At 36.5% G+C, this 133,039-nt stretch overlaps 1 protein-coding gene across 1 annotated transcript; it reads left to right on the plus strand.

The window, feature by feature from the left end:
* The first annotated feature begins 437 nt into the window (after nucleotides 1-437).
* Nucleotides 438-69,052, plus strand: LOC128862082 (uncharacterized). The gene is made up of 4 exons (XM_054100537.1): nucleotides 438-531; nucleotides 591-2,614; nucleotides 15,618-15,862; nucleotides 68,731-69,052. Exons 1-4 carry the CDS (start codon nucleotides 438-440, stop codon nucleotides 69,050-69,052), a joined length of 2,685 nt encoding a protein of 894 aa, XP_053956512.1.
* The last annotated feature ends 63,987 nt before the right edge of the window (nucleotides 69,053-133,039 follow it).

The following is a 133,039-nucleotide window of genomic DNA, read 5'->3' on the forward strand; positions in this document are numbered from 1 at the left end:
GGTCGGCATCATTACAGGACACAACCCATGGGGTCAGCATATGGCCACCATTGGAATCATCGAGGACCCGGTATGCCTGTCGTGCTTGGAGGAGGCGGATAGCACTGAGCACTTTCTCTGTGAGTGTCCTGCCTTTGCTAGAGCGCGACTACGAGTATTGGGTTCCGATGTCATGAGAATGAGTATTATTCGTTCTCTCAAATTTGTCAAAGAATCTGGAAAATTCTCACAGGACTAACTATCTCTATCTCTGTCTCTATTCTTTCCTATCTCTTTCTATGATACTTTTCTCCCTCCCTCCTTGACTATCTACCCCCTTTCCAGAGCTTTAAATACAATGGGATTTTTTAGCCTGAGGGTTTTAGGAGCCACCAAATCTCCTGGTGCTCCTTGGCTCGACCTTTTCAAATTCAATTCATGTGAATAAGGGCAGCGATATGGCTGTTTTTGGAGTCGCTCCTGAAAATAGTCATGATGAAATTTTACAGTATCAAATGGGGCGCTATATTAGTACGAATGAAGCTGTATGGCGTATTTTATCGTTTCCAATTCATGACAGACATCCGGTTGTTGTAATATACATTTGGCAGTTCATCTTGAAAACGGCCAACGTGTTTACTTCACTGCTGCAAATGCCGCACAAAGAGCAGTAGAACCACGAGCAACTACACTGACAGCTTTTTTCCAGTTATGCGAAACGGATGAATTTGCCAGGACTTTGCTATATTCGGAAGTGCCACACTATTTCACATGGAATGCATCAACAAAAAAATTTCAACGTCGCAAACAAGGCACATCTGTTGATGGTTATCCAGGTATTTTTCGAACAGATGCTTTGGGACGCATTTATACAGTTAGTCCAGTTAATATTGAATGTTTTTACTTGCGACTTTTGTTGGTGAACGTACATGGACCGCAATCATTCCAACATTTACGAACTATCAATGGTCAAATGTGCGCCACATACCGTGAAGCATGTCACCAATTGCATTTGCTGGAAGTTGATACGCATTGGGATTCTACGCTTCGTGATGCATCAATTTCATCTCCACCAAATCAAATTCGTATGTTATTTGCGATCATAATATCAACATGTTTTCCATCAAATCCACTGGAATTGTGGAATAAATACAAAGATTTCATGGCTGAAGACATTTTGATTCGACTTCAACATCGTTCAAATGATCCTGCATTGCTGCTGACATTGGAAATGTATAATGAAGCCTTGATAATGATCGAAGATTTGTGCCTTACTATTGCAAATAAAACATTAGGGCAATTAGGATTGACTCAACCAAATCGTCCAATGCATGATTTATTTGAACGAGAATTGCAACGCGAACAGCAATTCGATCGTGATGAATTGCGTGCGTTCGTACAAACGTATACTCCACAATTAAATGATCAACAAAAAGATGCATATGACAAAGTGATGCAAGCTGTCAATGACAACACTGGTGGATTGTATTTTTTGGATGCACCTGGTGGCACTGGAAAAACATTTTTGATATCATTGATATTGGCAACGGTTCGGTCGGAACGAAAAATCGCATTGGCACTTGCTTCTTCCGGTATTGCAGCTACATTACTTGATGGCGGCCACACAGCACATTCCGTCTTGAAATTGCCGTTAAACATGCAAGAAATTGAAACACCAACATGCAATATTTCAAGGAGTTCTGGAATGGTTAAAGTCTTGCAACAAACATCGATTATTTTATGGGACGAATGTCCAATGGCCCATAAAAAATCTTTGGAAGCCTTAAGTCGAACATTGCAAGATTTGAGACAGAGTCAACAGCTGTTTGGCGGTGCATTAATATTGTTATCTGGTGATTTTCGTCAAACGTTGCCTGTTATTCCGAGATCAACACCAGCTGATGAAATTAATGATTGTTTGAAAAGTTCATTTTTGTGGGCACACGTACAAAGGCTTTCGTTGACGACCAACATGCGTGTGCGTCTTCAAAATGATTCATCAGCACGTGAGTTTTCAAAGCAATTGCTGAAGATTGGCGATGGAAAAATTGCAAGTGATCAAAATGGGTTTATCATGTTACCGAATAATTTTTGCATAATTGTATCATCAAAACAAGAACTCATTGATCACGTTTTCCCAAATATTGTTCAAAATTATAATAACCATGATTGGTTACGAGAACGTGCAATTTTAGCACCAAAAAATATCAATGTCAACGAAATCAATTTCCACATCCAGGAAAAATTGCCAGGAGATTCGGTAACATATAAATCCATTGATACTGCTATGAATAATGAAGACGCAGTCAATTATCCGGTCGAATTTTTAAATTCTTTGGAACCACCAGGCATGCCACCGCATAATTTGAATTTGAAAGTTGGTTCATCGATTATACTTCTCCGAAATCTTAATGCACCGAAACTTTGTAATGGGACGAGACTTTCAGTGAAGAAATTGATGCCAAATTTAATTCAAGCAACAATTCTCACTGGCAAAGCAAAAGGTGAAATTGTACCAATACCACGCATCCCATTAATACCAACGGACATGCCATTCGAATTTAAACGTCTTCAATTTCCTGTTCGGCTATCTTTTGCTATGACCGTAAACAAAGCCCAAGGGCAAACGCTCCAGGTGTGTGGAGTTAATTTAGAGGAAACTTGCTTTTCCAACGGCCAACTATACGTTGCATGTTCGAGAGTTGGAGCGCCAAAAAATTTGTTTATTTATGCACCACAAAATAAAACAAAAAATGTTGTGTATACAATTGTATTAAATTAAACGTTGCTTTTCTTTATCAGAAATAAAAATAAAAATTATTTCATTTTATTTTGTACGTTATTGTGTTCACAAATCAAATCTTTTTAGCAATCAATTTTTTATCGAATTGCAAATCATTTTGGACGAAAATATAATAAAAAATTGTATGCTCCAGAAGGAACTGGAAAAACATTTTTAACTTTATTTATTTTAGCATAATTTATTTAGCGTAAAAAATTGAAATGGATATTAAAGAATCAAAGTTTAATTACAAGTTTTTATCGGCTCTTTCACCTTACCTGTATATAGGTGACCACCACAATCAAATTTTAAAAAAGTACAGAAAAGGCTATTGTGACTAATTCAACTGTTTAAACATTTTACAAGTTCTATAAAGAAAACTTAATATGAAAAATTTTTTGCGATATAAAAAACAAAACATTTTATGTATGGTGGTGCGAAGCCCACTGGGTGATGCTAGTGCTATATAAATTTATCAAAATAAAATTAAACAATTGTAATGAGTAGCCGGCCGCAGTAGCCGAATGGGTTGGTGCGTGATTACCATTCGGAATTCACAGAGAGGTCGTTGGTTCGAATCTCGGTGAAAGAAAAATTAATAAAAAAAACATTTTTCTAATAGCGGTCGCCCCTCGGCAGGCAATGGCAAACCTCCGAGTGTATTTCTGCCATGAAAAATCTCCTCATAAAAATATCTGCCGTTCGGAGTCGGCTTGAAACTGTAGGTCCCTCCATGTGTGGAACAACACCAAGACGCACACCACAAATAGGAGGAGGAGCTCGGCCAAACACCTAACAGAAGTGTACGCGCCAATTATTTATTTTTTTTTTTAATGAGTAAAAGAAAAATATATTATAGCATTACTTATAATTTACAATACTAAGAATTTAGTTCAACAATTCATTTAGTACCAATTCGAGGTGGTTCTTTGTTGAAGAAAAATCTAGGCCAGTATGATTTGAAAGCGAAAAAAATTTCGCCAGAGTTCTAGAAATCGGAGCATTGAAAGCATAATTAGTTCTTACCATCCCTAACCAGAAAAAATCATTATTCCATAAACTTCGCTGAGGAATATTGAAATTGATTTTCTCGACTAGCAATGGGGAGTCAATGACCCCATTTATCAAATCGAAAAAGAAATTAATGGAGATAATAATAGTCCTTCTAATATCTAGTGTTTTTAGATTAATTAGCAAGCACCGACTTTTATAGGATGGAATTGGATCAGTGAAATTTAAAGAACGCAAAGTATAACGCACAAAAGCTTTCTGGACACGTTCAAGCCTACTAATATGACTAATATGCTAATATGGTCTCCAAATAAAGACGACGTATTCCAACTTTGAACGAACCAGAGACGTATATAACAACTTTAGAGTTTATGGATCAACAAAGTCCGAACTAAAACGCCGAATAAATGCAAGTACGAAATAAGACTTTGAAATGGTGTAATTTAAATATCTTTGAAAAGAGAATTTGGAGTCAAATACCACTCCAAGATCAATAATTTCACTTCGGTTAGATAAACTAGAACCACAAATGTGGTAGGAAGTGGGTGTAAGAGAACAAGATTTAGAATAAGAACTAGAAATACACAACTAGAAATGTCATTAACAAAAATTATGAAAAGTAGGGGACCCAGTATACTGTACCCTGGGGTACACCAGACGACGCATTGAAAGAAATAGATGACGCTCCATCAACGTTGACGACACATTTCGGAGAGAAGAGATAGGATTTAATCAATTTAAAAAGAGTGGAATGGAATCTTATTGCACTCAATTTATATTAGAAATTAAAACCCTGTGATTAACTTTATCAAATGCTTTTGATAAGTCTGTGTAAACAGTGTAAACTTGAGTTTTTTAAGATAATATACAATATTCAGAGAACACTGCAAGATTTGAAACAATAGGTCTATCTGTTTTCCAAACGTAACTTTTTGCCATCCTGAAAGTAGCCGAATGGATAATCGAGAGCAGATGGAGCGGGAAACAGATTGGAGTTTCCAGTGGCAGTCAGGTTGCACTGAAGGCCCTGGAGAACGCGAAGCAAACCTCAAAGATTGTTCAAGAATGTAAGAAGAAGCTCAATTCTGTCGCAAGACAAAACAGGCTTGTACTTATTTGGGGTCCAGGACATTCCGGTGTTCAAGGAAACGAAATTGCTGACAAATTGGCCAACCGTGGATGAACGGTGCCCCCACAGCGGCCAGAGCCAATAATCGGAATCAGTTCAGCAGGAATCATGAATTGGATCAGCGATTATGTAGGCAATCTACATAAAGAGCGATGAACCGGTATAGAACGCTGCAGAACTGCAAAGTGTTTTGTGACAAGTCGGAACAGAAAGCTGTCAAACTTTCTACTAAAACTTGAAAGGAAAGACGTTCGGTTGATGGGAGGTATCTTTACAGTACACAACCCATGGGGTCAGCATATGACCACCATTGGAATCATTGAGGACCCAATGTGCCTGTCGTGGTTGGAAGAGGCAGATAGCACTGAGCAATTTCTCTGTGAGTGTCCTGCCTTTGCTAGAGCACGGCTACGAGTTTTGGGTTCCGGTGTCATGAGAATGAGTAATATTCGTTCTCTAAAACTGGAGGATATTTACAGATTTGTCACAGCATCTGGAAAATTCTCACAGGACTAACTATCTGTATCTCTGTCTCTATTCTTTCCTGTCTCTTTCTGTAATACTCTTCTCCTTCCCTCCTTGACTATCTATCCCCTTTCCAGAGTTTTAACTACAATGGGCTTTTTGGCCTGAGGGTTTTAGGAGCCACCAAATCTTCTGGTGCTCCTAGGATCGACCTCTTCAAGCTTCAATTTTCAATTTCAGGTCTATTTTTCATGAAGCCGTGTTGGTCTGATGAAATATAACGATTAACTGCAAAATAAATTTTTCCTTTCACTATTAATTCAAATAATTTTGAAACCGTGGATAATTTGGCAATATTGCATTTACTGCCACTTTTGAATACTGGATTAATTGTTGTTACTTTCCAGGCGTCTATGAACTCTCCTCGTTCAAGGGATTTATTACACATTAATAAAGTTAATAATTGATAGGCAATTGCAGAGCAGTTTTTAAGAATATACGAAGATAGCCCATCTACATCAGATGTTTTGTTCATGTTTTGAGTTGCCGAATTCCATCATCTCCATCAGAAGGCATTAAGGTTAACGAACCAATATTGATTGAGAAGCTCATGTTCGAGTGACACTCATGAATTAAATCAGAGTCTACTTGAAAATTTTAATAAAAAAAGTCTGCAAAAAGATTGGCTGCATCTATAGAAGTATGTGCTTGGGTTTCGACAACAGAGGGAATACTTCAACATTATTTCCGGGATTTAACATATTTCCTGAAGGAACCAGGATTTAATTTTATGTCCGATTCGAACTTAAGAATATAATTAAACCAGTTTTCCCAGCAGGCTCCCCTTGAGTTCATTCAATTCTCACACATAGGCGTTTACTAAATGGAACCTCGAAGCCGGCATCCTCAATCCACACTACACGAAAAAATTATAAGACCTTCGAAATTTCTCATATTTTTATTATCAGCTTAGTGCTAACAAATTACGCGTTTAATATTGGAGCTTTTAATGATAAATCTTTTGAAAATATCTAAAAATAAGTACACATTTCATGAAACTTAAATTAACTAATATATTACGAAAAGTTAAAATTTTTGGAACGAAAAAAGTATAAGACCAATGTTATTATCTATACTAATATTATAAAGAGGAAAACTTTGTTTGTTTGTTTGTTTGTTTGTTTGTTTGTTTGTTTGTTTGTAACGAATAGGCTCAAAAACTACTGGACCGATTTTAAAAATTCTTTCACCATTCGAAAATTACGCTATCCAAGAGTAACATGGATTACATTTTATTTTGGAAAAAAATAGGGTTCCGTAAGATATTTGGATTTTTCGGACACAAACTGAAAAAAATCTTATATATAATTAAAATAAAGTCAACTTTTTGTGTGTGTTCGCTAACCGGCCGTGTCTGCACCGCATTAAACCAAACTTACACACAATGTTAAGAAGGTATTGAAGATGGTTTCCGTATAGTTTGGATACCTATTGGTGGATAGGGCTCGAGATATAGGTCAAAACGTGGGCCCGGGTAACCTTCGGATGTGTATGTACAATATGGGTATCAAATGGAAGCTGTTGGTGAATGCTTTAGTTCAGAGTATTTTTCATGCCGCTCCGTGACTAGGGTCTCGAGATAGAGACCAAAACGTGAACCCTAGAATATGTTTGTACAATAAGGATATCAAATTGAAGCTGTTGGTGAATGCTTTAGTACAGAGTATTTTTCATGCCGCTCCGTGACTACGGTCTCGAAATATATGCCAAAACGTGGACCCGCCGTGTCTTTGCACCGAATTAAACCAAACTTATGCACATTGTTAAGTAAGTATTGAAAATGGGTTTCGTAAAGTTTGGTTGTAATTCGGAGCTGTGGCAACGGGTACAGGGTTCTTTTGAGCCAGCCATAATGTCGCTTACTTTTTTAACGCTTTGGGCGGAACTGAACTGTCAAATTGACAGTGTGAGTTACAATGTGTCAATATTTCTTTCTGATTTGGATGCCATAAGGAAAAAACGTAAGTGCAACATGTAAAAATTGTTTGTGAATTTTTTTGGAGTGGATTTTGGAACAGTGAATAGTTTCTTACGAAATTTGAGAATTTAATGTGAAATCCGAATGAAATTATGTGTTCGTGGAAAAAAAATTTTTTTCGTTTTTTTTTTTGAAAAATATAAATGGATAATGGTTAAAAAAGCTCCAATGCTTAATAAAACATATAAATTGAAACGAAAAATTCATGGATGATCAGGAAAAAAGACGATTGTTTATTCATATGCGTTGATTTGAAATTTAAAAACAATCTTCTTTTTTCCTGATTTTCAATTTATATTTTATATTTACTCAAAAACAAATAGAAAAACAAAAAATATTGTTTATGCCAAAGCGCTTGAATAAAGAATAAAGAAATAAATAATATGAAAATCATATATTTTCTGTTCTAAACCATATCTATTCTATTTTAGTGTGCCCAGGGAAGGGGGCCGGGTTTGCTAGTATTATTATATTAAAAAAAAAAAGAATTCTCGGGATCAGTTTATAATTTGCAACTTAGGAATTTTTTTTGGATCCTCTTTTGATTATAAACTGTTGATCAATTTTTAACCATCCGACATTTCTTGTTAAAAAAATTCACGAAAAACACGAAAATGTCGGTCTCCTAAACCGGTTTCCCCCCTTAAAACAAAGAAAAGGAAAGATAATTTTTGATTGTAAATGAATTTTTAGAGCAAAAAAAAAAAACCAAAAAAAAACATCACAAATTTGAAAGTGCTGGAGGAGGTGTCCCTCTTAAAAAATTGTTTCTCTTTTTGCTTCTACAAGTAAGACAACTTTTTTTGAATTTTAATTCGAAGATACAGTTTTTCTCTGTAAAAGGATATATCAATTAATGAAAACCACCAAAAAAGTTTTCTGTCCGAAGTGGCTGTTTTGAAAAGTCCTGAATTATCGATTTTTGCTAAGTGTTTCCTACTTTACATCAATAAAAAAAATTTTTATGGAGTCTATTCTGAGAATAATTTAAAAACTAGTATTTATTGTTAGCTCTCCAAAATGGTTACTACTTCAACTAAAGAAGTAATCCGTAGGCATATAGCGAGCTACGTTAGGGGATCGTCAAATTTCATAAGATGGAAAAAAAGCTAAAAAGACGTGACTAAAACAAAAAACTTAACATTAAAAATTTTTTATGTATTATAATTTGTTCTTGTGATAGCCCCTACGGGGACTGATACAAATTTTTACTAATTGTTTTCCTTTCTCATACCTTTTTACTTTTCCCGACGCCTGTCTTAGATGCTGCTTAATTGCGTCAGCCTCTTCAAAATGAATGAAATTAAAGTTGTTATTAATTAAATTAATAAGATGCCCACTTATCAAAAAACCGTATACAGAGTGCATTAAAAAACTAAAGCGGTTATATTTATTAACAAATCCCGACAATTAATTTTTTTGCTTTTAATAATTTTAATTTCATTGTTTTTTAACAAATATGGTTCATGTTCGTACAATTTATTTTCCAAATTTTAAGCTAGCTAAAAATTACCAAAAAAATATCAACATATTTCCATCAAAATTTCATACTTTTTAAACAGAATTTTTAGCAAGATTTTCGGTATGAAATTTCGTTAAATAAATAAATTTTGATGTAACGAAGTGTCAGATCAGTAGCTCAAGCTCAGCTTCGAGTTAGCAGCAGAACTCTTTACCAAGTATCTGAAAATAATTTTTTAGTCAGCACCAAACTGTAGGAAATTCAAACTTTCGATATATATTCAAAATTCAGCGTGAATATACTTTTTTTATATTAAAAAGTTCGAATTCGCTGAAGCTTAAAAACTGAAATTAATTAATGCCTCTTATACCCGAATGTTAAGCACTCAGAATAGTAATAAAACATTTATTAATTTGGCGGCCGCCGTAGCCGAATGAGTTGTTGCGGGACTATCATTCAGAAGGACACGAGTGCGACTCCCAGTACGGGTATGAAATACTAAAATGATACAAAATTTTTTTTCTAGCAATAGCAAACCTCATACAAAGGCGGCATAAAACGGTCCCTCCACTTGTGAAACATCAGTCAACATCAAGACCCCCACCAAAAATAGAAGGAAAAGCTCAACTAAACACCTAATAAAGGCTGTAAGCGCCGAATATTTATTATAATAATTCTATAATAATAATGCATGTATGTCTTTTACGGCCTTATTCGCCACAGTTTAATAAAGAGTTTGTATCGATGGGTAACTTTTGCGAAAAATTATTGTCATAGGATTGCCAATACTCATGATGAGCTCAGTGGTTGTGACTCATTCAGCCATAATTAACGGCATTGTCATGGAGATAATGATGCGCAAAACAATCAATACTCGTAGTAAAAAGGAAAATTGTGAACAAATGGCGGCAAATGGAGCTTATAAATTGATGCTATATTTCACAATAATGACGCATTAATCAACCAGCGAACATCAGTAGTATAGTGTAAAAACAATGACATTGAGTAATAACCCATTTCATAATCCTTCGGTGCTGCTTTTGATGGTTTCCATTAGTGAAAACATTAAGTATTCACACAATAAATTCAGGTATGAGCGTAAAGTACTTGAGTAGGTACAAAAATAAATAATGCTGCAAGGATTTACAATATAATATAAACATTTATTGTATTGGTGATTACGTTGGTGTCCTAACACCTTGGCTGCATGAAATCACTATTAAGTAAGACCTAAGCCGATTTCGATGTCAATGTCACTCAATTGGCCATCACTGCAAAATACGTATGTTTTAACTGAGGAACACATTACATACACCATTGAGAGGTAAAAACGCATACAATAAAACAATTACAATAACAGTAAGCAATACTAAGAAACAATAATATAATATTAACAAGAAAACCACAATTGCTTTCAGTTAGGGTAGCGGAAGCTAAGAGTACAAAATCCGCATTAGCACCAAAGTACAGAACCTGCCACTGAAATACTGCTAATATCCAATAGGTACTAAGCATGAACAATAAACAAACCAAAAACACCAAAAAAACGCACGCAACCAACAGTAACAAAAATGAAAGGCAGAAAGCGAGCAGCTCGTTTGTTATGAAACATTGTGGCAACAAAGCCTCGAGACAAAAAGCGCACACATATGAGTATGTATGTTTGATCGTATGGAAAATCTGACCTTGTGATATAAATTCTTAGTTCACAACCAGCGCTTAATTCAAGCAAATTCGAACTGGTCCGAAAGTGGTCCAAATTTACCCAGTTGAAAGTGACATAAAATTGGTTTACGTCAAATTTATTTTGTATATTTCTTCAGTACTCACTAACAATTCATCATGGAAATACTGACGAAAATTGACGCTTTGTGAAAAGTTTTCATCGCGCACTTAGGCCAACTTATGGTGTACATGACCGTCCTACCGAACGCACTACTCGGCAAGCCATCGGCAAATTTGAGAATAATTTTAAATTTTTGCATATAATTAGACAAAGTACAGCCCGAAAAGAAGAGAATATTGCGGCTGTAAATGAGAGTTGTGTCGAAGACCCGGAAGAAACGATTCAGCGCCGATATCAACAACTTGGCGGTATAACAAAAAAATATTTGGTTTGAAAGTATATAATATACAGTTAGTTTAAGATTTAAAACCGGCCGATCTTCGAAGGCATCATAATTTCAGACGTTGGGCTCTTAAAAAACTCGCCGAAGTTCCGCATTTTGGGACTCGAGGTTTGTTCAGCGTGAGCCCCATTTTAGGCTTAAAGACTATGCCGTCGTATTTGGGCTGAAGAGTAACCCGAAGCCATTCAATAACAGCCATTACATCCATTGAAAACAACCCTTTGATGCGGCCTATGGGCTGGAAAAATTTTCGGCCCATATTTTTGCAAAGACGAGGCTGGCGTCAATGTAACAATGAATGTGCGAACGCTCTCGCGCCATGATAAACGACCAACGAGTTTTTGATGCCGTAAATTGAAGCTCGTGATATGCAGAACCTTTGCTGCCAAAAAGTTGGCGCTAGTTGCAATACAGCTAGAGAAAAATGGATTTACTGCATCCTTCTTTCGGTAAACAATTTATTTATCGACTCGGACCAGTTGATTGGTCACCAAGCTTGTGCGATATCACACCCTTGGACTTTCATTTGTGGAGGTATGTAAAGTTTAAATGCCTTGTGGATAAATCAGCGTCGATTGAGATATTGGAAGCCAAGATTACTAAAGTTATTCATACAGACCGAAGTCCTCCCGCGAGTCATTCAAAACTGGTGTTTACGGATGGCTGAATTACGGCGTAGTTTGCGGCTAATATTTGAAAGAGATTATCTTTAAAAAATAAATGTCATGAGTGGTTCTACACAAAAAGTAATAAAGATTGCCCAATCGATTTGAATTGGCGTTGTTTTATTTCAATTTAAAATCCGATACCTCTAAATTGATCACCCTTTAATATATGTAAACATAAAAAATATTTAAAAAATAACTACAATTTTTTTTTATGATATAACATTTGTGCAGGCAAAATTTTGAAAAAAGAGCGGTCCCACTTCTACTTTTGAGTAAACGAAATCTCTCACAAACTTAGTGCACGTATTGCTCCCCACCTCATTTAGAATCAACATAAATAGTATTGAGATCTGGTAAAAAACACGCCCACTTTTTATACGTTACGACAAAATTTCGCTCATACTTGTGATAATACACCCCATAACTCTTCTTCTCTACGGGTTTATTTGATTCCAAAAATTAACAGCGACCTCAAATTAAATTTTACTAAGATGTGCCCGGGTATATAAACGTCGATCGGAGTAATTTAGCCTACATTCTTGTTATATTATTCATACATTTCCAAGGTAATTTTTTGTTTTCTGAATCAATTTGTTTGACTTAAATTATTTCAATCTGCTTCTTTATTCAGTTCGCCTTGGAAATGCAGTAATTTTGCAAATAAATCAAAACGAGGTTAAAGTTTATCTGCACTTCTCTGCAGCGAGTGCGGGTAGCTTGCCCACTAAATAGGTTTCAAGCAGTATACAAATCTTTGGCATCCATTCTTTCTAAAGAGCCAATAGTTGAGCAACTGATTTTGAGATCATTACAAATAATAGAGCTATCACCCGAAATGACTCGATGGCCGATACGTAATATTAAATTATCTCTAGTGAGTGGTCAATTAAACTTGTGCCAAGTACAAGAGGCTTTTCACGCTTCTAATGTTGAAATAAGACGTTCCTGCTAAGGCTTAGCTAAAGTTATTTTTAGACTAATCAATGCCACATTTCAATAAAGCACTTACTGCCCCATCAAGAAATCCCTTCCTTTCAACTCTTCTTGAACTCAGAAGCTGATTTAATATTTTTCTTCCTCTTCCTATTTTTCTTGTCCTTCTTCTTCCATTTCTTCTACTTCTTACTTTTTTTTTATTTTTACATCTCTTGATTGACGAAACTTTCGCTCCAACGAGAATAATTGAACTAAGTCTATTACTTCTCCAGTTGATCTTTTTCATGCTAATTAGGACTTTCTCTCCTTCGGTAATCGCTTGCAGATACTGCATTGAATACCTCCGGAGCTGGATCGCTTGTATTTATTAGTGCGACGTGATGATCTAGTCGCTGCACTATGCCTACGTCGCTGTAAAGCTTATACAAATAATCGTTTCCCCGTTTGCGATATTCCCCTTCACCACGTCAACTTACTGAACCCTTCTCAAAGGAATTATAATAGGCTGTACATTAAGCTAGTAGTGCCGTCAATTTAAAGGCTATCAATAGTAATTGTTGAGCAGTGATTGTGCAGCAAACCTTTTTTCAGAATTGTAGAACCTCAGATATAACCGCGAAAGAGGTTGAGATGTTAGTTTTGGAGTCATCGGTAAATATGAATATGAACGATTTTTCATTTAACTGTCGTTTGTGTTCAAGGAAAATTTGTAAAATGAGGTAAATAAGAGCACAAGTGTTTTCCTATCGATAATCTTAAGAGCAATTAACAAATGACGAGTTCGAAAGAAAGCAAGGTGGGCATTTACTATGGGTTATACTTTTTCGCAGAGCAGCATGATATGGAGCACAAAGAAAGTTTAAGTTGCTTTGGCACAGCTTCCATGAATTGGTACAGCATAGTCAATTACGGATAAAAATAGCGATTTAACAATGTAACAAAGTGTAAAAGTATGTTCAAAGGACTTTTTTAATTAAAAGACCCTCAATTTCAAGTAGTTGTTATCACTTCCAAAACAGTATTTGTTTGAAAATTTCGAATTGAGCTACGCTGGCGCAAAAAAGTCGCAAGTATTAGTCGAATATAGCAACTAATTACCAATTACGAAGGATAGAGGCATTACAAGGTAATTTTGAACATCCCACAATATCACCAGTTGCTTCCATATAAAAAAGGCAAACTAATCATAATTCCAAATCCACTACAAGGTCATCAGTGAGAAGCCACTGGGGTTTCACGCAAACGTACGCACATAGTAGTATCCCAGCAGTGAAATGTACTAGCACTGAAATGGTTGACTGAGACTTTGCTTTGCAGTTGCAGCGATTTGTCTTCCATGTTCTTTAGTGTTAACAATTGGTGTGCATAGCATGATGAGGCCCTATGGCATGTCAGTTGTCCGACATATGACCATCTCCATCAAATACCAGTTAATGCACTAGAATGTCTGTTGAGTAATTTAACTTTTCACTACAGGGATACATAACCCTCACATGACATCACATGTATATGTGGGTGTTCAACACGTGTGCAAGCGTTGTGTGTAAGCTATTGTAGCTCAATCTGCTTACATTCATTTTGCAAACAGCCAAGAGCGTAAAGTCTCCAAAGTGCAAGTATTAGTGTGATTGCTTTTACGCTGTGCTCAACTGACATTGAAGTTTTGACAATGGTGTTGCAAGCAACACTTAACAACAATATCGAATATAGCACCAAACGTGCAACACAATTTGTGAATGTGTGTGTGTGTGTTGTGCATACAATATCAGCGATAGGGCTTAGGCTACATAAATATAGGCGAAGCATGTTGGCTGCTCTGCGAATTTCGTCATTAAACCAGCAAACCAAATTTATTACGATTTCGAAAATCATATCTGCTAATTTTGCGAAATTCTTGCTACTTCTTTGAGCAGCGAGAGCAATAATTCGTATTAATTTGCAGAAGTTTCTCCGTTAGTGTTTTTTACTGCTTGGGGTTGGGCTCGAAATTCCTAGTATTAAAATTCATTGTGAAATCAGCAAATTAAAAATCTTCAAGACAGCTCAACATCACGAATCCGATTTCACAGAATACATGGACGTTTCGTATGATAATTGCCTTCAAATTGATTTTATTGCTCAAGGCACATATTATTTTTATTTTTTTAGTTGTATAAAAAATTCAACTAAAAGCAACTGAATGTATTACTAGATATGTTTGTTAAATGTACATATAAATATGTACGTGGTGTACACCATACCATCTTACAAGACAAAACAAAAAAGTTTCCCATTCTCCTCAGAATCTAGAATATTTTTGCAAGACAATTTCAAAAAGCAAAAATGTATTTATTTTATTTTTTAGGCCGCACGCAGGCAAAGGGCAGACAAAAGTACAGGTACATCACACTTTAAGTCCCGACTCTAAACGTCGAAGTTATGACACAAAATGTGTTTAGGTCATCCCTGAATTCGACAATAATATTTTTTCAATAGATCTACTGGAAAAATCAAAATAATGCCGGAGCAAAAGTGCTACGTTAGGGTGGCAGGACCTTAGATCTGGTGGATAAATACTAGAATGGAGTATTTGAAATCAATGAATTTTGAAATAAAAAAAAATTTGTCTTTGCGACAAAAATGTCGATATACCATACTTTGAGATCCGACTGTAAATGCTGAAGCTATGACGAAAAATGTAAAAATGCAACTCCTACGATCGACCAAAAAAACTTTTGAAACCCTCCTACTCTCACTCTACACGAAACCTCAGCCTCACATCAGCATGGCTTCCGAAAAGCACACAGTACCACCACAGCACTCACCGTCATAAACACTTAGATAAACCAAAACTGCCCGAGACGACTGTCCTAGTGACGTTGAACCCGACACAGTCTGCCACTCCGCGCTACTAGATGACACTATACACACTCCCGCCAGGGTTGAAAAAGAAGTAGTCCGCGAATTATTTGAGTGATCGGCAACAACAACAGTGGTCGGCACTCGTTAGTAATTTTTCGAGATCACAACTCTCAACAGAGGAAGATAAGCCAAAGTGCTCCACAGGCATGCGTCAAGACCAAAGTTGACGACACACCAATACTGAATGTAAGCGAACCCAAAATTTTGGGAGTAGCCTTCGATAATTTCAGCTCTTTCTCTGCGCACACAACCGCAATTGCTATTAAATTCCAAAATCGCAAAAAGGCCGCCAAATGGCTAGCCGGCAGTACTTGGGACAAAGACAAAGAAATGTTGCTGGCGACGTTTAAAGCAATTGAACGGTTGGTTCTCAATTACGCTGCGCCTATCCGGTCGCCTGAAATTAGGGGACGCAGTGGGTTAAGGTCCAGACATGTCAAAATACTGCAATCAGGACAGCCATGGGATGCCTCCTATGAAGAGCTCCAGCCAACCCGAGAAACCCGCATAATCTTGGCATAATTACATTCTGGATAATGAAGCAAGTTCAACTCTTACTTATCCAGAATTGACCCCGACATACTAAACATATCATATGTCAAGCATGTGAAGGTATCCCGCACGGTACTAACCACCTTTTCACATGCCTCATCAAACTCACTCATTTAACACCCCTCCTCCTCTGGACCCAAACTCTCGTAACAGCAAGTTTCCTGGGCCTATCTTTAGATGACCAGGAATCTACGGTGCACTGACAGGGTTTAGTAAGCTGCTACAACAACATTAACCAAAAACAAACTGCTTTCGAAATTGCCTCACAAAAATAATAAATCAAAGTCTAATGCGCAGATAAAAAGAAATTTCAAAAGACATTTGATACATTTTTTTTCTGTGAAATGTTATGAAAATTAGGGGTCGAAAATAATCAAGCTTATCTAAATATAAAGTATATGATTAAAAAACAAACATCGCTTATATTTTGACGATATTTTAAATTTATTTTTCTCATGGGTACAACTCTTCAGAACTGCAGTTTTTGCAAGCTATTCTTTATTAAAATCATTTTCTTCCCCAATAACATTGGTTCTCCGATACCAGGCGTCGATCGTTGTGTAAAGTGCACGGAAAGTTGTGTTTAACTGGGTCTGCTACACCCTAAAATTTATGATGATTGTTTGAATTCTTCGATTCGCTTTTTCAGTTCATCAGTTTTGCTAGAACCAAGCATTTTTTTTTAAGTCATTGTGCTAAAATCTCTACCGATTCCCTTTTATAATATATAATAATATAATATAATATAATATATATTAATATAATATAATATAATATAATGTAATATGATATAATATAATATACAATAATATAAAAAATATAATATATCTTCAGAAGGAACAAATTACAAGCTTTTTAACATGGCAACCTCCATATTCAAATTGCCATCAGTTCAAATATCGCGCAGCTAGTCTTTCTTTTGTCTAAACGATAAAGCCGAAGTTTGGATTTTGGGGCTAAGGGTTGAATTTTTGGAGACTTTAAGCCTATTTTTCCATTTCCCTTTTGGGCATAAATAATTTAAATATAAATTAATATTAAAGGAATTTTTAAGTAAATCAACTTTTTGAATTACTAATTTTACTAATTAACTAATTTTATTTTATTTTTGTTTTTTGCTATTCAAAGAAAAAGCCATTTAATTCACTTTGCAGAAGAAGGAATTTTAAAGTTAAATTTATCAAGCTCTTGTTTTTGTTATTCGAATATTTTAGCCATTGAACTCATTTTACTCAGACTTTAAAGACCAGTCAAAATATTCGTATGAATATCAGTCAACTTTGTTCCTAAATCTGTGTACAAATTTTGCTAATATATAAAATGAGTTTAAAAATTTATTAGATTAACGAATTAGTAATAAATCGCTACAGTCTTTATAAAACTTAATGATTTTTTTCCTTCATAATAAATAACTATCTACAATTCTTTGCATTTTCTGCAAATTTTGTTCACTGGGAAGTCATCCGCTCAGCCCTTGGGAGAACGAGATCTTTGAGCATTCATTCAAATTTGTGTGTGTATAGGCGAAAAGCTTTTATAATATCATCGTTGAGGAAATTAAAATTGCATTTTCTCATCAATTCGCTTTATCAATGTGCCAAGCAATGAGGTATTCAAGGATTTTGCTTAGTACATAAAGTATATTCCAGTGTGTTGAAAGTAAATAATTAAATTTATTAGACATTTTGGTACGATCAAAAATTCAAATATTTGCACAAGTGAAATTACTGTTATTAACAAAAATATTTACTCTTCGTTATATTAAAATAATAATGCCTTTAATATGATTTATGTGACAAAGTTACAATGTTAAATTATATGATTATAGCGACAATATCAAATTAAATTTTATAGTAACGAGGAATCTTTAAAATGCAGGGTTCATTTCGTAAACAGAGAAAGGCAACTTCTTGTACATATAAACTGCACCCGAATTCTACCATTCGCTATCGTTAAAACTCTAAAAGTCTCCAAAACTCCAAAAGCTAAAAATTATCCGCCCGTAGGCGATTTTTCCTAAAAGTGATTCTGCTTTTTGTTATCGCTAAAAATCTCCACTAGAAATTAAACTACTTTTACCCACCAGACTCTCTGATGTTCTGAATACTCTACTATTCTTACCTTCCCTAGTTTTAGTTGGTAAAACAAATGCAACTGGTGCAATTTAGGGGTTGGACATTCGGCCATAACACTCGGAATATTGTTTCAATGAACAATACTTTACTATGCTATTTGTACTAGAACTACAGCTAGATCTGAGTGGGTTAGTCGGAAAAACTGCCTATGGTTCTTTACTGATGACTCCAAGTAACGATAAGGTTGGCGATAAAGTTGGCTTTGGTGTCCACTCTAAGAAGCCAAAAGCAAGCGCTTCAGCTCGTCTTCCTAATCACTGTAGCGTATTTCAGGAAATTCTAGCTGAAATTCTAGCCATTAATGAGGTAACTGTCTGATTAGGCAAAAATGTGACTAGGGCATGTAATGCTACAAAAAGAACTTGACCAAAATGGGGGGCTACTTGCTCAAAGGCGCTATTTAATCGGTCAAGGAAAAACGTTTCTATGCTAGTTGCTTAAATCACAAACCACTCTCTCATAGGTCGACATGCTCAAAGATTGAGCGTAACTCATTTCAACTATTGCAAAAGCCCTTCTCTGTTACTGTCCCGCGTGGCATGCCACTATGTTAACGTATCATATTTTGGCTCATCGTTTATAAATCACACTGATAACTTTAGGGATATAAGTGTCAGTCAGATTAATGGGTTTGCACTTAAACCAAAATGGTTTAGCGAGAAATACCAGGTACACTTCTACTGTGGTATCACAATGGATCGTCAACGGTCTAAGTGAGTTGGTCTACAGACCGACTGCCATTTCTACCTATCTACCTACCTAACCACCGCCGGTGTCCCTAGTGAAGTTGAAAACAAACGCAAAATTTTATTTACATTTATGGCAATTATGTTAACTTAAATTTGTTCTAAATGAAAAATTAGAAGCTTAATTGCCAAGTCTTTTTTTATATAATCGTGTATTTGAAGCAACCAATAATGTAAACATTACGTATTTTTTGCTGAGCTATTTTTTAGTACCTACTTTTCTCGTCGCCAAATTCACAGCGGTTTAAGCGGATTGCATTACGGACAAAAATCAAATAAAAGCAAAACCAGAAGAAGTGACGGTTATAGAAAAAATTTTCGCCAAGGATGACCCAAACACGAATTGTGAGCGCAAATAAATTAACTGAATTTTAAAATACTAATAGGTCTATTTATAAGTTCGTGCGGTTTTACAACAGATGGCGTAACTTGATTATTATTCCATCGATCCACATTTCCAAACATTCATTGGAGAGCTACTGTCGTAAGGCACAAACGTCAGTATAAGTTTTTTATTTGAAGCGTAAACAACAATATTTTTACCACACTTGAAAATGTCGAATTTCGTGCCAAATAATGTGTTTTTGCGGGGAATTCTTCTTCATTATTTTAATATGAAGAAAAAAGCAGCCGAAAGTCATCGTATCTTGGTGGAAGTTTATGGTGAGCATGCTCTATCTGAGCGAACGTGCCAGAAGTGGTTTGCACGCTTTAAAAGTGGTGATTTTGGCTTGGAAGACGAAGAACGCGAGGGTGCGCCGCCAAAGTTCATGGATACCGAATTGGAGGAATTGCTCGATCAAGATCCGGCTCAAACGCAAGAAGAGGTTGCAAAAACTTTGGGAGTTGATCAATCAACCATTTCCAAACGTTTAAAAGCCATGGGAATGATCCGAAAGGTAGGCCATTGGGTGCCGTATGAATTGAAGCCAAGAGACGTTGAACGCCGTTTTATGGCATGCGAACAACTGCTTCAACGGCACAAAAGAAAGGGTTTTTTGCATCGAATTGTGACTGGCGATGAAAAGTGGGTCCATTACGACAATCCAAAACGTCGGGCAACGTATGGATACCCTGGCCATGCTTCAACATCGACGTCGGCGCAGAATATTCATGGCCTGAAGGTTATGCTGTGTATCTGGTGGGACCAGCTGGGTGTTGTGTATTATGAGCTACTGAAACCGAATGAAACGATTACGGGAGATGTCTACCGACGACAATTGATGCGTTTGAGCCGAGCACTGCGAGAAAAACGGCCGCAATACGCCGATAGACACGACAAAGTTATTTTGCAACATGACAATGCTCGGCCACATGTTGCACAAGTGGTCAAAACATACTTAGAAACGCTCAAATGGGATGTCCTATCCCACCCGCTGTATAGTCCAGACCTTGCGCCATCCGATTACTATCTCTTCCGATCGATGCAACATGGCCTGGCTGACCAGCACTTCCGTAATTACGATGAAGTCAAAAAATGGATCGATTCGTGGATTGCGGCAAAACCGACCGAATTTTTCACAAAGGGAATCCGTGAATTGCCAGAAAGATGGGAAAAAGTAGTAGTAAGCGATGGACAATATTTTGAATATTAAATTTGTAACCATTTTACGTCAATAAAGTTTCAAATTTCGAAAAAAAACCGCACGAACTTATTCATAGTCCTATTAGCAAGCACAAATACCACCAAAAGTGATAGGATATCAACTTTTCAACATGTTTTGATTACTTTTTTTGTTTCTTTTTTTAGTTTTCATTATTTTATAAAAGTGTATTCCATTTTCAATAACAAAAACTATGTATGTCCAAATCTCAAAATACACACAAATTAGAAAAATGCCACAAACTATTTCCATTCCAATTCCACGACTTTAAATTAGAATTTCTAGGAAATTTTTTATATTTTTAAAAGTATATGTAATTTTATATTTTATTAAATTTAGGTATACTAAACGGAAAGTTTGAGATTAAAAACAAAATCTGTTTGAATTTGTATGTTTTTTCCCCCAGACGGTGTCGCCCGCTTCTCTATGTAACGAATGCCCGAAATTTTTTTATAATATATATATGAAGAAAATGTACATTACAGTTAAGAAAAACAATTATAAAAAATCAGAGATATTTTTTAGCAATTTCTAACTTACACTTTGTTCACTAAAATTTCATAAGCCAAATATGAAACTGCATACCAAAAATTTTCCCTGAAATTCTAATTAAACTCCTTGGAATTGGAATGAAAATTGGTAGATTTTTTCTACAATAATTTTTCTATAAAATTTTAATATTGGATTTTATGATTTTAATTAAACAATAAAATAAAGCAAAATAATCAAAACTGGTTCAAATGTCGATGTGCTTGTACGTATTTTATTTAATATTTTTAATTTATCGGCCCTCTGCTAAGTACTTTTTATTTTCTCATTAACTTTTAATTACTTGCTAATCGGGCATTTTAGTTAAGATATATGTAGGTATATTTGTGTACATAAACCTACCGTAATAATAAATGGTTTTTTTTAATTTTGTGTGATATAAAATGAATTTGTTTTCTTATGGCAAAGAGTGCAAGAAGAATCCCATTGCGACTTTTTATTTCCAATTTCGCGATATTTGTGTTTGTCCGAGGTTAGTTTTAAAGGCATATAAAATATTTCCCATCAATTTGTAGAACGGAAAGGGTGCGAAGACTATGCAGATAATCATCATTACCCCGGAAAATTTAAATTATCCAAAATCCAAGATTTTTGTTTCTTGTTGTATGCAAATGTGTACGATGTAGTATTTAAAAAAAAATAAGGAACAATCCTGAGCTTTTGACAAAGCGTAAAAGGTTGTTGATACCTAAAGTGTATAGATTATCTACATTCGTTAAGAAGTAGAATTTTAAAAATCGGTCCCTGCTTCTGGCTAGAGCTGGTATGTGCAAAAAAGGTGTTGAATTGTTTCCAACTCATCCTCATTCCTGCAGCTACGATAGAAATCATGCGTGTAAACACCTAATCTCCGTGCATGATTTCCTATGAGACAATGACCTGCGAGGGCCCCTAATTTGAAGTCTACTCCGTTTTATAATACTCTAGGACAGACGTAAATTTAGCCTTGGCCATGTTTGCCTACCAATTTCACAGGTATTAACGCTAATCCATCTTTGATTTGCAGAACTGATTACCGTGTCCTTAATGGGAAGCTTACAAGTTACGAGAGGTATATCCATAAAATTATTTATGTCTGGCATACAGGGACCTTCTTTGGCAAGTTGGTCAGTCCTACAGCTCCCTGGTATATCTCTGTGGCCTGGAACCCAGCATAAGGTTATACGATATTATTTGGCTATCTCGTTAAGAGTTTGGTGATAATGTAAGACACTCCTTGATGTTGTTTGGAATGCATCCAGGTCCCGTAGGGCAGCTTGGCTGTCTGATAGAATGCAGATATCTGTTGACGATATTCTGTTTATCTTTAGCCGTTTTAAGGCTTCATGAATAGCGTTTATTTCCGTTTGAAAAACACTACAGTGATCCGGTAATTTAAAGGATTCACTGATAGAAAGCTCTTCGCAATATAACCCTGATCCTACACCGGTGCCCATTTTAAATCCGTCCTTGTAGATCTTAACGGGATTTTCATTAAGGAATTCTTTTCGAAGTAGAGAGAGGAAGGGCGATAATCACAATCACTGCGTATATCCGTAAAGGGGTCTAAAATGGTTGAATGTCCATGGGTGACAGTCTTCCATTGTAAGCTCGCTTTGAGCCTTAAAGCGGAATAGGCCGCTGTGTATTTGCAGAAGAGATCTAGGGGTGGCAGATGTAATACGATATCCAAAGCCATGGATGGCGTGGTTTTCATGACGCCATACATTGCTAATTCCGCTGATGCACCTCTGCACCTTATTCAATAAATTATAAAAGTTTTTTTTCTGCATAGCACACCACCAGAGTACATTTACATATAGGATAATAGTTCTGACGACGGCAGTATAAAGCCAATGAGCAACCTTAGGCTTAATTTTCCAGGTCTTGCCTAAAGCTCTCTTACTTGCATAAAAGCTAGGTTCGCTTTTCTAACTCTTTCTAAGATGTTTGACTTCCAAGTCAATTTCCTATCTAAGTTTAGTTCCAAGTACTTGGTTTCTTCCGAAATCCCGAGAGCTTCCCCTTTGAGCATAATTGGACTGTGTGTTTCTGAGTGATTCTGTGTTTCCTAGTGAACAATATGATTTGTGTTTTGCCTGGGTTGACTCCTAGACCACACTTTTCTGCCCACCTAGAAAGTATGCAGGGTAGCCAATGTTCGACGGACCCATCTGGCAACCCTGTATCTTTTGACAGAAACGTCAGATCGCTTAATGATATACCGCGTTGGAAGCGTCAGTCCAAGCAGATTTTTACCATGGTACAGTACACGCCACGCGAGCGCTCCCAAATTGTTGAAATTTACATTCAACAAAAGAAGTCAATTGTGAAAACTCAACGTGCGTATAAAAAATTAAATAATGTGAAAAGTGCGCCTTCTAAGAACACCATTAAACGTTTGTACAAAAGGTACGACCAAGGTTTATACGACCAAGGCGATCGGATGAGAATATTGCTCTTGTACGGGACAGTGTTGAGACGTCGCCAAGGACATCCCAAAATCGCCGTTGTCAGCAGTTGGGCATTGCTCGGACCACTTTATAACGAATTATCTGCATTGATTTGCATTTATTCCCGTATAAGATTCAATTGATGTAAAGATTGTTGCCTGCGGACAAGTCTCGTCGATTGGAATGGGCCCAAAAAACACATAGGTCCGTCGAATATGGGCAACCCTGTTTCTAGAGCATTTTGTATTAGGCCTCTTAATGTAGATAAAAATTTACCAGAGACAACATCATCGGTGTAAGCTATCAGCTTATAGCCCACCGAATCCAGTATTAACAGAAGTTTATTTACAACTGCGTTCCAGAAAAAGGGTGAGAGGGCTCAACCTTGCGGTGTACCTCTACTCACCAATCTCCTGAGCACCGATTTCCCTAGATTCGCATCAATGATTTTGCTATTTAGCATTTTGTCAATGCAGCCTACCAAGCCCGGTTCTACCCCAAGATCAGTGAGTGCTGCAGTGATTGCCTCCCATTCAACATTGTTAAAGGCTTCTTCAATATTAAGAAAATCAGATAAAGTAAATTCCTGTTCGTGCAATGGACTCTCTGAAAAAAGGGTTATGTAGAGCTGTCTCTACCGATTTCCCTTTCGTGTAGGCTTGTTGTGAGGTAGAGATAAGATTTTTATCTATACTTAGGCTTAACACTAACCGTGTCGGTGTATCACGTATACCTATTCTTACCGCAACCGGTCATTTGACCAGTTGTGAAATAATTGTTTTTTCAAAACAAATTTTTATTTTTTTCTAATACATAAATCAAACACAAACAAAGGCAAATTGCTAAATTTGATAATATATGAATTTATATAATATAAAGTTAAATTAACCAAGGAACAAATAGTCAATTTATATTTTTAAATGCAATTTTGTACCGGACGCGGTATGGTTAGTGTTAAGTGAAATTCTATCAACCTGTACAAATTTGGAACATTATTATTAGATTTCTTAATTATTTCGAAAAAGACGGCCCAACCTAGCATTAACTTTTACTTAAGCAAACGAAAAAAACGGACCACCCTAATGTGAACTTGTACCTAAATATCTGCTACAAGCATTCATTGCAAAAAGTCCTTGGTCTATACACTAATGAGTTGTCATTTATTTATGAAACACCAATGCACCAAAGGCAATACTCAATGCCAGCCAAGCGACAACGACGAGCAACAAGACATTATGCAAGTACGTATGTATGTGTGTAATCTAAAACAGGAGAATAGGCAAAACCAAAAAATTGCATGCTATAATATGGAAAACTTTTCACCCACATTTTTTTCAGTTTTTTTTTTTGCCGTTACACTTGCGACTTTTATCCAACACTGTGAGTGATGCAAGTAATTTGTTTCTAGAGAATATTCTCAAATTTTTTATTAATGCATCAAATATATCTTTCTCTCTGTATTCACTGGAATCATTACACTGAATTTGTTTTTGCTTTTTTTTTTCAATATTATCCACGTAAGTGTGTGCATGATATGCGCTTGGTAAGCTGTTGCATAGAAAAAAATTCTTTTTTACAGAGTAATTTTTCTTGCTCTTATTTCTTTTATTAAACATCTTCGAGTGAATGGCATTCCAGTTTGTATTGTTATGCTGCCATACATTCCTATCTTACATACTTATGCAAGTATGTAAGAGAGCTTAGATCATCTTATTATTCTAAGACTTCTGCTTGCTTATTCCAAATATTTTCATTGATATATATTTCATTTATTGATATATTCATTTTATTGTCGTTTGATATATGCACCAAAAGTATGCATTTCAAGCGAACACAACAATAGGCTACTATAATATTAAACAATGGTGTATGTCAAAGTACTCCACACCACTCAAGTTACTTTACAGCCAAATGTTCTTCTTCGCCTTAACAGTAATATTTTACTGTAAATTTTTACATATTTGTAGTATTCGAACATTTAGCAGCACCCGCAAGTTATTCCCTCATTTCCTTGTGGTGGTAAATAAAAACTAGGAATATCATACTTGTTTCTGTGAAGAGAGCCAAATTCCTGAAAACTCACAACTAAGTTTCTTTTCTAGCAGCCAAGGTACCCCTTTGAGTTTCACCTCGTAGTTCAATTACCTGCAAAAGATGAGAAGAAAAAAGAACACATGAGAAGTTTTTAGGTACTGTTTTGATAAGAGTTTAGTAATGTTGAAGTGCTTTATTAGATATTTTAATAGTTTGATACTGTATTATAAGAGTATATGTAGTTAAAAAGTTGTTAAATAAAAAAAGAGGTTGTCTGTAGAGTCGGTTTACTGACGATAGTTTAACGTGATAACGTCATAAGAAAATACTGATGGAATGGGTGCATTTTTCAAAGGAAAATTTTAATTTTATTTGTTTGATAGATATTTTAAATGGAATCGCGATGAATTGATCAAACGTGAAAAATGACAAAACATTTATCAAATTCATGAAAGATATGTTCAATTTCGATTGTGCATCAGACGTTAATAAGTCAACAACACTAAGAGGCACCATCATCGATTTGACTTTTTCAAGGCACATTACACTCGAAACCCCCCCTTTCATTTCCTACTTTTCCTGAATTTATATACATATGCGCATACACATACATATATATGCTCACTCATGTAGGAGAGAGCCAGATGTCGAACGTTGCCGAATACGGGGGCCGATTGTGCTCTTTGTCGTTCATTCCGCGCTTTCGCTTGCAGTTCAAGCAACGTAGCGGCGGTTGAGCAAGGTAACGGCGATTGAGCAAGATAACGACGATTGAGCAATATAACGACACCTTTTTTGGTGCGTGCAGCCGGCTAAATCGAATTATAAGGCATTATCACGTCAAAATTCAATATAAAAACATTTTTGTAAAAAAGCAAAATGTCTTCAGCACCTGTGGCAGGTGCTGCCTCCTGCTGACCAATCGATGACCCCAATTCTCGTATGAACGGTCGGTCAAATAAACCCTATCGTTTTGGGAGTTTACGAATTGCTTACTTTGAAAAATTGTCTCGTCAGAAAACACAATGTTCGGCAAAGCGAGCCAACTCCTTGCCCTCTCAAGTTCTACTTGTTGCTTCTTTGGTTTTGAGATCAGCCCTGATTTGACAACAATAATAATAATAATTTTTTTTTGCTTCTGAACATCAAAAATAAAATTGAATGTGAACGTCTTTCAATGCCAGAAGAAGCTTTAGCACATTTTGGAGGTATCCACTTCGAAGAGGCAAAAGTGGTGTGAAAATTGGTTCACGTGAGTGTAAAAGTATATTTACTTCCATTTTCAATATTATTTTACTATGTTTTCATTATTGGGTGCAACCCTCGTGCAGTGTCTTATATAGTACATAAATGTGTATATGCTACATAAATAAATTTCTGCAAACCATCCAAAAGAGAGATACGAGAAGCTTTAGTAAATTTTTGCAACTTGGATAAAAAAAATACGCAAAAATGAATGCATAAATAATTTAAAACTTCTATATCACAGTTTGGTTTCATTCCTGTGACTTACTCTTTCCTATTTTCAACATTTACAGAACACGAGCGACTTTAACATTGGTCACTACCTATGCATCTCAACATGAATATTTATAATATCTTATCATTTAACGAATGCAGAAATTTCCATTTATGCATTGCACCGGCCCACAATGTCTTTGCGTTTCATGAAAGTTCTAAATTTCAACTATAATATTATTGAAAAGGCGAAAGTTACGTATTTTTTTAATTAAAATCCTTGGCCCTTTGTCGGCACATATACATGAATAAATACAAATATATCTACACACATACACGTGTTAAGTGTTTGCTGGAAAAAAAGTATTGCTTTAAATTGGTAGAAAACTTTTCTACCCGTATGAAAACATTACATAAACCAAAACTTAGAAAAAGTCCACCGCAAAAACTTTGGTTTGGGCACTTTGATAAGCTCACTGCAGCGCTTAGAGTATGAATACATATCAACTACAGTGCTTGCCTCCGCATGCGTGCCTGTGTATGTGCCTTGTTAGCTGAACTCTTTCAGTGCACAATTTTTCCCTGAGAAAATTCATCATGTTCGCCCTGATTTTTATTACTCACCGGCGGCTATGAGGTAAGGAAAATTGTGCTAATAAAAAATGGCGCTACAGACAAAAATCAAATAAAAGGAAAACCAGAAGAAGTGAAGGCTATAGCAAACATTTGCGCCAAGGATGACCCAAACACGAATTGTGAGCGCAAATGTATTAAATGATTTTCGAAATAGTAGCACAGCCCACAGCAAGTGATAGCACATCAACTTTTCAACAAGTTTTGATTATTTTTTTTAGTTTTCATTATTTTATAAAAGTTTCATCATTCATTTTCAGTCATTTTCAATAGCAAAAACTATATACGTCCAAATTTCAAACTACACAAAAATTAGAAAAATCCCACAAACTATTTCCATTCCAATTCCACGATTTTAAATTAGAATTTCTAGGAATTTTTTTTATTTTTTAATTTTTTAAAAGTATTGTGTAATTTTATATTTTATTAAATTTTAGTATTCCTCCCTTAACTTTAACCTCACCCAAAAAAAACAAATTAGTATATTAGTATGTATGTATAGTATATAGATACTTAAGTTTATATTATCATAAGCCGAAGGCCCTGGCAGCCAGCGCTTACTACTTACGTGCGACAGTTATTTATAATTGTAACTCTTGTAAATAAATAAAAAATAAATAAATAAATTTTAGTACACCTAACTGAAAGCTTGAAATTAGTAAAAAATCTGCTTGAATTTGTATGACTTTTTCCCTTGACGATGCCGCGCGCTTTCTCTATTTACGAATGCACGAAATTTTTTTATATGGAGAAAATGCACAACACAGTTGAAAAAAAACAATTATAAGGCATCAGCAATAATTTCTAGCGATTTCAAACGTATACTTTGTACACTAAAGCTTTATAAACTAAATATAAAACTACATACAAAAAATTTTCCCAGATATTCTAATTAAACTCCTTGGAATTGAAATGAAAATTAGAGGTTTTTTTTTACAAAATTAATTTTAATATCGGAGTTTCTGATTTTGATTAGACAATACAATATACTTTTATAGAAAAATAGTATGTTTAAAAAAAGGAAACATAGTCAAAACTGGTCAAAATGTCGATGAATCCGCACTATTTTATTTTATATACTTTTATTTATCGTCCCACTGCTTGATGCTTTTTCGTTTCTCAGTAGCTCTAAATTACTTGCAAATCGGACAAACTGGTTGGTATATTAAAAATTAGTTAAGATATATGTGAGTATATAAATAATATATAATATATAAACCTACCGAAGTCATTAAATTGTTTTATGTTTATTTTTTTCGAATTCGAAAAAAATATTTTTTTCTTAATGGCGAGGAGTTCAAGGAGAATCCCATTGCGGCAGTGCATCTCGAATTTACCGATATTTGTGTTTGTCCGAGATTATTTTTATAGCAGGAATACTTTTAAAGGAAAATAGTACATATGAAAAAAGTAAAGAAAAATAGTCAATACTGGTTCAAATGTCGATGTGTTTGGGGGCAAATTGGTTCAGATATATGTGGGTATACATATTTGTATATAAGGGGGTTTTCAATAAGAGCGGGTAGATGTTGAAATGGAATAAAATGGCGTTTGCTGTGTGGCACGTAGCGCCGTCCTGCTGGAACCACATGTCGTCTAGGTCCATATGGTTCAATATGGGCCATAAGAAATTGGAAGGGCCACCACGTCTACCGAAAAATGGGCGCAATGCCCGCAACGTTTGCGTTAATAAACACTCATTTTGATAATAAAGTTTGATCATTTTATGGTGCTGTTCAATCGTGTAACTTGCCAGGATGATTTGGAATAAACAACTGAATAATAAACAAAAGATTTGACAGATGTCACCAAAACAAAATGGCTGCCACAGGGCGCCAAAATCGACCCGCGCCAATTGAAAAACCCTTTAAAGAACTATGCCGATAGGCAACATTGTCACTGGAAATTTAATTAATTATTTTTATAAAATTTGAAAAAGGACTTTGCATTGTTGTTTTATATATCTAATCTAAAAATGTAAAATAATGTTTACTGAAAAGCATCCTGTATTCAAGAGCAAAAAATTACAAAAGTGGTTATATGCATGCAAATATGTATGCTGTAATATTTTTCAAAAAAAAAAGAAGAAAGTGGAAAAAAGTGGTAACCAAACAGCTGCGCTAAAAGCCAACTAAACAAATAGCCATTTAACTAACTGCTAACAAAGCAACTGCAAGGTGAGAGCTTGAATGCCACATCGCGGCAATACATACAGTGACTTGCAAAATTGTTCATAAAAACTCATACTAAGGTTTGTTTTTGCTATACCTACAATAAACTGAGAAAACAATTGTATTATATATTTTGTCGTAGCTGGAACTGATCTAATTAAGTATATTTCATGGGCACCACGTATTTGAAAAAATCATTCCTTTATTTTCAATATTTTAATAGTAGTCGAAAATAATTGTTAGCTTTAATTAATGTAGAATGATAGTAAATATTTCAGAGTTTACTAGAAAAAACCAGTACTCCAATTCGTTGAGTCATTCCTGATTTATTGCAGTTTGAAAATAATTTTATGATTTTTTAACATATTTTAGCTTATGGACACGTCCCTTTTATAAATTTATGCGATTTATTTTGTGTCGAAAAAAGCCTTGCCAGGAATATTATCTACCAACTGCAAAAACTCTGGTGCAAATCAAAATATTCTGTGTACAGTTATTAGCATACGTATGTACACATTTTGGGACTTTATTTTGTAAGATGAAGAGACATTTGGCTGGTACTATTGAACAAAATATTTAACTAAGGATTTAAAACCTGGTAAAGTGGTAAGTGTTTAACCCTGCTACTACGTTAGGGTCTTTTGATGACCCAAATTGCATATAAAATCACCGTATTTCTAACTGGTGGAATATATTTGAAAGTTCTTACTACTCAGTGCATCAATTGTTGAAATATATTGAATTCAATTAGTTTTATCACCATTTTAGGCTTAGAAAATTGTTTATTGCAAGTGCTTACGCATATCATGTTTGGGTCATTTTATGACCCCTATCATATTGTAAAACGAATAGTGAATATCCCCTGTTGCAGAGTCATCGTCTGAAACACCTCTGTGTTGTGAATGCTGGAATGCGTTTACAGTTATAATGTTTGTATTCAATAACAACGAAACCAAATACTTTCAGTTCTGTGCTAAATATTGTAGTGATCAGTTGCTATTGTAAATCTAAGTTTATAGACGATAGATTTTGATAAAACATGGAATCTAGACATATTGTAAGTATATATAATCTACATTTTTTTCTAAATTCATACTAGAATTTATACGGTAAAATTCGTTGTTGTATTTACTTGGCCGTAATGTGAGCGTGGACAAATGACTGAGCATGACATTAGTGCATTCTTGAGTGACCTTGAAGACGATGCAAGTGATGATTGTGATGCTAATTTTGTACTTGAGGAAGACGAATTCTTTATCTTCAGAACAATCCATTTCCAGTGGCACAGCAGCCTTCATTTCATTGACCGTAACTAATAGCATAGAAGTTTTTGATAAAGATCGGATGATAAAGTGGACAACAATACCTTCTTTGCAATGTCTAAGTCGTGCAGCAAGTGAAAATATTCTTCACGGAAAACCTGGAGTGACTTCTTATGTTATTCATCGTATTTTAAAAATTCGTGATACTTTTGATGTATGCCTTACAAAAGCTATGAAAAGGGATATAATTCACTACAGCAATTTGCGAGGAAGTGCTGTTTTCGAAAATGTTCAAGCTATAGATGCTACTGAGTTCGATGCTTACCTGGGACTTCTCATACTTATTGGTATTTATTTACAAAATATTTTTCCTATTATAATTGTATAACGGACACATTATTCTTTTAGGAGTCTACCGGTCATACGGTGAAAGTCTTAACCCTCTGTGGGACAAGTTTCATGGACGTCCGTTTTTGAGAGCAATCAGGTCTTTGGAGCGATTTAGCAATATTTCTCGTGTAGTAGCATTTGGCGATAGGCAAAGAAGAAGATCAGAACAAAGAGGAGATAAACTTGCTCCTATTCGCACATTTCATGAGCAATGGACTCAAAACTTGCAGCTGCTTTACATTCCAAGTGCTAACATAACGATTGACGAACAGCTTATTCCGTTCCGAGGTAGATTTCCTTTCAAAGTATACATTCCAAGTAAACCTGGGAAATATGGCATAAAAGCGTGGATAGCAGCGGATTCTGACACCGCATTTTGCTTACAGTTCCAAATATACTTGGGCAAAGTAGGAGACAATGCTGAAAGGAAACAAGGCGAACGGGTTGTTCTAGACTTAGTGTCTTCATACCGTGGACGAAATGTGACTACCGATAATTTTTTTACAAGTCATAACCTTGCATTAGAACTGCTAAAGCAGAAAATTACTATTTTGCACAGTGAGGAACAACAAACATTTTCTGCCGGTTCATGCAACATCACAAGAATTGCGTAAGCTTCCAATACACTCAAGTAAATTTTTTTTTTTCATGAAAAAGAAACTGTAGTTTTGTATGTGCCTAAAAAAATACAGAATGATTTATTCGCTTAGCACCCTTCAACATAATAGCAACATTTTGGAAGATCATCCAAAAAAAATTCCGGAAATAATTGAATACTACAACTCGACAAAAAGTGGAGTTGACACATTCGACCAAATGGTTCGTACATATTCGTGCAAAAGGAAAACCAATCGGTGGCCAGTTGCCCTGTTTTCTAATTTATTAGATATTTCTGCTCTAAGCGCTTTTATAATATGGACCGAAATATATCCTGAATGGCAAAAAAATAAACTGTACAAAATGCGCCTATTTTTAGAGCAACTCGGTGAAGTTTTAGCTCAAGAACATATCAAGAGGCGTAGTCGGCTTCCTCGCGCAGAAGCCTCTGCATCATTGGTACGAAGAATTCGAGAAGAGGAATTCGAATTCGCCTTCTCCAAAACGAAAATGCGCTAGTGAACGGAAAAGGTGCAAATTTTGCCCGTCGAAAAAGGAAAAAAAGACCTTTACTGAGTGCATAACTTGCAAAAAACCTGTTTGTCCGTTACACCGACACACAACCACTCTAACGACGACATATTGCATTGATCACAAGCCTTAAAAGTATTTTTGAACTTTACAAATTTGAATTTTCTCAATAAAAAAATGTGGGGTCAAAATAAGACCCGAACATAACATGTGTATTTTTTTTCTAACATAGTAGCAGGGTTAATATATTATTTTATTATTTTTTGATTTGACAATGAAATTAACATAATTATAATGATTTCTATGCAAATGGTTCCAAATCGAGTTTCTAGCTAATTACTAGATTTTGGGAAAGAAGTAACTACTCAAATCTCAGTCCGACGTAAGGGTTCCTTTGATTTTATTAACATTTTACACGCTTGCCCAACCAAAGCGTGCTTTTCCTGCGACATTCATATAACCAGAATGAAATCGTTGGAATCACAGCTTCATTACAACATTCGATACTCCATAGAGTTCATAGCAAGCACAAGTTTTTTTTTTGCTACCTACCTCTGAGTTTTCGCTTTGGAGGTAGTGGTACCAAAGAATTTGTCGATTTTTTTTGAGTCTCAGTGATCTCATTAGGAACAATTTCTCGTTAACGGCTGCCCATAACACCTCCGAAAATATTGTACAAATCCAAAAATGTTCCAAAAATTCTAAATTTCATTAAAAACCGGACTATGGGAAAACCAATCAAAACAAAAAATATCATTGTTGCGAAGCCATTTCATAATTATTATACACTATTATATATATATATATATATATATATATATATAGTCTAGCGCAAGCCTCCCATCCCATAGGTTGTGGGTTCGAATCGCACGTAAAGCACGGTCCTCGCACTTTTCCAAATTTGCCTATTTTTCCTGTTTCTAAAAAAAAACAAAAAAGATCTCATTTCCTCAAACCCAAAAACGTATCCTTTCCATCATTAGGTCAGGTAGCGGCAGGCTGTCAGAAATGAAAATAGATTAACGAAACCAACGCAATACTGAGTCTTGTCGAAGCCCTATGCTCCCGAGAGTAGTAAACAAGGAAGATATATGTATATATATATATGTACAATATATATATATTAGGCCATCTCGATTTGTGGGGAGGAAAAAAAATCGCCCATTGCTCTGTGAAAATCATATTCTAGGGATCAAAATAAGAAACTTTGCCGAAAGAACCATACCTCTAAAACGAATCCTGATGTCCCCCAATTTTTTTTTGTGAATTCTTTTTTTAAATACTTAAACGCTTTTCCCTTTTTTCATTATGTTAAAGTTTTCGCTAGTAGTCATGATGTACTGGAGGGATATAAGGTAATCAATAAACCATATCTCTAAAGTTTTCAAATATGATGGGTCTGGAATGTTGATATATAAGTAAATGTCGTATCCCATTTTTCCAAACTTCTATGGTCTGCCCCGTGAGAGCAATACATTTTCTGATTTAAAAACCTCATTCTCAGTCAATGAAGATTCAGAGAACACTTACATTGCATACGCCTTGCTTTCTAAAACCCCTATCAAACATTCTTTTAACCAATTTTTCTCTTCAGCATTGAACTTTTTTCGCCTTCTTAGAATCGCATCTTCTAAGGGTTTTGTAGAAACAAAATCCGCTTGTTTCATTTCATGCAAAATAAACTTTTTATATTTTTGGCATTGCTTTATGATAGTAAACGATGGTTAAGTTTTAAGGGCCGGTGTTGATTTTGAATCAAACACAATTTCTTAAAAAATTATTATCATTTCTCTTTATTGTGATAATATTGGTATGGCTCAATTACGTGTAAAATAAAATATCGGTCAAATGGCCGCGGCGGCCTCGGCGGCACACCTCCAACCGATGGTCCACTTTTTCGATGATGCTGTCATGATGATGCCATAATTGAGGTAGAACCTTTAATGTGCCGAATTATCTCATCCTTTAGCTCTTGAATTGTTGCTGGCTTATCAACGTACACCTTTTCTTTCAAATAACCCCAAAGAAAGAAGACCAACGGTGTCGTTGACGTTTAGGTGTGGTTCACATTCAACATCGGCCCTTGAAGTTTAACCACCCTTTAGAAACAAAATCCGCTTATTTCATTTCATGCAAAATAAAATTTTCGGCAATGTCTTATAATAGCATAATAGGTCTTTAAAGACATACAAAAAGTCTTTTTTCTTATGGTATTGTCGATAATTCCAAAATCGGCATCATTTGATGGATAAGAGTGTCCAGAATACAAAATTGCAAGGTCAGTAATTTATATGCAATTCTTGGGGACTGAACAACTTTAAGCCACATTGAAGCCAATCTCAATTTTCTATTTTGTCCAGTGTACATATCGCTGTAGGCATTTCTAGAATCTTCTAAATACCTCAGGCAACAAAAAGCAATTTCTTGGTCACCCCTGGAAGATTTTATATTCTATAATAAACGGGGACAAAACAAAAAACCGTCACACATAAAAATTATTTACAATTTTCGGCAAAATAGTATGTAGGATATCTTTGAGGAAAGTGGACTTACACCATTTTCGAAGAAATTATATTTGTAACTTCATTAACTATGAAAATTTGTAATGATAAAAACAACGAAAATGTTAATAGATTTTTTGGGAAAAGGGTATAAATTCAAAGTTCAAAGTAAATTGTATACATTTTTACCAATAACTAGTATTTTGTAAAAATGCTTTCAAAGAGAACGACTCAAATGGAAATAGAATGGTATGAAATTACATCGAACACTTGCCAAAACTTGATCAATAGTAAGTTGGCAAAAATGAATTCACTTCGATAAGCGAAAGATGACTACACGCAATAGTGACTTCCACACTCAATACAATCATTGAACAACTACTATACTCCAAGTTGAATTTACAATTGTATTGCAATTTAAAAAAAAAAATGGAGGTTGAATTAGTTTTAAAGGTTTTTTTCGAAGATTTGGGGCTTTATTGTGAAAAAACGGTACAAAATATTTTATTCGAAGTACTGTCTATCGCTAGCTACAACTTTCGCCCATCTTTCGGGCAATTTCCGGATGCCGTTTCTTCAAAATTCTGGCCGCTGCTTGGCTATCCATGACTCAACCCATATTTTGGTAGCCTCGTACGAGGAGAACCGCTGGTCCGCCAAATCGAGACTCATATGCCGGAACAAATGATAATCGGAGGGGGCTATGTCTGGACTATACGGCGGGTGGGGTAACACTTCCCAGCCAAGCGTTCCAAGTTATTTTTTGACAGGTTGAGCAACATGCGGCCGAGCGTTGTCATGTTGCAAAATAACCTTGTCGTGCCTTTTTACCGTTTCCGGCCGTTTTTCTTTCAATGCCCGGCTTAAACGCATCAATTGCAGTCGGTAACGATCCCCCGTGATTGTTTCGCCCGGTTGGAGCAGCTCAAAATATACGACGCCGACCTGATCCCACCAAATGCAGAGCATGATCTTGCCGTGAATATTCTGCTTGGCCGTCGACGTTGATGCGTGGCCGGGCAAACCCCATGATTTTTTGCGTTTTGGGTTATCGTAGTGGATCCATTTTTCGTCGCCAGTCACCACCCGATGCAAAAACCCCTTCCGATTTTGTCGCTCGATCAGCAATTCGCACGTAAAAAGTCGCCGTTCGACGTCGCGCAACTTCAACGCCCAATGATTCAGCAAGCTCTTCTTGGGTTTGGCACGAGTCCTCGTTTACCAATTCCCCCAATTCCGCGTCCTCGAACTTTTTGGGCTGGCCAAGACGCTCCTTGTCTTCGGTGTGAAAATCACCACTTTTGAATCGTCGAAACCAGTACTCACATGTTGAAATCGACGGAGTATGGTCTGGGTAGGCCTCCTGCAGCAATTCACGGGCTTGGGCTGTATTTTTTTTCAAATTGAAGCAGAAAAGCAAAGCTTCCCGCAAATTGCGTTTCGACGGCACGAAAGTTGACATACTCGGAGCACGAAAACACTGCGTTGTTTATACTTCAGCGAAATGACAGATACTGATAAACAAAGCCTAGGGATGAGGCTTTGTCATGAATATATATTCAGTATTGCCAACGCGATAAAGTGATAAATAGCGCCATCTGTGTGTCACCTTTAAAACTAATTCAACCTCCCTTTCCTTTCATTTCAATTATTGCACTTGAAAACAAAATCGATTTAAATAGCACTTGACTTTCATTTTTCATTACACAAGAAAATATTTTCGCGCACCGCGAACACGATCAATATTCTGAACAACTGTGCATGTATACTTATATTATATGTAAATACGTATGCACACAGCCAGTCAAGGTAGCGCAAATAGTGTTCTCCTTGGGGTTGATTGCGGCGCTAGTTAGTTAGGACAGGATGCTCGCTTCATTTAAGCTGTTTAAGTTACTTTCGCTTACGTCAGCGAAAACTCGGAAGGTTGGTTGTGTTTACGTAGAGTTTTTTTGAATTATTGCACCGCTGTTTAAGTTTATGTTGCATAAATTGCATATAATTAAAGGTAGTGATTGTGTGTGTCTATCTAATTATAATTTGAAGTTTAAGAGGAAATTATATTTCAGCGTGCAATATGAAATACACACTGCAATGCTTTAATTCGCTTGTGCAATGTACTTATAATGGGCTTCGCAATGGGGATATATTTATTAATTTAAATAAGTAAATAAAAAATAAAAATAAAATAATATAAAAAAAGATTAATTTAAAAAAAAAGAAATAAAAGATTGAAATTTATCCAAGCGGTAGTTTAATTTTTGGATCTTAGTACCTATAAAAGTCGATGTCGCTCATTATTTTAATTTAATTTATTTTATTTCAGTTTATGACACTCACGGCCTTACAGACTAGATTGAATACTAAGCAGTAATTATATTAAATTAAGAGTGAGATAATTCAGTAATCGCCGTAAATAGTGATTGATATCTCTGAATGATTCCCCTCTTCTAAATTTCTTTTGTATGCACACGATTTGAAATTCTCTAACACTAACTCAAGTTTTCCGATGCAATAAAATTGCAGTCGCATCTCAAAAACGTGGCTGCATAGTATTGCAAATCGTCTTCATTGGAACAATAAATGTTTCCAAGGGGTTTTCTCCAAATCTTCGCTCTAAATATAAACCTCTTATTGTATTGATAACTCATGTCTAACTATTCTTACAGCCTCAGTGTTTTTCAGCATTCATTTTAAAACAATAATTCACCAGCAGCCGCAGTCAGATTAATGGCATAGAAAACATTTCATGTCAGAAGACGAGGTGTGTTCAAAATATATGGTGAATTGTCATTTTTCTAAAAAAAAATTTATTTATTCATCAATTTCTACTTTATCTCCTTCAAAGTAGTCCCCCTCAGATATATATTAATATAATACGTGTACACTTGTGCCAGCGTTTTTTACAATCCTCGAAGCAATTTTGATATGCACTTTCTGGTATGTCCTTGGGCTCTCTCAGCGATTCGGTTTTTATCTCCTCAAACGTCGCAAAACTCCATCTTTTCATGGGTCTTTTCAATCTCGAGAACAAGAAAAAGTTACAGGGTGCCAAATCTGGTGAATACTGTGGATAAGGGTGTTGTTTTTGGGCAAATAATCTCTCACAAGCACAGATGAGTGAGCAGGTGATGCAAAAGCCATGAATTTGTTTATACAATTCTGGACATTTTTTTCGTATTGCTTAACGCAAACGTCGCATAACTTCTAGGGAATACCCCTTACCTTGTTGTAGGAACTCCTGCGCACTACGCCATGCTAATAAAAAAACAAAAACTGTGAGCAAAACCTTGATATTTGATCGAACTTTGCGTGCTTTTTTTGGTCTTGGCTCTCCTGGACTCCTCCGTTGGGACGATTGGGCTTTGGTTTCGATGTCATAACCATATACCCATGATTCGTCGCCAGTTATGAACTCTTTAAGCAAATCTGTTTCATCGTTGACGTCATTCAACAATTGCTGAGCGATGCTGTTCGACGTTGTTTTTGTTCAAAATTCAGCAATTTTGGAACGAACTTCGCTGCCACACGCTTTTTGCCCAAATTTTCCGAAAATATTGCATGACATGAGCCAACCGATATGCCAACATTCTCAGCAACTTCTCTAATTGTGACTCGACGATTCTCCATAACAATTTTCTTCACTTTCTCAACATTTTCATCGGTTGTTAATGTGATGGGGCGTCCAGATCGAGCTTCGCCATTTACATCTTCTCAACCTTCTGTGAAAAGTTTGCACCTCTTGTAAACATTTTTTTTGACTCAGAGTATTCTCACCGTACGCCACTGTCAACATTTCAAGTGTTTTTGATCACTTAATTCAATTTTTTACACAAAATTTGATGCAATTTCTTTGATCCATTTTTTTCGATAGCAGAAAATCGCCGAACACGCAAAACACTTGCTTCATTTATGCCTCTTATAAACAAACTAAACATGCAATATTCCTAAAACCGTGAACATATCTTCAAGACGAGTGTACCAATATAAAAAAAAAATAATCGAAAGTCGTATGTACGTAGCCCGCGAGGTTTGAAAATTCCCCTTATTTTCTCAACACACATCGTATTTCTGTTTTTTTTTTTATGAAAAAATATCAGCCCAAAAAAATATGTTAAACAGCCCCTCATCATATTCGTCCTTAGCATTTAAGAATTAAGTAAAGAGAGAAGGACTTACAATTCTATGTAACCAATAGTTGGTTATTACTGGTGCTTTTGCCACCCAACTAAGAATTCATGAAGCCAGTTCTTACATGAATTTGTTAGAATTAAGCAAAAGGCTCAGACTATAGGCTAGCGGTGTATTTACACTATTTACATACTGACATATTTATATACATGCATTCAGACACAATTGTTGCAGTAAAACCAAATTTCACCGCTCTCTTTCACCTTCGAGCCCTCTTAACAGCATTGGTGTACGAATGAAAGGAGATCTATAGAATAGTGGTATAAACGCATACTCTTACCAATGTATTTATGTATGTATATCCATACATATGGTTAAGTCTATTAAGTATGTAATGCCTTTAGTAAGCACCTATGTTTCTAAGTTTAAGTGGCGTTTTAAATGAAGTGAGTAAATGCACATGTCTAAGCCTTGAATTCGAAGCACGCCCATGAAACTCAAGTATTTATTTATACGAAAGCATACCTTTAAAAATGCACGTACAGTGGCGGACAAAAAAATATTAACATGTAATCAAAGACTATATTCAAAGAGGCACCTAATTGTCAATTAAAAACTTTTAAGCAATTTGAGGCTAACTTGTGAATTAATACTTAATTTTCAATGAATTGGTATAAGATTCGCTATACAAAACTGCGAAGTCGATTTAAGGGGGCAGATACCTGTAAAATTTTGCCAACAAAATTTCTTTTTTCATAAAATGTTAATATAGTACTTTAAGAATATGTCAAAAAATGTTTAGAGCGTAAATTTAAGTATTTAAATATGTATTATATTATAAGGGGTGATTAAATTTAAAGGCCGATGTTGAATGTGAACCACACCTAAACGTCAAGTTTTTTTCAGCATTTCATTTGACATTTTTCAATCTCAGACTAACTCAATTTGAACCATGGAAAGATATACAATCGAGCAACGCGTTAAAGTTATTCAGGCTTATTATGAAAACGGGCGTTCAAATCAAAATGCATATCGCGCACTTCGTGATTTTTTCGGTTAATTTAAATGTCCAAATATGCGTACAATCGGGAAAATTGTGCAAAAGTTTTGAGCAAACCGGGTCTGCAGGAGATGTGAAAACACCAGTGCATGCTCGTACAGCTCGTACTGCACAAAATATTGCTGCTGTTCACGATAGTGTGGTTGAAGAGCCGTCCACCTCAACTCGTCGTCGTGCCCAACAATTGCACCTCTCACGCTCGTCGTTGATGAACATTCTGCATAAAGACTTGCATTTACACGCTTACAAGTGCAATCGGCTCAAGAACTATAGCCTCTTGACCATTTTAAGCATCGTCAATGGTCATAATGGTGGAAGGAAATGGCAACAGTGAATAACCAATTTTCGAAGAAAATCATCTTCAGTGATGAGGCACATTTTCACCTCAGTGGATTCGTCAATAAGCAGAATTGCCGCATTTGGGCGAATGATTGCCGAAAAACCAATGCACTCACAAAGAGTGACTGTTTGGTGCGGTTTATGGGCCGGCGGCATCATTGGGCCGTATTTTTTCCTAAATGAAGCTGGTCGGACAGTTACTGTAATTAGTGTTCGCTATCGTGAGATGACGAACGAACTTTTTATGGCCCGAATCGGAAAATATGGATGTGGACGATATGTGGTTTCAACAGGGCAGTGCCACTTGTCACACAGCTAACGAAACAATGGCTCTTTTGCGCGAAAAATTTGATGGCCGAATAATCTCACGTCGCGACGATGTCAATTGGCCGCCAAGATCATGTGATTTGACACCGTTAGACATCTTTCTTTGGAGTTATTTGAAAGAAAAGGTGTACGTCGATAAGCCAGCAACAATTCAAGAGCTAGAGTATGAGATAATTCGGCACAGTAACGGCATAGAACCTCAATTATGCCTCAGCGTCATCGAAAATTTGGACCATCGGATGGAGGTGTACCGCCGAGGCCGCTATTTGGCCAATATTTTGCTTCATACGTAATTGAATCATACCAATATTATCATAATAAGGAGAAATGACAATAATTTCCTAAAAAAATTGAATTTTATTAAAAATCAACACCGGCCCTTCAAACTTAACCACCCCTTAGATCGTCAACCGTGACGACTCTATTCTTTCCGTTCGAGCACTGGGAGAGGTACAGTTACGTTGTATTCAAATTTTAGACGGGTTTTTCTCAAAACTGTATTATTCGAATTGGCGTACGCGATAACTCAAAAAGTGATTGACCGGTGTCTCTGAAATTTTGCAAACACCTGTTTTATGATGTTACTTTCTATGTGTTTCAAGTTTTCGAAAATTTTTAGAAAAAATAATTTTTTCGAAGCAAAAATAGTATGAAAATTCGCCCCAGAATTCATTTTTTTTTTAAGCATTTTATTCTGCGAATTTTTTTTCCATTTATTGTTAATTCATATAGAAATTATGGCATTAATAAAAAACAAATTTTTGGTTCTTTGTATTCAGGTCACTGGCGCCGATGCTACAATGCCCGCCGATTGAGAAGCCCCACTACAATCTTCCTGGAAGAATTGAGTGTGCATCCGCCATTTTAAATGATTAAAATAAGGAAAACAATATTTTATTTTATTTTAATGTATAAATACTACTGTAACTGTATGCAAATTTTGAAAAAAAATAAATTGACTTCTTCATTTGGTATAATTTAAACGAAAATCAGGGAAAATATGGCCGTTTACGGGTATCTGTCCCCTTAACGCTTTTGCATCACCACTCGAAATGCGCGCTGTTCTCAAAATACCTGCGGTCATAATGCCTTGTGTCGGCAAGACGTTTACTGTTTGATTTAATGAAAAAGAATATTACAGGCTTACCAAAACTGTTTATTTTCCTCAGAGTTTAACAAAAAAAAAAAAAGAAATTATTCCGGATTATTCCACTCTTGGTGATGAGAGAGAGTTTTTGTTCGCGTAACTATTCCGCTCTTGGTAATAAGAGAGAGTTTTTGTTCGGGGATTATTCTGTCGAATGATGCAAAAATATTAATGAGAATAGCAAAGCGTCGTTTCGTAAAGCGAAACATCTTGAAAACGAATAGACCAAAGAGGAAAGGATTATTTAACAGAAGTCAGCACTTTTACTATAAACCGCACCAGAAGCAATCTTATTATGATCCTTTGGCACATCATAGATATGCAGATTTTGAAGCAAAAACCACAAATCGTTGGTGAATTGGACTAAGTAATCGAAGATGGTTGGTATATAAGGCCCCTTCGCTTCGCCAAGCGCTAGCAATTAGTATAAATAAACATTGGAGAAAAGCTAACAAAAATTACATTTATCGGGAAGCACTTAATAAATACGACCGCGTTCATACGGGCAAGCATTTGCTGCTTTAACTCGTTACTTGTGATGCTCGTGCCTTGTCAACACCCTTTCTGTTCTCTTTCTTCTCAATGTTGTTGTTCACTGTAGATTTAAAACTAACAATTGCAAGGTGTGTGAGCACGACGGGCACATTTAAAGTGAATTCGTCTCGTTAAAGCAGTAAAAGTCTCCCTGTATAAACGTGGTCTCTATTGAGAATCTCTTGAAAGAGAGTTCGCAGCATTGAAAATAGAAAGTCATACTAGTTTTATGAGATATAACCATAGTCGCCAGCGGCGAATCTGACTCGATAATTTTGTTGTTGGTTTCACATGCGAAGTTTTCGTCAAACGGGCAGAGCTCAGAGATCGCCAGCAGAGAAGTGGTGAATCAAAGCCTAAAACAAAATATAGCTCGGATGGCTGATAGAACACAAGCGGTCATGAAAAATAACAGATGCCTTACAGAATATTCAAAAGCTTGATAGGTAATCATGGTTTACTAATATAATAAAAACTAATTGAATGGAAATTACTGCTTTAATACTTTCTAAAGGGTGGTAAAGTTTCAAGGGCCGGTGTTGATTTTGAATAAAAAAAAATGTCTCATTATTATGATAATATTGGTATGGCTCAATTACGTGTGACATAAAATATCGGTCAAATGGCCACGGCGGTCTCGGTGGCACACCTCCAACCGATGGTCCACATTTTCGATGACGCTGAGGCATAGTTGAGGTTCTATGCCGTTAATGTGCCGAATTATCTCATCCTTTAGCTCTTGAATTGTTGCTGGCTTATCGACGTACATCTTTTCTTTCAAATAACTTCAAAGAAAGAAGTCCAACGGTGTCAAATCACATGATCTTGGCGGCCAATTGACATCGCCGCGACGAGAGATTATTCGACCATCAAATTTTTCGCGCAAAAGAGCCATTTTTCCATTGAAACTACATATCGTCCACATCCATATCTTCCAATTCGGGTCATTGAAAGTTCGTTATCATCTCACGATAGCGAACACTATTCACAGTAACTGCCTGACCGGCCTCATTTTGGAAAAAATACGGCCCAATGTTGCCGCCGGCCCATAAACCGCACCAAGCAGTCACTCTTTGTGGGTGCATTGGTTTTTCTGCAATTTCTGTTTTTCGACAATTCTGCTTATTGACGAATCCACTTAGGTGAAAATGTGCCTCATCACTGAAGATGATTTTCTCCACGAAGTGCGCTATATGCATTTTGATTTTAACGCCCGTTTTCATAATAAGCCTGAATAACTTTAACGCGTTGCTCGATTATATATCTTTCCATGGTTCAAATTGAGTTAGTCTGAAATTGAAAAATGTCAAATGAAATGCAGAAAAAAACTTGACCTTTAGGTGTGGTTCACATTCAAGACCGGCTCTTGAAATTTATACAAATTTTTCACTCTGTTTTTTTTTCTTAATTTTTGGTCGCGGCAGAGTATTTATGACCTGAATTTGTGACAGTCTTATGCGAAAAAAACGAGAAAATGTTTAATTTTTCTGTAATAAGTTCACCTCAGCTGTAATTTTTCTTGTAAAAATAAAAATAAACTACATTTTTCCTGTTACTTGAAAATCCCCGGAAAGTCCGTAACCGCCATAACTTTTAAACCTTGATAACTGTTTGACCATCCATATTTGATTTCTCTTGAATTTTTTCTTACCCATTGCCCAAACATTCTGAAAAGGGTAGGCGTCAGGCGACTGTAAATGCCAATCCGATATTTCAATCCTATTTTGCTGTTTCCACTTTACACACTTTCACCTTCGATTCTTGAAATCGTTGTCTTCTTATAAAATCCCCGGTTGACTAGTTCTTCCAAACATTTTCGCAACTGACGGTAATTATGCTTTTTGGTAAATTTTATTCACCCAAATTGTATTCAAACTGGCGGTTAACACAAATAAAAAATCCGTTCAGTCCGTTCTCGGAGAAACATTCCCTCATTCCCGGAGAAACATGAACCTCAACTAGGTGCTCAACGATTCGTTGAAGTTGTCGATTGTCAGCAGTGCACCAGGATCGACGTAAGCAACTATTCGCGGAAAGGGACGATTCGTCCGTGAATATTACGTTTGCCCAATTGTGTTCTGAATTTGCCTCAACCCATGTAAGTCATTTTTCAATGTGTGATCATGAGAGCAGCGGTTTTTTCAATCTGCTACAGAACTTGAGGACTTCTGCAAGTAAACTTCTTCGACGCGTGTCCTTGCATACATTAACACCCTTTTTAACACACTTTTATTAGGTCGGGTTGTATGTATGTATGTATGTAACGGAATCTTTGAACTTAATTTTCACTGGCTTCTAAAAATCTGATCGACTTGAAATTTTGCACACCTATCAAGGACCGATGACAATGCAATAATTTGATAAAGTTTTCCATTATCCTTATTAGGATTGCCAGGATTAATATTTTCTTTTTTTACCTGTGGGCAAAAAGTAAGGTGAATTTGGTTGTAAAATGAAAAATCTTTTTTTAACACACTTTTATTAGGTCGGGTAGTATGTATGTATGTATGTATGTATGTATGTATGTATGCATGTAACGGAATCTTTGAGCTTAATTTTCACTGGCTTCAAAAATCTGATCGACTTGAAATTTTGCACACCTATCAAGGACCGATGACAATGCAATAATTTGATAAAAGTTTTCCATTATCCTTATTAGGATTGCCAGGATTAATATTTTCTTTTTTTACCTGTGGGCAAAAAGTAAGGTGAATTTGGTTGTAAAATGAAAAATCTTTTTTTATTCTTGTAAATCAGTTTCTCAGGCTCCCTCCACGAAATAAGTTCTTCATCCCGATTACTTCTTTGTTACGTCCGATAACTGCATAGCTTTAGACTCACAGTCGATAAGAAAGGAATTAAATATTGTATAACACGAATATATCGAATCATTTATTCACTGACTGCAATGATAACAATAATTTTCATTCATAATAAACAAAAAATAGTTTAAAGAAACTAAAAAACACGCTTTTATTGCTAATCGAACTTAAAAGTAGAAAATAAATTTTAATGACAAAGAGACCTATAATGAAGTAATAGCAAATCGAACGATCAGTCATAGTCAACTACCTCAGAGCAGAATTATAACAAAAATTAAGATACAAATAGAGTAATTCAAATTAGAGTTAAAAGCGTGGGATGCATTTTGCTTCACTTTCATAACCCTCTGTACATAGGTAGTTGCCAATAGAATGATTGTAATATTTACTATATCAAGCATCCCACGCTTTTAACTCTAATTTGAATTACTCTATTTGTATCTTAATTTTTGTTAAATTCTGTTCTGAGGTAGTTGACTATGACTGATCGTTCGATTTGCTATTACTTCATTATAGGTCTCTTTGTCATTACAATTTATTTTCTACTTTTTAGTTCGATTAGCAATAAAAGCGTGTTTTTTAGTTTTTTTAAACTATTTTTTATTTTATAAAACTGCTTCAGCTTCATGCAACGTTTTTAGCTTCGGTGAACTTTAAAAATAATGATTATTTTCCATTCCTGTCAAAAAGTGATTGCGCTGTCAGATGTTAATATTTCTATGTCCGCCACATTCAAACATTTGGATTTTTAAGTTCAAGCATTCGTACATACTATACATATGCATGTAAATACATGCGACTATATATGAGTATGTGTATGTTGTTTTATTTATTGCAGTCAGCTTAAATACATACAGATACTTAGTGACGGATGTGGTAGCATTACATAAGCCAACAAAAAAATACTGTGGAGCGTTAACAGAAAGCTGTGTACAGTAACTGACGCTTATGGCATAGTTGGATTCAGGTACACATGAGGAAAGGAGACAATGTACAGACTGAAATGTGTGCACTGTGTCTTGAGAAAAAGTTGAATACACATAAGCATGTGAGAATATTATTTTATTTTAATCTTTTTTGCTTTGAAATTTTAGTTTCGTTTGAAATATCACTACGGTAATATATAATATTTTTCTCCCTCGTACTCGTATATATACAATGCGTTTGGCAAATGTTTTGGTAGCAAATGTTTCACTTAATGAGGCTGGTTAGACACATATACATTTTTTTTTGGAAGATGATGTAATATTTTTGTTTTTTTACTTTCTATAAGTGAATGCAAAAGTTGTGATTTTGTGTGTAGCTACGTGAAATTTCATGAAGATATTTCAAAAAGAAATATTTTTATCTGCAATATAAATCAAAAGTGGTCTAACCAAACTCCTCCGACAAACGGGGGTCTAATATATTTAGTTAGGATATAAAAAATAAAGTAAGATAATGCGATTTTTGCAAGTTTAATGAGTTGTGGACAATATGATTTACCTTTTTCTATTGATAGAGAGTAGAGAATTTCATACATTAGAGCATTTTATTGTGTATACTTATTGCAAACTCCATAATATTTGAAAAAAAATGGTAGTGGATCACAAAACTGGTTTCCTTTCATCTGATTTTCTGTACTTGCGATAGTTCTGAAAAATTTTAAATTTTAAAATTCAAAAAAATGTCACTGAAATTAGTGCGAATATATAATATTTAGTGATTTATCAACACTTTCATTTTAGAATTATAAACGGTTTCATTTCATTTCACCCAAAAACTTTGAAAATCAAAAACTGAAAAACTGCTTGAATTTACATGAAATATTTCTTGTTTCAAAATTACTTTTAATTCAGAAGATCTATGCTATCAACAAAACGCTGTTAAAACATCTTTATTTATTTCGTTTATTGTAAGTCTAAAAGTAAAGTTTCTACAGACCACCAAGAGCTGGTATGAGCTTAAATTACTACAGATAGTTAAATAAATAAATTAAAAAAGAGTTTAAAATTTCATGAAAAATCAATCCTTGACATTGAAAAGTCAAGCGGAATAGAACTCGAGGTCCCATTAAATTCTTTGCTGGCCTGACACAAAATATTATGTTAATTCTAACAGCAGTAATAGAAATGCTATCGTTTATTACAAGTTGTTTTCAGGCGCAGCCTAGCCGGAACGGTACAAAGAGAGATTATTAACTTAAAATGTGTGCATTATACCATCTACCTCTTACTTTTTATATAAAGACATATAAACGAAGTAAATACTTCTATTATCTGTTAATAAAAATGTTAAAGCAGGAAACTAAAACAATAGAACTTCTACATGACCATCTTCACACAGTTCTGTTTGCCAAAATATAAACAAAAAGCAACTCTTAAAGGTAAACCTATTACGGAGAGAATGTGGGATATTCTGTTGAAAACTTAACAGAGCTATTAACAATACTCCTCTTATTAGTGGAAAATTTCAATTAAGCTGTTTTTTGCTGTTAATTTTACAGAAGTCTAGAATCCATTCGAGTGCTTAATTTCTCTTGGTGATGCATCTCGGCTGTTACTTGGGACATTTCTTAAAGACGAGTGATTGAGAGAAAAAGTTCAAGGAATATACATGAATATTTACGAAACTACAGATGATCGGGCGAGGAGATTTGAAATGTATTTACCTTTTTTATTTTTCATTTTATTTAATATTGATATAATCCTAAATCTAGTGGGTTTTTTGGCTTTTAGTATTTTAATATTCCTAATTGGCGCTAAAAACAACTGTGCGTACTTTTTCCTTGAAATAACACAAAAACTCTTTCCAACCGCAGATTCTACTAGTAAAAGCAATACTCAACGTAAGTTGGTCCCACTATAGTAATGCCCAAATTGTCTCATGATTATTATCAATTCACGCACAGCGTCGGTTGCATCTGGCAAAATACCTGTTTTTAGACGGCCTTCAAAAATTCATCCTGGAAGGTTCGGCTGCCACATTGGAACTTGGAGCCCGTTGTACCAGCATTTCACAGCTGCAAACTGTGGTTTCCAACGCTATAAGTCGAAGTAAGTCTGTATCGATAATCTACTTCGAAAATTGTAATAAATCATCGCAAACAAATTTTAATTTCATCTTTTGGGCGAAATGAAATTTTAAACTCACTGAAAAAAGAACAAATAAAGCCCATAAGTGAAAAAGCTCGCATATACAGGGCCCGCCATCTATCGTTACGGATTTGAACTAGGTATTATTTTAAGAATGGTAGCACTTAGCTGTCATCTGATTTGACAGAAAATTAGTTTTATTCTTCCGCTGAACGAAAATGGTTGTGTATACGCTCAAAGAACGCTGGGAAATATTGCGACATTACTTTGAAAATTATGGTAATGTTGCAGAATGTGTACGAAAATTACGTACGGCAATGGGAAGAAGAAAAGCACCGAATGACGCGTGTGATTGCGAAAAAAGCCAAAATTCTGATATCGTTTGGCCGCCTCGGAGCTGCGATTTGACGCCGTTGGATTATTATCTTTGGGGTGCCGTCAAAGACCAGTGTTATGCCAACAAACCAGCAACAATTGATGCACTGAAGACCAACATACGCGATGTCATAGCTGAAATACAGCCGCATACAATCGAATATGTGTTGAAAAATTGGACCGATCGTATGGGATGGTGCATGGCTAGCCGAGGCAGTCATATGAATGAAGTTGTGTTCCATCATTAACCGAAAGGATTGTACTTCAAAATAAAAAAAACAGTTTGGAAAAATATTGAGTAGTTTCTTTTTTATAGCATTTTTAATTCTGTAAAGTTATATGGCGGACCCTTTATAAGACGTGCTTAAGGCCAACTACGCCGTACGGAATTCTCGAGTGGATACAACTACAACAGAGCGAATAAGATCTGCCGTCGAAATACAAACGCCACGAGAAATAGCCGGCTACACAAGGCGCGATCTTGAACGAAACGAGGAGACACGAGTGATGCGCGAAATCACTGACGTAGTAAAATGGAGAAGAAAAGAATGGAACCAGCATATAAGGAGAATGGGATACGATCGGTTGGCAAAGATTGTAATGATAAGTTGAGCTTTCACACCGACCTCTAGGAAAATCACCAAAGTGTTGGCACGAGTATTGGAAGTCTGGATCTTATCCGAATCATGAAATGATTATATTTTTGTTTTAAAAAACAATAAGAGTGTAATTTTATTCGTTGAAAAAATAGAGGCTAATCCCACAATAAAGATGATGGAAAAGAAGAAATTAATTCTATGTCATAACTTGTAACTTTTGTCTTAACAACTTAAATGACTTTAGAGCATTTTGATTTTAAATCAAAAACTATGATATTTCACACAATATTTTTACATATAGCAGCGAAGGCCCTAGTAGTTAATGTTCAAATGAAGTTAGGGTTATATTGGATGTATCCCCTATAAATAATAATGATAATAATTTCTTTTAAATTAACTCAACTTTCATTAATATGCTGTCAGAAGTAAGATTGTGAATTATTTGTAATTTAAATATTCCATTAGACCACAGAACCCATTTACCTTATACGCACATGTATATAAGTACTTGTGTACACATGTATATATGCATATATCCATATACGCACCGCAATCACCAACCAACCTTGTGGCAGCAGATAATCGCCTGCATCCGGATTTTCGCTTTCATAACACGCTCTTTAAATACCAACGCCATCGCCCGGGACAGCAATGCTGACTGGTATAGCATTCAGCCGCATAACAACATGCCGCAGCTTCTACAATCAACACGCTCACTTTCACTCGCTCACTCCCCACCCATCCGAGTTTACCTGTGTGCCATTTCAAACCCACAAGGTTACAAGGCCATCGTGTGACTGCCATGGTGTGTGTTTGTTGAAAGTCACCCTTATATCTTTCATTCTTTTGCTTATTTCTTTATTCGGTTGTTTACAATTTTTATTTCATGTTTTATTCTGTTTTAAATATTTATATTTACATATATACCTAATGTATGTACAGGTATGTAGATATAAATTTAACGCAGCAAATGCCTGTAAAGCCATATAGAACACTACTTTTGATACATATATTTTAATCCATAAGCCATGAGAAATGGGTATTTTATCAACTGAGTTATGAATTATTATTCATGGGTATGTTTTCATGCGTGAGCATATTTATGTCCTTGCATTCTTTCTCGTATGGCAATTTAGCTTATAATTTCGTTGTACTGAATTTGCGTTTACCGCATCACACACAGATCCACGCAAATATGGTATAACTTTCACTTTCTCGGAAGTACTGCTAGTACATTTTTATTCGTAATCGATATTCTGTGCGGAAGTTGGCAAAATATATATATATCAATTTTGCAATTAGATAGTAAGTCACTTCCTTAATCGTGTATTTGTATACACTTACGGGCAAAGTAATAGATTCGCGATATTTTGACCAGTTTTGATGACTTTTCTCTTATTTATTTAACCGTCTTACCAATAGAACCCCCTAAAGCGGGATTAATGTAAATCGTTAGCCCTCTATTAACTTGAAATTATTCATACATATTTTTGGAAAACCCTGTAGTCAAATATGTTTTCTATGACACGCTATTTGCTTCACAGCTGCATTTGACAGCATTTTACAGGTATAAAATTAGGGCACTTGGAGCAAAAATTCAATGCATAAAGAACCCCTACTGACAGCAAACCGCAGAAGTAAGTGTATACAATGAGCGTACTGACGCTAAACCTATTCGAAGAGGAGTCAGATAAGAAGGTTAAGCTAGGTTATGGTGGTAGTCGGTCCATATGACCAACTCACTTAGACCTCACAGGTCCGTTGTGATACCACTGTGCAACAGGGGAGCCTTGTTTATTTTCTTTGATGACACCATTTTGAGGCTCTTATGAAGCGCAGGATTGGTCTAATCCCCGCGCCAGAGAGTTCTCTAAGAGAATTGAAAACGTGTTTACCTAGACAACCTGCTCTGATTTTAGATAAGGCTGGACAATTGCAAAGGAAGTGCTATACTGTTTCTTCCTCCTCCTCATCTCTACAGCTTCTACAATATTCATGGGAGAATACTCCTAGTCTTAAGGAATACATTCCAAATAGCTAGTGGCCGGTGACACAAGCCACGACCTTCGAGATATCTTCTCTTGAGAGGCTAAGCAATTCCTTTGTTCTTTTCTTGTTTATTTGCGGCCATAGCAGCCGGGCTGTTACGCATGTATCTTCAACTTTCCATGACCTATTGAGCTCTTGGGTAATGTTGATTTTTATTATTAGTTTACTCGTGGCCATGGGCATTCCAATGGTACTTTTATCACTAAACAGTTGAAGAGCAATACCTTTTCTGGCTAGCTCATCAGCTCTACGGTTTCCCTCAATATCTCTGTGTCCCGGAATCCAAATAAGGCTGACGTTGAATTCGACGCTTATATCATTTAGGGCTGCTCGACATTCCTGTGCAACCTTTGATCCTAGTAAAGCCGCATTCATTCATTTAATGGCCGCTTGCCTATCCGAGAATATATTTATAGTCGTTTTTGTTACGGCAGGCATATTTAGGTATGTAGCCACTTCTTTTATGGCTAGAACGTCTGCCTGATAGACGCTGCAGTAGTCTGGAAGTCGAACGGATAGTTCCAGTCCTAATTCTTTCGAAAATACTCTATAGCCTACTTTATGACCTAGCTTGGAATCATCTGTATAAAAATTCTGAAGGAATTTTTCAGGAAGTGGTACAAAAATTTGATGCCGGTAATAAAGTAAATGCTATTAACATTAAAAATATCACATTTGCTGACGCCACTGTCCTTTTAAGGGACACTCTGAGTAGATTAACAGCATTGGCCAACGATGTTGCGCTCTACAGTGAAAATTATGGTCTGAAAATCAATGACTAATGAAAATCACGGACCTAACAAAAAAAAACACGTTGTTTTTTGTTCAAAACTAGCTTTATTCATCAAGGTAATTTCGATCAAGAATAACGCAATCATTTCAGCACCGCTCTTATCTTTCAATACCACTTTTGTACAACGATTTATCTTTTGCCGCGAAGTAGGTCTCATTTTCAGCGATAACCTCTTCATTCGAGCGAACGACCGTGGAGCATTTTTTTGGGGACTGCGAATAGCCAGAAATGGCTGGGAGTCAACATAACACTTTTCATTGCCATTGCCTCACTTGAATAGTATTGTTTCCCATCAAGAAGCAGTGTAAAATTAAAACACGAAATTCTTTTTGATCCACTGTTTTTAAAATAACAAACTTAGCGTCACTCTAAGCACAATAACTCACGAACTAATGAATAGAAGATCATGAAATTTTAACAGCTGTCTTTCTGAAGTTATTACTAACTGAAAAAGAGGTGAATGTGATAAGACTAGTGCCATCTGTGTGGTAGGTCCAGGACTTTTCAGCCCATGTGTTACAAGCTAAACAATTGACGACTTAAAAATACAACGAGTGCAAAATTTTAAATATTTAAGAGGCTGGATTACCAAAAACTTGGATACTTCTAAAGAAATAAAAGTTAGAGTAGAGTATTCAAGACTAGTATTTTATAAGTACTGGAATGTGCTAAGTAATAATGACTTTAATCATCATCATAATCATCATCATCAGACAGCATTTCAGCTGGGGATGCTGTAGCTTCATTCTCAATTTTCTTCCAGGCGTCCCGATTTTTGACTGTTGTTGTTGTTCCTCCAGTAGTTTACGTCAATGATGACTTAATCTACCCAGTGCACTTTTGGGCGTTCTCGTGCCTTCGAAACTAGCGGATTATAAGTGGTCAAGATTTTTATGCGGGCGGTCATTGTTCATGCGTTCAATATGTCCAAACCAACGTATTTGCGGTTTAATGAGTTTAATAACACCTTCTCCTTTGTCTCCTGACTTTAATATTAAATTTAAGTTCCGAATTGTTAATTGTTATGTACTATCTGTCGTTCTTTAATGGTTGAAAACCATTAATTTGAACAAATTAGAAGTATTTGAAATGTGAGTTTTTATTAAGATTATTTTTATATGTATTTCTAAAGACGTGATTAACTAACAATAGCAAACGTGATATGTAAGGATTTCAGTAATGAACTCTTCATTTATCTATAATCTGGGCGGCCGCCGTAGCCGAATGGGTTGGTGCGTAATTACCATTCGGAATTCACAGAGAGAACGTTGGTTCGAATATCGATGAAACACCGAAATTAAGAAAAAAATATTTTTCTAATAGCGGTCGCCCTCGGCAGGCAATGGCAAGCCTCCGAGTGTATTTCTGCCATGAAAAAGCTCCTCATAAAAATATCTGCCGTTGGGAGTCGGCTTGGAACTGTAGGTCCTTCCATTTGTGGAACAACATCAAAACGCACACCACAAATAGGAGGAGGAGCTCGGCCAAACACCTAGCAGAAGTGTACGCGCCAATTATATATAGTCTGAATATATGATATATAATATATAATATATAATATATAGTCTGTAAGAAACTTGTATTTTCATACACTAAATTTACGAGGATAAATAACTGAATACAATTTTAGGTGAGCTAAAATATTCTAAGATTTTTCCGCTATATCTTTTTTGAAGCTAGCCTTATGCAAAAAATTCCAAATTCTTCAGTTTTGAGACAATGAAATAAGTGCTCACATTTCGGTCCAACTCGACGATTTTTTGTTAATTTTGATTTATTTATTTTATTTATATTTACTATTTACTATTTATTGTTATTATTATTATTATTTATTATTATTTTATTAATATAATATATTATATTATTATATATTACACATTTATGTAATAAATATTTCCATTATTTTATCGAAGTTTTCGACGACTGACCTCCATACCAAGAGACGTTCATATTACCAGAACCTTACTGGATCAATAAGCAATACATATTTTTTTAATCACCTTCTATGACTTTTTACGTTGTTCGTAGTGGTCCAGAAGAATGTAGTGAACATTTTTCCTTTACTTTGGAATGCAGTGGCACACAACTGTATTCACCAAACGTAAAGCTGTCCATCTCCAAACTGGTCCATTTGAAAAGAACTCCCATTAACCAACTCTAATCGGATGAAGGTGAACTTCACCCATAATTGGTATTTACGGTTAACTGCTCTGTTCGCTCTCGTAGCAGTCGACTCCCACTTGCATAGCAACTGCAAGATCTTTTGGTTGAATCTGCGCTGGCTCTCACAGCAGCCGACTCACACCTGCATTATAACTGCCTGGGATGCTTTAGAGTCGTATGTGTGATGATGTTCACTAGTCGGATAGCAGAGAGCATGTTCGTTTACGTAGGTGACCAGCAGTTATTTCAGCTTGACTTATACATACATCGTGAGGCTCAGGGCTTTTTATTTCAACTTATACTACCAAAAAAAAATATTGTGTGTGTAAATGTACTAGGAAACTCAATATCAATGAATCTGTATAAACTTTTGTTTATCGTAATATTAGTTTGGGTAAAAAGAAATCCATTATTTCCTCGGTAGATGGCTGTAGTGATGTCTCATAAAATATCGATCAAACAATTTAAAGTTCAAGCTGACATTTCACATTAAAAAAATTCGTTTGCTGTTTTTTGTTCGTCCCATACAGTTGTGAGTTACAGTGTATTAACAATGGAGGTCAACAAAGAAAAAATTCAGAACATTTTAAAGTTTTTCTTTGATAAAGGCAAAAATGCAAGCCAGGTCGTTGAACTTGTGAATGGTTTTTATGGTGTAGTTTTTGGTTTGGTGGATTCCGGTCAAGCGTTTTTGATGTTAAGAGGTTACATACGTCCAGAATTTTCAAAAAATCGATACTTTTTCAGATTATTATTCTTTATAGTTTTAGGTGTATTTCTGTAGAAGTTGATTGTAAAAATTCCCAATACATACAAGACGAGAGTTTGATGCGCACAGGTAGCTGTCTTTCATTTGAGGCATCTGGCCTCGAGCGAAATTTACTTCAAAGTTTAAACTCGTTTTTCTCGAACTACTTTTTTCGGTACGGCCTGCATGCAAGTCCTTTCTAAAATGTGGTTTGCTATTTTTGAATTTTTCTGAACCTTTATATTTTTTGTTTAAATTATCGAAAGTGTTTTCTGTATAGTCTATCGATTGATATTTTTAATAAAAAATTTTTATAAAAATAATTAAAGTGTGACAATTATGACGTAAAACGCATACCTTTTTTTAAAAATGCCGTAAATTGGAAAATTTTTGGAAATTCAAAAATCCGACTCGACAGACTATAACTACTACACCTTTATTTTACAAGAATAGTTTCACTTTTTACAGATCCATCAACATTTCAAGGAGAAATGATGCAGACCGTGGAGCAACTTCTTTTCATTGTAAAGGGTGATTAAATCTCAAGGGCCGCTGTTCAATGTGAACCACACCTAAACGTCAACAACACCGTTGGACTTCTTCCTTTCGGGTTATTTGAAAGACGTGCACGATAATTCGGCAACAATTTAAGAGCTGAAGAATGAGATAATTCGGCAAATTAACGGCATAGAACCTCAATTATGCCTCAGCGTCATCGAAAATTTGGACCATCGGATGGAGGTGTACCGCCGAGACCGCGGCGGCTATTTAGCCCATATTTTGCTTTATGCGTAATTGAGCCATACCAATATTATCATAATAAAGAGAAATGATAATAATTTCTTAAAAAAATTGTATTCTATTCAAAATCAACACCGGCCCTTAAAACTTAACCACTCTTTACTTTGAGTCAAGCGATTTTTTATATACTAATTTTTGTAAAGAAAATTTTTTTTTATAAATTTTAAGTACTAATAAACAATGAGAATTTATTTTTATATTTATTTCTATTATTATCTCTTCTAAAAACAGATTTTCTTTTGGCGCATGTTTGGCGATGCTGGACGTGTGTAACCCCTTAAAGAAAATGTTGGTAAAACCACAGAAATAATCGAATTCGACCGGCATGTGGAGCTAAATATCGACCATGAAACAGTTTGAAGCCATTTGCGATTTATTGGATTTATTTTTCCCCAAACTAATATATTTGGCATGAGAGCAAATTATTACTGTACGAGGTGTGTTCAAAAAGTATCGCGAATTTTGAATTTTTGCAGGTTACGTATTTTCGAGTTTCGATTTTCTTGTGGCGATATGTTGGTACACATGTCTTTCACTCATGCCGACGAGTTCGGCCATTTTGAATGTTCAGTTAATTGTTGGCAGCTCCTTTGCTTGCACGTGTTTCGGCTCGTCTTCGATTTTTACCTATTCAAAAAGATGGATCAAAGAACCTGTATAAAATTTTGTGTGAAAAACGAAATTAAGTGCGCGGATGCATTCCGAATGTTGACTGTGTTATACGAAGAAGCCACTTTGATGTGAACGACGAAAAACGTGCCGGCGTGCCGGACGCCCAAGCATTTCAGCAGCAGACGAAAAACGAAAAAATTGATGAAGTGAAGAAATTGGTATTGGTCAATTGTCGAATCACCGTTAGACAAGTTGCTGAGGACCTAGACATATCGATTGGCTCGTGCCATTTGATTTTTTTCAATGATTTGAGCATGAGACGGGTCGCCGTACCAAAACTGCTTAATTTCGACCAAAAGCAGCATCGCATGAACATTGCTAATGAGGTGTTGAACTCTTTCCGCGATTACCCAAATTTGCTCCAGAGTGTCATAACTAGTGACGAATTGTGGATTTATGGTTAAGACGTGGAAACCAAAACTCAATCATCTCAATGGAAGCTGCTGCACGCACCAAGACTGAGAAAAGCGCGCCAAATTCGGTCGAATGTAAAAGTTTTGCTTACCGTTCCCTTCGATTGCAGGGGCGTTGTGCATCATGAGTTCTTGCCACAGGGTAAAACGATCAATAAGTTATGCGTAATTTGCGCCAAGCAATTCGCCAGAAACGCCCGGTTTTGTGGAAGAACAAAAATTGGCTCTTGCATCACGATAACTCCCCTGCTTTGTTGCTTGTGCGTGACTTTTTGGCCAAAAACAATACATTAATGAGGCCACAGACACCGTATTCGCGTACCGTATTCCTGAAACTGAAGAGGTCCATGAAAGGAAGACGCTACGCTACGATTGACGAAATAAAGACGGCATCGAAGGAGGAGGTGAACAAAATAAAAAAAAAAAAATTATTTCTTGAACTGCTGCGAAGATTGGAAAAAACGTTGGCACAAGTGCATAATATCTCATGGGGATTACTTTGAAGGCGACAAAATAGATTTTAATGAATAAATAAATAATTTTTGAAAAAACACAAAGTTCGCGATAGTTTTTGAACACACCTCGTTCAAAGACATTTTCAGATTTCTGCTGATTATCTGAAAAGTTGCTCTTTTTCTATCCATTGTTACCTCTCTAGACATGAAACACCACTTTAGTTATTTAATTTCCTTCGAAAGAATTTATTTATATTTCACAGTCCTCCATCCACGTCTAAACAAACTTACCAATGCACTTCGCACTGCTCATTTAGGTACGCACGCATGTTAGCCAAGTTCCGCAAAATATTGGTTGGCTGATCGATGATTTATTTATACAAATGCGAAAATGTATTAGTGCGATTTTTTCCTATTCATGATATGTATTACACCAAGTTTCGTTTACAGCGAAAACTTTGCCCTATGTTGATAGCCAAAATTACAAACATAAAGAGTCAATGAGCCATAAGTGGGTCAAAGTGCCAAGAAAAAAATAAAACAACAAAAAACCAAAACAAAAAAACCCAAACAAAAAAAAAAACGCAAAACGGAAAAAAGTTTGAATGAAATTCCTCTCGCGAATGAAACTCATTTGCGCACATATCGACTTTTTCCAGTTTCTTAGAAAACTGTTGAAATGCAGAATTATATTAAATAGTTTATTGTACTGCACGAATCCTTTCTACAAAATTTTTTTTATTTAACAAGTAAAAATCTATTCAGTAAAATTTTCTGCTTATTAAGTTCAAGTCAGTCAGTGACGCATTTAAGAAGTTTTGCCAAATGTTTAGAGTTATGAAAAGAAAACCCATACTTTTATTGCACACATAAGAATAAGCAATACATTTTAAACATTTTACAAAATTACCTAACACAAGGTGGCGCAGATTTAATCATCCGATTTTAAGTTTGAATAACTCTGTTACTAAATAAAAAGAAAATGATTTTGAGCAAATATTAAAAATCTTCCAACAGGGTGAGTAATTTTATGCCAGGGCGATTAAATTTTGCTTATATTTCAATTTATATGAGATAATTAGAAAACGACAGCACATTGATTCGTGATCGACTTTAGACGTGAATGTAACATATTTCTATTATAGCTAACGATTTGAGCTACCAGATAGCTCCCTAAAATTTAATTTTCTGTAGATTTATGGATATAACCCTTTAATAAGGATGCTCGAACAGGGTACGAAAAGGAGGCTTGACTCGGGTACCCAACCAAAAGTTAAAAAAAAGTGTTCAACGGGAGTTAATCCCAAACCGAATCGACCAAATGCAATCGAAGGCGGACCGAAACCGAAGAGAACATTTGAAAGGGCTTAAATATTAAACGAGCTTATTTTTATTTATAACAAGAGGAAAATAGGTGAGAGAGACGGACCGTGTTATCTCTCGAAGAGGTGATCACAATTGGGCACCGAAATCTTGTGATTTGACAACTTGTGACTTTTTTCTTTGGGGCTAAAAGAAAAGGAAGGTCTACACCAATAGCCCAGGGTCGATTCAAGACGTCAAAGATGGAATTCGTTAGGCTATCGAGAACATGGGGCAGTCACTTTGCAATTCGGTTATGGAAAATTTGATGAAAAGGATATTGTCCTGTAAGCGTGGTCGTGGTGATCATTTACCTGATGTTATTTTCCACTATTAACGGCATACTTTCCTCTTTATAATGAAATAAACATCCGATCATTCATATTAAAAAATAGCATTTTTCTTTCAATATCAAAATAACACCTCTACTTGGAAAACCCTATATTTTGGTGCGATACAACTGTCATTAATTTATATAACTTTAACGAATATTTGCTTACATTTCACAGTATAAGTAGTAAAAACCTATAGATATATTTTTCATTTCATTCAATATTTTCGCGTAAAAAACTTTTACTACAAGGTTACTCTTTAAAACTTCAATGTAGCTTCACTCTTTAAATCTTTACAGCATTGAATAGCAAATCTACCTGGAGCATGGGCGCATTTATTGAAGAATTTTATTAATCCTGTAACTTAGCTTAACCCTTATCAATAATAAAATTTGCAATCTGGCATCATTTCTTATCTTATACTCAAGGTCTTCATTCCACGCGCAGGTGTTCGAATGAAAATCGAAAATTTGCTTACACACGTAATATGAATGATTGTGGCTGCTTTTCGATTTCGTAATTTTCATTTTATGCCAATTGAAATCAATACGTTAATGTAAGTACTAAACTTAGCAAAGCTTTTCGTAATAATCACACATTTACTCGAAAGTGGGCGCTGCTATTTCAAATGCGGTTAAAACTACTTAATTGACTACTCAGTCTTGCACCACATCCAACTTTAATTAAACTCGAACCACAAAGCAATGTAGAGGTATAGTTTACAAACTTAGATATGTATGTATGTATTTACATACATATGTGAAAGCATGCATCTGTATGGGTATGTGCGTGCACTTCGGCTTTATTTCCCATTGTTCTGTAAAATTCTTGATTTACCGCCAATGTCAATCAAAATCTTACGCTTTGGCAAACAAACCCAAAATGATTGAAATTCAAGCATATCTATACACATATTTATGGCTGCAGTCCAAATAGTATATACAAAATTGAGAAAAACGGACAACCTAAAAACAGCAGTGGTCATAATAATAACAGCATATTTAAACAAAGTAAAAGAAAACGAGCGAATTAACTTCAGTGAGGTATAGCCATGGAATAATTTTTGATTTTTTAATTGGAAAGTTGTGAAAAAAATCAGTGATAAATTCAATTTCTGGTTATTTCGTAGGGCAACACAAAAATAATATTTTTCTTAACTGACTCAAAAGTTGCTTTCTGCCTTCTACAAATGAGGCAACTGGACGAATGACTGAACGAATGTACTCTATTAGTGCTTTATTCGTGTCAAAAATACCTCCGAAAGCTGCAAACTTTTTTTCTTCAAATATATAGGGTGTTTTTTAATAGCTTGATAACTCAAAATGATACTACATAACAGAAATAACAGAAATATTGTTGGTATAACTTTTTTTTTACTATAATCAGGTATATAATTTCATGGCATTTATTTTATGAATATGTCGTTGGGCAAATATATGTCGCAGCTACGAGTTACATGGTTCAATCGACTGACCCATTTTTTGACTACTTTTTCCAATAAATCTGGCCGTATGACGTAAATGCTGGCTTGCTACAAATCCACAGTTAAGCGCTCTTGTTGAAACCACATATCGTCGACGATTAGCTGATTCATTTTTGGAAACAAAAGTTTTTGGAAACAAAATTTAATCAACAGGGTTCGATAGCGTTCGCCATTCACCGTAACGGCGGCTCCTTCCTCATTTCGAAAGAAATAAGAACCGGCGATGCCGCCAGTGTTCTATGAAATTCGTAAACAAATTTATTTTTGCCAAGTAAATTTACACAATTTGGAAGCGTTCATGATGACTTGCTAAACCTTAGCGAACTGAAATGTCAGCACGGTTTACCATTCGCAGCTATCAAGCGATAATTGTTATGGGTATGCGCTAAAAAAAACCGATACATGAATTCTCCAATACTTTTCAATCTTTTCAATTTATCAAACTTTTTTTTTTTATTACTCTTAACAACTTTTGAATAAAATTGAATGGTGTATAATTGTAGGAATGTGCGATTACTAAAACTATTTTTAACAAATGACTACCCTTTTTTGACGAAAACTTAGCGAATTTATTCAAATATTCACCGCTTACAAAATATATTGTAAGAAGCTCTATGTAGCTCTCTAGCTTTATTCGATAAGCTTACACATTTTTTTTTCAAGTTGCTAGTTTAAAATAGGTATCAACTATACTGCTTGTCTTCGTTTAACTCAAATTCATTATGGCTTTGAAAATCTATTGTGCTCACTTTATGAATTCAGAGTATATTTCTTAGCCCAACACAGGGTATTGAGTATATTCCAATGAAGTACATTCCCAAGTTAGTCATATGATAATTCAATCCACCTGTAGTTGATTTTGATTACGACAAACCTGGTCGATTTCTCTTTCCTTTAATTATAGAGGAAATCTTACCCTTTCCTAGGCGACAAATCGCTCTTGGGCTAATAATGGGGAGGTCACCCTTTTGCTGGCTAATTTCACTGCAATTTCATTCCCAGTTATTTCTATGTGCTCTAAAATCCATAAAATACGTAGCTGATTGTTCTGTCCTAAAATACTCAGCTTACCAGTTTTGATGTAACCTGAAAAGAGTTGAGATTGTCGATTGCTGCCTGCGCATCAAGAAGGATAGCGATTATGTTGTTGTAGTGGCGTTTAAAGTTAAAGTGAGCACATTTTCTTATTGATTAGACTTCCGCTTGAAATAAATTTGTTACCATGCTTAATTTATCGAATTGAGTTCAGACAAGATAGTAATATCATTTTGCAATATTATTTGCAAAAAAATACTGCAACGAGCACAAGAATATGCTTAGTAGCTATCCCAAGTATTATTTCTCCAACACCTTTCATTATATCGAAAAATAACTTCTAATTAAAACCACACGCTTTTGTGGTACTTAAAATTTATAAATTTCTCAAAATCGCAAAATCCACTTAGAATTACGTAGAAAGTTGATTCGTATTTTGTTTTATGGAGCAATTTCAACGGCTTTCGGAAGTCGAAAATGTTACATATTGTATACCTGTGAAATGAGACTTTCCGCTATTGGCCCATAGATGTCGCTAGGAGTATTTTTAAACCTTCCCAAATGTCTAGTTTTTTTCGTCTGTCATCTGTCAACAATATTCAGTTCATTGTTTGTTACATTTCATACAACAATGCATTTTTGTAGCTCTTAAAAATGTCGAATTTCGTGCCTTCAAACTACGATTCCGAATTGGTGATTTTAGCGTGGAGAACGAGAACCGTGGCCGACCACCGAAAAAGTGGGAGGACGTCGAATTGCATTGTTCGATGAAGATGATGGTCAAACGCAAGAAATGATGCCAGAGCAGTTGGGAGTGGCCCAAAAAACCATTTCCAAACGTTTGAAAGATATGGGCATGATTCTTAAGGTCGGACGATGGGTTCCGCATGAACTGACTGAAAGGCAGCAAGAGAACCGAAAAACCACTTGTGAAATGCTGCTCTCCCGGTTCAAAAGGAAGTCTGTTTTGCATCGAATCGTTACGGGTGATGAAAAACGGGTGTATTTCTCCAATACCAAGGGTAAACGGTCGTATGGTCCGCCCGGCCACAAGCCAAAACAACGGCCAAACGAAATCGCTTCGGCCGCAAGGCAATGGTGAAGGGTGAAACAGTTAACGGTGCACGCTACCAACGACAATTGGCCGAGTTGAACAATGCTATACACCGAAAACGCCCAGAATAATGACAATGCACCGCCACATCGAACAAGAGCGACCCGGGAATTGGTGGAGACGTGCGATTGAGAACCGCTGGTACATGCGGCTTACTCACCAGACTTGGCGTCTTCCGATTATCATTTGTTTGCATCGATTGGCCTCGCACTTTCCGAGCAGCGCTTCAATTCTCACGAAGAAGCCAAAAAATGGCTCGATGATTGGTTTGCGGCCAAAGACGGCCAATTTTTTTTGGTGCGGCATCCACAATTTGCCTGAGAGATTTGTAACCATTTTTTGTTAATAAACGTTTGAAATTGGAAAAAAGGTCTCATTTCATAGGTATACACCGTATATATGTATATATATATATATATAAATACATAATATATTTCTAGACAAAAACAATTCACGATGTCTCAGTCACGTGCTTTTATAATTTTTTCCGACATATGAAATTTTACCCCTGACAAATTGAGCCCTCTAAATGTCTACTTCATTTAAATGATTCCTTCTTATATGTTAAACCATTTTGAATTGCTAAAAAACATATTGGTTTCTGAAAGAACTTGCTGAATAGTTTATATTTTTTTTTGTTTTAATGAAGTGATGTAAGAAACACTTCGCGGAAATCATAAACTCAAAATTATATTAAACCGCCATTTTTAACTGTGAGCACTTGATTAAAATTTTACTGACATACCCTTAATCTAAAAAGAAAAAAAAATTGGAACTTTAAACTAACATTTAAAAAACAGTTTAAAATATTTAAACATAGAAAACAAAAAAAAAATTTTAATAATAGGACTATGAATAAGTTCGTGCGGTTTTTTTTCGAAATTTGAAACTTTATTGACGTAAAATGGTTACAAATTTAATATTCAAAATATTGTCCATCGCTTACTACTACTTTTTCCCATCTTTCTGGCAATTCACGGATTCCCTTTGTGAAAAATTCGGTCGGTTTTGCCGCAATCCACGAATCGATCCATTTTTTGACTTCATCGTAATTACGGAAGTGCTGGTCAGCCAGGCCATGTTGCATCGATCGGAAGAGATAGTAATCGGATGGCGCAAGGTCTGGACTATACGGCGGGTGGGGTAGGACATCCCATTTGAGCGTTTCTAAGTATGTTTTGACCACTTGTGCAACATGTGGCCGAGCATTGTCATGTTGCAAAATAACTTTGTCGTGTCTATCGGCGTATTGCGGCCGTTTTTCTCGCAGTGCTCGGCTCAAACGCATCAATTGTCGTCGGTAGACATCCCCCGTAATCGTTTCATTCGGTTTCAGTAGCTCATAATACACAACACCCAGCTGGTCCCACCAGATACACAGCATAACCTTCAGGCCATGAATATTCTGCGCCGACGTCGATGTTGAAGCATGGCCAGGGTATCCATACGTTGCCCGACGTTTTGGATTGTCGTAATGGACCCACTTTTCATCGCCAGTCACAATTCGATGCAAAAAACCCTTTCTTTTGTGCCGTTGAAGCAGTTGTTCGCATGCCATAAAACGGCGTTCAACGTCTCTTGGCTTCAATTCATACGGCACCCAATGGCCTACCTTTCGGATCATTCCCATGGCTTTTAAACGTTTGGAAATGGTTGATTGATCAACTCCCAAAGTTTTTGCAACCTCTTCTTGCGTTTGAGCCGGATCTTGATCGAGCAATTCCTCCAATTCGGTATCCATGAACTTTGGCGGCGCACCCTCGCGTTCTTCGTCTTCCAAGCCAAAATCACCACTCTTAAAGCGTGCAAACCACTTCTGGCACGTTCGCTCAGATAGAGCATGCTCACCATAAACTTCCACCAAGATACGATGACTTTCGGCTGCTTTTTTCTTCATATTAAAATAATGAAGAAGAATTCCCCGCAAAAACACATTATTTGGCACGAAATTCGACATTTTCAAGTGTGGTAAAAATATTGTTGTTTACGCTTCAAATAAAAAACTTATACTGACGTTTGTGCCTTACGACAGTAGCTCTCCAATGAATGTTTGGAAATGTGGATCGATGGAATAATAATCAAGTTACGCCATCTGTTGTAAAACCGCACGAACTTATTCATATATATATAAATACATAATATATTTCTAGACAAAAACAATTCACTATGTCTCAGTCACGTGCTTTTATAATTTTTTCCGTCATATGAAATTCTACCCCTAACAAATTGAGCCCTCTAAATGTCTACTTCATTTAAATGATTCCTTCTTATATGCTAAACCATTTTGAATTGCTAAAAACCATATTGGTTTCTGAAAGAACTTGCTGAATAGTTTATATTTTTTTTGTTTTAATGAAGTGATGTAAGAAACACTTCGCGGAAATCATAAACTCAAAATTATATTAAACCGCCATTTTTAACTGTGAGCACTTGATTAAAATTTTACTGACATACCCTTAATCTAAAAAGAAAAAAAAATTGGAACTTTAAACTAACATTTAAAAAACAGTTTAAAATATTTAAACATAGAAAACAAAAAAAAAATTTTTATTGTAATAGTTTTTAGATCAAATATCTCGAAGAAGGTTAAATTTTGGACTTGAAGTGAAATAACCAAATTGATTAGAAATGATCTAAATAATAACGGCCCTAAATATCTGGCACGACATGCCCGACATCCGTGTATATCGCTGTTTCGAATATAAATTCTCAGAAATTTGAGCCAGCAAAACAATTATAATTGAAATTGCGTATGTCGAATACCTCTAATAAAGTACGCTCTGCTTAATGGTAAAAATTTTAATCGGCCTATGTACACTACACACACATGGGTGAGGTACTTGTATAGTGTATCTACTTGTTAAAAATAAATCATAACAGATAAATTGTCAAAAAGTCCCTGTTCTACACTTAATTAACGCACTGGCTGTACAAAATCAAAATTAAATATTTTGCACCGTTAGTCTCAGTTTGTTTTAGCTTATAAAAGAAAATTAAGCAATTGGTGACTTTAGCGCTCATTAACATGATTTAAATTCTCTCGGTAATTCTTGAACAATTTTGCTTGCGTGTCACAGGTCATTATCCTCACACCACAAGACAGCGGTATTCCTTAGCAACCGTATGGGCGCATAATTTCCAGGCAAGTTTGCTCCCAATTATGCTAATATAACGTTTTCCTGATACAGGAAATTTCGCCATGAAAAGCAAACCACGCCTAAATCGCTGTACAAGACACTCCAAGTTTAATAAATTTAATTATGTACATATTTTGAGTTGGATTCCGAAACTTGTTACTACCTCGTAAATTGGCATGACTATTTTATATTAAGATTTATTAAAAAAAAAAAACCACATTACAATAAATTAGGCGAGGCTCACTCACAGAGTCACTGATTATACTCATAATTACAGCTCATTGCTATCTAACATTACTAACTTTTTGACTAATACTGTATATGTATGTATGTATGTGTGCGTTTTCCCCACAGTTCATGCACGCTTATGCATGAATGCTTTTCCCGGATTCTTTTTTTTTTTTTTTGTTTTGTTTTTTGTACGCTTGTGTAAAAGTCATTTGTCTGCTCAGATTGATGGAGGTTTACATGCGTCTAACAATTGACGCGTATCCTTTTGTGGAAGGCAATTTCACTTGAAAGGTTCAGACATACTTTCATACTTAGTGAAACCACTTTAATAAATTATTTTAATTTGGCTTAAATAATTGTAATTATAATACTTTGACGCATGTAAACAAAATAGCGTTAGGCAGAGCTTCTGCTACAACTGGCATGGCTGCGAATGGTAGATGTATTTATATATATATATATATTTTTTTTTTAAATACACCTACATTTACGCCAGCCCTTTTTCTATTGAGTGCTATTGGAATAAACTGTTCCTTTATTTTTTCTGATTAGAAGCAGACGACAAATTCATTTGCATTAGAAATCCAAGCGCCTTAATTATTCTGAGACCGTTTGGTAGGTATTGGATGTGCGAGTTGGCTGCAGCGATGCAAGTTGAATGGAAATGGCGAACTTAAATAGAAATAATTTCAATAATTTCATGGGATATGTTGGTAAGTGGCATATGAATATCCTGTGTTTTCAAGTCAACTGGGTTAATCTCTGTGACAATCTTTCCAAACACCATTTTGAGGAGTCTGTATATCTTCTAATAGAATTAAAAAAACAATGTTTATAAAGTTTATTCTCTATAATATAAAAACAAGTCAGGTTTTCCTTCCTGGCGCTACAACTACAGAACGCACGAACCGATTTCCATGGTTTTGCATTCGTTGGAAAGGTCTCGGGCTCCGTGATGTTTATAGCATGAACTCTGCTTAGTTAATTTCATGTGATATTTATTATGCGCACGTTCTTTTCAATGCTAGTTAAAAACCGGTATTGTGTTCACTTTGAAATTGTGAAATTGAGGTTAAAGTTATTCGTTTCCTAACAGTTCAATTGTAAACCATCAAATCAATCACGCGTATTGTGCAAATTTGTATTCAACTTCAATAGTGGGTATTTATTTGTCCTTAAGGTGGTAAGTTGAACTGTGTAAACTATGTGGATCGTGCATTTGAGGTTAAATTCACCAGTCTGTCCATGGTCCAAAACGCCAAGAGGACGACGTGAGAACATCGGCCGCCGCACAAGACATGCAAGCCAACAACAAAGGTATTCACAGAACTTAAGCGAAGAAAGACAAAATATAATAAGAGAAAACACTCGATTGAGACAACGCGTGAACACACGATGATCATTCGCATCATACAATCGCTTGGCATTCCAATATGATGCCACTGCGAACTACATTGATGATGACAATTTAGATATTAGACCAATGACGATTGTATGCCGAAATTGCAATGCGTTAAAGTTCAAAAGAGAAACGACTGGATTGTGCTGTGCAAAAGGAAAAGTCAAACTGGATCCATTGCTTACGCCACCACAGCCACCATTTTTTCAACGCATCTTTGAATACAATAACTGCTTTCGCATAACTTCCTTTGGAGCTAATATCATTTGAGAAAGCGGCTTCATGCCGACTTGCAAGGTAAAAGAGACAACACACACAACCAATCACTCATACCAATCAACCACAGCAACACAATCAATTGCAACACATAACAACTGCACATACACCACACACACTACACCATCGCATGATCAGAAGTCAAGCCGTATTCTTCAAAAATAAATAAATTAATTATTCTATCTTCGTTGTTTGCCATCACAGATACAAGGACAAATATATCATTTGCATTGGTTCAATGGTCCCCAACACCAGATGAACCGCATCAATTTCCGGAAATATATTTCATTTCTTCGATGGTGGATCAACTGAATGTGCGGTGCAATATACAGGGAACACAACAGTTAAAGAAACGAATTATTGAACAGTTGCAAGCATTTTTTCACGCTAATAATGCTGTGGTTAATATATTCAAACTACCATTGGAAAGAATGCCATCGGATAGGCACAAATTTGTCATAAGAGTGGATCGTACCCCCACAGGTGCGAAGATTCAATGCACTCATCGGTGACGATGTTGCTGTAATTATTGTTGGCGTGGAACGCCTACACCTTTGTGGAATAATATAAAAACATTATACCCAACCACTAATTCAACTTCAAAATGATCAAAGTGCTGCACAATTTTCCAAACAATTGTTAGCTGTTGGAAATGGAAAAGTCCTAGTTGATGCGACAGCGGGATTACTTACTCTTACCAACGACTTTTGCCGATTTGTAGACTCTCAAATAGCTCTTATTGAAAATGTTTTCCCAAATATTAGTGAGAATTATCAGAATTATGCTTGGTTAAGTCAACGAGCAATTCTCGCCGCAAAGAATAATGATGTACACGCACTGAGTTTCGCCATTCAATCAAAAATCGATGGCGATTTGTTGACATACAAATCCGTTGATTCCATAACAAATCCCGATGATGTAGTAAATTATCCAACGGAGTTTTTGGACTCTCTGGAGTTACCAGGATTTCTACCACATAACTTGCAACTCAAAGTTGGTTCAGTTATTATGATATTGCGTAATTTGCATCCACCGCGACTTTGTAACGGTACTCGACTTGTGGTAAAAAGACTTATGCAAGTCTAGAGAAAGTCTCTTTCTCTGCAGGATCCCCACGGCTTCTGCAATAGAGGTTGCACGGAATTCCAAGCTTTTCCGCATGAGTACCGATCTCCCAGTGACCAGTGAACACCGCAATGAGTTTGGAAAATGAATGGCGGTTTCTATTTCTATCGTATTGAGGTCATAGTGTTTTCGAAATAGCACACGATGAGACAGATCTCCATCTGTCTTGCACTTTCTTTAGAAAGAAATTGTGTAGTTTTCCTTTAACGACGGCCAAGGGGACACCGATGTTTGAGAAGGGGACAGCTGGAACCGGTTCTGCCGATCCCTTCCTGGCAAGCTCATCGGCAATTTCTTTTCCCCAGGAACCCAGATAAGGGAAATATTTCCTGCACGTTCGAGACGTTTGAGTTCCCCCTTACAGGAGTTCACCAGAAGAGAGCTGCAAAACGGCGCAGGGACTTGATCGCAGCTTGACTATCGGGAAAAAATAATAATGTCTCTCTCCCAACAGCGATCCCGAAGTATTTTGCAGGCTTGCAGGATTGCGAAGACCTCTGCTTGAAAAACGCTGCTTCTTTCCGGCAGTTGTTGGCTGATTTAGAGTAAACCGGCGCTCCCACTCCAAACTCCATTTTGGATCCATCAGTGAAAACAGAGGCATCTATATCCGTACCGACTCTCCTCTCTTTCCAATCTTGCCTGCTCCGAAAGATGGCCCTAGCACGACCCTCAAAGCACAGTTTGTGGATGGAGAGGTGAGTGCGAATAACAGAGAAGGAAGGGGATGCTACTATGTCCTATAGGAAGTTGTCTCCAAAGGTCAATCTCCTTTAACCTAATAGCACTCTGAGCAGCAATGGATTTAAGCTGCAGATCCACAGGAAGTAAGTGCAAAATAACGTTGAGCGCAGCAGTGGGACATGTTCTACAAGCACCAGTGATGCCCACACATGCAGTTCTCTGCACTCTCTCTAGTTTAGTGGTGTTGTAGCACTTCTGAAGATCTACCCACCAAACTAGGCAACCGTATGTCAAAATTGACAGAGCCACTGAGTTGTACATCCAAAGTACGACACGTGGCCTGATACCCCATTTTTGCCGAACATAGATTTACAGGCGTAGAAGGCTATAGTGGCCTTCTTAACTCGATTTTCTATGTGAAGCTTCCAGTGGAACTTGGGGTCAAGTATTGCATCAAGATACTTGACTTCCGATTAAAGAGTAAGTCTTGGAAGCTTAAAAAGGGGAGGCTTGTATTTTCTGGTGAATAGCATTAACTCCGTTTTGTCAGAGTTAACTCTGAGACCGCAACTGGCAGCCCAACTACTGAGTGGAGCTAATGCACCTTCCAAAATTTCAGCCATTACTGATGCGAAGGGACCTGAGACCATTAGGACCAAGTCATCGGCATATGCTACCACCTCTACCCCACCCCTGTTTAAGCGCGTTAAAGCTTCATCACACAACTACTAGCCAAAGGAGAGGCGAGAGGACGCCGCAATGCGGTGTACCCCTATGTACGAATCTAGTGGGATTGTGCTCCATTAAAATAACACCAGACCCCAACCACCTTTAATGGTAAGCCAAAAGTTCCGAGATCCGTCGCATGCTCGTACTTCAAATCTGTTTTGTTTTTGCTTTCGTTTGTTTTTATACACCAAATTCTAGGTATTATATTATTAAAATTAGGCTCAATACATAAATTTAAATAATCCCCCTTCAATCAATGGGGAAAATTATCGACCAAAATGGTGCATATAAGAAGACAAATTATCTGAATTTTTACTTAAAAAGATTCCAGCTATGAGCACTCAGTTCATCTGCTATACATTAATATGCCAGTAATAGTTCCAATGTAGCTGTGCGAGAGTATTTTTTAATAAAATGGCATGCAAAGGGTGCAGAAGTGAAAAAACTATCACACGAAATGAGTTTTCTGCCTATATATAATTTTTCATATTCTTTGTAATTGTACCGCCTAGGCTAGCAACTGGTCTTGATACGTAGTGATATCAATGTTTAGTCTAAGTATCCCATCCCTTTTGGCGGCAGCAACTTCTACCAACCGAGTGTATGATATTAGATATTAAAAGAAAGCAAACACAAAGAAAAAATAATAACACTAACCATTTGTGTAGCTCATAAGAAATTTAATCACATAAATACCCACATGAGCAGGGCACATATCAGCATTGCTCTTCATCAACGACATCGAATTACTATATTTTTATTGTCTGCTGCTCCCATCGCGTATACGTAACATTTTAAGCGTGATGCTACCGCCGGACGCAGCTGGGGGGTAACTTTAACCATATGTGTTTATTAACCCACGATTAATTATGAGCAGATGCGAGCATTGATATATGAACTTAATTTCCGCACTATTTAGCGACCTACTAATGTACAAATAGGGACACATTTGTTTTCATTAGGATAAAAACAAAAAAAATTGTGGGCAGAAAGCGAAAAATTGTTTAAGTTTACTTTAAAAGTATATCAGACAAGAAGGTACTGTTCAGCGGCGAGTAATATTTGGAGCAACACACTTTAAGTGTTACAGCCTACATCAGCGCTCCGATTTTTCAGAAATTTGGTGAATTTCCGTTATATGATATAGCACAACTTGTTCAAAAAGAGGTGAGCAAATATTGGGATGACTGGTGGTCGAAATTGATTTTTTTCTATGGTACAAGAATTTTTTCTTTGAGTTGTATCTCAATAATTGTTGGTATAGAAGAAACTAAATTAAATGTTTTATATTTTAACGCAATTTCTCATTAAGATTCTTTAAGATTCGGAAAAAATGTATGGTCAGAATTTACAAAGAATTTTTTTGGGAGGATTTTGTTTAATGTTTTTTTAACTTCTGTAATGTTTTTTTTTATTTTTTTTCATATTTTTAATATATTTTTTGAAAACTCTTTATTTTAGTTTGAAAATATTGGTGCGCAACCAAGTTCCCGCTGTTTGTCAATAGATGCCGCCAGCAGTGTGTGCTAATCGATTCTAACATAACCTAAACGTCATAAACCAAACTTAGACATATGGTAAACAAACTGCTTCGACACATTAGTGATTTTATCCTGGTATCATTTACTTTTGGATTGTGAATATGTCTGATTTTGTGCCGAATAATCGTCATTTGCGGGAAGTGTTGATTTTCCTCTTACATTCGAGAAAAGAACGGCGACTGACCTACAAAAAGTTTATGGAGATGCTACTTTAAGTGAAACAATGTACCGAAATTGGTTCCGTCGCTTCAAAGACGGTGATTTTAATGTTGACGACCATCCGCGTGAAGGAAGGCCAAATACCTTCGAAGACGCTGAATTGGAGGCATTGCTCAATGAGGGTCCGTGTCAAACGCAAGAAGAGCTTGCTTCAGTAATAGAAGTTACCCACCAATCCGTTTCCAAGCGATTGTATTCTTTGAGCATGATTCAGAAACAGGGGACTTGGGTTCCTTAAGAGTTAAAACCGTCGTTTTTTCGCCTGTGAACAACTGCTCCAGCAGCAAAAGAGGAAGGGGTTTATTCTTCGCATCGTTACAGCAGTCCAAAGAAAAGAAAGACATCGTGACTGCCCGGTCATGCTTCTACGTCGCCGCCTTGGCCGAATATTCACTCTGCGAAGGTTATATATTTGGTGGGACCAAGTTGGTGCTATTTTTTATGAACTGTTACAACCAAGCGAAACCATCACTGGGGATCGGTATCGACTTCAATTGATGCGATTGAGCCGAGCACTGCGCGAGAAGCGGCCGCAATACACGAAGAGGCATGAAATAGTGATTCTACAGCATGACAACGCTCGACCTCACGTTGTCAAACCCGTTAAAACCTACCTGGAAACACTGAAATGGGAAATTCTACCCATCAGCCGTATTCTCCAGACATTGCGCCGTCCGATTATCACCAGTTCCGCTCGATGGCACATGGTCTAGCTTGATATGACCAGCAGTTCCATTCATATGAAGACATCAAAAAATGAAAAATAGTTTCACCGCGATGGTATACGAGATCTACCAGAAAGATGGGAAAAAATAGTAGCCAGCGATGGGCAATACTTTCAATGATTCACATGTACAAGTAACCATTTTTTCAGAATAAAATTGTATTTTTATCAAAAAAAAAAACAGCGAGAACTTAGTTGCGCTCCTAATAATTTCTTTTTTTGTAAAACTCGAAGTTTTACATTTTTTAATCATTAAATATTATTTTAATTCTAAATTTTAAAATGATAAATAACTTTTCTGGATGAATGAAAATGATGCAGTAATGATAAGCAAAATGTATAAATTTTGACTTTAAGAACTCTGCCGCCGCTGCGCGATATAATCGATCAACGTATCGTTGTTAGAAAAACTAAGTTCTGTGCTGTACATTTATAGTTGCTTTATATAAATTTAAGGAATTTTATAGTTGATTGACTAAACCTCGCCGAAATGGACTCAGGCGCTATAAAATTGTGGTATTCTCATCCACCACCGGTCATCTCCGTATGGTTTGACTTCATAAATAGTTATGAAAATATGGTTTAATGTGCAACGAAAATCATATAGAAACCTCTATTACATTACCTGAAATCTTTATTATATTACGCGGTCCATTCCTCATCTGCTTGTATGCTGCAGCTGCCTTGTTCAAATGTGTTTGCCGTGGAGCGCCATTTGCAAAAATCATAAATCTTCGTAAGGGTGATTAATTTTGCGCCACCTTTAAAAGGCACAAAAATTGCTTTAGTGATTGGCAATTTTTTATGCTGCCGGTTTTGTGCAGCCTCTCCATATAACGAATGCTCGACATTTTTTCACCCAAGACCGTCAGCAAAAAAAATTGTCAAATATCAATGTGATTTTTAAGCCACTCGAAACACGCACTAGTAATACTAATAATACTAGTATTCAATGGACTATAAAACCGTGCACTCCGAATTATTCTATGGATCTAATTAAAATAAGTGAAATTTTAATGAAAATCTATTCAGAAGATTCATAAAAAGATTTATTAAAATTAAATGAAAAACAAATAAATTGTTAAACCTGTCATTAAGTTACTACACTGTAACTATTTAAGGCGATGTATTAAAGAAACATACAAATTAATAAAAATTGCAACAAAAAAAATTTTGTGCGAAGTTGGAAATTTACTTTGACTTTACAGTTTAGACACACCGTATGGTAGTCACACCGCAGTCGTAGCCAATTTTGCAACTCTATGAATTTTTGTAAATGCATTGATTTGAAAAGCTTGTATTTTAAGATATTTTTGTAATACCTATTAAATGCTTTCGAAAATTCTACAAACTCAATTATTTCGTGTTGTTGCAGGCTTCAAGACTTTTTGTTGTTTTTGTTGTTTGCACTACACTAATCGAACTTTTTAAATTTATTAGAATGGTTATTGCTATATTTCTTCCTCCCTCAACTTCTTTCTGTTCGCAAATAGCATGGCGCTCGACTGAGTAGTCATATCGAGAGGAAACAGAGCAGAGCTTAAGCACATCAGCTTGTGCACATCAATAAAAACTAATCTAATTAATATCGGTAATGTATTTTACAGCTGCTACAGCACATTTTCTGTAGCTCTCAATTCACTTCCAGATGATGATTTAATAATAAATTGCTATCTGCTTCAATTTGATGGATGCGCCGATGAGTTCATGCTGTATAGTCTAAGGGAGTTATTAGATGATGCGCGAATCCACTTTTCATAAATATTTTTATTTTCACTTACAATTTTATGTTACAGTAATTTTCTATTTAAATAATTTTTAACCAACAGAGTACAAGTACAAGTTTTCAACCTCTACCCAAACAAATATGTCTTCCCTTATATAGTGCCTGGCATAGACAGCTTCAGTTGCTTCATCAAAGGCATTCTAATCATTCTTAATCACTCTTTCACCTAGATTTTTTTTTAGTCAAAGATTCTATATGGCTTTTTAAATGGTATACTACCCAGATGGCCAACAATTTTTATACTATTTAATGGTCCAATAAAATATTAAATTTTATAGTAAACTGTGGTTCTAATAATTTAGTACTTGTAATGTGGACATGGAAAATAAATAATAAAAAAATGTCAAAAAATAGAGTCGAAAACGTCGATAAAATCAGGAATTTTAAAAAATTAGCCAAAAGCTGAAGATTAGTTACAAAATAGTTTAAAATCATTTCAGTAGAGCTGGTGTCACGAGGAACCTCGTATGGGTGCAATATAAATTGGTGTCATAGAACCTTTTGTAAGGAATTGACACTTCTGATTCGTTGCAGAAACGTGATAGAGTAATCCCATTTTTAAAGCAGATGGTAACTTGATGAAATGGAGTCAAACATGAGAAGAGCATCGTAGTCAAATTGTATTAAGCCGGTTCAAACCATAATCAGACTCGTATTTATCAATCCAAAAGGTATTGCTGTGTGTTTGATAGGATTGAAGGGAGCCTCTTCTGCCAAACCAAACACTCAACTCAGACGTCTGCTTTCAAAAAGATCGAAATACGCGAGCTTCCAGAAGTAGCCCGAATTGGTCAATAAAAAGGATGATTGGATCCACGAAGACAACATCTAATGCTTTCAGGAAAAAAAAGCGCATAAACGAAGTACAAGTATGTGCCATTTTACTTTCGGGACCGTTTCTCTCAGTTATGGCTGAGAACTTTGGCTGCCAGTTGCGGTCTCAGCTATTTCCGTCGCTGCTCAAAGTGCAATCTGGTTAAAGGGGGCCTCTGGAGACAATCTTTCAAGGAACATGTCAGCATTTTTTGGCAGTTAATACCGTATTTCTCTGAACTTCGAATCTTCCACAAACTCTCTATCCACAAACTGAAGTTTCAGGGTCGTGCCAGTGCAATCTTCCTAAGTAGACAGGATTGGAACGAGGGGAAAATGTCTACCGGTGCTGATACCTCTATCTTCACTGACGGGTCAAAGATGGAATAGGGAGTAGGAAGCTGACGTTTCTCTAAATTACATATTTCCTTAATATTGCCGAAATAAATGATGCCGCACCCTTCAGGCACCAGCATACTTTACGAACGTGGGAGCGAGAGAAATATTAAGTCTAGCCACGAACAATACCCTGACGAGGCCCTGGTCACGAGACCTCCTGTAAGGGGAAAATCAAAACTTTTACTTGTGCAAATAAAATTTCTTTGATCTGAGGTCTAGTACAGATAGTGAAATGAACTTGCAAAGAAGAGATCGACTAATTTGCCTCAGAGGTCTCCCAGCTGGTCATAGGTATCCCCCTGACTGTGTTTAACGAGAATTAAAAAAAAAAAAAAATAATTGGCGTGTACACTTCTGTTAGGTGTTTGGCCGAGCTCCTCCTCCTATTTGTGGTGTGCGTCTTGATGTTGTTCCACAAATGGAGGGACCTACAGTTTCAAGCCGACTCCGAACGGCAGATATTTTTATGAGGAGCTTTTTCATGGCAGAAATACACTCGGGGGTTTGCCATTGCCTGCCGAGGGGCGACCGCTATTAGAAAAATGTTTTTTTTTTTATTAATTTTGCCTTCACCGAGATTCGAACCAACGACCTCTCTGTGAATTCCGAATGGTAATCACGCACCAACCCATTCGGCTACGGCGGCCGCCTAACGAGAATTGCACAACTTATTTCTCAGGAAAGCGCAGAACAGATGGAGCTCCATTTCTTCGTGTGCTATTTCGAAAACTAATTATTTTGGACCACGTACAATAGACAATGGACGCACAAAGTTCTGTGGACTCAACCCCATTTAATTTTCAAACTCGTAGCTGGTTTTACACGTCCTCTGACGCACACACACAGAAAAGCTTGATTTACCATTTAATTTCCATTGCAGAAGCTGTGGGGATATTTTATGGAAGGAGACTATTGAGCACTTTCTCTGTAAATGTCCGGTTTTGACAGCTAGACGATTAATGTCACTGTGTACTCCTTTCTTCGACAGTCAGGGGCAGTGCTCCAACCTAACTCCCATCAACTTTATAAATTACATCAACAGCTCTGGTTGGCTGTAGGTATCTGGCCATTGGAAATCTCATAATGGCATCAAAACAATGCTTTAGTGTTACTTGGGGAGCGCCAGACTGGTACTTCAACCATTCCACCTACCTACTACCTGGCTATATCAGCCTATTACATATATATAATTGGCGCTTACACCCTTTTTGGGTGTTTGGCTAAGCTCCTCCTCCCATTTGTGGTGTGCGTCTTGATGTTTTTCCTCAAATGGACTGACCTACAGTTTCAAGCCGACTCCGAACGGCAGATATTTTTATGAGGAGCTCTTTCATGGCAGAAATACTCTCGGAGGTTTGCCATTGACTGCCGAGGGGCGATCGCTATTAGAAAAATGTTTTTCTTAATTTTGGAGTTTCACCGAGATTCGAACCATCGTTCTCTCTGTAAATTCCGAATGGTAATCACGGACCAACCCATTCAGCTACGGCGGCCGCCTATCAGCCTATGGTCTTCATATTTATTTGAAAAAAAAAACTGCTATAAGTCATAAGTCCTATTGTAGCCACTTATACACAAAATACTTATGAATGCGGAAGGATCTCTCCCTCTCGCCTCTTTTTGTCCATTTCTTAGTAACCCAACTAAATCAATTTGTATTTAAATATGCTACCGAAGCATAAATAATCTTAGCTGCCTACTCGTTTTCACTGTTGGGGCTTGTGAACTTACCATTTAATGCTGAAGGAATAGTGGAGCATTACCCTTGTCAATGGCATTTCTTTCTTCGACGCCTTTGCTCCACATACTGTCCTAGATGCACACTTATTTAACCTTTTCAGTTTGCGCAACTAATCCACACAATTTGCAGCCGAGTTGCCTTCAACTCCTTTCACACATACATACATGCATTATATCACAGACTTGTTGTCTCTTGACTCGCTGGCTGTGTAACTCATATTGTATGCGCTTCGCTAACTGTCTACTTCGTTTACAGTTGAACACACAAACTAGTCTATAATATATCGGGTGTTTTTTTACCTGCATGAGAGCTATCGATGTTGGTAACGATGGCTTGACAGCTGAGAATGGCGAACTGTGTTGGTAAAATAGGTAAGCCATCAGGAATCATTTAACGCCCAAACAACGCTTTCAAATTGGAGAAATATACCTCTAGAGAAATAAAACTCTTCGAGAAGTTCACAGAGCATTAGCCGCATCATTGTTTCTTATTTATTTTAAAATTATCAAGGAACTGCCGTTGGGGTGGATGGCGAGCATTATCGAGCCATGCTGCCTGAACTTTTGTTTCCAGGAGTTAATCAGCTAAACATCGACGGCATTTGGTTCCGAAAAGACGGCGCAACTTGTCATACAGCGCGCTTAACAATGCAACAACTAACTCGTAGCCGTGGCGGACATATCCCGAATTTTGTATACAAAAAATAAATGCCATGAAATTATCTACTGGATTATACTAAAAAAAGAACTATTCCAACAAGTATTTTGATTTTAAATTATCATTTTAAGTTCTCAAGTTCTTAAAAAACACCCGATATATCCATATACGTATTCGTGTATATACAATATTTATAAACGAACAAGTTTATGCTTGTATAAATGTCAGCATGTATGTACATATGTATGTGAAAATCTACGCTCAATTACTTCTTACGACGTTGCGACAACTTGAGCTACCATAATTACACCTCAATTTCGCGCATATTATCCATATATGTATTTCTATGTATGCGTATGTCTAAGTGAAATGGTCGTTCTAGTTTTCAGTCTCATAATCTTTCCAGCTGCTGCTTTTGAGAGTCGCTTTTACTTTCATTTTATTCTTTGCATGAAGGCAGTCATGTTGTGCAGAAAAATCCAGCAGGACTCAATAAATCTAAATCGATTGCAAGAGTCTATTATCTCCTCTATGTATGCAAACAGTGGCTATATTTTCTAGCGAAAGTACGACTTTTATAAATATATAGATTCCAGTGCCACTTAGTGGGATCGTAAATAAAAGTTATCACAATTTAACAGCACCACCAGTGCCAACTCTTGGGTCCAAACAAACTCATTAGGCTTTGTAGGCTAAAATTTCATCGGAATCGGTTGAAAGGTATGGGAATGAATCAATTAGAAACAAATAAACTGTCGCTTTTATATACATATGAATATAGAAATCTTTGCAATTTTGCTAAGAAATTTTTTAACAACTTGCGTTTTACACCCCAATCAGCATATCAGCTTTAATCTGAGGAATATTACAGGTTTTCGGAAACCCAGTTCAAATATTTCAACTATGTTTATATTTTATATTGATAAAATATCAAAATAATTTATGACTTATAACACTCAAATATGTTATAGCTTTTACCAAGTGAAAGAATCTTTAGAATTGGTTGAATACTTCTAGAAACTAGCCCATACAATGATTTTCATTACTAAAAGTCAAGTACTTATGCAGTTTCGGACACGAAGAAACTTCTCAACAAGTGATTAAAACCAAGTAAAAGAGCCTTTTCTAAAAAAGTACACTATATTATACAATTCCCAAAACAGGTAGCGGCTTTGTTCATTCGCAACTTAAATATCTATGAAAGAAAGAATAAAAAACGTTGCATATCTTAAGGAGAACAGGGAAACTATTTGCTATTCTAATTCTTAATTTCTGTAGACTTTTATATTCGTCTTAACGCAGATTTTGTCTTAGAACACTACTACTGAAATTCTCTGAATAATTCTTTTGTAGAGCATTTAATCCTCTAGCGACCTGACAAATGCTTTATTTATGAAACTTATCTAATGCGGGTCAAAACTAGCCTGCTTTACAGAGTCCGGCACTCGAAGTGTAACCAACTTCAGACCGCTCGCGCAGCTGTCTGTTAGTTGGCTAAATAACAGTCCAGAGTATCGTTTACAAGCACACGGAAGCATTTTGCGGAGAGTAAACGCAAAAAAAAGGAAATCAGTAATGGATTTCAAACGTAATAGTGTGATTGCATTATATTCGGCTGGAAAATCAAAACCAGCGATTGTCCTTGAGCTTGAGCACCTTAAAGTAAATAAAGTTTTTGTTTATCGAACCATTACTTATTACAATGATACTGGTAGCATTGCGAAACGCCATAGAGGTGGTCATCAAAAAACTACAACGTCTCGTGAAACGGTTCAAAAAGTGAAGAAACGGCTTGAACAAAATCTGCGACGAAGTGACATTCAAATGGCGAAAGAACTGAAGATATCTGGCCATAGCATCCGCCGCTTACAAGAACCAAAAAGCGCTTCATCTCACACCAAAGCAGCAACAAATCAGACTTGCGAGAGCTAAGAAGTTGCTTCGCTTGGCTGAAAGCGGTCATTTTCCGTGTTCCGAACATTGTATTTTCTGACGAAAAATTCTCAAATCAAGCGATTCGTAAACTCCCAAAACGATAAGGTTTATTTGATCGACCGTTCATACGAGAATTTAAGTCATCGATTGGCACCAGGTGACAGCACCCGCCACAGGTAATAGTTTGGGCCACTTTAACCGCAGATGGGTGCTCGCCAATCGTTTTCGTCGCGCCTGGCGTCAAGGTGAATGCGAAATATTACCGAGAAAGTATTCTGGTTGCTTTGAAGCGGGCAGTCAAACATTTTGGTGGCAGACCATGGACGTTTCAACACGACTCGGCACCTTTTAACACAGCTCGAGTGAACCAAGAATGGCTAAAAAACAAAAACAACTTTCCGAACCTCATAACGTCGACACAAATTCACCAGACGTGAATCCGATGGATTATTCTCTTTGGACCATGATTCAGATTCACGAGTATCGATGCGCTGAAAAAAGCCATTATCCGCGTGTGGGCCAAATTACATACGGGCAGATTGCGATTCGTTTCTGGACCGTCTCAAGGTCACAGTCAAGTAATTTTCCAAACTAATTTTATGGCCTTTTTAATTCGAGTGCCGGACCCCGTAATAGATTAAAATATTCTACAAAATTATTCCTTGAGAAAATCTGCTGCATATGTGGAAACTAGGTTTTTTGAACTGTTTTCGAAAGGCCACTATACGAAACCATAAAAAATTTACTTCGGAATGCAAAAGGTTTTGGCAGTTTATCTCTAGAGCTTTCATCCTGAGTGCGCCACTAAATGGGCTGCTACACTGCGTAATATTTTCTGATGTACTTAATTTTTGGCAGTTCCAAATTCTTTATAATTTTGAAAACTATCGAAATTAACACTTTAAACCATTTTTGAAATTTTTCTAATAGGACTATGAATAAGTTCGTGCGGTTTTACAACAGATGGCGTAACTTGATTATTATTCCATCGATCCACATTTCCAAACATTCATTGGAGAGCTACTGTCGTAAGGCACAAACGTCAGTATAAGTTTTTTATTTGAAGCGTAAACAACAATATTTTTACCACACTTGAAAATGTCGAATTTCGTGCCAAATAATGTGTTTTTGCGGGGAATTCTTCTTCATTATTTTAATATGAAGAAAAAAGCAGCCGAAAGTCATCGTATCTTGGTGGAAGTTTATGGTGAGCATGCTCTATCTGAGCGAACGTGCCAGAAGTGGTTTGCACGCTTTAAAAGTGGTGATTTTGGCTTGGAAGACGAAGAACGCGAGGGTGCGCCGCCAAAGTTCATGGATACCGAATTGGAGGAATTGCTCGATCAAGATCCGGCTCAAACGCAAGAAGAGGTTGCAAAAACTTTGGGAGTTGATCAATCAACCATTTCCAAACGTTTAAAAGCCATGGGAATGATCCGAAAGGTAGGCCATTGGGTGCCGTATGAATTGAAGCCAAGAGACGTTGAACGCCGTTTTATGGCATGCGAACAACTGCTTCAACGGCACAAAAGAAAGGGTTTTTTGCATCGAATTGTGACTGGCGATGAAAAGTGGGTCCATTACGACAATCCAAAACGTCGGGCAACGTATGGATACCCTGGCCATGCTTCAACATCGACGTCGGCGCAGAATATTCATGGCCTGAAGGTTATGCTGTGTATCTGGTGGGACCAGCTGGGTGTTGTGTATTATGAGCTACTGAAACCGAATGAAACGATTACGGGGGATGTCTACCGACGACAATTGATGCGTTTGAGCCGAGCACTGCGAGAAAAACGGCCGCAATACGCCGATAGACACGACAAAGTTATTTTGCAACATGACAATGCTCGGCCACATGTTGCACAAGTGGTCAAAACATACTTAGAAACGCTCAAATGGGATGTCCTACCCCACCCGCCGTATAGTCCAGACCTTGCGCCATCCGATTACTATCTCTTCCGATCGATGCAACATGGCCTGGCTGACCAGCACTTCCGTAATTACGATGAAGTCAAAAAATGGATCGATTCGTGGATTGCGGCAAAACCGACCGAATTTTTCACAAAGGGAATCCGTGAATTGCCAGAAAGATGGGAAAAAGTAGTAGTAAGCGATGGACAATATTTTGAATATTAAATTTGTAACCATTTTACGTCAATAAAGTTTCAAATTTCGAAAAAAACCGCACGAACTTATTCATAGTCCTATTAATACAGAATAACATATAAGATGGGTGTGGCTCCTTTCATATTTCAAAAGTAGTATATACACAATTTTTCGGTAAGGTATCTAGGCTTTCTTTTAATTGAATTATTGTGTATGAACTTTTCCACTAAAAATGTATAAAATTTTTCTATACACTGGTTTGCCCGATTTCTGTTAGATCTTTACAAACAAACGTTATGTAAACAAAGTTTTCTCGTCCAATAGAAAAAAAGTCTCACAACAAAAAGTAATAAAGGCAAAAGCAAAGTCTGCCGAAGAGAGTATACTTTGATCTCTTACAGGACTTATAAACAGGCTTGCCGGGAAAATTATTCTAGATATTAGGTAATTTTTTTAAGTCCTTTACCCGCATAGCTAAAACGACATCCTAGTTTTTAAAATAATTTGTAAAACAGTTTTCTGAAAAAACAAATTTTTTTTAAAAAATAAGGAAACAAATATTAATTAAAAAAAAATTATTGAATTAAAATCTTAATAAATTATTTTGTATAAATTTTAATAAATCATTACATTTTTTTAAATCTTATTTTAAAAATAAAGAAAAAAATTTTAATTAAAAAAAATTATTAAAAAAAATGATAATAAATCATTAATTTTATTAACAAAAAAATTTTAATAAATTATTAGTTTTATTAATAAATTATAAAATTTTTTTTTTGTAATAATGCGAAGTAGTACTTAATGACAAATCGTAAATTCAAAGTTGTATCAAACAGCCATTTTTACAATAACTGTCGGAGTTTGGTTGGAGTTTTGAATTTTGAATAATTTGCAAAAAAAGTTCCAACTAAAAAATTTGAATTTAAAAAAATTAAAAAAAAATTTAATTAAAAAAAATCATTAAAAATTTTTTTTATAAATTATTTAAAAAAAATGCGTACTGCTTTTTATCGTAAGCTCAAAGGCATATCAAAAAGCCTTTTTTAACTGTCGGAGCTTCGTTGAAATGTTATTGATGATTTTTATTTACTTATTAGCAAACAAAAATACAACCAAAAAAAAAAGCAAAAGGACGCACCCCTGAACTAATATTTAAAAGAAAGTGAACGTACAAGCAAACAAATATATATATTTCTAAAATAATCCTTCAAATCGAATACCTCCAAAATAGTTAAGTTTTGGACATCATACCACATAACGAAATTAATGAGAAATGAAACAAATTAATCCAATAGTATTCCAAAGGTGGTCGATTCAGACGCGCCGACGACAATTACAGGCGCTTGAGATAACAACTCACGATCATATCATACGCTGTCAAGACGGTAATACACCTAACATTATCGCACCCATTCGAAGTTCCATCTGCTTTATAACGAAAGTAGTGGCAACCTCCATACGTCATAGGTAGAGAGCCTGGACGTAGGTTTATTTTGTGGTTGATAAACACAACACGGCTCCACCCTCGATGTAGTGCAAATGTCGTTCCAGGGCAGAAGTTTCGGAAGTTTGTCCTCCCCTTCCCTAAAAAAGGTCAAAAACGGGCTATATAATAATGATCTTAAGTATCTAGAACGGCATTCCCAATAACCTTGTATACTAAAGAAAGATATAATATAAATATGTAAATTAAATGTTATATACTTCATGCAAATACAACTATCATATATCAATATTTCGTCTTCTTCTTTCTCTAGTTAACGTGCCGTCTGCCAATTCAGTTGGCAGAATGGATGCATACGTGCGTGAAATTTTAATTTTTTTTCGCAATGCACTGCCGAGACACAACTGATGTATCAAAAAGCCCGGAAGACAGGCAGGCAGGTTTCGCAGAACTCAACGATATAATTCAGCACGAAATACGAAATCAATGCTACAATCACTGCTAAAATACTAAAACGGTTATAATCGCTTTGAAAAAATGTTATACACATATTCGCATATATCAAATATGGATTGAAGCATTGAAGGGATTCCATAAATGATTGGCATGTAATTGTAGAGGGCACCATCATCATCTGGTTCTCTTTTTAACCACAATTGCGGGGGCCGAGTATTTTATTTTGACTATTTTACATCCAAGGTCTAAAATATCATACATCGTTTTATATTTGACAAAAAATTGCGAAATGATTTCCAAAGTGAGTGATGTGTTAATCAAACTGGTTTTTATTGAAAAGAAGATTCAAATATGGGGTTTATTCTTTCTCCCCATGATTCAATTATTAAAGGTTTGCTCACTGGTGACATTCGATTTTTGGCACTCCCTTACAAAAGGTTGTACTTAAGAAGGTGAATAAAGTGGAACTAATTAAATCCTTTCTGGTAAAAATGGTAGCAAAAAATGACTTCCTTACTTAAATGGAAACAAACTCAAATCAATTTTATTAAATATTGGAAAGTAAATAATGGTAAAAGTGGAAGTTATAAGCGGAAATTACCTAGTCTAATATTAGAACAAGAAATTATTTCACTTCATCCAAAATTTTATTTTGTGTAGCGCGTGTCTTGATGTTGTTCCACAAATGGATGGACCTTCAGTTTTAAGCCGATTCTGGCAGATGATTTTTTATGAGGAGTTTTTTCATGCTGGTACTGTGCTTTGTGACATTAATTTGCGACAATTATTGTATTTTTTTTTTAATTGAGCAGGTTTCACACTCTTAAGAGGAATATCGGCTAATCCATGAATGGGAGAAAGCAAGAAGGCCTCAATATGGTATTGGTATGAACGATTGATGGAATGGACTAGGCGAGCCTATAGTTTAAATAAAGTGGTATTCCAAAACTAAACAGAAGGTTTATTATTCTATTGATCTATTGTTGCATTCGTTACATTTACTTACACCACAGAAATGCAAATTTTATGATCCATCGTCTAGATTAGAAAGAAATGAAGCAATAAGAGAGGAAACAAAAGTTACTGACACTGTTAGTCTTGGGCTGATGGGAAGACGAGCTTGGAATAACCATATAACAAAGGCACCCAGTGATCGAATAATAAAGATTGTTAAAGATTCTAAGCCAAATAGAAGACGTATACCGAGAAGTCCTTCAAAACGTTGAGAGGAGAGCTGGATATCTACTTCAATTGAAGACATACAAAATTACTTTTATTGAATTATAATGGATTTCTGATTTTAATGAATTCTATGCTTATTGAAATTTATATTGCGTGAAGAAAAACAGCCAAGAAGCCTACAATAAAAGAAGAAGAAGGAGAAGAGAAGACTGTAGTGAAATATTTATAGTTCCAATCTGGCCAGCAGTGTATTATGTTTCGGGCGCCGTAGCCAAATGTGTTGATGCGTGACTACCATTCGGAAGTCCACAGTGTGAAATTAATGCCGTTTGGAAGCGGCTTAAAATTGTAGATTCTCTATTCGTCGAAAACTTTAAGACGCACACCACATATGTATAGGAGGAAGAGAAGGGCAGTCAATAGAGTCGGTTATGATTTTAATGGCAAATGAGCACGCCAAAATGAATATTCTGTCTCCAAGTATAGAAAGTCTAAGCACCTGTCAAGAATATCCACTAAATTGGTAGTAAAATATTAGCAACCGCAGCTCAGACTTAATTGACGTAACTTAACTTATCTGATATTTGCCTAACATGTTAAGTTAGGATAGGTTTTCGTGGCTGTCGGTTTAGAATATCCAACACAATTAGACCTTACAGATCCATTATGGAACTGTGTAACACGGGAACCTCAGTGTTTGTTCATCATGGAACCATTTCAACGCTCTTATGAAACGTAGCATAGGTTTTATCCCAACACCGGATAGCGCCGTAAGAGAGTCAAAAGAGAGTTTTCCTAACAACCTTGCTCTACTCTCAGCTGAGCTGGACAATTACGAAAGAAATGTTCTCCTGTTTCTTCTTTTTCTTCGTTTCTGCAGTATTCATAAAAAAAATACCCCTGGGATAGAAGAGTGCCTAACTAAAGACCTTCGAGATGTTCTTTCTTGAGAGGATGAGTGATTCCCTGACATTTTCGTATCTATTTGCGGTCAAATTAGGGCGTTATACTGGGTGTAATACAAGTAATTTCTTCTCTCCGTAACCTATAAGCCTTCTGGAAATTCAAGTCCACATTACAAGCAAAAGAAAACCAACAATATCATTTTTATTTGGCATAAAAGAGTAGACAACTATAACTCCTGAAAAATTAAAAAAACATAGTACGGCTATTAAGAAATACAGAAATTTGAAGGAGAAGCTACAGAAATGAAAAGGGTGAAACTTTAAAGTAATTTCGGGAAATAGATCATCTTAAGGAAGAAGTGATTGTATAGTGCAAAATTAAAAAAAGGGTAATACGAAGCTACAAATAATCAGCGTCCATGAAAACGAATTTTAAACACCTTTGCAACTTACCGCAGAACACAAAACGAAACAGAAAACCTTCGTGGGTTATAATATGGGTCGTTCTGGAATTGGGTAGCTTAAAATAAATAAATAAGCTTTTCCAACTTTAACCATTTTTTTTTTAAGTTTATCTTTTCTGATGAAAATAAGTTTAACTTAGATATGGGCCAAAGGGATTTAGTAAGTGTTGGAGACATTTGCATTCAAGTCAAAGTATTTAAAAAGAAAACAAATTGGGCGGTGGATCTCTGATGGAGTGAGAAGCTATGAGCACACTTGGAACGATCAATAACCACTTCCCATCAATGCGCACGAATTCCGATGAGTACACAAGCCTACTTACGGATGAAATGCTGTCATTTCTCAATGTGCAGTCTGGCGCTAATCTATTTTCCAGTGGCCCGTCATTCATCCCATCTCACTTCGATGGGGTTAGGGTTAGGGTTAGGTTGCACAATGTGTCCCCCTTGTTGAGTGGCCATCACTTTTTCCAGACCTCAATATCACGGAGAACGTGTGCCGTAAATTGGTTCGAGCATTTTATGGAGGAAATAAGCAGTACTCAAAAGATGAGAAAGAGCTGAAAGATGTCATTCTTCATTCATGGGAGTCCCTTAGCGCGCAACTAGTGCAAAAAGTTATTTGATTCAATGCCGCACAGGATCGTTGAAGTTATTGAAATTATGTGAATACTTAACTGCGGAGAGCTAATAAGACATATTTAAAAAAATACCCAAAATCCGTTTATAATTTTGCAACAGTTATAGACTTTTGACAGCGTATGGCACCCAGGACTATTATATAAATTAAAACAAATATTCCCACTTGACCACTAGGTATCTATTACTGCGAAATTACTTAAGCGACCGGTAGTTCTATGTTAAACATCAGGACGAATGCTCGGAGGTATTAAAAATTGATGCCGGAGTCCCACAAGGCAGCGTACTGGGACCATTGTTGTATATAATTTACACATATGACATTCCCTATCCCAAAGACAACAGCATGACTGCTACTTTCGCCGACGACACAGTATTAATTACGTCTGATAGGAATATAAATGTCACTTCATTGAAACTGCAAAGTCTAATTGACACAATGTTGACTTGGTTGGCAAATGGGAAATCCAAGTAAACACAGACAAAACGGTCAAAGTAATATATACCAACCGCAAACATGACCATCCTATAATTAATAACACAGTCATCACTCAAAACACAAAAGCTAAATACCTGGGCATGATCATTGACGCAAAACTGACATGGAAGGACCACATAATCCAAAAAAAAGAGCGAAGTGAAAAACAGATTCAGACAACTGTATTGGCTACTCAACAAGGACTCAAAACTGTCAGTATACAACAAACTACTAATATATAGGACAATGATAATACCCATCTGGAGATACGGCATAGAACTATGGGGGGCAGCATGCAAATCAAATATACAAATAATTCAACGACTTCAATCAAAAATTTTAAGGACTATCGTAAATGCACCCTGGTATATAACATATGAAGACTTAAACGGAGACCTAAAAATTGATCCCATAAAAGACGTAAATCAGAAATACAGCACGAAACACATACAAAAATTACTAACCCATCCGATCAAAGAGGTATAAGAAATACCGCACAAGGAGCTAAAGGCAGATTTTAAGACTAAAGCGAATTACACCAACAGCATAAGCATACAAAAACCATTTTGACAAACTAAAACTAAGTATATTACTGTTGCTAATATATTAAATGCAAGCTTTGTAACTATTCATTGAAACATCGTATTTAAATGCTGATTTCAAGTAACAACTAATCTCCCACCTAAGCTATAAAAGTTACTAAGAGTCCATAGACAGTAAAGTAAAAAAAAGTTATACATGTATCCTCTGCGGCGTATTTATTATTTTAAAAATACTATTAGATTAGATTTAGATTAGATTTGTGGGGGCTGGACAAGTCCAAGCACTCAGTCGGTAGACCATTGTACTGCCCCCGGATAGATATCAGTAGAAGGAATAGAGATTGGAATGATAAAAGGTAGATGGTAAAAACGGATAAATTAGTTTGAGGTCACAACCCCCATGGTAGCCATATGCTGACCACATACGTTGTGCCTTGTGATTACACCCACCAGTACTCTCAGGTCCTTCCTGCTGAGTTTTAGAAGAAAGGTCGCTGTTTCCCTATTTGGTTCTTTCACAAAGCACTTGGCAACTCTGCACGAGTTCAACTCAGACCAACGACCTCTGTGTGTAGACCTCATGAAGTCCTCAATCCATAGTTGAATCGATGCGGAATCGACACCTAGAAAGGGTTCAGAGCCGAATGGCCTACTTGCAGAGCCTTCATTTGCCAATTTATCAGCTAACTCGTTCCTTGTAATATCACAATGTCCAGGCACCCAAATAAGGCTAACTTTGTTGTGTTTTGCAACACTGTTCAGTTTTGTCTTACATTCACCGACTAAATTCGAAGAGCAGCGTGGGTTAGCAAGGGCTTTTAGTGCAGCTCGACTGTCACTACAAATTCCAATACTGTTGTCCCACCACTTTTTCTCAACTAGCCAGTACGCCACATTCAAGATGGCATAGACTTCCGTAGGGAATACCGTGGCCATCTGTACTGTGGCACAGGAGTACTTAGTGTCTTCGTCTAGGTACCATCCAGATCCACTTCCATCACTGGCTTTGGATCCGTCGGTGTAGAAAGTGTGATCATATCCCGTTAATAGGTTCTCTGGACTTAATCATTGATCTCTATCTGGGATCAAAACGTCATACTTCCTACCGAAGCTAACGACAGGCACTCGATTGTCCACCGGCATCGAGAACAGTGAGCACCGCTCTGACAACTGGTGGTATATCTGACAGTGGGCAGTGCTTACTTCATTTCCCCAGACTCCGTTTAACTTGAGCCTGTACGCCGCCTTTATTGCTTTCTTTCGAATTTGAAGATCTAGGGGTTGCAAGTTCAGAATGGCATTAAGGGCATCACCAGATGTCGTACTCATGGCACCAGTGATACCCAAGCACACACTTCTCTGTAGCCTGTTTACGGGTTTTACTCTGGAATTAACCATTGTAGCTTTCCAACATACTACAGAGGCGTATGTAATAATGGGTCTTATCAGGGTGATGTACAGCCAGTGTACTATCGCCGGTCTTAGACCCCATGTCTTGCCAAAGGTGCTCTTACACTGCCGGAAGACAGAAAATATGTACTATTTGCTTGCAATGTTGTATTTTTCTTTAATCATCCGTTTCAATTTTTGTGCAAAATGAAAAAACTATAAAAAACGGTTAAGTCAAGCCATGCTGTTTGCAGAAAGCGTAAGTTTTGTTCCAGGCATCAACGGTTGTTTCTGGTGCTTACCCAGCATTCTAAAGTTTACGAGTTTCATTTTTATTTCACATTTATTTTTTCTATTTTCTTTCTTTTCAATTATTGGATGAAATATTTCAAGCGCTTAATGGTGAAATAATATCTGTTACTACCAACTGCTGTGATAAATTATTATTCGACAGCCAGGAAGTAAACCTTCTAAACTTCTCTAAGAAATTCTTAGTTAGTAGGTAGACTTTTCAAGATTTAATGTAAGAAAAAAACAATTTCTCAAATGCAAGATACATTTCCGAATAGTCCTTTAGAAAGCGCTCGAAGAACAATGGGTATAATCCATAAAACTTTGTAAGTCTCAGAAATATATTTACCAATTTAGATGTATTAATTCAAATATTATAGACACTCAGACGCTCATTTTGATCGTTGTTGTAATGACGTTCTCAATTTTCTTGATATGGATTTCATGTATTTAATTGCATCACTTCGTAAATACCATAAAATTTTGGTAAAATTTGGGAAGCCCTGTTTTAATAAATAAATGATAGAATGAAGCTCTACTTGACTTAATTAAAGTTTATTATATTCCAGCTTTCATATACAATAGCAAACACTCATCTCATTTACGTGCATTTTTATTATTGTACACAATCGTTAAAAAATTAGAAAAAAAAAAATAACAAACAGTAATAAGCTATGTAGGATCATGAAATTTGTTAAGGAAGCCCCTATCAAATATTCGGCACAAGCAAGTGAGGTGCTATCTTTGTTTGACATATTTCAAACGAAGTACAAAAAAAGGAAACCATTCCCATGAATGAGTGAATAAACCCACAATATTTTCAATTTAATAAGCGTTAAGTGCTGCTCTGCTGGCACTTACCTCAAGAATCCATTGAATTGATTAAAATTTGCGTTTTTCTCCCAGCAGCAGTTGTTCGTTGTTCAGGTTGATGTTATTAAAATGCGCTCCGTTTCATAATTTTTTTTGTTTTTTTTTTTATTAATTTCCTCTTTTTCTATTCTATAAAGCGAAATTTGCTTTTGCACTGACTACACTTTGCTGTTGTATATGTCTTTGTATTTGATTTGTTTATTGAGTCTCTTCTTGTTGTTTGATTTTGTTGTCGAAATTTATGATTTTTTAATGCTTACTTTTATGCGAGTGCTATTCGACCTAATGCGAGTGAGTGCAATATATTTGTATGCATGTTGAGGCGGCGCCCGCAGAGTCATATTACAAACGTGTGGCTTCCGTTATTATGCACCTAATTGTGTATACTTTTGATGCACACATACGTATTTATGTAAGCGCGCCAATAGCGAGGAAAAATGTGTGCCAGCACTTTCAGTTGCTTCAAACACAAACGCCTATGCGTAGGCTACGATTAATTAATACTAATACACGCAGATCCTAAGAAACGTGACGGTGAATATTAAGATAACAGAATTGCTTGAATTAGAGTTCTCCGAATTATGTGATTTATTAGTTTGATTTGTTGCACAAAATATTAATTAAATTTATAAACAATCGTATTTAATCGAATGAATCTAATACATACTCAACTACACACGCACTTATATTAACATTTAAATAATTGTCTTTAAATTATTTAATTTTTATTTAATTGTACCTTTAAATTATTTATTTAGATAACTGATTTATATTTTTGTTTCTTTTTTTTAATTTTATTTGATTGTAGATTGCTTTTTGTTATGTTAACACTTATATATTTAATTGTAAATATCTATCTGTATATATATATATACATATATATTCATCTATTTATGTAGAGGGAAAACTGTTCATTTTTGGTTATCCTTCCGTAGCTTTCACTTTCTGGTTTTCCACGCTTTAGGTACACGATGTGAATTTCAACTGAGCTAAGGGCTTGCTGTCCTGGTATTTATATAAGCGCGCAATCGAAATTCACCACACACCGTTCAAAGCTCCTTGCTTTGCTGTGGCGGCAAAAGCATGCGTACATATACACACGAACACATAGGCACGCTTTTACTTGCACTTATTATATACTTTGTGTGTTTACATCGATCCAAATGCTCGTTGTAGTATAAATGGTCAGGTGTAACAGGATACTATGACGTTTACAGTGCACATGGCATTTGATGAGAGGAAAGAAAGTGTATATGTATTACAAGTGCTTATGCATGTATGTGTGTACGTACCTAAGTACTTAGAGTGCCTGAGCTCGGTCAAGAAGAAGCTTTTTACGGCAGGTGCACTTTCATGTTCTTGTGGAATGTTCTTGTTTTCCCAAATCGGGTGGTAAGCAAATATAGTATAGTTAATATTTGTTTTACTATTCAGTAGTCAAGGTAAGCATTAGTTAATGGCTAAGTACAGCATAAGTAGAGATGTGAAAGTAAAAGTCAGGCATAAAATATGCCAGCTTAGTAGCGTCGGCGCTAGTTTAGTTTGATGTTTTCAATTTAAAGAAAATACTGATATTTCGTCGGCCGCCGTAGCCGAATGGGTTGGTGCGTGATTACCATTCGGAATTCACAGAGAGAACGTTGGTTCGAATCTCGGTGAAACACCAAAATTAAGAAGAACAGTTTTCTAATAGCGGTCGCCCCTCGGCAGGCAATGGCAAACCTCCGAGTGTATTTCTGCCGTGAAAAAGCTCCTCATAAAAATATCTGCCGTTCGGAGTCGGCTTGAAACTGTAGGTCCCTCCATTTGTGGAACAACATCAAGACGCACACCACAAATAGGAGGAGGAGCTCGGCCAAACACCTAACAGAAGTGTACGCGCCAATTATTTATTTATTTTTTTTTTACTGATATTTCGTTAACCAGCTTATTGGGAACCCAGCTGAGCTTGCGTTAGTTCTGTGATGCTGAATACTGGCAAGCACTTGTTATAACTGCCTTTTCACTCTCATACAAACGCAGAGAAGCTGAAATTTTCAATTTATGAATGTTAAGTCCACTATTTTTATTTAATCTTATATTTAATGCTCCAATAATTACATCTGTACTCACAATAATGCCACTTCGATATATTACACAGTTTTGATCATTTTATTTAATTTTTCATATATTCGATTTCATATTTTCTAAATATAAAAATAAACAAAAATCTACAACAAAATCTGTTTAACTCAAAGTTTAAAACTTGTATAAAATTAAAAAAATTTTCTTCAAATTTCAAACTTTTTAATCAGAATTAAAAAAAAAAAATGAGTATGCAATTTTATTGCCCACCTGTTATGTTAATTCTTGAGAATGTTGGTTTTTCTTTACTGACGGTCTTAAGCATTTCCTCCATTTCATATTTTTAAAAATTTCAGTTTTACAGCTCATTAAATTTTGCTATAGAAAAGAGAAAAATTAAGTTGCTCAAAAATCGCGTTAATTTTTGGAATTTCTTTCCGCGTTTCCTTGCATTTTCTCCACATAAAAAATTCGTATGGAAAAAACTTTCAACATAGTCAGTCTCTCAGGCAATTTGTGGATGCCGCGCCAAAAAAATTGGCCGTCTTTGACCGCAAACCAATCATCGAGCCATTTTTTGACTTCTTCGTGAGAATTGAAGCGCTGCTCGGAAAGTGCGTGGCCCATCGATGCAAACAAATGGTAATCGGAAGACGCCAAGTCTGATGAGTAAGCCGCATGCACCAGCGGTTCTCAATCGTATGTCTCCACCAATTCCCGGGTCGCTCTTGTTCGAAGTGGCGGTGCATTGTTATCAAGAAAAATTACTTTGTGACGCCGATCGGCATATTCTGGGCATTTTCGGCGTACATCCCTGTTAAAATCGGCCAATTGTCGTTGGTGGTGTGCACCGTTAACTATTTCCCCTGGTTTTAATAGCTCGTACCAAATCGTACCCCGCCGATCCCAAAAAACAAACAGCATTGCCTTACGGCCAAATCGATTTGGTTTTGACGTTGTTTTTGGCTTGTGGCCGGGATTGGAGAAATACACCCATTTTTCATCACTCGTAACGATTCGATGCAAAAAAGAGAATTCCTTTTAAACTAGGAGAGCAGCATTTCACAAGTGGTTTTTCGGTTCTCTTGCTGCCTTTCAATCAGTTCATGCGGCACCCATCTTCAAACGTTTGGAAATGGTTTTTTGGGTCACTCCCAACTGCTCTGCCATCATTTCTTGCGTTTGACCATCGTCTTCATCGAACAATGCAATTCGACGTCCTCACGCTTTTTCGGTGGCCGGCCATGGTTCTCGTTCTCCACGCTAAAATCACCACTTCGGAATTTTTCAAGCCACCTGAGGAGCTGTGCTCTACTTAGAACATGTCCACCATAAGCTTCTATAAGTATTTGGTGAGCCTGAGACGCGTTTTTCTTCAATTGATAACAGAAAATCAACGATGTCCCCAAATCGTAGTTTGAAGGTACGAGACTCGACATTTTTAAGAGCGACAGAAATGCATTGTTGTATGAAACGTAACAAACAATGAACTGAATATTCTTGACAGATGACAGACGAAAAAAACAAGACATTTGGGAAGGTTTACAAATGCTCCTAACGACATCTATGGACTAATAGCTGAAAGTCGCGTTTCATAGGTATAAGTATACCGGTATAAAAAGTGAGATACCAAAAGCACTCAATTTACTAGAAACTGCATCCAGTGGTAACTGTCAGAGAGAGAGAGGGACGTTTTTGAACATAATTCGCTCAAGAAATTCATAATAATTTTTGTTAAGAAGAAATATTGTCTGGGTATTTTACTGTTGTTATGGAATACACCGAACTACTGGTTTTTGCGCTGGATAAAACTTTCTCACACTCCATTCATTGTTCGTGATCGATCAATTAACCATATGTTTTTTTTTCTAGTTCATTCCTCTTCAGAGCACAGGGTCTCAACTCTTCCAACGTACACGATTTTGAGCTACTGTTTTCGCACCGTGAGATGTCGGCAGCTGATAGTTCGCGCAGCATCGACCTTCTCCAAGTGTTTTTTGGTCGATTGTGGCCTCTGCTCTCTTGCGAGTTCCAGTCAAGTGGCATCCTCGTGATGCTATCTGATGGTTTACTCAGTGTGTGACCTATCCATCACCACTTTCTGCATTTTATTTGCCTAACGATGGGTTCCTCATTCGTTAATCTCCACAGTGCGTGGAGACTACTACCTTAATATAACTCCACTCGAATATATTTATCGGGGATTTCTCTGTACCTTTTTTTACCTACTTCCCGAATAATTTATTCATATTATGCTATGGGTACTGTAAGTAGTTTGCGAACTACTAGAACAAACCTCGGCTGCATCATTACGCAGATGGTGGAGCAGATGAAAATGTCAAATGCAGGCTAAACAAAGCAAGGGCGACGTTCGGGCGAATGCATACAGTATGGGGGAGTTCGCAAATCTCCAGACGCACTAAACTACGAATATTCGGTTCATGCGTGAAGTCCATATTGTTGTACGGAAGCGAAGCATGGCTGGTCTCTAACACAATCACACAGAGGCAACAATCCTTCATTAACAAATGCATCCGCATCATCTGCAGAATATTCTGGTTTAACACCATCTGGCCAAATATTCATTTTTTATAGACATTTTTTAGGATTTTTGTTTTTAAGAAAATAAAATACGATCGTTTTGATTTTATAGTATGTTATTATTGACATCAAATAGTATATAAAAACATTTTTTTTTACATATTTTTTTGTAGTTGTGTGGCATCCAAGTAAGCGTCTTAAAAAAAAGATAGGTTGGCTCTTAAAAACATCTGCTCCGAAAAAGTTAAACTGATTATTATTCTGCAGGCTTGTCATTCTGGCAGGTGCTACTTTCGTTTCTTTTCAGCCCTAACTTTCCATAGTAAAGTCTTATTTCCACCCAAAACACATACCCTTTTTTCAAAAGTCCGCCTTTTTTATTTTTCAAAAAATTCCCATTTTAGCACCTGCCAGAATGACAAGCCTACAGAATAATAATCAGTTTAACTTTTTCGTTTCACATGTCCTTAAGAGCCAAAATCCTGTTGACAAGCCACCTATCTTTTTTTATGATGCTTACTTTGGTGCCACACTAATACATAAAAATATGTAAAAAAAATGTTTTTGTATACCATTTGCTGTCAATAATAACATACAATAAAATCAAAACGATCGCATTTTATTTCCTTAAAAAAAATACCTAAAAAATATCTATAAAAAATGAATATTTGACCAGACTACTACCTTAAGTAATTGAAGTTTGGAGGTTAAATGACGACATTTAATAGTCAGCAAATATCGGGAAGAAGCAATCCATCTATGAATAACAAATAAAAAATAATTTACGCGTAGACATCTGTTAAGTAATTGGTCTAGCTCCTCCTCCTATTTGTGGTTTGCGTCTTGATGTTGATCGACAAATTAAGGTACCTACAGTTTTAAGCCGATGCTGTAAACAGTTTTTTATGAATAGTTTTATTATGGCAGTGGTTTGCCATTGCCCGCGGAGGAGTTGTTTCATGCGCGGAGCTTCGAACTAGTGCTCTTTCGAACGGTTGTAACACACACAGCCATTCGGCTCAGGCGGCAAAATTTCCATTCTGTTTGTTAACTGTATTCAAAAGTATAAGGTGGGCCATGTAAAATTTCCTTTTTGAATCGGCTATAAAAAAAAACTAATCAATATTTTTTCAAATTTTTTTTTTATTTTGAAGGTTCAACATTGTCATTTATGAATGAAAAATAATATCGCTCAAATGACTGCCACGACTGGCTTTACAGTAGGCCATTCGATCAACCCAATTTTTAAGCACATTTTCGATTGTTTGGGCTCCAATTTCATGAATGGTAACTTCGATTTCGTGTTTTAAAGCATCAAACGTCTCTGGATGGTTCGCATAGCATTTGTCATTAACGGCTTCCCACAAAAACTAGTCCAACGGGTTTAAATCACAGCTCCGAGGCGGAGAATCGATATCGGAATTTCGGCTGATTATTCGGTTTTAAAAAACGGTAGCCAAAAGTTCGAGTGTAACTTTGGCAGTGTGACAAGTTGTACCGTCCTGTTGAAACCAAATGTCGTCCATGGCATCCTCTTCAATTTTTGGAAACAAAAACTCGTTGAGCCTGTCACGGTAACGCTCGCTATTTACTGTAACCGTGGCTCCTCGCTCATTTTCGAAAAAAAATGGCCCGATGACCAAAAACCGCACCAAACAGTGACTCGTTGTGGATGCATTTGCTTCTCTACAGTAACGTGTGGATTTTCTGAGCCCCAAATCCAACAATTTTGCTTATTGACGTAGCCACCGATGTGAAAATCAGAAAATAAGAAGAAGACTCACCACTTTGGAAATAGGTTTTCAATATTTCCTAATTTTGTTCAAGCGTATAGCGCCCCATTTCGTAAATGTCAAACCTCAAAGTAAATTATAAACACATTTGTATTCCCATTCTCAAAAAAATAGGTGGTTCAAAAAGCAAACGCTATATGGCCCACCCTGTAGTTATGCTATAATGCAGTAGCAAATTCAGCGTTTTTTTGATAAAACAAAGTTTTATGAAATTCAGCATTGTATATAGAAAAGTTTCGTCAGTTTTCTCAGACGATTTTAAAGAATTTTTCTTAATTCCGAATCGAGACATTTTATGGCAGCCTTATCTGAAAAACAAAGATAAAATGTGGAATTTTTCAAGTATTTTTTACCCAAATTACATTTTCAGATTTCTGTTACCTGAAAGTTCCTTGAAAATCTGTCTATGAATAGGCTCATATATAAATATACTTAACCAATCCACTATCCCATAAACTTGGAGCACAGAAACTTGAGCTCTGTAGGTCGTGAGTAGTAGCAGTGTCGCACAGTCGCTCACCAGCTTTGCTTTGAATCACCACTTAGGACTATTTAGCTAAATTTGTTTACTGTGTATGCGACAACCCTTTTTGTCTGGCAAAAAAAGCTTCTGTTGCGCTCACAGAGCTTTTAATTCTTATTTTTCTCTACTCTCTGTACACACTGCTGACGTCAAAACTGTTAACCGGCTCTCAATTCGCTCCTTTTTATGTTATTTTAGGTTTGTATGTAGTAGTGCGTATTGTGGTGGATTACACGTGCCAAGCATATAAGCGTACGCAAATTACAACAAAACCAACAATGCATGCAAGAAATACAATAGTAAAGTGAAGAAATTGAAGTTGAGCAATGCAATAACAATTACAACAGCAATAGCAACAATCACAACAGCCACTAGGTAAATCCTTTTGTGTTTTTGTTTTTTGCTCGCTTCCGAACTACTACATACACACACACAGCTGCTATATTTTCGAGGGCAAAGTACCGATTTACATTTATGGCATGTGTGTGTGTCTTTGCAATGGGATGCGTGTATGTATTTATTTGTACATATGTGTGTATGTATGTATGCATGATTGCATATATAATATTTGTTTTCGTATAGCTTTCTGAACAATGTAAGTGTGTAAGTGCATAGGTGTACATATGTGTGTCTGAGCAGGTCTGAGCTTGCGGGCATTTGCAGACAATATAACGAATATATATGGACTCCAAAGCACTTACACACATACGCACATGCATAAATTTGTATAAAAGAGTAACTCTGGCAGCAAAATAACGTGCACGTTTTTCCGCCTTTTTTTATATGCGCGCGAAGCATCATAACATGTACGTATGTGGGTGTGTGTGCGCGTATCCACAGCAACGCCGGACCAAAAAATGAGATGTCCATAAAAAAAAAACAAAAACAAAATATTAAATGAATGTGAGAAATATTTGTTTGCGGCACATGTGCCAAATAGCCGACGCTGTGTTGTGATGCTGTGCATATAAATAAGTATACGCGCGAGTGTGTGCGTGTGTATGTGTATTTGGAGTACTTTACATGTGTGACAAATTATATTGCACACACTAGCATACGTGAAAAGAGTTGCGAAAGAGTGTTGTGCCCAGCATGAAATCATCAAAAAAGGTAATGTATAATAATTATTTAGGACTACAATGCTTCCTCTCGAAACTTCCCTTTGCCTTACGCCACCCAATGAAGTGTATGACCGTAAGTTAGGACTTGATGTGGGTGAGTCAGGTGCAAATGATTATAAAGCTGAAAATGCCTCTAGAAATGTAAATGGTTGTTGGGATTGTTTTCTTTTTTTCTTCCTTTTTTGTTTTGTGTAGTGCTTAGGAGGGTGTCGTATCTGAGCGTGTGCTTGGAATAAGTCTACTCAAATGAAAGTTCAACATTAAATCCCTATTTGAGACGGGTGCAGAAAGTGCTTGTCCAAAATAATCAATCTCAGATGTCTTATCATAATTGAATGAGGGGAATATTACGAAATTTGGTGAAATAACAAAGGATGCACATAATAAATTGTGTTGAGGATATTGTTGTAATCTTGCCACTGCTACATATACATTTAGTTAGAATTTGGGGCTCTTCTTAAAAGCTTACATATGTATATGCGTATAATAACATAAAGTTTGTATGTATGTACTTATGCACAGGTTATTCAACTTTTAAGTGCGAATTATATGAACGGTGGGCAGATAGATATAGATTGCTGTAACCCTTCCTGGAAATTTCCACAAATTGAGAACTTATCAAATTAGTTTGGTTGTCAAAACTAGAATATTACGTAAATGCAAACACATTTCTCATTTTTACATGATAATTGATTATGAGCTATAGTGCGATGATACAAAGTGTCCAGCAATAGCAATCGTTTTCAGTCAAACTGCAATTTCTTCCTCATTTTGCCATTGAAATTTAATTGTCTTATAGTTTACAAAAGGTAAAATTAAATATTTTAGTTATTAATTTTAAACAATTTTGAATTAAAGTATGCATTATTCTGTAACAAAGGGCATGTAAATTAAAAATCCACACCTTGCACGAAACACATAAAAGAACTCGTAAAAGTTTCCAACTTTTTAACCAAATTTTTTAGAAAAATTTTGAATACAGGTTTTTGTTGCCCATTTATCTGTAAAATAATATTATAAACGAATAAGTTGTGCAGATTTTTTACATTATTTTGCTGATGGTATTGTGAATTTTCTTCTCCACATACACAGATTTTTATATGGAGAAAAAATTCAGCAGCGTAAGCAAAAAAAATCACCGAAATCAACTTTTCAACCAACATTTTTAGAAAACCTTCGCAGTTAGATTTTTGTTGCGCATTAATTTTTAACGAAATATAATAAATAAATAAGTCTGGATGATTTTTCGAACAATTTTTTTTTCATTATATTGTGAATTTTCTTCCACATAAATACACACTTTTATATGGTACCAAAAATTCAACAACAAAACAAAAAAAAAATTCCAACTCGATTTTGGAGATTCATAAAATGTTGACCCTATTTATTAAATATTTACGAGTTAAAACTAAACTGCATATTCAAAATATCTCTAAAAATTTAGTTTAAAAAGTTGAAAAATTTTGATGAAAATTTGATGAATTTCGCTGAAATATAATGTCGGAAATTTTGGTTCATATGGCTTCTGTTTTTTCATTGAAAATTATTTAAAATGAATTTAAAAAATTAAATAACACATTTTATAATACTTATCTAGGCTTCAAGTTAAGCAAAGGAATGCTACAGGATTCCAAAACAGAAGGAAAAGGACCAAACAGGTGATTAACCCATCTTCGGCCGCTACAAGAATTCGACATAATTTTTCCATTTCCTTTTTAGTCAGTGCTTATAGGACCATAATCAAGAAAAATTAAAAAAAAAGAATTCTGACCATCGGTGTTTTAGATACGGACTGGTCGAAAAATCGACCGCTGGCCAAAAACCGTCAAATATATTAAAAAACAAATACAACATTTATGAAAAAAATTTAGCACACGAAGTTAATTTATTTCATTTTATTTCAAATACAAATATTTTTTTGTTGTTTTATTGATAGAAAAGTCAGCTTACAAACTTTTCTGATAATCATCAAAACATTTAGTATGTAAATGAATATTGCATTTTTTGCAAGTAAAAATAGTATGTTTCTTGCAAAATTTACACCGCCGAAATTTGTTTTCAATGCTTCTCATGACGGCGTGTACCCTTTCATTGATCCGAGGAAGGTTCGATGGACCTTAATCTCCATGTTCGTTTTCATACTCGTCCTCGTCCTTGTCGTAATTCAATAATTCTGTTGTGACTTTGGAACGAAAATCAATTTGTGACAGTGGTTTTATCTTTTCAATTTTTGCCATCATACAATGAAGTTTCCATGCATTGACAATTGCGTTACCAAGAGCATTTGTCCATATTGGCCACCACCATTTTTTTCCTCTCAGACATATTCTATAATTTGCCACCGCATTATCATGGAGATCCACACCGCCCATGCCATGATTATACTCTTTAATAACTTTTGGCTGCGGGATAGTGATAGTTTGTTTTTTCTTCCGACAATATCTTTTAGTGATAATAATTGGATTGACTGTGGAGTTATTAGTTATAGCATTGACTACAGCATTATCATTCCACCGAACAGTAAATATTTCTTGCTGATGATCAAGTAGTTGGTCAAATGTTCCTTGTATTTCTTTTTTTAAATTTCTCAAAGGAGAATCGCCCATTCTATTTTCGCGTATAGTACCAGTTGCAAAAAATCGACGTTCGTTCAGAAGGCACATTGGATGGTATGAAGAGAAAAAATTATCAAAGAAAATGATGTGGCACTCAGGGTCAGATACGTTGGCAAGCAAATCTAAGACTGTTTGTGCGCCTAGACCAATAGTTTTATCGTGAGGGGTTGCTGCCCCCCCGTACAATGAACTAGAAAATAAGTACCCCCTTTCAGAGCATAAGCACCATGTTTTAAACCCAAACCGAATTGGCTTTCCCTTGATAAACATTTTGCAGGAGTGGCGTCCAAAGTATGGAATCATCTGTTCGTCTATAGAGAGATTATGGCTAAAGACTCCAAACTGCATAAACTTTTTGTTGAGAGCGTCAGTAATAGGACGAACCTTCGCAAAACGGTTTGCTGCGTTTAAATTCGTGTTGTCAGCGAGATGGAAAAACTGCTTACGACTCATAGCCTGCTTCACAATTGGAACTCCCATGTCCGGTCGAACAGACCAGTAGTGGTCATTGTGTAGCAAAGTATGGTACCCCGATAGGTATAATATTCCAATCTTAGCGGAATGCCAAGATTCCACCGCTGCATCCCTTTTAGGATAGTTCCGCCCTAGTTCGATATTAGACGAATGAGAACATCCAATATAGGGCAGTTTCGATTTTGGAGGTAAGGTACTAGTGCTGAACTAGAATTTTGGTTCACTAGTAGTGATTTTCCCTGCAGGGGTAGTACCTTTCCTATACCACAGAGATACTTACTTCCATCTCTTTTAATAAGAAAAAAATATTGCTAGATTTTGTTCTATCCTAAATGGCAGTTCCTGGCCAGCGGTCGATTTCTCGACACTAAGGTTTACGTCCATGAAACAGTAAAAATTATTGCAATATCGATATGTTACTTTTTTGAATCTCTTCATTTCATCTTTTCTCTTCACAATAAATTAGTAACAATTATTTGTTTTTTTGTTTTTCATAATTTTTTCATCTGCACAAAAAACACGTAAAAATAGTGATAATATCATTCTTTTACAAAAATCTGCCCTGAACCTTATTTTCTTAAAAAGTTATTCTCTAGAAATTAACTAAATTCCAAATTTAAAACTTGTGAAAACTGATCCATAAATTTACATTTAGTTTCTGAGATATTGGAGTCCGAAATTGGTGGTCGAAAAATCGACCAGCTGCCGAAAATGGGTTAAAGGAAGAGGGGGCATTGGATTAGAGGATGACGACCAACAGTGGCTAATTAGGTTTGTGTGTAGTATCTGCTTCAGGCTACTGATTAATTTGACCAGTGCGATATTTTAGCCTGTATTATCCTTGGGTGTCGCAAAAAAGTGAAAGCCTATATATCTACTGGGTTGCCCATATTCAACGGACCCATGTGTTTTTTTTTAAATCAAAGAAAAACACAATTTTTTTGATGTTGACGATAATAATCACTTTATTTGGTTCAAGTAGATTTGTTGACATCACTTTTTGAATATGGTATCTCTCAAATGGCCGCCTTGAGCCTGTACGGCGTATTGTGCCCGTTTTGCGGCATTTTCCATAGTTACTATAGTTATACTATCCTATAATAGCTAACATTTCGGCTGGAATAGCGCCTATTTCCTCACGGATGTTGTTCTTGAGTTCTTCTATGGTCTTTAGCTTATTAATATAAACCTTTGATTTTAAATATCCCCACAAGAAGAAGTCAGCTGGCGTTAAATCGGGCGAACGCGATGGCCAGTCAAAGTTGCCATTTTTCGACATCAAACGACGAGGAAACAATTTCTTCAAAATATCGATTGTGGTGCGAGCTGTGTGTGGTGGAGCGCCATCTTGTTGAAACCAGAACTGCCTCATGCGCTTTGGACGAATAATTGGCATCACAAAAGTGGTTATCATAACGCGATAACGCTCCTGATTGACGGTAACAGCTTGACCATCTTCATTTTCGAAGAAAAACGGCCCAATAATCGTTTTCGCACTAACGCCGCACCAAACAGTGACTTTTCGTCGTAAAGAGGTACCCATTCAATAAGAAATGAGCCTCATCGGACATGATGATTTTGTTCTTCTCTTTCTCCTTTTGACTTCTTTTGTTGAATGTAAATTTCAACAATTTGGGAGCTCTCGAGTGGCGTGTACTGCTTGGACTGATGCTTCCAACGCGGTATGTCATTAAGCGATCTGACATCTCTGTCAAAAGATACAGGGTTGCCATATAGATCGGTCGAATATGGGCAACCCTGTAAATCTTTGCCAGACGAAAGCAGGACAACTGAGACGAAGGTGCTGAGATGATTCCACCTCATCCTCCAGACAGCTTCTGCAGAAAGGAATTGAAGCAATCCCAAGTCTCTCAGCATGGATATCTAACGGGCAATGTCTAGTAAGGATACCTACCAAATTTGAGGGCTGCTGCTTCGTTAGCTTTAGAAATTCCCTCGAACGCCCCGCTCCCAATCTACCCGCGGCTAAAGGATCTCGGGACTTTGCATGTTTCCGCACAAATTCACCGCTCGCTAGGCTGGCGCGATATGAATATTTCCAGGAGTAGTCTACAAGTTCTCAAGCGAACCCACACAAGGCATCGAAATTGTAATTTTTTTTTTATTCATATCAACGCTCTATTCGATAGATATTCTGTGCGCTAATTTCGTGCAGAAAGTCGTCCTGAATGATGAAGTGGCTTCTTAAACAGGAAACATTCTTGGAGCAACAAAACTCAACGGGATATTCATCAGCTGTCTGTAGGTTCCAAAAAGTAAATATTTGGTATACATTTTTGTTAGAATTGTCTGCACTAGTTTCATTAAGATGCGCAAAGGACTGCGCTTACTATCATTGGCGTTCATTCATAAGTGACCTATTACCATGAGGCACCTACCGTGCAGCTCACGTTTAATTTTGCACATAATGCGATTGCGGAAGCACTTGCGGCAGAGTTTCTTATTTTTGGATGATTTACAAGTCTTTGGAAAGATACGCCTACATGTTGACTTAGCTTGACTATTTTTATTCAAAATAGGGCTCTTAACGATTATATGTGAAAAATTAAATCATTTAAGTGCCCACTAGGAGCACGTCAATAGGAGATAAACTGTGCTAGTGTTTATACAGACCGCGTTTAGACAGACAATAAACGACATTCATTGGGAGACCATCACCACCTTCTTAAGCTCCAGACCACCGATTGCGGTAATCGTAGTTCAACCACCACCTATAGCAGATGAAGAGCTCCAGCTTCCCCGTGAGACCCGCGTAACACTGGCACAATTACGTTCTGGATATTGTAGCAGGTTATCCAGAATTGACCCCGACATACCTAACTTATGTCCGGCATGTGAAGGCACCTCGCACGACACTAACCACCTTTTCACATGCCCCTCTAAACCCACTCATCTAAAACATCTCTTCCTCTGGGCGCAACCCATCGAAACAGCATGTTTCCTGGGCTTACCTTTAGATGAGTTAGACGAAGACGACCTGTGATATACACTACGCTGACAGGGCTTGTATTGCTGCTACAACAACAATAAGCATGTCAACAGGTAAAATCCGCTAAATAGTCGATAAATGAATGCCTAATTGTTGAGAACGTCGAGATATCGATGTAGAAGGTTGTTCAGTAATACTTTATTGTCTTCCAGTCATTTCACTCCCTTTCTCGACGGAAGCAGCTTGTTGAAATTTGCTGTTATAAAGTACTTTCATTTGAAAGGTTTAAACCATAAATAAATTATTGAGGAGTTTCAGACAGTATTAGGGGAACATGCACCCTCAAATGCAATAGTTTACAATTGGGTAAACGAGTTTAAACGTGGTCGGATAAGCACCAAAGATGAGCCACGCTCTGGGAGGCCAAAAGAGGTAACGACTCCAGAAACGGTGGAAAAAGTGTACAAAATTGTCACACAAGATCGAAGAATTAAATTGAGAGAGATTGCTGACATTGTGAACATTAGTTATGAACGTATGCATAACATAATACATGATGAGTTGGGTATGAAAAAGCTTTCAGCAAGATGGGTGCCGCGTTTGCTAACTCCTCTGCAAAAAATGAACCGAATGTCGACTTCAAAAGTTGGTTTAGACATGTTTAACAGAAATCCATCGCAATTTTTGCGTCCTTTCATAACGATGGATGAAACGTGGATCCACCACTATTCACCAGAGTCTAAATAACAGTCCAAACAATGGGTAGAACGTGACTTAAGTGCTCCAAAGAAGGCAAAGGTCGTTGCATTAGCTGGTAAGGTTATGGCATCTATTTTTTGGGATGCACAATATATAATTTTCATAGATTATGTTGAAAAGGGTAAAACCATCACAGTTGAATATTATTCATCTTTGTTGGATACATTGGACCAAAATATTAAGCAAAAACGGCCACATTTGAAGAAGAAGAAAATCCTCTTTCATCATGATAACGCTCGTTCACATTCATCTTGGAAAACGCAGGAAAATATAAATGAGTTAGGCTATGAAATGTATCCCTCATCCGCCATATTCGCCAGATTTAGCGCCCAGTGACTTTTTCCTTTTTCCAAATATGAAAAAATGGCTCGGCGGAAACAAAAAAATTTCTGTCAAATAGTGAAGTTATAGCTGAAACAAATGTTTATTTTGCAGGTTTTGAAAAAACTTCTTTTAGAGAAGGAATAAATATGTTAGAAAAGCGTTGGAAAATGTATTGACTTGAAAGGAGATTATGTTTAAAAATAAATCAATTTTTTGTTAAAAAGCCAATGTCTAGTTTTTCATTCTAAAGACTTATCAATCCAAACGAAACTTTCTTTAAAATGAATTTAGAGCTGAATATTTGGAATGATAATTGTTTATACTCCAAATTATACCAGAAATTTAAGCTAAGTGGTAGAGGAAGCTCGGTTTTTTTGCATGGAATTTACTCTAAGACTATAATATTCACATCTGGTAAACCACAAATTAGCATACTGAGTCCATTATTTTTCATTTTACTTATAAATGATACAGGATTGCACTTTTCAGCTGTTAATTATCTGGTTTATACAGACGATATAAAAATTGACTGTGAAATCAAAGAGGTATGTAAATGACTCGCTTCTTCTTTAGACCAATCTGGTCAGATTACGTTTTTGGTGATTAGGAAATGTACTTTTTCTTATGTGCCATAAAATAACCCTCTGCTAGTTATAGCAGCCACTTCAGACTGCTTATTGCATTTGTAATACTCGTTTAGATTCGCTTAATGAATTGAAAGAACGCGGCTTACTTTTCAATTCTAAGTTTACTTTTGTCAGGCTTATCATTTGTACCATTTTCAATTCACTTTCAATGCTTGCCTTTATTCGTCGCAAGAGTTCTCCTTTTCACCAATCCGTATACCATACTCTTAAAGCCCTGTATACAACTTTTGTCCGGTCTGAATTGGAATACCCCACTTTCATTTGAAGTCCTTATCGTGGAGTACATATCTGTCGCCAGGAATTGGCTCGGATGGCATTTTTGCGGTTCGCTTTATGGCTCCTTAACACGTTGGCTGCCAATGTATCACCGGTGATCATTTCAAAAAACTACCCCCAGGTGCCAATGTATCACCAGTGATACACGCCTAGGCCCCTAGATTTTAGGGGCTGGGACCCTAACGGAAGGAGTTTTGGGAAAATTTAAAGTTTATTTTAAAAGAAAAAATATTTTATTTCATAGTAAAATACAAAGTTTTGAATTAATACGAAATTAAAAATGAGAAAATTCAATTCAATTCTGGAAACAGAAAAAACTATATTTTTTGTTTTTAATTTTACTGTAGTTGTTGAAAATGTTTAAGACATAGGTATGGTGACCTCCGACATTGGGCGGAGTATGTTGCCACTAGTTTGGCCTTCTTCCTGGCGACTGACGACGAGTTTGTCGTCTTTAATTCTGAATAGCACATGCCGCAACGATGTCTCTTGCGCCTACCATCCTTTGTTGCTTCTGTCGACGTTATTAAAAAGTGTTTTCCCTTCGGAGGTGAGCACGCTATTGAAGCGCTATCTTTTCCACTCATGAAAAGGATAATGCTTTGACGAAAGTCAGATATTTGCATTTTATAAGTTTTTGACACTGTTTCAGAGGACTGGGCATTATCTGCGAAGTGAATGAATTTGAGCAAGATCTGGAACCGGTTACGAGCCATAACTTGTGGGACGAATGGGTTTTTGATCAATGTGCTTGGTTTCCAATTGTCGGTTATTGCAGGGTATTTTACCATTCCCATATACATGACTATGGCCAGAAACTCCATGATCTCCTGGCGATCAGTATCTTTCCACATATTCATCCTACTGCTGCTGCGAGTACCGATGCCAGTTACTTGAGACTTTGCATTCCTATTTGTCTCTTCAACAATAATATCCAATATCTCATCGGTCAAAAACTTTCTGTAATATTGAAATGGCGTACCGGCATCATATTGCAAAACCTGGGGTGGATTGGTAAATTCTTCTAAATTCTTCAAAGTCTCTCCGGTAGCAGGCGAGGTCCATGCTGTCGTAGTTTCCGTCTGTTCTTCATCAGCAGTATTATTAACATTTGTAGTACTAACATCGAGGTCTTCATCAATACTGTCATCACTCCTTTTATCACTGCCTGAACCTGGGATGTACTTATCTTCATCTGGACTAAAATCCTCACCACTAACACTGGAATTTTCCATTAAATTCAACGCGTCACGTATTTCCTCGGAATTCATAACTTCACTACTTCACTTCACTATATTTCACTGTAATTTGCAACCAACTGCTCGCTATGAACTCAAGTTTGATACTGATTTATTTTGATTTACTTCTTCGAAATGTGATCACCGGTGATCACATTTCAAAAAAAATAAGAATAGTTTTAAAAAAACGGCAAGTGGTCACCGGTGAACACAGCACAAAAACGTGTTCATACGCGTCAGGAGCGTGACTTTTATTCCTGGTAAAAATATCTCGTTAAAATTCAAACGGGAACATGACTTTTTTTGCTTGGCACCTGGGGGTAGGTTTTTTTTGTGATCACCGGTGATACGTGGCAGCCAACGTGTTAATTTATTCGAGCTGTTGACGTCATACTATGCATACTGAGGGTCGATCAACTTAATGATCTAAGTGGTAACAGAATGTTCTTCTCCTGATCGTTTTCATGCTTCATATTGTTCAGGGTACTGTCGCCATCACTAGCCCTCTTAACAGAATTAAATTTAATGTTCCCATAAGATCGTTGCGCCATTTTGAGGTGCTTACTATTGGCCTTAGAAAAGTGATTCATAGCTGTATTGTACAAATGTCTGAACGTAATAAGCTCTCGAGCTCTTTTGACCTCGATCTCACGTTAAACGTTTTTTTTTTTTAATAATAAAATTAAGCATTTCTTGTTATAAGAATCTATTGTGTGACTCTTAGTCATAATTTTTTGTTGATTTGTTCTATGCATGTACATTTTCAAATACCGTCAATAAGAAAATTTATCAGAAATCAACATGAATTTGGAACCACTGTAACTTGAACCAAAATTGAATATTCATACCCAGACATCTTCCAAAACGTCTGACTAAACAATTTTAAATTTTGATGACAATTTGTTAGATTATTTCAAATTTTGTACAAAGCTTTGAAACTTAAGTTACATAAATTTTATTGTAAATTTTTATATTTTTGTATTTTTTTACGAAAAAAATCGTAATTAATAAATAATCCAAACTTTGCTGCTATTATTGTGAACACAAGTGTTTGTAAAATATATTACTTAGACCGGACTAATGTTTCACTTTATTATTCACTTGAAACTCTAACTCAAATTATTATTACGTACACTAATTTCATGACACCGCTTTAATATCTCGCAAAGCAATGGAATAAAAGCACAGACAAATACGAGATATAATTAGTTACGTATACGCCCTGTTGAATGAGGAGCATAGTTATGCTTGCACAAAGTGTGATAGTAGGGCATAAAATTTTAATGTACCTTATAATGTGGAGATAAAGTGATTCAAAGGGTAATTGTACTCGAAAATTGATGCATTTAAATATGTAAACTTTTGATATATTTATAGCGTACAGGCATGAAAATAATTATGTTCCATCAGGGCCAATCACCGTGTTTTAATGTCTTTAGCGAGTATAAAGTTTAAATTAAAACAAAATGCTTAAATGAAATACATACATCTACCCTTCGCTTGGCAGACTAATGTAGCTGGACCCTTTTTGATTTATAAATAGTTACAAAATTCATTTTTAATTAGACTTTCCTAATGCCGCGCGACCGGTGGAACATGCGCTCGATGCAAAATGTAGACATGGAACGTCAAATGCTATGCGGCTTTCGATGCCGTTAGATTCCCGCCATTCGCTGTTTCATCTGTTTTTCAATTTTACTCCTCGTTGAAGGTATTCATGAAGTTTCAGTTCTCTTATACCAAAATACTTAACCAAAATACAGATATTGGCAATATTTTATATATATGTATGGTATGCCTATTGTGCATTGATGTGAAGGAACACGACCACTAACAAAAATATATTTTAAAACTAGGTTTTATTTAAAAAAATTCTAATTATTGAGTTGATATATATAGTTGATAGAGTAATAGATTTATTTTATTTTATTTGATATTATTGCAAATTATTTGGTTTTTATTCTAATTTATTTTATTTCATTAATTTGAAATTTAATTTTATCCTGGTTTGTTTTGTTTTATTTTTTAAGATCCACGAAACACGCTAGCAATCAGCAATTAATGTAAGTGATAACGAAAACCCGGGATCGCAAGAAGTCCACATGGAAGCCATCAAAGAAACTGCAACAAGACCATCGCAAAATACGTTTGTTGCAATTTCTTTGATGGCTTTCATATGAACGAACGAATATATACAAGATGCCATGGTTTTTATGCGGGAAGTTCCCGAATAAGGGCAATACAAAAGGTTATAACTTATGTAGCAGTAGCGCAGCAGGGGTGTGTTCAACTTAGGCGCACAGTTCAAAGTTCATATATCAAAGTGCTTGTCCCAAGAAGGAAATTTGTTTTTTTTTCCTACAATCATTGGTCTAAAGTACCCCATTCTAGTACTTACACACAAAATTTCAGGTCCTACCACCCTAACACAACATACAAATGTCGGCAAATTAATGCTGAAGAAATATTTTGCTAATGAAATATTTAGTTATTCCAGTAGAACTATTTAAAAGAAAACTTTCATTGCCAAATTTAAAGATCGCTCTTTTTCATTTTTCGTCATATCTTCTTATAGTCAGATCTTATAGTCAGATCTTATACAGTGATATTTTGTTTTGAAATAATTGTTGTTTTTGTTTCAAAAGTAAAAAAAACAATTTTAGAGTGACTAAATGCATATAGCGTTAAATTTGTTAATGCTAAATTATTTTGTGGGCAAGGGCATTTCTTTGGGGAACACTCTAAATGCATGTGAAGGTGTTGCAGGTTAGGGTGACACTGAACACATATATTCCACCTTGAGCTGCGAAATGCAGGGGGTGCAAGTGACCAAAAGGACTACATACAGCCTGCGACAAAACGATATCACCTCAAAATTTTGACCAGTTTTGATTTTCTTCTTTTTTTAATTATCAATTAAATACATTTTTATAACAGTATATACTCAACACAAACTAAAGGGTAATTTTTTAAGAGCTATAGGAAAGTTTAAAAAAAAAAACGTAAAATTCAGAAAAATGCATGAAATTTTTATTTAAACCAATAGTAGAGTCCATATAGTTTAATGTTTGAAGATTATTTCATGCAAATATTGACCGCCACAGCGCTTCAAATGGTTCATCCGCTTAGTCCAATTTTGGCATACTCTTTCCAATGTTTCGGCCGGTATCTCACATATAAATGCTTTAATGTTGTCTTCCAATGCGTTAATTGAAGCAGTCTTTTCTGAATAGACATGAGCTTTAACATAGCCCCACAAATAATAATCTAAAGGCGTTATATCGCACGATCTGGGTAGCCAATTGACAGGTGCCGAACGTGAAATAAAATGTTTACCGAGCTCGCCTCTCAACAAGTCCATTGTTACGCGTGCTGCGCGGCCTGTGGCACCGTCTTGCTGAAACCACATGACATGCAAGTCAAGCTCTTGCATTTTGGGCACACAAAAGTTGGATATCATTTCACGGTAGCGCTCACCATTCACAGTTACGTAACGATTCGCAGCATCTTTGAAGAAGTATGGTCCAATGATACCTCCACCCCATAACCGCACCAAACTGTGACCTTTTCTGGATACATTGGTAGCTCTTGCAATTCTTCTGGCTGATCTTCACTCCAAAATCGACAATCCTGCTTATTTATGTACCCATTGATCCGAAAGTGAGCTTCGTCGTAGAACACAATTTTTCGATAAAAGAGTGAATCTTCGGACAACTTTTCAAGAGCCCATTCACCAAAAATTCTGTATTGTAGGTCGTTCGGCTTCAATTCTTGCCCCAGCTGTATTTTGAAAGGCTTCACTCCTAAATCTTTTGGCAAAATTTTCCACGTTGTTGAGTAACAGAGGCCCAATTGCTGCGAACGGCAACGAATCGATAATTGATGGTCATCATTAACACTGGCCGATACAGCTGCGATATTTTCTTCAGTTCGTACTCTACGTAAGCGTGTTGGTGGTTTGATGTCCAATAATATAAATTTGGTTTTAGTCACAATAGCTCGAATAGCCGCTTCAGTGGGTCGATTAAACTGGCCATAATATGGAAGAAGAGCGCGATAAACTTTCTTAACAGAACACGCATTTTTATAATAAAATTCAATGATTTGCAAGCGTTGTTCGTTTGTAAGACGATTCATGGTTTAATTATAGACCAAACTAAAGATGTTTGGCAGTGAAACAAAACACGAAACGTGCATCAGCTGTTTAAACCAACTGTTTAAAAAGATAATAGCTAAAAAATCAGCCTTTATATATACATAACCCTTTTTGGGTGTTTGGTCGAGCTCCACCGTCCGTTCGAGTGCCTCCGGCCGTCTTGATGTGATGATCCACAAATACACCGAAAAAACTCATTGAGGAGTTGTGGTATATCAACTGCACAACTTGTGTGCCTTAATGGCAAATCTACGGAGACAACGCTTCACGAGGTAAGTCGAACAGAGGGGACTCTCTACAGAACAAACAGGATGCCAAGATGACATTATTGGATATAAAAGGCACCTTTAATAACGAAACCTCGAAGAACTGGCCGGCACAGACCTAAACAATCTTATAAGGTTGCTCAATCGCACAGACTGGATATAGTCATGAATAACTAGCGTGGATGTGACACCAAAATGGTGTGGAAGCACTAATTGTATTATAGGTGAATCACCACTTCAACCAACCAACCAACCAACAGCTGGATCCTCTCCCGCTACAGATATTTTAAACAAATAATTGTAAGTGTGATGCTGGTGGGATGGATAAGACGAGGTTCAAGATAAGTTCTCTTAACTACGCTAAGCGCCAAAAAGCTTTATTTAAATAAAGGGAATTGAATAAATAAAAATAAAATAAATAAAATAAATAATTGGCGCGTACACTTCTGTTAGGTGTTTGGCCGAGCTCCTCCACCTCGTGTGCGTCTTGATGTTGTTCCACAAATGGAGGGACCTACAGTTTCAAGCCGACTCCGAACAGCAGATATTTTTATGAGGAGCTTTTTCATGGCAGAAATACACTCGGAGGTTTGCCATTGCCTGCCAAGGGGCGACCGCTATTAGAAAAATGTTTTTATTAATTTTGCTTTCACCGAGATTCGAACCAACGACCTCTCTGTGAATTCCGAATGGTAATCACGCACCAGCCCATTCAGCTACGGCGGCCAAAGAGAATTGAATTGAAAATGAAAATTCAAGAATTGCCAAACCGTGCCAAAGTAATAGGTTCGTATCCAAATGGTGTTGCCACAGGGTATAACAAATTATGGTGACCAGCTTTGCAAGTGTCAAAAGAAAGAAATTCAAAAGCTTATTTGAGAAAATTATTTTGGAGACTGTTGTCACCGCGTAATTCAATTTAATAAATTTGATTTTAATTTTACATGCCAGCAAAGCCGTGAGCACCAGCTGGTACCAAATGAAAATGCTAACGCTTTCCTACCAAAGAATCACATTAGAGTTTCTATAGTTCTCAATGTTTTCTCCTTTATTCGCCTAAAAACGTGATGAAATACTCAGTAGACTATAATGAATTTTACAAAGTCACCGTATTTATAAGCTCTTTGCGTCAGAATTTAGATACCCAATTAAGTTTCCTTTCGTGTTGATCATAATTACCCACATTGCTGCTACCAGTATAAAAATATGCAAAATTCTTTATATGCATGCATCTTTTTATTATTGGTGACGCTAGCGGATGCTGTGAGTGAAATTTGCATTGAATTTCTCCCAAGCGTGGACATAACTCAATTACGTACTCCTACCAGTCTTGTGCGAAATGGAAATCGGCGCTATAAAAGGGAGATGCTATGTATTCCTATGAATGCGTACAAATTCAAGTACTCTATATGTATGCACATATATGTATGTGTATGTGTATATTTAAACACAACTTTCTAGCTACAACTGCTGACGTCATAGTTTCCATATACGCTTTGCTTTTATTAAGCGTGACGTTGAAGCAATTATTGTTGTTGTTGTGATTACAAAATACTTTTGAGTAAAATGTAATATTTTAAATTGTAAAGTAACGAATGCAAATCTGTTGCTGATCTTTCCTTCGAGTTACTTGTTCGAGTTCTCTTTCACCCTTCGGTTTCGCTGAAAGACTATTAACCGTATGACAAAATTGTGCGTGAAAGAAAAACTTTATCTCAGTTATTTTTGAAAATAAACTCAGTTTATGTTTATTTCCTAATTTTACAGACCTACCTCAACTTTTTGGCCCCGAGCATATGAGAGCGATAGTTAACATAACACATGGGCTGAAAAGCCCCAGCCTAACACATGGATGACTGTAGTTTTATTGCACTCAGCTCTCTTTCAGTTAGTACTAGCCTTAAAAAGACAACTGTTAAAATTTCATGATATTCTATTCACTAGTTCGTGAGTTATTGTGCTATGAGTGACGCTACTTTTGTTATTTTGAAAACAATGGATTAAAAAGAATTTCGTGTATTAACTTTACAATGCTGCTTCATAGGAAAAAATAACATTCAAGCAAAGCAATGGCTTGGAAACAACAACAATAAAACGAGGGTTTGCTGATTTCAAACGTGGTTGTAGAGGCACCGATGATGCACAACGTAGTGGAAGTCCAAGTGAGTGGAAGTCCAAAAAACATCAAAAAATCCACAAAATCGTCTTGAATGATCGAAAGGTGAAGTTGCGTGAGTTAGCTGATAACGTAAGGATATCAAAAAACGTGTTGGCTTTACATTCCATTCAACTATGAGTAAGCTCTGTTCAAAGTGTGTGCCGCGTTTGCTTACTGTTGACCAAAAATGAGACAACGCACCGTGTCACAAGTCACAAGTCTCACATCCACCGTATTCGCCAGATTTGGCTCCCAGCGACTACTGGCTGTTCGCAGACCTAAAAAAGAAATTTCGTTCGAATGAAGAGGTTACTGAGGCCTATTTTGAGACAAAAGATAAATCATTTTACAAAAGTGGTATTGAAATGTTAGAGCGGCGCTGGAATGATTTGAGGTGTTCTCTTTGTTAGGCCCGGGACTTTTCAGCCCATGTGCTATGTTCGAAGCATCGAATATTTTATCAAAATATTCTGTAGTTATTGAGTTTTTATATTTTCGCAGTAACATGCTGACATATTGACTATTAAATGTGGGCAGTGTTGAAAAAATCATTGTATTCGCACAATTTTGCCACTGATTGCTTCAAAATATAACGCTGAAAACATGCGATCGATTTGAAAGTTAAGTGCCAAGTAATTTAAGTATATACAGGGTGCATACAGTATTTGAAGACATGCATACATGTGCCTATAGCTTTGCCGAACTAAAGGGTGGTTAAATTTCAAGGGCCGATGTTGAATGTGAACCACACCTAAACGTGAACGACACCGTTGGACTTCTTTCTTTAGGATTATTTGAAAAAAAGGTGTACGTCGATAAGCCAGCAACAATTCGAGAGCTAAAGGATGAGATAGTTCGGCACATTAACGGCATAGAACCTCGATTATGTCTCAGCGTCATCGACAATTTGGACCATCGGATGGAGGTGTGCCGCCGAGGCCGTGGCGGCCATTTGGCCAATATTTTATTCTACACGTAATTCAGCTATACCAATATTATCATAATAAAGAGAAATGACAATAATTTCTTAAAAAAAGGTATTTTATTCAAAATCAACACCGGCCGTTGAAACTTAACCGCCCTTTAGATAAGGAACTAATTGCATTTGGTGGTCTTTATTGGCCGATATTTTATTTGATACGTAGTTCAGCCATACCTATATTATCATAATAAAGAGAAATGACAATAACTTCTTAAAAAAATTGTATTTTATTCAAAATCAACACCGGCCGTTGAAACTTAACCACCCTTTATTATTTGCCCTTTACCCTTTTACAATAAGACACGGAGGTTGTAATCCTTACCGTGCAGTTACCGTCGTAATATGCGCAAATCCCACCGTTTTAGAAATCTCAAATTTTCTGCGCTTGAAATGCGCCTGTTCATACATTCATAAGGTTCGCCGTGAATTGGAAGCATCAGCCAGCAATGCAGAATCTGTTACAAAACGCAAAAAACGAGGAACGTTCTGACACTGTCCGATCTGCAGAATTTATTCAACAAGTCTATACGATCATTGACCACGACGCTTCAAAAACAGTGAGGGACCTTGCGAGCGTGCTTAATATTTTAAAGGATATTAATCGTTGAGCTATACATGAAGATCTCGGGTCTAAATCCTACGTTATACGCCGAAAACAATTTATATCGGAGCAAACTCGAAAACAGTGAGCTATCCGAGCAACGCGCCTTCTGAACAAAATTAAACTTCCTATGGTTGTTTTGTTCGGAAAAAAATTTCTACCAAGACCCTAAGACCAACTTCATAAATGACAGGTGGTCATGTTCAAATCCTACAGAGGCTCTTGTTGTCGTAATCAATCAGTTTCTAGCCACTGTAATGGTTTTAGGTGTTGTGAGCAACAAATGATATGCCATGCCACCATACTTCTTTACTGAAGGATCTCGAATGAAATCTGCTGCATATATTGAGGTTCTAGAGATATATTATAGAAACTCTAGATTGATAGTGTATGCGGTGGCAGCCCAGCAATACTCTGAATCATCACACAAAGCGATGGCGACACAAGATTAGATGGCAGAAAATTTCCATGACCACATAACACTACATGCCCACTTAACTCCTCTGACCTTAATCTCACGGATCACTACGTATGAGGCGTAGTTCAGCGTGAAACCAATAAACATCATCATAACAGCATTTCTTCTTTGCAGACTGCAATTAATACCGTTATTGTCAATATGAATAACATTTGGAGGAGCATTTTATTCGGGTCTGCAATAGTTTTTGGACCCGCATCGGGTAGGTTTCTGCAGCTAATAGACATTTTATTGAATTATTTTATAGATATTCTTATATAACAAGTTTATGTTGCATAAAAATTCTTGAAGTTTCATTAAATTTTTTTCAAAATAAAAGCTATCTAGTTTTACACACAAGTTGTTCTCAAATACCATACGCATCCGGCATGGTAATTAAATAAAATATTGTCAAGTGATCTCAAAGCTAGTTTACTCGTACTAAACAGAGCCGTGGACTACGAATTTTTTTAATGCAAGTAGATTTAATATGCATAAGTCCGAGAAAATATATATAAAATTTGATTTTAATTGCCAGACAATGACTTGGGCAAGTGATGAAGGACCCGAAAAAACCAAATTCATAAGCTTTATTTGTTTGGTATACTTCGCCAAACACAAAAAAAACTAAAAATATCATTTGCGTTTCTTCGTATGGCTATATCAGTTTTCGGGATCCCGAAAATTCGAGATTAAGCTTAGATCAATCCCACTATTTCGATACCCCGAAAGTTCGGCATTGACTGATATCGCCAAGCCCATTGTGTAACCCTTTCAAGTTGTTTTTTCGGAGTACGGAAAAGGTCGGGACTGATTTTTTTATTAATCCTGCATATTTTGTATATTTTCAAGTTGAAATATAGGAAAGATTTAAAGTAAAGGTTTATCGGAAGATAATTCGTATCAGTCCAAATAACAAAGTTTGCCCTATTTGGGTATCAAAATATCAGACAATAAGGATATGTCATTGACAATTAGTGACAGAGTTTTAGCAGCAAATAGGTCTTATTACTGTAATTTGAGAGTGGTTAAGTCAAAATTATTATCTCGCGACGAAAAGTTAAGGGCATACAAAACCTTAACCGCCCTGTGCTTATCTATGGTTGTGAACTATGGGCGCTAAAAACTACTGACATTAATCAGCAAATGGTCTTCGAAAGAAAAATTTTACGAAAAATTTATGGACCAATAAGACTGCAGGATGGTACTTATATTAGCAAATAAGATATGTATAATCATTAGCTGGAACTTTTAGCAAAACACGAAACTGTGAGCGTCGCTGAGGACGAGAGATATTGCAGTGCGTAGTAGAGAAAATAAATACATTGATCGGTATAAAAACTATGGCTTTATTTAACATAGGAAACAGTTTTCAAAAAATCAAAAAATAATTATAAACAAACTGCTATCACTGCAAATGTTGAAATACTTGAGTGGATTCCTTATTGCTCGGATTTCACTCCTACATGACGAAGTAATGCCGTCACCTTCCGTCTTATCAGATTCAAAGTAATATTCGTCAGAACTGTCACTGTCGTATCATCTCTAGATCGCTTAGCCATCGTGGGTAGGATTAAATATATAAAAAGCCTGCTGGTTCCTCTGGCTGTGACACTGAGAGGCTGAATCGAAGAACTGGAATTCGTACTAACTCTACCGTCGGCTCACATCGTAAGTTTACATTATAAGGAAGATAACCACTTTATCGCTAATGGCCTCTAGTATCTTTCCATGAAAACATGACTCTTTTACTATACCTATGCGTATCTTATCGCTCAGAAAGACAGACGTCGCGAGCCTACGACGTAGCTACGAACTATCAGGTCAGCCCATAAGTTCGTGCGTATAATTTCACTTTTATTTCATCACATGGAGAAGTTTACTGGCACCTGGTTCAGTTGGGAAAGGTTTCAAAGCTGGGAAAATGGGTTCCGCATAGACTTTCCGTCGCCAAGCTTCAGCAGAGAGTGAATGTGTGTTTTCAGCTGCTGCAACGGCTTGAAAATGAAAGTATTTTAAATCGCATCGTTACTGGTGATGAAAAATGGGTCCTTTACAATAATCCTGTTCGCAAACGCCATTGGTTAGATAAAGATGAAACACCAGAACCGACCCCTAGAGATGGCCTTCATCCCAAGTCTATTTGGTGGGATATGACCGATATTATTTATTATGAACTTCTGGAACCAAACCAGACGATAACTGCTGATTAATATTCCCATCAGCTATCAAACCTGAATGAGGTACTTAACAAAAATCGACTGTCTTTAGTGAATAGACGCAAAGTTTTGTTTCACCACCACAACGCAAGACCTCGTACGGCAAGGCAAACATTAGGCAAGCTGAACGAGCTCGGATGGGAGCTAATGCCGCATCTACCATACTCTCCGGATATTGTACCTTGCGATTATCACCTTTTCCGTGAACTTCAATCCCATAAAAGTAACAAGAGCTACTCCTCAAAAAAAGCTATAAAAAGGGATATCGAAGCGTATTTTGGCTCCAAGGACGAAACATTTTTTGAGCAGGGAATTAAAAATTTGCCTAAACGTTGGGAAGACATTGTAAATAATGAAGGAAAATATATTATTGATTAATAAATACTTTGAACCTCTTTTTTATTAATCTTAAAACCACCTTTAAAAAACGCACGAACTTATGGACTGACCTGATACTTTAGACGGCTATATGCCGACACGCGTCCGAAACGGTAAAACGACTTGAGTTTAAATTTTTATTTTCACATTTTGCATGGCTGATTTGACTAACGGATTTTAAAATCTTTATTGCGTAACCAAACAGCATTCAAAACGTTCAGTAGTAAGGCTGCACTCTGCATATGAATTTACGCCAACACACTTAATTATTCCCACGTGGCTAGCAGTATGCGTTGTTGTTGTTGTGGTTGTTGGTGCGTATAGCATGCCGTAAGGCAGGACAAATGCAAAAAAAATGGGCAACAAAGAAAAATAGTGGTGGAGGGAAAAATTGAAAGTTAAAATTAAAACAAAAACGAGAATACAAAAAAAAAAACCAAAATAAAGAGAAAAAGCAAAACGTGCGGTGGGAAACAGGAAAACTGCTTGCAGTGAGTCAAGGTCGTTGCATATTGTAAAATACTTCTCTCTCTCGCTCCGTCCATTGCATTTTGCTTTATATTTTTGTGCACGTGTTTGTAACACGCTGAGATTGAAATGGTTCAAAAGCTAGCATTGTTGCTATTGTAACGTTCACCATTATTGTGGCAGGTAAGCTGGCATAATTGATCTTACTTTGCGGTAAATATTTTCAGTTTTCACAACCCAATTCATACTTTTTGCATATATTCAGCTTATTTTCAAGCACAAATTTATTTACATAAATTCACACCACCTAATTTGCATTCAAAGCAGGGAAGATTGTTGAGATTTTAGTACGATTATTATTTTTCAAGTGTGGAGAGGGCAGTGAAAATATGCAAATTTGCGTTGAATTGATAAAATATTACATGTGGCATTGTCTCTGTTACTTTGATTCATTGCTGAAAGGGATTTCCTGTTAAGCTGTGAAAAGTTTCAAAATTACTTTTTATTAACAAATATTAACCGTTGACATATTAAATATTCTCGAGTGAGGCCTGCGACGATTTTTTTTTTTGTTTTTCAAAATGTAAGTCTTAACAGCCTGAAGGGATTTCAAGTTTACTTCTCACCAGATCCAGCTATTTTTCATACAAAAAGAAGCTGTAAAACATTTTTAAATCAAGTATAGAAAAATAAATATTTTTATTATAGTGAAAATTTATTTAAATATTTGGAGCGAAATAATAACATATTTTGCGGTATTTCCGATAAATTCAAGGGATGGAATATGACAGTTGCACGTTTATATATATATATATTATATTAGGCCGGGTCGATTTGTGGGGAGGCAAAAAAATCGCCCATTGCTCTGTGAAAATCATATTCTAGGGATCAAAATAAGAAACTTTGCCGAAGGAACCATACCTCTAAAATAAATTCTGATGTCCCCCAATTTGGGTCGAACTTTTTAGTTTCTTTTCTCATGTAAAGGCCAAAAATGGTGATATTTTGAAATGATTGTATGGGGAACTCCCCAGGGGAGTTCCAGGGGGTGTGCCACTAGCATTGGTGGATCGGCCGTCCAAAGTTAGTTGGGGTCGGTCATACATTTGGACTCGATTGGAGATTCGTCGAGATTCGAACCTACGTTCTGTCTGTCTTTCGATTGGTAGTCACGCACCAACCCATTCGGCCACAGCGGCCGCCCAGTTGCTCGCTTAGCTGGGCAATATTTCTTGTGCGATGAAAATACACCCGAAATGTAATAATAGCATCCAGGGACTCGCCGTAGAACAATATTTTCTTGAAATCAGCAAAAATTTAATAACCCTCATGTTATTCACAGAAACTAAAGTTGTTTTAAAATAACACTTAAAAAAAATGAAAATAAAAAGCAGGTGGGTAGTCATTGACAACTTATTCAAAATGCGGTATTTTGATCAGATGAATTTCTTTAATTTTTTTTTTTCTTCATCATCAGAAATTCCTATAGCTCCAGGGCCTGTTACATTCGCGTCTGTTTTACGCCAATCTCTCAACCTCATTCAAGCTAAGGAGCAAGGCGCGGGTTTCTGACTCCAGCAGTCTTCTCCAGTTATTCGCTGGTCTTCCACGTCAGCAGCTTCCTTGGGTATTCCAGTCAATAGAGGCCCTTGTTAAGTCAACATTTCCTCTGCGTAGAATATGGCCAATCCAGCTCCATTTGCTCTTTCGGATCTCTAATAATATTACCTTCTAGCTCATAAATTAGCATTCGAGATAATATTTCTCCAGAATAATTGAGAATTTTTCGAAGGCATCTGTTTACAAAAACTTAAGACAGCTGACTTCGCATTCCACGTTTCACATCCATAACCATAAAGTTGTTTTTTTAATTTGCATAAATTGTCAAAGTTGGTTTTAAAGCATTGACAGCACTGAACAATATTTAATTAAATAAAAAAAGTTAAAAAGAAAGTGTCTCATTTGGTCATAGAACGAATTTAGAGAATATCATCAAGGAAAAAAGTGAGTGTAGCGTAGTACACATAACAGAAGTGAAACTTTCCTTTCACAACATTTGCAGAGAATACAAATAGACAAAATTTACAAAAAACGGAGAAGGGTCGACCGGTGTAGGTAAAAGCCGGACACAAACTGTACCATCAACGCGCACTACACCGAGCGTTTATCACCCGCACAAGCGCAGCAATTCTAGGAGCGCAGCAACAGCACAAATTACCGCAAGGCAATACTAATAAATCCGACGCCGGAATGGATATCACTTTTTAGTGCGCACAAGCTCCAGCCTGGAAACGGAAATAAGCGCCAAAAAGTAGGCACGAAAAAAACACCCCAAACAGTAGACACCAAAGAAATATAACGCCAAAAATATATTTCCTACAAGTTTGCTCCAACAAACAAGAGCCAAAAATTAACAGTGTTATTTTTCACTAGAAATTAACAACCACCAGGAAAAACAGCCTAAAGTGCATCTAAGATATATATACAATAAAGTATAGCTCTCTCTCTCCTTTTCCTCTACGTTATATCTTTTTTTCTCTCGCAGAACGAAAATGCCCAAAACGTTGCATGGCCTTGAAATTTTATTTTCCATTCTTGCTCGTCCATCGACGACTAAGAAGTTTCACTTCAAAAATTCTATAATTTCAGTAGTGAATAACTCCCAGACGCAATCTATTTTTATGTCATCTTTGACATTTGTCAAGTAGGCAGACCCAAATTTTACAAGATAGAACAACGCGTTAAAAACACTGAAACTTATTATAAAAATGGTCGATCTTTAATTTTCAATAATTTACACCTTTTCGGCAAGCGTAAAACGATTCAAGATAAAACGGCAGGCCCTACTGCACACATGGACAGTTGAATGTTATTGGTTGTTGTTGTTGTAGTGGTTGAGTGTTCCTACTGAAATATTCGTAATAAGGGAATAACGCCATTTTACGAACACTGTTCTGGAGTGATAATGCCTTGCGTGTGTGTGTTTTTTTTTTTAGTCAGATCCATTTCGATCTAGGCATGACAGGAAACTTTTTATATCTACGTCTGGGATTTCTGTAAGAAGGGCTTGCTCTAGCTAGGCCTGGACATTCGCATAGAGATTTTCTTTCACCCCTTCCGCTTCACAGTTTCTTCAAATGGGATTGAGAGGGAGGTTAAGTCTGGCTGAGTGATACTCTGCTTTCCAGTTACCTGTAAGGCTTGCAGTGATACGTGAAATGTTTGGCCAAGAGCATCCTAACACATAATTCGTCCTCTGGATTTTGTGACGGCCATCTTTCTCTTGTTGTACTACACGTATATATGTGCTTCCATTTTCTTTCGGCTAAAGCATAGCAATGCGAAGCAATGGATGTTTTTATTGTGTTAAAAAGATATGCAATTGCCACCTCCTCTGTTATGTCAAGTGCCGAACCTTTTCTTGCTAGCTCATCTGTCATCTCGTTACCCTTTATGTTTCTATGGCCGGGAACCCATAACAGAGTAATTTGAAGCCTGTGACCAAGTAGCTCTAGTTCCTTTCTGCACTGTAAAACTAACTTGGATGAAATGGAATTGGAATCTAAGGCCTTAATAGCTGCTTAACTGTCTGAAAAGATAGCTACTCTTGCACCAATTTCTTTGTAGTATTTTAGTGATTTGGCGGCCGCCGTAACCGAATAGGTTGGTTCTCGGTGAAACATCAAACATTTTTCTAAAGCGGTTGCCCCTCGGCAGGCAATGGCAAACCTCCGAGTGTATTTCTGCCATGAAAAGGCTCCTCATAAAAATATAAAAATATCTGCCGTTCGGAGTCGGCTTAAAACTGTAGGTCCCTCCATTTGTGGAACAACATCAAGACGCCCACCACAAATAAGCTCGGCCAAACACTCAAAAAGGGTGTACGCGCCAATTATATATAATATATGTATATACATCTTTTAGTGATTTGCATGCTTCTCTGATTGCTAGTAGTTTTGCCTGGAACACGCTGGCATAGTCAAGAAGTTGGGTGTATTTGGATATGTTGAGCGGATCCAACACCACAGTTTATCTTAGAACCATCGGTGTAGATTTCAATGTCGAATGTACTATACCAATCACTTTTCCTTTCCTCCATTCGGCTCTCGGGGGAAAACGTACCGTAGAGAAAAAGAAAATTTTAAGTTAAGATCCGAGACTGTGTAATCTGATTTGTTTTTGAGCGTGAGGGTCCCTGTAGGAGGATCTTGCTGAGACCGTACGATCTTGTTGTTCAGCTTCCTGTGTCTCAAAGTCTCACCGCGCTGCAAGTAGTGATTGTTTTTATCATGTATGTAAGTCTAATAGTAATAGGACAGTAGGACTGGTGCTAAGCGCTCCTGTGGTTAAGATTCACGCTGTTCTTTGTTTTAGTTGTATTTTTTTTCTATTGCGGACCACCAGACTAGTGCCGCATATGTTAGCATAGTTTTGGTTGGAGACTCCATTTTTTACCCAACATTCTGTTACACGTGTAAAGAGCTATATTCGCTTTCTTTACCCTGTACTCTACGTTGGACCTACAGCTGAGTTTGGGATCTAAGATGACACCTAAGTACAGGGTGGCTGATGAAAGCCGCTACCAAAAAAAAATTGAATAACTTTTTTTCTTTTTAAGTTATCTGTTCCATTTTTGTTTTAATTTGCAGATTGATCTTTAAAATTTATTAAAATGGATAACTGGGACACGCAAACAAGAATTTGGATAGTCCGCCGCTATCACGCACTGGAGTCCGTAGTTTTGGTACAGAGAGAGTACAGGCGGATGTTTGGTGGCGATCCCCCGAGCAGATGGACCATAATGAGACTGGTGAATAATTTTGCTGAGCAAGGAACAGTCGCAAGAAGGCCTTATCATCGAAACCCACCAGTTCGGACGGAGGAAACGATCGCTGCCGTAGCTGCAGCTATACAAAGCAATCCAAGGGTTTCAACAAGAAGCTTATCTGCTCAACTTGGTGTCAGCCGACAGTCTTTGCAAACAATAATGCACAAAGATTTAGACTTATTTCCCTACAAAATTCAAATGGTTAACAAACTGAATGCAGCAGACTTGCCGATTCGCTTGGAATTTTGCCAGAAGATCCTGCAAATGGTGGAAGAAGACCATGCCTTTTCATGTCTGATGAGGCCCATTTCGATTTAAACGGCAATGTGAACAAACAAAATTGTCGAATATGGAGTACTTCTAACCCACAGATACTCCACGAGACGGAATTGCATCCTCTTCGCGTGACAGTGTGGTGTGCGGTTTCTTCACGCTGTATTGTCGGGCCTTATTTTTTTGAAGAAAATGGTCACACCGTTACGGTTACTGGAGACCGTTATTTGAAAATGCTGAACGAATTTTTCTATCCAGAACTACGCCGAAAGAGAATTCCTTTCAACTCTGTGTGGTTTCAACAAGATGGGGCAACGTCTCACATAGCCCAGACTGTTATGACAGAGTTGCGACGAAAATTTCCCAATAAACTGATTTCAAGAAACTCTGAATTTCGTTGGCCCCCCAGGTCGCAGAAGAACAAGAAGTTTATAAAACAAAGCCAACAAATTTGGATGAACTAAAACAATCCATTCGGGCAACAATTGCGGCTATTCCTGTCGCAACTCTCAAAGCAGCAATGAACAACTTTTTACTAAGATGCCGCACTTGTGTCAACGAGCATGGGGGGCATTTAAATTCAATTATTTTTAAAACTAGTTAAGCTACATTTAATAAAATTTAATGACCTTCAACTTGAAAAAAAAAAAATAAATGAATTCCATACACTAAAAAAACAGTTATTTGAGTTTCTTAATGTAGCAAAATTCATCAGCCACCCTGTATTTTGCCTGTTGGGTTACCATAAGACTAATGCCATTCAATTTTGGAAGATTAAAGTTTGGGATATTGTTTCCCTTAGTGAACAGCATTAGTTGCGTTTTATTATTGGTAACTTTGGCAGCCGTTGTAACCTAACAATTGGAAAAACTCTAAGTTCTTCCTCGTCACCCCGGCCATAAAATGCATTGGGTAGCAAATTTCCTGCAGCTTTCATATCGTTAAAAGGATTTTAGTGTATCCAAGAACAAATTGTTCATTAGCCAACTACTTGCTTTAGCACATCTGGCAAATATATGCATTATTTAAATAAGTATATATAAATATATACGTAAACATGTGTATACAGACGTAATCGCTACAATCCTCTTCACAAAGCGGAAGCAAGGAACTAAGCGAGCGCTAAGTTCACGTTAATTGGAAGTACTTATACTTACACTTATACAGTTAATTAAGTTAGGTAAGCACTAGAATACGAGAAATAAAGTGGTTGCATTTGGTGCGATAATCTGACAGGAAATATGGCGTAGGTAAGTATCTTGAGACGTGTGCTAATCCCAGCATAAGTTGCAAGGCCATTCAACAAGAAAACAAAAAATAATTATAATAATTATTATTGTATTTTTTGCTTTTTGAAGTGCTTTGCGATGCACCAATTTTTTCTTTGTTAGTTTGGTGCACCGAAAAGCAGAATGGAAGGTGGGCCTTGATACTTACGAGTACAGCTGTTAGTGAAGTAAAGTATGGCCACACAATTGCAGATTTTTCCTGAATTTTTTCGCTTACTATCTATGATCTTTCTGATAAAATTTAGTGTTGTAAAAGCTTGTCACTTACGAAGAATGATGGTTTTTCATATTTTTCTGCAAGAAATGTCCTGCCTGCATATCCGCTTCTATTAATTTTTAATAAATAACTTGAACGTAGCGATTTCAAAGATACGTGCAAAGTTACATCCATCACACATACTGATATATTCAAGCTAGGCAGTAAGAAACCTATTGCTAACCACAGGCCTATTTCACACACATTTGAGCACAACAACCAAATTACGATTTTCCAACTCCACTGTCATATCTGTGCTGCTCTACGGCTGTGGTTGGGGTCCAAAGAAACAACGGACAAACTGCCTGCGTATAATATTGCGAATCTGGTGGCCGGAAAATTGGATCTTCAACAAAAAACTTATTCAGCGGAGTAAGCAAAAACCGAACTAATATTATATTGAAACTAGAGAAAGAATGTGGAGATAGCTGGGACACTGTCTTCGAGAATCCGAATATTCTGTTAGTAGGAAGGCACTAGAGTGGAATTCTCAAGGTTCACGCGGATGAGGAAGACCCACAGGCTCTTGGCGTAGATCTATTCGATCTGATTTCGTCAGTTGACAGTGTTTTGACATAGAACCAGCTGAAGACTTTAGCGAGAAATTTAAAATAACGAAAATCATTTATTATAGCACAATGCGCCCTCGATACGACGTAATGCCAATAAATAATAATAATGTGGAGCCCTGCACTATTTATTTTAAGTAAAAGGCTTCTATTTCGAATGCCTTTAAGCTTGCTCCAATATCTGTTCTTTTTCGTTGAAATAACGCGTTTAAAATTTTTTAAATTTCTGAATATTGAAAATGAAACCAAGCGTCATGCATATAGCACACAATCGATCAGTAATTTACATTTTAGAAGAGAAAACAGATTTTGTGGCAAATGCGACACTGGAGAAAGGTTAATAAAATTTGTATAATTCCAATTACTCAAATAACGTAAATCTTCAACCATCAATAAGTATGAAAAGTAGTCCCGCTTCCAATTTTTGTTCAAAAACTTTGACTGCCCTTGAAATTCAACTACAGAATTTCTACCTCCCAGCGCTTGCCCTTTCAATATATGCGTGGAATCTAGGCGCTAGGCATAAGCATCCCCCGCTTTCGTTTTGAAAATTTAGGAAGAAGTAATAAACAGATAAACCGTAAATTACATTAATTTGCTATGATCTATTTTACTCGCCCCGCTAGTAGTTGATAATCTTCTTGACAGCACAAATGATTTCAACACCATCGGTGTTCAGTTGCCTGTAAAATTTTCACCACTCAGGCAATTAGGTTTCGTATTTTATTGCCTCTAAGTTTTTTGATTATTAAATTATCGCAACCTTTTACTAACACCCAGCATTTCAAAATTGCTTGGTATTAAATTATTGAAACAATAGACGGTAGTCAACGCCTACGGAATTATGTGTGCCCTTTAGCCGTAAGCGCTTAATGGGGGTGGCATAAAAGCAAAAAATTTCACTGCTTTGAAGATTGCAAAGTGTGCGTGATAATTCAATTTGAGTGTATACAACGAGACTGCCACCGTAGTCATCGTTGTGGCTGTTCGTGATAAATTCGATGTGTAGTCTACTTTAGGGCGCTTCGCGACGTAAGACACATACGTCGGCATGCATTCAATGTTACTGTATATATGAACATATTCTTCTAAAAGCCAAAAGTTTTGAAGTCTTCTAATAATTTAAAGTGAACTAAAGTGATTGCCACAATAGCATGAATAACTAGAAAAAATAAAAAATCACTTACACTAACAAAGTCTGCAGAAAATCATTTTCATGCTTCAAATTAAATTGATTAAATGTTCATTAAATTACAATTAAGGTATAGTGTTCGAGCGAAAATTAAAAGTAATTGTTTTGTATATAGTAGACGTGATTTAAGAGCATACAGGGTGGTCCAAACACCAAAAAAGTAAATAAAATCAGCAAGATTCAAATTATTTTAGTTTACTTATGGCTCTATTATACAGAGTTCAACTCTCGAAGTGTACCCAATTAAAAAGGCAATATATTAAGTTTGGAAAATAATTTTTATTCATTTCAAAGAAAAAAATATGTGAAAGTAATACCTACAAAATTAAGAATCAATCAATGCTCGATATGACCAACTTTTGCCTTGACTATAGCCTTGTGGCGGTCCAGAAACGAATCGCAATCTGCGGTATTTTGGCCCACTCGCGGACAATGGTTTTTTTCAGCGCTTCGAGACTGGTGAATTTTTAGTTTGGACCTTGCTCTCCAAAATAGCCCAAAGTGAATAATCCATCGGATTCACGTCAGGTGAACCTGAGAGCCATTGTGTGGACGTCATGAAGTTCGCAACGTTGTTTTTTAGCCATTCTTGGTTCACTCGAGCTTTGTGAGACGGTGCCGAGTTCTGTTGAAACGTCCATGGTCTGCCACCGAAATGTTTGTCTGCTGGCTATAAACCAACCTCCAGAATTCTTTCCCGATAATATTTCGGATCTACCTTGACGCCAGGCTCGATGAAAGCAATTGGAGAGCTCCCATGTGCGGTTACAGTGGCCCAAACAATTACCTGTGACGGGTGCTGCCACCTGGTGGCTCAAATTCTCGTATGAGCATTCGGTCAAATAAACCCTATCGTTTTGGGAGCTTACGAATTGCTGAATTTGAAAAATTGTCTGGTCAGAAAATACAATGTTCGGAAGCTGAGCGCTTTCGACCAAGTCCTTCCCAAGTCTGACTTGTTGCTGCTTTGGTGTGAGATAAAGCGCCTTTTGGATCTTGTAAGGCTTGACTTTGAGATCATTTTTCAGTATGCGGGGGATACTAAGGTCAGATATTTTCAGTTATTTCGCCATTTGATTGACATTTCATCGGGAATTTCGATCAAGTGGCTTCTTAACTTTTTGAACCATTTCACGTGACGTTGCAATCTTTTGATGACCACCTCCATAAGGTTTCGCGATGGTGCCAGTATCATTATAACGACCGATTGTTGGTGTGATAAGCAAAAACTTTATTTACTTGGAGGGGTTCGAACTTACGAACAATCGCAGGTTATGACTTTCCAACCAAATGTAATGAAGTCACACTATTACGTTTGAAATCCATTACTAATTTTCTTTTTTCGCGTTTACTCTCGGCAAAATGCTTCCGTGCGCTTGTAAACGGTACTCTGGACTGTTATTTAGCCAACTAACTGACAGCTGCGCGAGCGGTCCGAAGTTGGTTACACTTCGAGTACCGGAGCCTGTGGCTGTCCTTTGACGCTTCTAGATAATTTAGAGCCCCATTGGGATACCTCCAGAACTATCCTCTCCTTTCCTACTTGAATTTCTCTGAACCATTATGCGGCCTTTTAAAAGCCCGCTATAAGCAATCTTATATCCGCAATGTTGTCCAGAAAAGGGAGTCCGAGCAATCTCAAAAGTCTTCTACACAGAGCCACGCACATGCATAGAAGGTGTTAGACTATCTTTTCTCTTCTATATTATGGCAGCTTCTACAATAATCATTGGATGGTGCCCTTAATCGACTGGCATGTCTTCCTATAAGACTATGCCCAGATAGGACACCTAGTGCGATTCTTAAATATTTTGTTCATCCATATTTTTCACGTAATTTCATATGGCTATCTCGTCTGAATTTAAAGTAGGACATTCTAATAGCTCATTTCTTAATACCATTCTAATCTAAGTCCCTTCTTGTCAATTTGGGGTTCGATGCAAAGCATTTATGCCAAAGTTTTTCCTATTCCTAGAGAAGTGTACCAAGAAATCGTTTTCCAGCATAGCTTATGAATATTTTCAACAGATTCAAAGTGGTGCCCCCGGGTCGCCGGAGTGGTTTTTCGAATTTTGAAAATTCTTAAATATCACAAGTATCCAAGTCAAGTTTGTAAACGTCCTGATGGACAGAAATCATCTCGTCATCTCATTTTTTCGTAGTAATTTTTTTTTTTTTTTGTTTTTTTGCACCAAACGAGACTTGACTTTTCTGAGGCCTAAAATATGCTTCAAAATTGTCTCGCTTCATCAAAATGAAATTCCAACCATATCGACATAGTCTTGCCATGCTGATCATCACTTGACATCGCTGATCATCCAGAGTATTGCAAATCATCAACACTTCTCAGCCTTCTTTGCTCATTATTTCATTTCAAGTACTTTTGGTAACACGATTTTATTATTGTTTTAGTTGATAAAAAATTTATCGTTAAAGAAAATACGAATATTACTGTTTTCCCACTTCCTCCTCCTCACATTTGCGGTGTGCGTATTGAAATGTTCAAATATAAGGCTATATTTTGCGCTGCCCTCGAACGGCAGATAATTTTTTATGAGGAACTTTGTCATGGCCGAGGTTTGCCATTATCTGCCGGAAAACTACCGCTATTAGAAAAAAACGTTTTCTATCAATCATTATTTCATGTCCAGGGTTTCGAACCTGTTACACAGCAACCTATTCGGCCTCGGCGGCGGCCTTCTGGTAATGAAACAGTCGATGATGAAGCCCGCTTAAAGATGTGCTCTGAACAACCGACCAGATTGAAGCAGGCAACCGATCAAAATGGTGCTGCATCATTCATATATTAAAAAATGCATCAGAAGCTCTGAGAGAATGGATGAGAGGTTTCGTCGCACCACTATAAACAAGATGAAGGGTCAGAGTAGGTGGCCGAAAAATGTGTGCTGCTTATGGACTCTATATCGAATTTATTGGCAAAGCAGTGATACCGACAACCTCAATATATCAATATGGCTGTTCTGATAGGCTAATTGTTGAAAAGTTGGCATGAAAAGCGTCTAATCAGTAAGCCATTTGGAGACTTATTTCATTGACGAGAAAATACAAATTTTCCAGAAAACAATCTATAATATATGTGCATCATGCTAATCTCAGAAAAGACTGAATTAACGCCTGCAGTTCTTTGCTGAAATTTAGCGAAGTCAAAATCAAGTTTCGAGAGCTTGGATGAAAGATTCAAACGCTTTTTCCATATGATACAGACCTAGCACCAAGCAATTGTCGATTGTGAGCCCGAGACCCACAGGGTAGAATATTAATATTAAAACATGAACGATAACCTCATAACTGACTTCAATGAGCAATATGAAGAATCCAAAATCCAAACTAAGCCGATATCCATTCTCAAATTGATCTTAAAAAATGCCAGTAATAATAGACTTCGTATATTTAGGAACCAGCATCAACACCTATCGGTCAGTCAATGTCAGCCTTGAAATCCAACGTAGAATCTCTCTTTCCAACAAGAGCTACTTTGGACTAAGTAGGCAATTGAGTAGTAAACTCCTCTCTCGACGACCGAAAATAACACTCTCGTTGGGCTTGAGAGATTTGTCAACTGTTTCTATTAAATGTTTGACGGAAATTGTGTTTAAGCTATTTGTTTCATTATTGTGTACGTACAGGGTGGCGCACAGCAATCACCCTTGCGGAAGATATTATAATTTTTGGAAAGGGTGGGACAGTCGATGATATTTGTACAGCGTGAATATCGACGCCGATTTCTAGGTCGTCTCGTGCCAACTGAGCAAATATTCCAGCGCTTATCTGCTCAAATCGAACGGAATGGAACCATTCGAGATCTTGCAGGGGGCGGTTGAAACGAACGAAGAAACATCAACCATTCGTCGACCCACGCAATTGGGCATCACCAGAGGGAACATACAGTGAATTTTAGTAAACGACTTATATAAATATATTTCCATACAAAGTGCAAACAGTGAATCAGTTAATGCCTGCTGATCGTCAGTTGGCTGTGAATTACTGTCAAGTCATTCTCAATCTCTGCAACCAAGAAGATGATTTTGAGTCGAAAATCATCACGACCGACGAGGGGCATTTCCACTTAAGCGCTTAAGTTAATAAGCAAAATCTTCATCTTTGGGGCGCTGAAAATCCTCATGTGATGTACGAGTAGCTATTACAACCACTCAAAGCCAGTGTGTGGTGCAGCATTCACGCGGGAGGAGCAACTGGTCCGTCTTTTTTGAGGATTTCGTCGGCAATTGGGTCACTGTCGAATGCTACAGAGTCGTGGTGAATGATTTCTAACTGCTAGAATTTAACGTGCGGGGCTTGGTAACATGTGCTTTCAACAAACCGGTGCAACCGCACAAACAACACGAGCCACAATGGATATTGTGGAGGAGAAGTAATCTAGTTCTGATCGCGTACTCCCCTCTTTTGGTAATTTGGCATGGCCAGCAGGATCGCTTGATTTAACCATTTGAGATTTCTTTCCTTGGGGCAACCAGAAGTCGCGGCCTTATGTCAATAAGCATCAGGCAAT

The sequence above is a fragment of the Anastrepha ludens genome, chromosome 2 (assembly GCF_028408465.1).
Source record: "Anastrepha ludens isolate Willacy chromosome 2, idAnaLude1.1, whole genome shotgun sequence".
In the NCBI taxonomy this organism is placed as follows: Eukaryota; Metazoa; Arthropoda; class Insecta; order Diptera; family Tephritidae; genus Anastrepha; species Anastrepha ludens.

What these genes read in the sequence shown, in the direction of transcription:
- LOC128862082 (XM_054100537.1), top strand. Translation starts at nt 438, where the DNA reads ATGGCTGTTTTTGGAGTCGCTCCTGAAAATAGTCATGATGAAATTTTA. An exon ending in TACGAATGAAGCTGTATGGC is followed by an intron (nt 532 to 590) that starts GTATTTTATCGT and finishes TACATTTGGCAG; the next exon opens with TTCATCTTGAAAACGGCCAA. An exon ending in ACGTTTAAAGCAATTGAACG is followed by an intron (nt 15,863 to 68,730) that starts GTTGGTTCTCAA and finishes CCCAAATATTAG; the next exon opens with TGAGAATTATCAGAATTATG.